The 144,179-nt window shown below is 42.7% G+C and overlaps 6 protein-coding genes across 7 annotated transcripts in view; 5 read left to right on the plus strand and 1 right to left on the minus strand.

Annotated features, from left to right (window-relative positions):
* gpn1 (GPN-loop GTPase 1) overlaps nucleotides 1–5,991 on the minus strand; it is a 6,656-nt gene extending 665 nt beyond the window's left edge. Inside the window, exons 1-12 of the mRNA XM_047362379.1 lie at nucleotides 5,796–5,991; nucleotides 5,189–5,282; nucleotides 4,804–4,910; nucleotides 2,323–2,360; nucleotides 2,132–2,210; nucleotides 1,958–2,052; nucleotides 997–1,042; nucleotides 760–906; nucleotides 569–651; nucleotides 452–491; nucleotides 290–380; nucleotides 100–204 (exon numbers count right to left, since the gene is read on the minus strand). Coding sequence (XP_047218335.1) covers nucleotides 100–204; nucleotides 290–380; nucleotides 452–491; nucleotides 569–651; nucleotides 760–906; nucleotides 997–1,042; nucleotides 1,958–2,052; nucleotides 2,132–2,210; nucleotides 2,323–2,360; nucleotides 4,804–4,910; nucleotides 5,189–5,282; nucleotides 5,796–5,942 — 1,072 coding nt within the window. The 5' untranslated portion in view covers nucleotides 5,943–5,991. The remainder of the gene's footprint in view (nucleotides 1–99; nucleotides 205–289; nucleotides 381–451; nucleotides 492–568; nucleotides 652–759; nucleotides 907–996; nucleotides 1,043–1,957; nucleotides 2,053–2,131; nucleotides 2,211–2,322; nucleotides 2,361–4,803; nucleotides 4,911–5,188; nucleotides 5,283–5,795) is intronic.
* Nucleotides 5,992–22,008: 16,017 nt separating this feature from the next.
* Nucleotides 22,009–49,541, plus strand: emilin1b (elastin microfibril interfacer 1b). 2 transcript variants are annotated; one of them, XM_047363193.1, is made up of 14 exons: nucleotides 22,009–22,437; nucleotides 31,684–31,809; nucleotides 31,890–32,071; nucleotides 32,479–32,690; nucleotides 33,533–33,706; nucleotides 33,974–34,885; nucleotides 36,965–37,316; nucleotides 38,999–39,232; nucleotides 39,317–39,565; nucleotides 40,411–40,587; nucleotides 42,253–42,360; nucleotides 45,089–45,106; nucleotides 45,191–45,325; nucleotides 45,456–49,541. In XM_047363193.1, the coding sequence occupies exons 1-14, from the start codon at nucleotides 22,298–22,300 to the stop codon at nucleotides 45,776–45,778; spliced, it is 3,342 nt and encodes a 1,113-aa protein (XP_047219149.1). In that variant the 5' UTR covers nucleotides 22,009–22,297; the 3' UTR covers nucleotides 45,779–49,541. The 2 variants fall into 2 exon arrangements, with proteins under 2 accessions (XP_047219149.1, XP_047219150.1); XM_047363194.1 differs by having other exon boundaries at nucleotides 39,002–39,232.
* A 3,096-nt stretch (nucleotides 49,542–52,637) lies between these two features.
* LOC124866637 lies at nucleotides 52,638–81,542 on the plus strand. Its single transcript, XM_047362515.1, has 10 exons — nucleotides 52,638–52,879; nucleotides 56,209–56,676; nucleotides 58,704–59,983; nucleotides 62,677–62,801; nucleotides 66,190–66,362; nucleotides 67,955–68,886; nucleotides 70,835–71,082; nucleotides 72,046–72,272; nucleotides 75,626–76,144; nucleotides 76,547–81,542. Exons 1-10 carry the CDS (start codon nucleotides 52,708–52,710, stop codon nucleotides 77,788–77,790), a joined length of 5,388 nt encoding a protein of 1,795 aa, XP_047218471.1. The 5' UTR covers nucleotides 52,638–52,707; the 3' UTR covers nucleotides 77,791–81,542.
* On the plus strand, nucleotides 66,108–70,660 carry LOC124866919 (zinc finger protein 467-like). Its single transcript, XM_047362971.1, has 2 exons — nucleotides 66,108–66,362; nucleotides 67,955–70,660. The coding sequence occupies exons 1-2, from the start codon at nucleotides 66,191–66,193 to the stop codon at nucleotides 68,920–68,922; spliced, it is 1,140 nt and encodes a 379-aa protein (XP_047218927.1). The 5' UTR covers nucleotides 66,108–66,190; the 3' UTR covers nucleotides 68,923–70,660.
* A 1,112-nt stretch (nucleotides 81,543–82,654) lies between the features above and the next one.
* LOC124866920 (zinc finger protein 239-like) lies at nucleotides 82,655–93,175 on the plus strand. Its single transcript, XM_047362973.1, has 2 exons — nucleotides 82,655–82,791; nucleotides 91,650–93,175. The coding sequence occupies exon 2, from the start codon at nucleotides 91,730–91,732 to the stop codon at nucleotides 92,795–92,797; it is 1,068 nt and encodes a 355-aa protein (XP_047218929.1). The 5' UTR covers nucleotides 82,655–82,791; nucleotides 91,650–91,729; the 3' UTR covers nucleotides 92,798–93,175.
* A 204-nt stretch (nucleotides 93,176–93,379) lies between these two features.
* LOC124866922 (zinc finger and SCAN domain-containing protein 32-like) lies at nucleotides 93,380–96,717 on the plus strand. The gene is made up of 2 exons (XM_047362974.1): nucleotides 93,380–93,658; nucleotides 95,337–96,717. Exons 1-2 carry the CDS (start codon nucleotides 93,487–93,489, stop codon nucleotides 96,161–96,163), a joined length of 999 nt encoding a protein of 332 aa, XP_047218930.1. The 5' UTR covers nucleotides 93,380–93,486; the 3' UTR covers nucleotides 96,164–96,717.
* The last annotated feature ends 47,462 nt before the right edge of the window (nucleotides 96,718–144,179 follow it).

The following is a 144,179-nucleotide window of genomic DNA, read 5'->3' on the forward strand; positions in this document are numbered from 1 at the left end:
ATCAGAACTTTTCATATTTCAGGGTCTTTGGTGAATCAGAACCCTGTAGCAGCCAGAGCCTCAGAGTCAGCATCAGGATAACTGTGTTTGTTTTCTCACCAGTGTGGTCGATGTCGTCCGTGTCGCTATCCGCCTCCTCCTCGCTGTCGTCCGGGACACCACGGGTCATGATAAGGTCACTGGGTCCTGCGAGGTCAGCTTCCTCTGTGAGAGGAAGTGAGTGAGATGGTTACAACCATACCACACCAGAACCAGGCTCTTACTGCAGCGGGACGGTTCTGTCTTCTACCTGTGGACGCAGCAGAGGCAATGTCCACAGCTCCCAGGTCTTTCCTGAGGCGCTCCAGGTGCTCCTGCTGCTTCCTGCTCTGTGTCTCCACCTGGTGGATAGTAAGACTGTTCAGACACACAGGAACCGGGGAACAAATTGACAGAGGACAAACGGACTCACCAGCTGCCTGCGGAGTCGCTCATATTCTGGCCGATAGTCCCTGCAGACACAAGGAGTTCAGTTCCTGGTGTCTAACCCGGATTAGAACCACCTGGACCAATGCAGGTTCTGACTCACCTGTCGTATTCTTTGGCTGCATCTTCCACCTGAACAAACAGCTCATCCAGGCCTCTTCCGGTTACTGCGGACACACCCACCACCTGCCGACAAACAGCTCACCTGTCAGCAGTCAGGATATCCGAACAGAACATTTCTCCTGTTCCTACCGAACTCCTCAGTAGGAACAGGATTCTCAGACTGAACCGTACCCTCAGGTTGGTGTAGAATTCGTCCAGAACCAGGCTCATGGAGCGGGTCAGGTTGCTCACATACGATGTCTCTTGGTTTAGAGCATCCTGGAAGGCCTCAAAGTCCTGCATCCATTCCACGGCGAAGCTGTGATCGATGATGTCAGTCTGCAACCACCAGACGTCAACAGAAAGTCACGTCAACACAAACAAACATCAAAAAAAAACAAACACCAAAACAAGCAGGAAGCAGCTGACCTTGTTCATGGCCACGATGAAGGGTAGCTTGGTCTTATAGAGGATGCTGGAACACACAACCATCAGCTGAGGTTAACAAACATAACATCACACATTCCCAGTCACTGATTGGACCCCTGGTGTGATGTCACAGCAGGTATCCTGAATTCTGCTACCGAGACCGTCTGTTTAAGCTGTATCCGGATGTACTTCCTCCAGACACCCTTCTTCTGCTACCAGCTAGTAACTGAAGGCAGATCTGCGGCACCATCTGCTGTTTAAAAACAAGAACTGCGGCGCTTCAATTGCGCCTCAGTTGTTCCCTGGAGACAGCAGCTAGGCAACTGTATCATCGCAGCTTGACCCAAAATCACCAGTTCTAAAACAACCCGATCCAGAACAGTCACTTCAAGAAAGATTTTATCCATAATCATCTGCTGCAGGACCATCTAATCCAGAATGATCTGTTCAAAAGCTGTCTGATTCAGAACCACCTGACCCAGAAAAATCAGTGCTAGAACCATCTGCTCTAAAAGAATTCACTCTACAATGTTTTGATACTGAGTGTCTGATCCAGAGATCAATCTGTTCTACAACTATTTGCTCCAGAACCATAAAGTTCTAACATAATCTCACCGAGGAAACTGCTTTAAAACCACCGCCTTCAGAACCATTTCTTCCAGAACCATCTTATCCACAGCCATCAGTTCTAGACCCACCTGATCAAGAATCCTCTATGATTCAAAATATTTTGAATGTCTGGTTCTGGTCTTCTCTGAAAGCTAACGCTAAAGCTATCAAACCAGACCAAATGGCACCAAACGTTACTGATGTTCAAACTCTAAAAGCTCTGAATGTTTTCTAGAAACAGATGCCTGTAGATCACTGGATTAGGAAAATCCAATCAGAACCACAGCCGTGTGCTGGAAACTGATCTCAGATCTCTTCCCGCTAAGAACCAACACTAAAATCCAGTTGGTACCTGCAGGCGTACAGCATGTTGGACATGAAGGTGACCGGGTTGACGCTGCGAGATGTGTCCATCACGTAGATCACCACGCAGGGAAATGATGACGCCTGAAAAACACAAACAGAACCACCTCAGGACAAACACTGCACACGACAGAGAGCGAGCCGCGCCAAGCCGGAGACCCACCAGAGCCTCCGTGATGATGGTTCCTGACGCCGACCAGGTGAAGACTTCAATCTGACCCGGCGTGTCGATCAGGACGTACCTAGACAAATATTTTGGAACAGAACATCAGGGCCTGAACAGCTCATTTCTCTCTGGGTCCATTCTGGATCTTAACACTTCATAACCAGTACATAGGAGCTGCTGGTACTGACCGGTGATTCTGACGCTTCTTCTCGATGAACTGCATCACCTGAACAACACAAGAATACAGAATCATTTACCTGCAGCCACAGTGTGCTGGTGAAACAACGGAGCAGGAAGGCTCAGCAGAACCACATCCGATCAGAAGTTCTGGCACTGCTCATCATTACAGCGTGGCCTGTGCTGCTGCTCTGCACATGTTGCCAGATGTTGGTGGCGTCAAAATCAGAGTTCGCTGAAAAAAATCTAAAGCCATACAAAACAGCACCAGCAAGATTCCCAGCTGATCTGATCACAACAGTAGGGAGTAAAACCCATCCTGACGGGATCAGATATTGGATCCGCCCGGGTCTCATCGTCCTGGAAGGATTTACAGCAAATCCAACAGTCTGGTTGAGGTGCAAACACACCCTCCATTTCTGCTACCTGTATGACCCCTTCTCTTTTCCAATGGTTATAATCAGTCTGACAGAGAGAGGTATCCCAATCCTTGTGGTTTTTAGTAGAACAATGACCATCAGTGGGACCCTTTGTGAGGTTCCTTGAGACGACATTGTTGCAAATAAGCGCCGTTTAACTAAATAATCTGAACTGAAACTATCTGTGTAGTTATGCTGCTATAGGCTTAGGCTGCTGGAGGACATAATGACCACTTTCACCCTCTTCGCTACATTCTCACACTACTCTCCAATTTTGCATTATTTGCTGTTATTTCAGCTTTTAACTTTGTTCTCTCTTTTCTCTTCCTAGAAGCTACACCTGGCCTGGCTCTGTGTCTACCTGTGATACCTTTCTGGAGAGGGGAATCGTCCGAGCTTCTGCTGGTAACAACTTAATGCTCACCTTCTACAGATGATCCACATAGCCCTGTATTTCAGTGTTTAACCCTTTCTCTCTCCTAGACATAACTACTGACTGAGCTTCTACTGTAACTAACTCTATGTTCTCTCTTTCAGACTCTAACCTTGAAAACTGGATCAGAGTTTATCTGTTCTTTCTTTCTAGATGAAACGACTAAAGGAGCTACATCCATTAACATTTACTTTTCCTTCCCATAGAAAGTACTCCTGGATCAGTGCTTCTTTGTTCTCTTTGTGTCTCTGCTCTGTTCTCTCAAACCCCCAGTCGGTCGTGGCAGATGGCCGCTCACACTGAGCCTGGTTCTGTTTCTGCTGGAGGTTTCTTCCTGTTAAAAGGGAGTTTTTCCTCTCCACTGTTGCTACATGCATGCTCAGTATGAGGGATTACTGCAAAGTCAACACCAGTGACTGTCCACTGTCTCTACATGCTCATCCAGGAGGAGTGAATGCTGCAAGTCACTGACTGGATGCAATCTGCTGGGTTTCCTTAGATAGAAAAACTTTTTATCCAATTTGAATAAATAACTGAATCTGACTGAACTGTTCAATGGTTACGATTAATTGGAATGTATGAACCTGACTGTTGTGAAGAACCTTGAGACAACATGTGTTGTGAATTGGCGCTATATAAATAAAACTGAATTGAATTGAACAGGAAAACTAAAAGAGAAGAGACTGAAGGTTTGAACCCAGAAACCTGCAGCTGGTTACTGCAGAACATCACTGAGAACATCAGAACTCCGAGGAGTTTCTCCTGCAGATCCAAGCTGCTCCAAAAAACCCAGCAATGGACAAAACCCATCCAGAACCCTGCTGGGAATCAACATATTCCAGCGAGGATCATTTATCATTCCAGCTGTTGAATTGACTTTAAACATTTAAACTTTAAATCACTTTCAGGACCTCAGACAGAACCTCAGTACCAGAACCTTCAGATTTCCAAACCCAGGTAGGTTGAAGAGTCCCAGATCCCCTCTGAAGATGTTCTGAGGGATCAGAACATCAATCAACAACAAATCCCTTTCTGGATGAATCACCGTCTCGTGGTGATCGGATCAGCCAAGACACCTGTTAGATCTGGCTTAGAACTGGGTCTGAACTTCTTCATGGTTGTTCCACTGCAGTTATCTTTATCAGCAGCAGGTGGCACTGATTCTGATTCCAGAGGAAGATGGTGGACTCAGCTTTAGTTTAACAATGACTCCGTCTGATAACGCGCTTATAACTTGTTTTAAGAGCTACAGAGGATGGTTCTGACCCAGTGTACCTTAAGCTCTGGGGTTCTGATCCACTGTACTGACAGCTCTGTGGGCAAAGGGGATGAAAAAACAAGATTTTCTAGATTAGTTAGTGGGTTTAACTAACTTCCATCTACAGGAACTTCTGATTCTGGAGCGGGTCCATCGGTCTGAGGATAAACCCGCTCCAGGATCTGGTCCGCAGCAGGAACGTCTGACCCTGGAGCGGGTCCATCAGTCTAGGAATTAACCCGCTCCAGGATCTGGTCCATCAGCCTGAGGAAGAACCCGCTCCAGGATCTGGTCCGCAGCAGGAACTTCTCATTCTGATTCTGGAGCGGGTCCATCGGTCTGAGGATGAACCCGCTCCAGGATCTGGTCCGCAGAAAGTCACCTGATCAAAGCGGGTGGCGAACAGGTTGAGCGAGGTCACGATGCCGCCATTGGGCCCCAGGCTGTACTGCTTCATGACCTCCTTGTAGTTCACCGTGTCCCTGATGTCTGTGGAGGAGAGAAGAGGACTGGCTGAGGACTATTGAGAACAGCATGGACAAAACTGTGGCTGAAACCTGGTTTCTGTTGGCTCTGAGCATCCGGAACCAACCGGAGAACCTGCTGCAGCTTTCTGTCTGCATGGTTCTTCAACTGACCCAACATCAGCAGGAAGCCACAATAAAACCAAATCAGTTCCTCCTGCTTTTATTCTGAAATTCAGCTTAGCCCTCTCTGACCAGTTTGACTCTCAGCAGAGACAGAACCAGATCCAGGCAGAACCTCACCGATGTTGGCAGGAAATGGAACCTCGTGCACGGCAGGGTCCAGGTTGATCACATATGGAGCAGAATTCTGGGAGTGGAGATGAGCCGTCAGCCTCTGCAGAAACAAACACACACCTGAGACCTGCAGACTGGTAACCAGGCAACCAGGTAATCAGTTAACGAAGCAGATAATCAATGCATTGATCAGCAGCTGGTAGGTTGAGAAGTTTGGATCAGAACCAGTTGTGTAAATGAGTAGAATGTAGAACCGGCTGAGGACCAGGTGATATGTTTTTTAGATTCTGATGGTTCAGGAAACAACGTTCAGCAGAACTGAATGATCATTCATGTTCCGGCTGTGGATCATCCCTGACTCCACTCTGGCCAGAAACACCAGAACCGAACTGAATCTCAAAACCGGAAGACCATCACCGGGTCCAATAGGATCTTGAACAGGTTAGACTAGAACCCAAATGCGTTAAGAGATGTTCTCTGGATCAGTTCCCAGGCGGAACCAATCAGAACCAGGGACAGATTAAAACCAGTGTTTGTTTAAGCGATCTGAGTTGCTGATAATTCACGCGTGGATGTGAAGCAGTCACGCTGTCCACAGCACACGCTGCCTCACCTGGACGAAGGTGGTCTTTCCGGAACCCGCCATGCCCAGCACGATGAGACAGACCGGGGAGTCCGGAACCGCAGCCGAACCTCCCTCCGCTCCCGGTGCCGAACTGCCTGGGTTCTCTGGTGAATCCGACTGTGCCGCTGCCTCCATGTTGGTGGGTTCTATGACAACGGGTAGCCGCCAACAAGCAGGATATGCCGTAAAACAGTGCGCGATTAGCTGCTTCTGCCAGCAGAGGGCGCCAAAGCGCGCTGATCTCTGCAGCGACAATACAGCAAGAAACCGGACATCAAGAAACATAATAAATGTACGTTAAAATGTAAACATCATACGAAATAAATAACCAGCAAAATCCAAATAGATATTAAAGAAGCAACAAAATATCTAAAGGAACCTACATGTCGGTGAGGAGTTCTGGTTCATGTTCTGGGAACACTGATGACCGGAGGGTTCTAAATGGTTCATACCTGACAGTTCTACCAAACTGGGAACCAGTGCAGACATCTAAAGGTTGCTGGGATCTGATCCATGTTCCTGGTGTTGGTCAGGACGTTCTGGATTACCCGTCTGACTAATTTAAATATTTCTGTAACATTTTTTAGGCATTTTCTTTCCTTATTTTATCAGCTTCATGCATTGTAGCTCGTTTCTTACTGATTTGTCAAACTGGTAAAATATTAATTTTTTATTTTCATTTTCAGTTTAAAAGCAATTATAAAGAGAGTCTTTGCACAAGGTTCAGGGGTTTATATGGGTGTTAATCGTGAGGTGTGAACCTCAGTGTACTCAATGGATGAACCACGCTCTTCAGACTGGTACCTGTCCAGGTGTAGTCCTGCCTCTCTGATGGGATCAGCTCCACCTCTGAACAGGATGAGGCTGCAATATAACTGGATGTGAGAGACCATCCTGGTTACCATAGTAACTGACCTCCTCTCCACATAAACAGGTTACGTTCAGTGTTTAACCTTGCTCTCTCCTCTGATAGATTTTTCTTTGTGATGTCCCAGAAAGAAGACCTGAACACAAACGGATGACGCTAGAACCAGTTAGAACCAGTCATCATGCTGCCGTCAGTCAGTAGGGCTGCAACAGTACATCAATTGTATCTGATGATTATTGGTACAGCTATTTCAGTTTGGCAACCATGTGATCTGAATGCTGAACTCAACTGTATCCCAAATGACTACAAATGATTAAATGACTACAACGCATTCAGGAAACAGCTAAAGAAAAAGCTAACTGGTAATCAGAGCTGGCAACATTAGCTTATAATTAGACCTGCTCTTGTTCCCAACCACCCCACCAAGCTATCAACTTGTCCTGTGTATGTCTTTATTATCTTTGTCTGATGTTTTTTTATTAGATAGTTGGTTTGGTTTGTGTGTTACTAATGTAGTTTAGCTTTTATAGTACTTTTATTAAATGTAATTTAATGTTAATGTAAGTTAATGTAAATATGCAATTTTACTCTTATTCTTTTAGGGTGACTTTTACCATCTGTCTAGAGACTGAAGGTGAAGAACAGCCTTCTGGCTAACTCTGGCATATTGACAGAAATGTTATTAATATGCACTGTCCCTGTAATAAATAAATAGATAAAATAAATGTACGGGTACATGTCAAAAAAATAAAACACCATAAAAAATTCTATATTTTCTACCTCAATTCATCACACATAGAGTGAAATATTTCAAGTCTTTGTTTGGAGTAACTTGATTCTGTCTTACAGAGAATGAAAACCCCAAATTCTCAGAACACCAGAATATTGCATAATATCAACAACAAGGATATTTTAAGAGAAATGTCAGGCTTCTGAAAAGTATGTTAATTTTCATTCAGTCAATATTTGCTCTGGGCTCCTTTTGCATGAATTATTGCATCAATGCATCGTGGTGTGGAGGAGATCAGCCTGTGATTCTGCTGAGGTGTTCAGGAAGCCCAGGTTGCTTTGATAGTGGCCTTCATGTCATCTGCATTGTTGGTTCTGGTGTTTCTCATCTTCCTCATGACAGAACTCCATAGATACTCTGTGAGGTTCTTCGAGGAGTGATGTTTGACACCTAATTGTCTGACTGTCAGCATTTCAGCCTCTTAAACAGTCTACGTTTAGGAATATCTTTTCAACAGATCCAAGGAGCGATCAGGAGGACAGGATAAAATCTAGAAGCTGAAGCAGCTGCAGTCTCTGATGGATCGCCTGTTGTCCAGCTGCTGATTAGAAACCAGCCTGAAGGGCGATGAGCTGACGTGAGTTCAGGATGTCTCTCAGCAGATCATCTGCAGGCCATCCTACCTCTGCGGAAACACTCGCTGATACCTGGTTTCCATGACAACAGATTGATGACTTTCAGTTCCTGCATAGCTGAAACAGGATGTAAAAAGTCCTTGCCATGTGATGACCCTCCTGTTTTATCAGTTTCCTTTGTTACAAAGACAATGGGCTCAATTTTATTCTCACGGTGCTGATGATGAAGGAAAAGATCAAAAATAGCAGCAGGACAAACCTGGGAGAGGAAACAAACTCAGAGGGAAATAAAGACACAACCATCTAACAAAGATGAATGTGAAGATCTGAAGATGAACAGAAAAACAAACACTAAAAAAAGTGACATTAAGATTACAAGCATTTCTGTTCTCAACCTGAAAGATGACAGAAACACCTGGAAACACTGATCAGAGTTAGAATAGGTCATCAGAGAGGAACCTCGTTCCACACTCACTGTTTTACTGCAAAACAACCAGAAGATTTCTGTCTACATCACCCTGATCAATCACACTCAAAACCAGATCAATCACACTGAAACCTGATAATTCACACTGAAACCAGATCAATCACACTAAAATCCTGATCAATTACACTGAATATCTGATCAATCACACTCAAACCTGATTAATCAGACTAAAAACCTCATCAATTACACTGAAACTTAATCAATCACACTGAAACCGAATCAATCACACTGAAACCTGATTAATTACACTGAAACCTGATCAATCACACTCAAACCTGATTATTCAAACTGAAACCTGATCAATCACACTAAAAACCTGATCAATTACACTGAAAATCTGATCAATCACAGTGAAAATCTGATCAATTACACTGAAACCGGATCAATCACACTCAAACCGGATCAATCACACTCAAACCTGATCAATTACACTGAAAATCTGATCAATCACACTGAAACCTGATTAATCACACTGAAACCAGATCAATCACACTGAAACCTGATTAATCACACTGAAACCAGATCAATCACACTAAAAACCTGATCAATCACACTGAATATCTGATCAAACTGAAACCTGATCAATCACACTGAAACCGGATCAATCACACTAAAAACCTGATCAATCACACTGAATATCTGATCAATCAAACTGAAACCTGATCAATCACACTGAAACCGGATCAATCACACTCAAACCTGATCAATTACACTGAAACCTGAATAATCACACTGAAACCGGATCAATCACACTGAAACCTGATTAATCACACTGAAACCAGATCAATCACACTAAAAACCTGATCAATCACACTGAATATCTGATCAATCCAACTGAAACCTGATCAATCACACTGAAACCGGATCAATCACACTCAAACCTGATCAATTACACTGAAACCTGAATAATCACACTGAAACCGGATCAATCACACTGAAACCTGATTAATCACACTGAAACCAGATCAATCACACTAAAAACCTGATCAATCACACTGAATATCTGATCAATCAAACTGAAACGTGATCAATCACACTGAAACCTGATTAATCACACTGAAACCGGATCAATCACACTGAAACCTGATTAATCACACTGAAACTGGATCAATCACACTAAAAACCTGATCAATCACACTGAATATCTGATCAATCCAACTGAAACCTGATCAATCACACTGAAACCGGATCAATCACACTCAAACCGGATCAATCACACTCAAACCTGATCAATTACACTGAAACCTGAATAATCACACTGAAACCGGATCAATCACACTCAAACCGGATCAATCACACTCAAACCTGATCAATTACACTGAAACCTGAATAATCACACTGAAACTGGATCAATCACACTAAAAACCTAATCAATCACACTGAATATCTGATCAATCACACCGAAACCGAATCAATCACACTCAAACTGGGTCAATCACACTCAAACCTGATCAATTACACTGAATATCTGATCAATCAAACTGAAACCTGATTAATCACACTGAAACCAGATCAATCAAACTGAAACCTGATTAATCACACTGAAACCAGATCAATCACACTGAAACCTGATTAATTACACTGAAACCTGATCAATCACACTGAAACCTGATTAATCACACTGAAACCAGATCAATCACACTGAAACCTGATTAATCACACTGAAACCAGATCAATCACACTGAAACCTGATTAATCACACTGAAACCAGATCAATCACACTAAAAACCTCATCAATCACACTAAAACCTGATTAATCACACTTCTGTGAGCAAGATGGCGCCGACGATGGCAGCCTCGGAGCTTCGCTCTCTCTTTGTTTTTGTATTTTGTGTGTTTTTATGTTTTTCCAGCCACAATACTGTGGTCTCATTCAGTAGAGAGGAACTTCTCAACATCAGAGAGTCCTTTCTTGGGATTTTTTCACCATCTTTCATTGATTCGAGGTTCACTGAGCTCCTGGCAAGCGGAGCTGCGGCACTCTACGGGATACTGCGCCGAAAGCGTAGAAGAGAAAAGCGTGCTGGCGCGCTGGTAAAGCTCCGCCAAAGAGGACTGTGAACACCACTGCCTTCAGTCCATCTGGCAAATGTCCGCTCTCTAAACAACAAGATGGACGAGCTGCTTCTCCTCACCGGTAAAAACACGGACCTCCGCGGATCAGCGGTTCTCAGCTTCACCGAGACATGGCTGAGTGAAAACATCCCGGACCGCGCACTGCTGATGCCGGACTTCCAGCTGTTCAGAGCGGATTGCATCGCGGAGCTATCGGGGAAGAAGCGAGGAGGCGGAATCTGCTTTTATATAAATGAAGGTTGGTGCAGAGACGTAAAAGTGCTGGAGAAACATGTAGTCCTGATCTGGAGTCATTTTCCATAAACTGTAAACCGTTTTATTCACCGAGAGAGTTTTCCTCGTTTATAATAATTGGCTCATATTTTCCACCGCATGGCTGCACTTCTGCTGCTGAAAAACATCTCGCTGAGCTGATTACAGACGTGGAGAAAAAATACACGGACTCTTTCATCATAATACTGGGAGATTTTAACAGAGCAAACCTCTCCAATGAACTCCCCAAATACAGACAGCATATTAAGTGTCCCACCAGAGATAAAAACACACGGGACCATTGTTACACAGCTTTAAAGGACTCATATCATGCTGTTACCAGGGCTGCTCTGGGTTTTTCAGATCATTCTCTTATCCACCTCATCCCAACCTACAGACAGAGACTAAGAGCTTCCAAACCCAAGGTTCACACTGTTAAGAAGTGGACTGAGGAATCAAAGCAGATGCTACAGGCCTGCTTTGAATGCACAGACTGGACTGTTTTTGAAACTTCAGCCACTGACTTAAACCAACTAACTGATGTGGTGACATCATACATCAGTTTCTGTGAGTACATGTGTGAGCAGACCAAGACCTTCTGCACCTTTGGGAACAACAAGCCATGGTTTACTCCACACCTCAAGAATCTGCGCAGGGATAAGGAAGAAGCTCACACCAGTGGAGATTGGGCGCGGTACAGGCAGGCCAGTGTCGAAGCCGTTTCTGCTTCTCCGGGTCCATTGATTTGGGTACAGGTTTCAAAAGAGTGAAATAAACACAAAGTACAATCAGCTTATGTTCGCCTCTGCGCAGAGTGAGAAATAGATCCCAGCCAAACACCTGCGAGCCCAACTCTGATCTCTCTCCGCTTTTCATCTCGTTTTATTCAGTCTCAAGGGTGTGTTCAACATATACATATATCATGTCACTCATGTATATAGCATAACAGTTCCTTAGGTCCAAATAAGGAGTGCTTCTGGTTATTCTCTTCTTGCAAACTTATCTTATCTTACCTTCTTCCCCCCATCCGATAATCCCTTGTCCTTCACCAATTTATGACTTTGCACTTTCTATGCTTCACTCCCCTCTCCTCTATCTGCACCTTCCAGTTACACACATAGATAGTTTATATTCTACACCAGGAACAAACTAACAAAGGAGATCAAAGCAGCTAAGAGAAGCTACAGTGAGAAGCTGAAGAACATCCTTTCTACTGGTGACACTTCAGCTGTATGGACCGGTCTGAGAAACCTGACTGCCTACAAGAGCCCCTCCACCCATCCTGAGCAGAGTCGTCTCCTGGCCAACCGTCTGAATGGCTTCTACTGCAGACATGACAAGAAGCCATTCACACCTCAAATCATCTCCTCCACATCCCATTCAGGAACAAGTTCTTCACACAAAGGTACCAACCCCCTACCTTCAGATCCTCTGCCTGCACTAAAGATCTCAGAGGAAGATGTAAACAGGCTCTTTCAGCGCATGAAAACAAAGAAAGCTGGAGGACCTGATAACGTCTCCCCATTATGTCTGAAAGCCTGTGCACATCAACTCCCTCCGATCTTCACAAGGATCTTCAACAAATCACTGGAGAAATGTGAGGTCCCCTCCTGCCTCAAACGATCCACCATCATCCCGGATCCCAAGAAACCCACCATCCTAGGATTAAATGACTACAGGCCTGTAGCCCTGACGTCTGTGGTCATGAAATCCTTTGAGCGGCTGGTGTTGAAGCACCTGAAAGACATCACAGGCCCCCTGCTGGACCTCCTGCAATTTGCTTACCGAGCAAACAGGTCGGCAGATGATGCTGTTAACTTAGGTCTACACTTTATCCTGCAACACCTCAACCACCCAGGGACGTACGCCAGGATCCTGTTTGTAGACTTCAGCTCGGCCTTCAACACCATCATACCAGACATCCTCCACCAGAAGCTCACCCAGCTCAACGTCCCAGCCTCCACCTGTCAGTGGATCAACAGCTTCCTGATGGACCGACAGCAGCAGGTGAGACTGGGGAGCATCTTCTCCCGATCCAGATCAATAAGTACTGGTGCCCCCCAGGGGTGTGTTCTATCCCCACTTCTCTTCTCTCTGTACACAAATGACTGCATCTCATCGGACTCGTCCGTGAAACTCCTTAAGTTTGCAGACGACACCACTGTCATTGGACTGATCCAGGACGGTGATGAGTCTGCATACAGACAGCAGGTGGATCGGCTGGTACACTGGTGCAGTCAGAACTACCTTGAACTCAACCCACTCAAGACTGTGGAAATGGTGGTGGACTTTCGGAGAACACCACCCCCATACACCCCCCTCACCATCCTCAACAACACTATATCGGCCGTGGACCACTTCAGGTTCTTAGGAACCACCATCTCTGAGGACCTGAGATGGTCTTCACACATAGACACTGTTTGAAAGAAGGCCCAGCAGAGACTGTACTTCCTGAGGCAATTCAAGAAGTTCAACCTTCCACAGGAGCTGCTGGTCATCTTCTCCACTGCCATCATTCAATCTGTCCTGTCTTCATCCATCTCAGTGTGGTTTGGCTCATCCACAAAACAGGACAGGTCCAGACTGCAACGAATAATCAGGACTGCAGAGAGAATAATCAGGGCTGACCTTCCCTCCATCCAGGACTTATACAGGTCAAGGGTCAGGAAAAGAGCTGCTAAAATCTCTGTAGACCCCACACACCCTGCACATAAACTGTTCAGAGCTTTACCTTCAGGTGGCGCTACAGAGCACTGTTCACTAAAACCAGCCGCCACAGAGACAGTTTCTTCCCCCAGGATGTTTCTCTGATGAACATTTAATAGAGTACCAAACAACACCATACAGATGTTGCAAATGCACCTTTTTATTATATATGTGTATATTGTAAATTTGTATATTCTGTAATGCAAAAACAAAACCAAAGAGCAAAGTGTACCGGAGTCAAATTCCTTGTTTGTTTGTAAGAACTTGGCAATAAAGCTGATTCTGATTCTGATTCTGAAACCTGATCAATCACACTGAAACCGGATCGTCCACACTGCAGATTTAAAAGTACATCATCAGCACCAGATTTTATTCCAAGGTTAGAACCAGCTGAACTGGTTCTGTCCAAATAGACTCTTTGCAGCAGTCACCCATCTGAACATCTCTTAGCAGCGCAAGAATTTGTTCAGCTTGTTTCTGAACTTCACTTCATCATGTCAACCTCTAGCATGGTTCTTTGGACTGTGCAGCAGCTGTTTTTTGCATGTTTCCATGGAGACAGTTTACCATAAAGTGAGTGAAACTGGTGGACTTTGTTTCTGGAAACTTGATAAAACTCTGAGGCGTTCGCTGCCCGCCCGCCTCGCCCCTTGGTGTGTTTACAGCACAGTGAGGTTCAGATAATCAAACGATGACGAAGAGCTTCCTGTTTATTTAAACCTTCGACAGTGTCTTTTTTTTTTGGACTCTTCTGGTCCTGAGTCAGGCTTTCCTTTGGTCCTTTCACAGATTGGGTCTGAGCATCTCAACAGCAGCTCATCATGACTCAGAGCTGCACTTTACTTTAAATTGTTCATCAATCTGACGGTGAGTTCAGTGACAATGGGTCAGGACATATCACATGTCTGAGTGGGCTTTACATTAATACATTTGATCCATTTTTCATGTGATAACATTGTTGTTTTCTCAGATTGTTCCTGTGTAGAACCTTCAGGACCAACAGGAAACCTGAAACCCATCCGACAGTCAGGGACACAAAATATCAGGTTTCCTGAAACAGGATCAAATCAGGATAAAACCTCCAGAAATAACCTGGCTCTGATTATAATGTGGTCTGATTCCTGTGTTCAGCCACTTCTTTTATATTTGCAGCTTAAACTGGTCTTAAACGGGTTTGACAGTTATGCACCAGCTGCAGTTTCCTGCTGTTCTTGGTTTTACTGGTGCATAAAGTTGAAAGCAGAAGCTGTGTGTCAGTGTTTGTTCTCTGCTGGAGGTTGGATCAAAAACACAAACTGGATCAGATCAGATATTCTTAGGGTGGGCAGCTCAGGTTCTGCTCACAGTTAAAAGCCTCAACGGAACTCTACCATTCTCCTAGTGTTGGTCCAGGTACCGTTCTAACGGTCTGAGGCCTTCAGTGATGTTCTTGTTCCAACAGGCGCTAATTAAGAGGCAACGCTATGAAATCCAGAAAAACTATCATTAGTCTTTAATAAAACAAACCTTAAAATGTGTTAAAGGTTTCGGACCAAAGGTGTCAGTGGTGTCCAATCCAACTGGACCAGGAGGCATTCTAAATTTTTTACTTTATGTTTCCTTTGCAGAATGTGGTGAACATTACGTTGAATGATGGGTGCTTGTGCTGGAACACAACAAACACTGGAACGGAACGGTTTTTCATCTAGAGATGATCAACTGAGGGCCAGGTTAATAAAAAAACTCTAAAGTTGCCCTTCACCACCATATTGGACGCTTCAAATCAGATTCTGACAACAGCATCATTAGTCATTTAGCTGTACAGCCATATTTTCTACAGTTTCTGCCCTGGAAGGATGCTGCCTGGGGGCAGTGAGCCATGTTGCCCTTATCTGAAACCACCAGCAGCTTCATGTGTGACTCTCCTCCAGATGGATCAGAATTTACCTCTACATGCACAAACGTTTCTCAGGACATCTTCATTTCTGTTTGTTTCAGTGTTTTTTTCCTAGCGGAGCGTCACTGTTCCAGCCAGCTCCAAGTCTGCAGAGTGGGATTTCTGATGTGCCAGGAACACAGCTGGCTGAGTGAGGGTGGGGGAGTAATGACTTCCAGCTGCCTGGAGCCGAACACAGGAGGATGCTTGATTTCTACACATTTACAAACATGCTCCTACCTGAACATGAAGCGTTCTTCCTAACGTTGGAGTCAGATGTTCTCACAGAGGATGAATTTGATCTGTTTCCAGGAGGTTTTCCCTGTGAGGAGCCTCAGCAGCAGAACGTGCAGATGTTCAGGCAGGATTCAGGTTTAGAGTCTCTGCTGTTTTAGGAAAACTTCATGCTGTCATAAACACAGCTCTCAATGCAGCTCCAGTTTAAAGGTCCAGTTTGCAGCTCAGGGCTAAAGGGTCCCGGAAACCAGACTTTGGTTTCCTGGAAGGCCAGTTAAGCCTTTTTCTGCACTAATCGGAGTTTGGAGACAGTTTCATTCTAGAGAGCTGAGTTTCTACTCACAATCCAAATTAAGTTATTAGGTTCAGAAACAAGCAGCAGCTCCAAGTATTCTGGACCTCACTCTGGTTCTGTTTCACTTCATGTTCAGCAGTTTTTGAGGTTCTCCTCATCCTTTTTTGGGTTCTGGTCTGAGTTTGTTCCTAACCACTTTAGTCATGTGTTACTCATCGCCTTTACAGGATTTCTTTGTCCTTTATTGGATCCTGGTTTGTGTGGTTCTGCTTGGCTCTGGTCACATTCATGGTTCTATTTGAGTTCAGCTGTAATTACATATTATTTGACAACCTCCTGAGCTCTGACTCTGTGTTTGAACTCTCCGCTGACACTTTGGGCGTTCTGAACCCAGTTTGGTGTCGTGGTGTTAATGGTTGGTTTCATGGTTTGGTTTTCTGCTGTTGGCTTTGAGGGCGTGGCTGAGGTTTGAACTTCCATAACACAACTTTTCCTGACCTAAAACTCACCTAAGTTTTCTGCCCTGATGATGACGAAACTCAGCTGCATTCAAACTCTGCAGCTCTGACTTTTCTCCACCTGGACCTCTGCGGCTGCTCACAGGAGAATTTAAATAAACACTGAGGAAGAGGAGGCTGGGGGCTGGGAGCTGAGAGGAAACAGCAGAGTGGGCCCCAGGTATGTTTTCAACTCCCACTTCTGTTAGCTTGGTTTAGATTAACCCTTCTCCAGCACACTCAAGACTAAATAAGAAGCTGTTTCTGTTTAAAGACGAGCAGCACATACTTGGTCAACCTCTCTGGAACCAAATCACAACACCTGAAAATTCTGGCAAGTCCCAGCTGTGCCAGACCACAAGATATCCCGAAAGAAACCTTGGAAAAAAGGTGAAAACTGAATGTTTGGGTAATGTTTTGATCACCTGTGCAGGTTTCTAAACACCTGAACATCACCTATACATATTTATAAACACCTGAACATCACCTATACATATCAATAAACACCTGAACATCACCTATACATATTTATAAACACCTGAACATCACCTATACATATCAATAAATACCTGAACATCACCTATACATATCAATAAACACCTGAACATCACCTATACTTATTAATAAACACCTGAACATCACCTATACATATTTATAAACACCTGAACATCACCTATACATATCAATAAACACCTGAACATCACCTATACATATTTATAAACACCTGAACATCACCTATACATATCAATAAATACCTGAACATCACCTATACATATTTATAAACACCTGAACATCACCTATACATATAAATAAATACCTGAACATCACCTATACATATTTATAAACACCTGAACATCACCTATACATATCAATAAACACCTGAACATCACCTATACATATCAATAAACACATGAACATCACCTATACATATCAATAAACACCTGAACATCACCTATACATATTTATAAACACCTGAACATCACCTATACATATCAATAAATACCTGAACATCACCTATACATATTTATAAACACCTGAACATCACCTATACATATTTATAAACACCTGAACATCACCTATACATATCAATAAACACCTGAACATCACCTATACATATCAATAAACACCTGAACATCACCTATACATATCAATAAATACCTGAACATCACCTATACATATTTATAAACACCTGAACATCACCTATACATATTTATAAACACCTGAACATCACCTATACATATCAATAAATACCTGAACATCACCTATACATATTTATAAACACCTGAACATCACCTATACATATCAATAAACACCTGAACATCACCTATACATATCAATAAACACCTGAACATCACCTATACATATCAATAAACACCTGAACATCACCTATACATATTTATAAACACCTGAACATCACCTATACATATCAATAAATACCTGAACATCACCTATACATATTTATAAACACCTGAACATCACCTATACATATCAATAAATACCTGAACATCACCTATACATATTTATAAACACCTGAACATCACCTATACATATCAATAAATACCTGAACATCACCTATACATATTTATAAACACCTGAACATCACCTATACATATCAATAAATACCTGAACATCACCTATACATATTTATAAACACCTGAACATCACCTATACATATCAATAAACACCTGAACATCACCTATACATATCAATAAACACCTGAACATCACCTATACATATCAATAAATACCTGAACATCACCTATACATATCAATAAATACCTGAACATCACCTATACATATCAATAAACACCTGAACATCACCTATACATATCAATAAATACCTGAACATCACCTATACATATTTATAAACACCTGAACATCACCTATACATATCAATAAATACCTGAACATCACCTATACATATCAATAAACACCTGAACATCACCTATACATATCAATAAACACCTGAACATCACCTATACATATCAATAAACACCTGAACATCACCTATACATATCAATAAACACATGAACATCACCTATACATATCAATAAATACCTGAACATCACCTATACATATTTATAAACACCTGAACATCACCTATACATATCAATAAATACCTGAACATCACCTATTCATATTTATAAACACCTGAACATCACCTATACATATTTATAAACACCTGAACATCACCTATACATATCAATAAACACCTGAACATCACCTATACATATTTATAAACACCTGAACATCACCTATACATATTTATAAATACCTGAACATCACCTATACATATTTATAAACACCTGAACATCACCTATACATATCAATAAACACCTGAACATCACCTATACATATCAATAAACACCTGAACATCACCTATACATATCAATAAACACCTGAACATCACCTATACTTATCAATAAACACCTGAACATCATGTGTACAGGTTTATAAGCACCCAAACATCACCTGTGGACAGAAACAGAATTTTATGCTTTAAAACTTTCAGTCTTAACTTTGATCATGACTCTCCTGCTTCCCTCTCCTTCCTCTTCGGTCACTGCTCCTCCCCTTCTGTCAGACAAACAGAAATGTTTCCACCTCTGCTGCTAAAATTTGGTAAATCTGTGCGGCTGTGTTTCTAGTAAAGCAGAGAAGCCTAAGATTCTTGACCCACTTTTGGCAGCCGCACATTCCCAAACATCCCCCAACATTCTCTAGCATTCCTAAAAGCCATGATGAATGATCAGGCAGCCGTCCATGTGAAGCAGAGGAGATGTTTACCATGCAATAGTGCTGTGTAAAACTAAAATCTTCTCAGAATTCACAGACGTAGAAGGAGTCAGATGACTGTTCATCTTTTCTTTAAAACGAAAACAAGCAGAAGATACATTTCCTCTTCCTCTTACAGATCAGCAGCAGGAGGATGAACCAGCTGCAAGAAGGAGGCAGATTCATGCTGTCTGACTCCAAATTTACCTTTTATTTTTGTTTTTGGTGGGAAATTCAGAACAAAATTGAACATGTTGACGCTTCAAACACCAAACTGAGCTCCCAATAGCTCCTTCTGTATCCTCGGATCATTACCCTGTTAATGTTTCTTCTCTTCAAACTCACTGATGCTTTCTGATGTTCATAATTCTTCTTCTGTGGATGGATCAGCTGCAGTTTAATATGGAAGCATTGATCCTCAGAATATTCCAGGGAAGAGTTGCCGTATTCAGGGAAGAGTCTGGACACATTTTAGTGTTTTATTCTAAACACACATTCTTCTCTCTGCAACCTTTGGCCTGAGAAACCTGAGGACCTCTCTGGTTTTATGGCTACACTTTAAGCAGACCAGGTGAGACTTCAGGTGATTGTTCCCTCCAGATGAAGCAAAGACAAAAAGAGATGCTTTTATTGCCTTCAACCTGAAACTTTGTTTAATTCGTACTCGTACTCGTACTCGTCGTCTTCCGCTTTTTTCGGGACCAGGTCGCGGGGGCAACAGACTCAGCACAGCACAGACACCCAGACGTCCCTCTCCCCAGACACCTCCTCCAGCTCCTCCAGGGGGAGCCCAAGGCGTTCCCAGGCCAGTCGAGAGACATAGTCCCTCCAGCGTGTCCTGGGCCGTCCCCTGGGCCACCTCCCGGTGGGACATGCCTGGAACACCTCCCGAGGAAGGCGTCCAGGAGGCATCCGGTTAAAATGCCCGAGCCACCTCAACTGGCTCCTGTCGATGTGGAGGAGCAACGGCCCGGCACAGTGCCCCCATTACTGCGACAGCCGCACCGATCCGTCTGTCAATCTCCCGCTCCATTCTTCCCTCACTCGTGAACAAGACCCCGAGATACTTGAACTCCTCCACTTCAGGCAGGAACTCCCCTCCAACCTGAAGAGGACAAACCACCCTTTTCCGGTCGAGTACCATGGCCTCGGACTTTATTCAATTTTAATAAACTTATTAGGTCTGTATTGTCTGCAGGACTTTCTCGGTTCTGGTTGTTGCTGCAGCAAAGTCGATGCAAGAGAAAATTGGCTGGTTTATTATTTTGACCTGAGCTGACTGCCAGGTGAGTACCTGCAGGCTGAACAGGTGAGAGGGCGGGGCATGTGTCTGGTCATGTGATGGGCAGAAGGTCAGATAACCTACAGCTCCAGTTTAAGAAACGGTCGGTTTCTAACCTGCTCCTGATGATGCATTTTATCTTCAGACAGATTTAACTAACCTCCCATCGCGTTTAAAGACAGAGATGATCTAACTGGATCTGTTTAATCTAATCTCTCTCTAAACCTCTGAGATGGTTCTGATCAGTGAACCCGACAGGAGAGACATAACTGAGCTCCTTATGAACCTCTGTGTTGGTTCTAAACATTGATGGACTCTGTGCTGGAGGGAAGTTTCCATTAGGACCAAGGGACATCACTTTCTGCAGCTTTCATTACCAGAACACGCCTGAAGTGGCCTCAGGTCCAAATCTCCTGATGATCGATAGTAATTGTGAAGGACGATGAGTTCAGCAGTACCACAGTCTGAGGACCGAACCTGACTCGGGAACCTGTCTGGCTGAGTCCTGCTTCAGGTTCTGATGGTTTAAGTCGGGGTGTCCCTGTAGAGTTTCTAAAGTTTATTGGAGGTGTTGAATGGGCGGACAGAACTTCAGATGGGTCATATTGAAGAATTCTGTGTTCTGATTATGACCCAATGAGTCTCAGTTCTGTTCCTCCTACCATTGTAACACATGAAAGAGGACTCGTTAAAGGTACAATGTAATGTAGCTAATGGAGGCAGTGAGAATGTCAGTCCTTCAGGGTTCTGGTTTATCAGTCAGACGGTAATTAGTCAATCGGGCTGGACAGAACTGGACCTTCTCAGCAAAATCACTTAACCTGATCACTGTTCCATCTGTCTAATTAGTCTGACTGGTATTGTTTCAGTAAGACTTTGATTCTCTGATTCTGGCCCTGTCGGTTCTGGTCCTGGTTCATATGAAAATGATTCTTTAGTTCTTCATGTTAGACCCAAACTGGGTGATTTCTGCTCAGGTGTTTCCCTTCACAGTGGGCGTGGTCTCACCTTACTTGCAACCTGGGCAGAGATAAGAACCAGGGTGAGGGTTCAGAACCGGGTTGGGGTTGCATTCCTGACAATTGGTGTTAAGATTTTGTTTCTTAATAATAAAAAGAATTTGGACTAAATGATGACTTACTGTGAAAACAAGAACCAGGAGCTCAGTTATCAGTTATGGTTAGTTAGTTAGTTAGTTAGTTAGTTAGTTAGTTAGTTAGTTATTTTGTTAAACAAAGAAACTGCCAGATCAAACCTGACTTTAAATGAAAATGCTGTTAGATAATACGTTGCCCCTGCAGCTAATTGGAATATTAAACGGGCCGAACCTCCTCTCTGAACTCGGTCCCGGTCCAGGTGTGGCTGCAACCACCCGGCTCCGATTTCTCCTCCGGCAGGGGCGGGGTCAGTGATGAAGAGGAGGAGCAGTGGTCTCGGTTCAGTCTGTCGCAACTTTTTCTTCTCTTTGTTTCTAAGATTCTAATGGACCTACGGCAGCTTTCAGAACCGGGCCAAAGCGGGTTAAAGGCAGGTTAGAGGCGGGTTGGACCGGGATCAGGACAGCCCAGGCCCCGATGGACCCTGTTTGGACCAGAACCCGGATCATGAGTCATTAGGATTAAATTCTCGGAACTTTCTGCCGTCTCCATGGAGATGACATATTTTCCCGCCATCTAAGCAGTTGATCACGATCTGATCAGGGATCAATCATCTATATCGGTAACGTATTGATCGTGATGGGCGCGCTCCCGTTGTTTTTGCTCGTGCTCTGGATTTGTGAGCACGCCAGGAGCACGTTCCCGATGCGGGCCTCCTACAGCCTGTATACCGGCGGGCACACGCACACGCACGGAGCCCGCGCAGCCAGCAGACACAGGTGAGATGACACGTGCACGGAAAGAATGATGGTGATGAAGATGCAGGGGCGATGACATCACCGAGCGTGTGCGCCCACGCGTGTGTATGTGTAGATATCTGTTTATTTGTATGAAGATTAATTTAAAACACGAGCTGCTGATTAACCAGAACCAGAACCTTTCTTTTAGGTTTGGCTGTGGATGAAACAGGGTTGCTGGTTTGAATCCTGCTCTGGTTCAGTCTGGGAGTGGATCTGCTGATGTGGTTCTGACATCAGGGTTCTGATAGAAACTATGAAACACTAACTACTGCTGCTGATGGGCCTCAGGTCTGGGTTCTGACTGCGGTTGGGGTCAGCCACTGAGTAAGGTGTTGGACCTGGCTGTTCCCAGGCTTAGGGCAGAACCTTCAGCTCTATGAAGCCAGAACCTGGTGCTGTGATGGAGAGCAGGGACGTTCTTCTCTCCATGTAGTGGAGCTGATCAGCAGGAATTATGTCGTTTGGGTTAGGTTTGTGTTTCTGATGTCACTCATTCCTGAAACATTATTCCATGGTTCTGCTGGGACTGGGACGGAACCGCTTTCACAGTTTTTCTCTGCACAAACACTGAAAAGCAATCATGAAAATGTTTTTTCCTTCTTGTCTTTTCCAAATCTGGATCTCTGTGAGTACCGAGAAGCTTAGAACCAGCCTAGAATAAAACATAGTGTTCTGCTGTCTTTAAACATCACACTAATGCCGGGGCACAGAAAGCCATACTGGGCCTTTGGTTCTGAATACAAATAAAGTCTAGACCATCAACTGGATAAAACACAGAAGTTTTGAATCAGATAAAACTTTCTCTGGTTCAGGGTTTGTTAAAACTGGGTTGGGTCGGATTCATATTTCTGCATCTAAACAAGATCTTTTTTTGGAAAGTTCCTTGAGACCATATGAACCTGAACTGAATCTGGACTGGTTCTGAACTGAATCTGAATTAAACAGAACTGAACCTGTACTGAACTGAACCTAAACTGAATTTAAATGAATTTGAACTGAACCTGAACTAAACTGAACCTGAACTAAACTGAACCTGAACCTGAACCTGAACCCGAACCCGAATTGAACTGAACTGAACTGAACTGAACTGAACTGGACTGAATTTGAACTGAACCTGAACTAAACAGAACTGAATCTGAATCTGTACCTGAACTGATCTGAACTAAACTAAACTAAACTAAACTAAACTAAACTAAACTAAACTAAACTAAACTAAACTAAACTAAACTAAACTGAACTGAACTGAACTGAATCTGATCTGTCTGAGCTAAACTAAACTAAACTAAACTAAGCTAAACTGAACTGAACTGAACTGAATCTGATCTGTCTGGGCTAAACTAAACTAAACTAAACTGAACTGAACTGATCTGATCTGATCTGAACTAAACTAAACTAAACTAAACTAAACTAAACTAAACTGAACTAAACTGAACTGAACTGAACTGAATCTGATCTGTCTGAGCTAAACTAAACTAAACTAAACTGAACTGAACTGATCTGATCTGATCTGATCTGAACTAAACTAAACTAAACTAAACTAAACTAAACTAAGCTAAACTGAACTGAACTGAATCTGATCTGTCTGAGCTAAACTAAACTAAACTAAACTGAACTGAACTGATCTGATCTGATCTGATCTGAACTAAACTAAACTAAACTAAACTAAACTAAACTAAACTAAACTAAACTGAACTAAACTGAACTGAACTGAACTGAATCTGATCTGTCTGAGCTAAACTAAACTAAACTAAACTGAACTGATCTGATCTGATCTGATCTGAACTAAACTAAACTAAACTAAACTAAACTAAACTAAACTAAACTAAACTAAACTAAACTAAACTAAGCTAAACTGAACTGAACTGAACTGAATCTGATCTGTCTGAGCTAAACTAAACTAAACTAAACTAAACTAAACTGAACTGAACTGATCTGATCTGATCTGATCTGAACTAAACTAAACTAAACTAAACTGAACTGAACTGAACTGAATCTGATCTGTCTGAGCTAAACTAAACTAAACTAAACTAAACTAAACTGAACTGAACTGATCTGATCTGATCTGATCTGATCTGAGCTAAACTAAACTAAACTAAACTAAACTAAACTGAACTGAACTGAACTGATCTGATCTGAACTAAACTAAACTAAACTAAACTAAACTAAACTAAACCAAACCAAACTAAACTAAACTGAACTGAACTGATCTGATCTGATCTGATCTGATCTGATCTGAACTAAACTAAACTAAACTAAACTAAACTGAACTAAACTGAACTGAACTGAACTGAACTGAACTGAATCTGATCTGATCTGAACTAAACTAAACTAAACTAAACTAAACTAAACTAAACCAAACCAAACTAAACTGAACTGATCTGATCTGATCTGATCTGATCTGATCTGAACTAAACTAAACTAAACTGAACTGAACTGAACTGAACTGATCTGATCTGATCTGATCTGAGCTAAACTAAACTAAACTAAACTAAACTAAACTAAACTGAACTGATCTGATCTGATCTGATCTGAACTAAACTAAACTAAACTAAACTAAACTAAACTAAACTAAACTAAACTAAACTAAACTAAACTAAACTAAACTAAACTGAACTGAACTGAACTGAACTGAACTGAACTGAACTGAAACTGAACTGAAATCTTTCAAATTACTGAAATTACTTTTATTTGCTATATTTCTGAATAAGGAAAAATCTTTGATGATTTTCTTCCAGTTCTGAAGTTTTCATCACGTTATCAGTCTTTGGTAGAACCTGCCCAATACCAGTTAAAGCTGTATTCAACTGTCCTCTGTCTTACCTGTCCCAGTCTGTCCTCGCGTCTCCTCACCTGTTTACCTGTCCTCTCTGTTGATACCTGCAGCTACTCTCTACCTGAACCCCATCCAACCTGGAAACTCTGGGTCTCTGCTGGTTCATATTATGTTCTTCATCTGAACTGGATCACGGGGCCTGCAGGCTAAGGAGTCACGCCCAGACCTTCTACTCCTCACTAACCTCCTCAAGCTGCCCTTGAAACAATGCAAGGTCATCCCAAGTCATAGAGTCCAGGGTCCACCCAAAGGTCCTGGTGATATCTGAAGCACCTTCTCAAAGAGCCTTCCAGATGGCATAAATAAGGCTTGATGATCAGAGGAGCATCAATCTGCTATTTGCTCCTGCAAATTGCTGAACTTTTCAGATTAACTCAAAAGGTATAGATTCCCACAGGAATTCCCGTCTCAGAACCCCCAGCCATTCCAGAACCAGCTGGAAGTCCCTACTCTATGAACCTATCTCCAGAAAGAAGCAGTGAAACCTTAAGCTGCTGAACTGAGTTCTGAACAGAATCGGTGACAGAGAGCAGCTGTGGTGAAGTCCACTAGATTCTGATCCACTGCTGATTATGTGAATGAAGCTCTCACTGCAGTCCAGGACCACAGGACCAGAACCCAGTCAGCAGACTGAGTCTGGCCCTACTGGTTTGTCTGGTACCCCTGTTGGATGTTTGATAGAACTCTCAACAGGTGTTTGGATCAATAACAGATATCAGCTATCTCCATAAATCCCAAGCTACTCTATGCTAGTCATGTGACTGCTGTTGTTGCTGAATGCAGCAGAACATAAAGATGTTCTGGTCATTAAGAACCAACAACTAATTAGTTTAAGAGGCAAAACAAACTGAGACTTTTCCTATAAAATCCATCAACATAGTTCTGTTGGTACTGAACCCAAAGCAGGAAGACGGTAAGACTATTTAGTTAAATATATTTTGTTCTTCATTTGGACATTTACCAACTTTATTACATCATGTCGCCCCAGATAGAACCAGAATTTGGAAGTCCAGGGAAGTCCAGGAATATATTTGAATGCCACAATAGACCCGATCCAAAATTGTTGTCCAATTCTGATCCAGAGACAGTGAAAAATGTTACCAAATGACACTTTAACTTTCACTCCAAACCGAGTCTGATCCAATTGATATCTTTGTTTTCTCATGTCTGGTTCCTGTCTCAGTATTTCTGGGTCTTGCCTTTGGATATTAGGAATCTACTGAGAGATTTTAGTCCCCTGTTCATCCATCTGACCTAGTAGACGTTTGGGTCAGTTTCCTGACCCCACGTCGTAGAACCTGCACCAGAACCAGTGCACTGTGTGTGCCAATATGATTTAAGGCCGGGTCAAAGGATCCAAAAAGGAAGCAGAGGAGATGATCCAGAGGAGATGTTGATGAGAACGAACAGCTGCTGGGTTTTCATTTAGTCAAATATGTCAGGAATTTTTTTTTTGGTGACCACGATTATCAAACATGTATCCCTCCGCTGGGAAATATAGTCCACATGTTCACCCAGAGTGAGTCCAAACCGCTGCTCAGTTCCAGCATTATTCTAACCTTTTCAGTCACACTCAGAAGAAATTCTTCTGACCACAACTCTGCAAAATGACGGAACCATCCTTTAGTCTTCTGTGACAAGCAGGAAAATCATGATCAGTGTTTCATAGTAGAAACTAATCTGTCCCACCCTGTTGTTTTGGTGTCAGGAAGCAACATGACGTCTTCTCCTCTACAGCAGAATTGTTCGTACAGAATCTGATTTGGGTTTAAATCTGCCCGTTGTCCCGTGGGTCCACCGACTCTCAGTGATTTCCTGGAGGTTCTGTCTGGTTTTGTTTTAAACATCAGTCGTGTCATCATCTGGAGATTCAGGATCCTGGGTTCCCCAGTTTTCTGCCTCTTTCTCTCCATATTAGTTATTCATATTTCCAGTTACAATAGAAAAAAGTACATAGGCTGCCATAGGGTGTCCTGACTTTTCACAACTATATGTTTTCACACCCCCTGGTAGGAGGTTTAAAATAGCACGCAGGTGCATCTGAGCTTTCAGATGTTTCTGCAGCTCGACCTGGACCCTCCAGAGGTAAATTCTGCTGGCTGGACATGATCTGGAATGGAAAACAGCCGTCTATAAGGTCTCACAGCAACAGAGCAGAAACCAAGAACTAAGCTCCGAGAACCCGTCTGAGACCAGATTGTGTTGAAACAAAATCTGGAGCAGGATAGAACAAATATCAGCAGCAGCAAATGTCTCAGAAAGCTCTATGGTCTCCATTATGGAAACAGAAGAAGTGTGGACCCACCAGGACCTTCTGTAGAGAAGGGACTTGGACTGAAAGGTCACCAAGAACCCAATGGTTCCAAAGGCAGAGCTTCTCTTGTGGAGATAAGATAAGTATCCAGAAGGACAGCATTACTAATACACTTCATCCAAGTGGCCAAATCAACATGTCAGCCTGCTATAATTTGGCATAAATGAACCTCAGAGATCTTCAGACCAGGAAAAACTAAATTCTCTAGTCTCATTAAACTAACATAAATATTTTTGGTATGAACTCCAAGCATCATGTCTGGAGTCATCACCTGGCCAACAACATCTCTATTACGAAGCATAGTGGAGTCAGCACCATGCTGTGGGAATGCTTTTCTGTAACAGCAGGAACTGAACGACAAGTGCATAGAGGGTGAGATGACAGCAGCCAAATACGGAGATTCTTCAAGAAAACCTTCTCCAGGGTGCTTTGGATCTCAGACTGAGGCAGCTATTCATCTTCCAGCACAACAATGAGCTGAAGCACCCTGCCAGGAGTGGCTTCAGGAGCAGACTGAGTGGCCCAGCCAGAGTCTGGACCTAAATCCTGCTGAAGATGAGAGACCTAAAAACGTGTTGCTGCTGACATGGCCCATCTACCCCGACTGAGTCTGACAGCATCTGCAGAGCAGAATGAGAGAACTTACCTAAAACAGGTGTGAAAATCGACAAGAAATCAGACTGTGTGCGCGGCCAAAGCTGGATTCAGCCATGGTTCTGAATACTTGTGAACACGGTAGGACATGTTTTTAAGGGAAACTGAACTCAGATCTGTTTTAAAATCAGCCTGTAATGTTGCAGAATGAGGAAAAAGGGAAGGGTGTGAATAATTTCTGCTTGCACTGCCGCTAGGTTTTATGTCAGTGTGTTCAGGTTGTACCATACAGTCCTTTAGCTTTAGATGACTGTTAGCTTCTGTTTTCTGACCCTGAATAGAAAGCTAAGCTTCTCCACCAGCTGCCCAGTCATGTTCTCCTCATCCAGAAGTTTCTACTCCGTCCTCATAGAAACAGAGATAGTTGTGACCAGCAGCTGCGTCGAGAAGGTTACTCATCACGCTCACACACAGACACATTCATCACTGCCCTGATGACATCAGCTGAGTTTCATGTGACCTTTAACACAATAACTCACAGGAACAATGAGCGTGTATCTCCTACAGACCTGCAGGATGCTGCCTTAGAACACCAACTAGAGCCTAAACAGGCAGAGACCAGCCGTCAAGCTTCTAAAAACAGCTTGCTGGAACTTTGGCCCATTCCCCCTGACAGAACCGGTATAATTGGGTGAGGTTTGTGGGCCACCTATCTCAAACGCACCTTCTTGGCTTTATCTACATGTTTTCTCGGGGAGTGAGATCAGGACTGTGATGGAGACTCCAAAACATGGACACTGTTGACCTTAAGCCATCGTGTGACTAATTTGGCGGCATGCTGAGGAACATTGTCCATTTGGGAGAGTCATTTATGTCTCATGATGCCATTTATTTTGTGTAGTGCACCAGTCCCTCATGCAGCAAACACAACTCCACCGCATGATGCTGCCATCCTTGTACCTTGGTCTACTTTGAATAGGTCTTTGTCTCTGAATGCAAACTGTAATCTGGCTCTTGATGTTGCCTTTTGAATAATGACATTTTCCTCTCTGAGTGGCCTTTCAGCCCTCCTTGGTACAGAACCTGTCTCCTGTCCAGCAGTATGATGGCTGGACATTCCCATGCTCTTCATACTTGCCTGTAGCTGCTCACTCATCCTGTTATCTTGGCTGGTTTGTTATAATTTTTCTATGATCTCATGCTGTTATGATGTCAAGCTGTGTTTGAGGTCACTGTTGGATACGTTTCCGGTTCCCTTCAATCAAAAGATACAAATAAAAAGGGGTTCTATAGAACTGAGGGATGGATGGAGCGGACCGACAGGACGGACTGATAGATGAATGTAACTGGATGCACCAAAAAAGCAACTGTTGGTAAATCCCTTCCGGGTCAGAATGACTCATTAGGTTTGTGCCAGTGTACTATGCAGCGTTTTGGACCAGTTGAATGCTGCAGGCAGCTGGATTTGGAGTTTAGCTGATTTTTCCCCAGAACCAGTGATGTTTCCATTCAGCTTGATGTTCAGATGAAAAATTAAATTCAGTGAACCTAAGTTCTGGTTCGGTCCACCTTTCTTTCTCCACTGTAGCTGCATGAGAACCCTTAATGTTCCCAAATAACAGATTTTAGTGGCAGGTGGGAGTCTTCTGTTTTGTTCTGGTGTCACTTTTTAAAGTTGCCCTACAGTATGTTGCCCTGAGCTCTTAGATCCATGTAAACATTCTGCAGGAGTTCTGGTCTAAAACAGGGCTGTATTCATTTGGTACACGTGCGTACTGAATGCGTAACGGCCTACCTGGGCCGGGTCCTTCCAAGAATGCAGCCCCTGAATTTGGACACAGCCGTAGTGTATGTAAACTTCTGACTTTATAGAAATTAATCCAAAAATCTCTCATTATTCTGGCATTTGTTATTCTGTTGTTAATTCTAACCGAGCTGAACCAGGAGAAGTTTGGTCCGATTGAATGTCACACTGACAATAAAGGTTCTGTGGGTTTTTTGCTGTTTCAAAACCCCGTGGTTCAGCATGTGCTGTCTCAGATCCTGCTGTCTCAGAACCAGGTGTTTCAGAACCTGCTGTCTCAGAACCTGATGCCTGAGAACCCCCCTGCCTCAGAACCTGCTGTCTTACAGCCTGCTGTTTCAGAACCAGTTGTTTCAGAACCTCCTGTCTCAGAATCTCGTCTCAGAACCCTGTCTCAGAACCCCTTGTCTCAGAACCCCATCTCAGAACCCCCATCTCAGAACCCTGTCTCAGAATCTTGTCTCAGAACCCCCTCTCAGAACCTTGTCTGAAAACCCCATCTCAGAACCCCCATCTCAGAACCCCGTCTCAGAATCTTGTCTCAGAACCCTGTCTCAGAACCCCCTCTCAGAACCCTGTCTCCAAACCCCGTCTCAGAACCTTGTCTCAGAACCCCCATCTCAGAATCTTGTCTCACAACCCCATCTCAGAACCCCATCTCAGAATCTTGTTCCAGAACCCTGTCTCCAAACCCCGTCTCAGAACCTTGTCTCAGAACCCCATCTCAGAACCCCCATCTCAGAACCCCATCTCAGAATCTTGTCTCAGAACCCCGTCTCAGAACCCCGTCTCAGAACCCCATCTCAGAAACCCCATCTCAGAACCCCGTCTCAGAACCCCATCTCAGAACCCCCTCTCAGAACCTTGTCTCAAAACCCCATCTCAGGACCCCCATCTCAGAACCCCATCTCAGAATCTTGTCTCAGAACCCTGTCTCAGAACCCCCTCTCAGAACCTTGTCTCAGAACCCCATCTCAGAACCCCATCTCAGAACCCCGTCTCAGAACCCCGTCTCAGAACGCCCTGTCTCAGAACCCCGTCTCTGAACCCCCCATCTCAGAACCCCGTCTCAGAATCTTGTTCCATAACCCTGTCTCAGAACCCCCTCTCAGAACCTTGTCTCAGAACCCCATCTCAGGACCCCCATCTCAGAACCCCGTCTCAGAATCTTGTCTCAGAACCCTGTCTCAGAACCCCCTCTCAGAACCTTGTCTCAGAACCCCACCTCAGAACCCCACGTCTCAGAACCCCGTCTCAGAATCTCGTCTTCGAGCCCCATCTCAGAACCCCCCGTCTCAGAATCTTGTTCCAGAACCCTGTCTCCAAACCCCGTCTCAGAACCTTGTCTCAGAACCCCATCTCAGAACCCCACGTCTCAGAACCTTGTCTCAGAACCCCATCTCAGAACCCCGTCTCAGAACACCCTGTCTCAGAATTGCGTCTCAGAACCCTGTCTCAGAACCCCGTCTCAGAACCCCATCTCAGAACCCCCTGGCCTCAGAAGGATTTCTTCTCTTGTCTTTCTGTTATTTTTTTCTTGCTCCTGTTTTACTGAATTGATATCAACCGTGACCTTTAAGTACCAGAATACTTTACTGTGCAGGTGTCCTAAAGTAGGAACAGAACCACATCTGAAACCCAGATAAAGTTTAACCTTTTTCATGTTTGTCTATCTTGAAGGAACTGGTGTGCATTTGTGCTCACAAAGACAGTGAGCTGTGTGGTCGAAGATGGGGTCGAAACCTACGTGAAGCCTGACTACCATCCATGTAGCTGGGGCAGTGCACAGTGCAGCCGTGTCGTGGTGTGAGTAAACAGTGACCCATTTCAGCCAACGACCCTCCCAAAACCAGCAGGCTGAGCCTTCATGTTTGGTGTTTCCGCAGGTATCGGACCTACATGAGGCCACGCTACAAAGTGGACTACAAAACAGTGACGGAGATGGAGTGGAAGTGTTGCCACGGTTACAGTGGAACGGACTGTACCATTGGCCCAACTGGTGGAGCAGGAACTCATGTGTCCAATGGAGTAGGGACTGGAAGTGCTCTGGGAACTGGACAGAATGGAGGTAAAATGACTAAAGATGACTTAATAAATTACAGACCTATATCCAATCTTCTGTTTTTATCTAAAATTCTTGAGAAAATAGTTGCTAATCAAATGTGTGAACATTTATACAGCAATGACCTGTTTAAAGAGTTTCAGTCAGGCTTCAGAGCTCATCATAGCACTGAAACAGCTCTGCTGAAAGTCACTAATGATATTCTTATGGCCTCAGATAATGGACTTGTGTCTGTTCTGGTTCTGTTAGATCTCAGTGCTGCATTTGATCCAGTCGACCATAATATTCTCTTAGAAAGGCTGGAACTTGCTCATCATTTTGATTTCTTTAAAGTTGATTTTTTTCCTATTTGTCTTTCAAGCTGTCTCAGCTCAACATAAAACCTAAAAACTTGGAATTATCTTTCCTTTCAGGGCGACAGGACCGTGAGGAAATAAGGAAGTTGGAGGAAAAGATCCAAAGGCTGACGGAGAAACTGCAGGATTTCCAGTCCACTATGAACGAACATTTCCGTCATGAACCCGTCAAACCAGGAAAAAACCCAGCAGATGCAGCTCCGCCGGAGATAAAAGAGACGATCCACAGCATTCAGACCAAACTGGACCAGCTAGACAACCGCACCAAGGTGAGTCAGAGTTCTGCAGGAATAATTGTCTGAATTATATCACTTTGAATCTGTTGTTACAGATGAATATTAGCAAACTACATCTCAAGAGATAATAAAATAATGTAAAAGGAGTATTCATTTTATTGAAAAGTTAGTTTTCAAAATTCATGAATATCCTTCTCAGAAATAATTGGAAATGTGTTTATTGGCATCCTTTACCACATAGTGGTAAAGACTTGGTTGTTATCTTGACTGATTTAAAGCCTCCTTACCAAAGCCGGCACAAATCATCTTTCTCCAAAATCTACACTCCCAAAACATTTTTGGCTTAATTCTAATAATAATGTTAGATTTATGATCAACCTATAAATTTAATCTCTCCCCCAAAATTCTTACCCTAAAACCTGACCACCTAGATTAGAAGCTGAAGGATTTCTTAAAACTAGCTTGCCCCCAACTGTGACCCCTCCTCTAAAAATGAATTCACAAACCAGCACTGTCCAAAGATAAATTTGAAACTAAGTTTGCCAGCAGTATGATTAATTTAGGCTTAACTGTAGAACTATTTAACTGTATAAACTCTGTTTCACACAAATGACAGACCAGCCAATCAGTCCCGAACATTATAATTCATTATGATCAGTGTTTATAAACAGAATCACAGAGTTTATAGATGTAGCTGAAAACAGTAACCGTGAACAGGGTTGTGCAGTGCAAAAAAACGTATGTATGGATGGATGGATGGATGGATGGATGGATGGATGGATGGATGGATGGATGGATGATAAAGGAACTCAGATTGCTGAAAAATCTCAGAGATTTTATACCTGTAGCTTATTTCCTCATCATGTCTCCAACAGGCTCATGATAAAACTCTGGTCAGCATCAACAACCACCTGGTTAACGGGAAAGGAAATGAGCTGGATGGAGATGTTTCAGGTGGAGGACTGAGTGGAGAGAAGCTGAACTCACTGAAGGACAACATCCTGAAGGAGCTAGAGAGCAGAGTGTTGCTGTCCTGCTCGTCCTGTCAGGTAAATCCTCCAATGGTCCTCTGAAGTGTTTCACATCACCACACGAACATAATGAGAGGTGTTCAGATGTTTGAACCAACCTCGTTTCAGTTGTGTGCAGAGAATCTGTCTTTGAGGTAAATTAGTTTCATCCCAACCTGGACATTTCCAGGCTCCTTTTCTGTTAATCATTCCACGTCTTCTCCTCAACAAATCTCATGTTCAGCACTGTGAGTTTATCTCAATCCACAGTTTGAGAAACAATATCGTTTGTCCTGATGTTCTCAGGCTGGTGTGGAGGATCTGCGGCGACAGCAGCGGGAAGACCAGGAGAGGATACGAGCTCTGGAGAAGCAGCTGAATGCCGCTGATGTTCGGTACCAACAGGACATAGAGAGGCTTCAACAGGAAGTTCAGCGCTCCCAGAGATGTTGTGACTCCATCGGTGACCTCCAAAGTCGCATTGGTGATGCCGAAAACAAGATCAGCTCGGCCTCTGAGAACATCAACATTCTGCTCAAACGTCTGGAGCCCAGCAGAACAGGTGGAACCAATAACGGTGGAGAATCCAAAGGAGGAGGTCTGGCTGGTGGAGAGGGAAGCAAAGATGGTGGGGTGACAGGTGACGGACTGAGGAATCTGCTGGAGGACCTAGAGCTTCACATCAACAGCAGTGTTCATCGAACTGAGCAGATCTGCTCTTACCTGGAAAAAGACCTGAAAGACTACGTCCACAAAGAGCTGGACGACCTGAGGACTGTGTTGTCTGACCGGTTCGACGACCGGACCTTCAGGATCGAAGATGTGGAGTTGGAGGTGGAGCAAGTGAAGAGAGAGTTGGTTGACCATGACAAGAGGCTCTCAGAGATGGAGAACAGCACCTTTGAAATGAGTCGCAGGATGGAGGAGTGTGGTTGCAGAGGTCATGAAGGTGGTGGAGGCGGAGTGGGTGGAGCAGGAGAAGCTGAGGGAGGTGTTGTTGGAACAAGTGGAGGTAAAGGAGGAGCAGGAGAAGATGGGCGAGGTATCTTCGGAACAGGTGGGGGAGAAGGAAGTAGAGAAGGAGAATTATCTGGAGGGAGAGAAAATACGACCAAGAAATCTCTGGAGTGGAGAGTGATCGCCAACGAGGGTCAGATTCGACATTTCAACACTCGACTGAAAGACCTCTCGGTGTCAGGAGACTCTCTGCATGACCGGGTGAGTCCAGACCACCTTCACCTAGTTTTACCAGCATCAGGACATTTTCAGCTGAGACCAGAACCTTAGAGACACTAAACATAAACACACAGAACCTGGTTTTACTCGTTTACTGCGTTAAAAAAGACTAAAGTTTAGGTCAAACTTTTTCTGTTTTGGGTCCCTAAGAATCACCAAAATCCTTCTCTTTGTCAAAGGCCAGAATAGTTAGATGTTTAAACACAGTAAGAATAGTTTGCTGTTTTGGGAAAGCCCAGATTATGATGATGTCATGGCTTTGTAAGCTTTTGACAGGATAATTTAGGATGGTGGAGTTAAATGGTGGCTCTGTGCTGGGCGGTCTTGCAGCCAGCCGTTGTGTTGGCCCTGGGCAATCACGCAAAGATCTCCTTCATGTATGGTGAACCACCACCAATCTGGTTGATCCTTGGGTTCAGTTTCCAGTTGTCTGAAGGTTTCAGGTTCATCTGTTCAAACAGTAGGAATGTCCAGCCATCAACCCGTATAAAGACCTCCATAACTGGAGACATGCACCATGGTCTGATGAAACTTAAAGTCTTGGGTCATAATGACCGTTGTTACACTTTAAGGAAATCTTGTAAGCCTGAACGCACCATCCCATCTGTGACGTACGGTGGTGGCAGCATCATGCTGCTGGGGCGTTTTGCTTCAAAAGTAAATGATGCACTTTATAAAATTGGTGGCATGATGAAGAAAGAACATTATGTGAAAATGCTGAAGCAACATCTCAAGGAAGATTGGGCATACATGGGTCTCCCAGATGGACAGTGTCCTTCAGCAGCTACTCAGTGGTGTAAAGACAACTAAGTCCATGATTTAGAGAAAATGTAATGGTCTAAAAACTGAGAGTACGAATTCATCACTAGAATTAATATTAGTACGTTTTTGTTAAAATGTCTTAAAAATAAGCAAAAAAAATTTATTACAAGCAGTAGGTAATTTACTAAGGGCTAAAAGCAAAAATTTATTATTATTATTATTATTATTATTATTATTATCATTTATAGTAGCAGTAAGTCTAGCCTAAAACCATCCATGGCCCTGTCAGATTTAATTTATTGTAAAAATTCATGTTATTAAAATTGGCATGTCAGTAATTATTTATATTCTTCCCAACGATCATTGGAAATAATCTCTGTTGTCATTCCAGCAGTCGGAACCTTCCAGCAGCCAAGCAACTTTCATCATGTTTTCTCTGGTATTTGGATGATTTATGTTGAGCTCCGAGTCTTTGAGGTTGGAAGGCCTCCCTCCCATCAACCTAATCTAACTCTGTACTCTGGTTGGGTCACTCCACAAAGTTATTACTTCCAATTAGAATAAACATGTTGGTAAAGGTACCTAAATGTGCCAGGGGTATGAATACATTTGGGCTTGTAAGGGTGCAAAGGAGGTTCTCTGCTCCAGAACTCATGTTGCTGTGGCCCAGCAGAACCTGGGCTACAATTTTGGTTTCCATGAAGTCTGAAAAGTTTGGAACAAGTAAAAGAGAAAGAAATCCTTGCTAACTTGCAGCTAAACATTAGCTTCCTTTCCAACATTCATGCTTTCTTCTGCTTGCAGAGAAGACAAAAACATCTTCTAAAAGACGTCCTTCTAAAGTGTTGCCGATTTAACACTTGGTGCTCCTCAGTGGAGCATCTGAGGCAGTTTAACAGACATGTTTCACTTTAAAATGCTTTTACTAACAGCAGCAAATTTACCATGAATGCCGATCATTCTTCCTCCCCAGCGGCTGTCACAAAGTCCCGATCTCAGTCCAATGCGGAGCTGAGAGAGTCCACAAACCAGACCCACTAACACCGGTTCTGTCAGGAGAAGTAACATTTAGCAATAATGTTGTTAAAGGTAAATGTGGAAAAACAGGAGGAAATAAAAGTTGTATGTTTTTATGCGGTGGATGTAAATATGTGGTTTCAGCTGGATGTTCACTGCTGATGGCCTGATTTGATCTGATTCTGTTTATATTTCATATAAAGTACTGAACTGTGATTGGCTGATGTGAAGAACCGGTAACTGCCTGGCTTCATGGATGATAACATCCAAATGACTATCCAGGTTTTGGACCTGAGCCACGACGTCCGGGCGATCAAGTCTCTGACCTCGGACCACGGGGAGCACTTCGAACGGATCGTGAAGGAGGTGGATATGCTGGGGCAGGACTGCGAGCTCTGTGGGAAGGTTGAGGAAGAGTTCCGAAGGTTGAAGAATCAGTCCCAGGATCTGAGCAGGATCCAGGAGGTTCTGCAGAACATGCAGAACCAGATCAGCCTAATCCAGACCAGACTGGACTCAGAAGGAGGTGGCTGCAATCGTATCTGCTTGCTCCTGCAAGACGAAGTTCATTCACTGCGAGACAACGTTACAAGGTGCACGGAGCGATGTAGGACGAGTTCTGACACGTTTACAGGTCAGATACACCTTCATCTTTTCAACTTGTTCATTTGTCATCTCCAGGTTACACTGATTAGTTCTGTTTCAGGTTTCACCGACAGAAACAGAAGCATGGAGCTTTTATTAAACATCATTTGGACCTTCTGAACTGAACATTGTAACGAATAATATTCAGCTTAACATGAAACTCTCCTTGTTTCTGTCAGAGGAGAAATTCAGTTTTAAAGTCAGGACTTTACTATGAAGCATTTCGTATAAATATTAGAAGAGCTAAAAGTCTGCCAAGAGATTATCTACCAGAACCTTCTGTAGACCAAGGCCCACATCCTGGTTTCACATCCACTCCTGTTGTTTCAGAGAGACGTTGGAAACAGTTTCCTGTTGCTGAAATGATTTAATTCAGACACATTGGAGGGTTTTCTAGAATTAATGGCCTGTTTAGGGTCATGCCATCTCAATCAGATTCACCTGAGTTTGATTTAAGTCCAGACTTTGATTAGGCCACTCCAAAAGCTTTATTTAGTTTTTTGGAGCCATCCAGAGGTGGACTTGCTGCTGTGCTTTGGATCATCATCCTGCTCCAGAACTCAAGTGGATTTTCTGCTAGAGAGCAGAAGTCATGGTTCCATCAGTTACAGCAAGTTCTCCAGGTTCTGAAGCAGCAAAGCAGACGCAGACCATCATACCACCACCACCATGTTTGAGTGTAGGCATGATGTTCTGTTTCTGAAATGCTGTTAGTTCAGACCAGATGTAAGCACAGCTTCCAGAAGTGTTAACTTTTGTCAAGCCACAGAATATTTTCCCCGTTTTAGGGATCAGATGTTTTTTTGGTAAATGTGAGGCGGGCCTGTCTGTTCTTTTCAGGTCAGCAGTGGTTTTGGCCTTGGAACGTTCCAGTGGGGGCTTTTCTTCTCCTGTGACCTCCTATGAGTCATTGATGAGCTCTCGGAGTAATTTTGGTAGCTCAGCCACTCCTGGGAAGGTTCTCCACTGTTCCATGTTTTCTCCATGTGTGGATGATGGTTCTCACTGTGGTTCTCAGGAGCCCAAAAACCTTAGAAATGGCCCGGTAACCCTTTACAGACTGATAGATGTCAGTGACTTTGTTCTCTCTCTGTTCTTGAATTGCTTTAGATCAGGGCATCTTTTGGCCTACTTCATGTTGTCAGACAGGTTCCGTTTAAGTGATTTCTTCATTCTAAAGGTCTTATGGTAATCAGGCCTGGGCATAGTGAGTGATGGTAATTACTGTTTCACACAGGGTGAGGTTAGTTTGGAAAGATTATTTCTTATTCTTACTCAGATTGACTTTGATGTTTGTTTGACGATCTAAAATATGTAAGTAGGACTAAAACAGCTCAACAGAAGATGAATGCAGAACATAGCGCCCTCCAGGAGAAATATGTCTTCTGCATAAAGTCTTTGGCGTCCGTTCTAAATGTCTCAGAGGAGAAGGTTTATTATTTAATCATTCGTCCTCAGTTCCAGTTTCCTCGTAAACCTCAAAGTTCACAAATAAAATGAAGAGCACGGATACAGAGAAACAGGTCAAATGTTTTAAGTTATTCACTTTTTAGCCAATCAGCTTCTTTTGAGTTTATTCTACTTAAAGGTCTCTGACTCTGATGGCATGTAAAGAAATGCTGGTGTCTGATGGGAACTTGTTTAAACCTGAGGGGAAGTATCTGTGCCCAGCAGGTGATGGCTCCAGCAGTACTGGTGTCCCTGGTACCGGATATGGTTCCAGCTTGGAAGCAGAGAAGCCTTTAGATGGTCACAGCGTAATTGGAGGATCCTTCAACAACATGCAGCTGAAGACACTGCAAGGCGAGCTCACCGAGATCATCTTCACCTTCAGCTCCATCAATGACACCCTGAAGGGCCTGGAACACACGGTGCAAAAACACGGCAGCGTCATAACCGACCTGGGTGAGCTCAGGAACGCCGTTCACCTGCTTTCATCCTGCAGCTTCCGTGCCTACTTCATCTTTCTCCCTCTCTGAACTCTGGTAGGAAACACCAAGGATAAGATCATCTCTGAGCTGGACAAAATGCAGCAAGAAGTGACGGAGCACATCCAGGAGAGCCAGGAGCGTCTGGAGAGGATGGATCAGGATATCCGCCGCTTTGAGAGCATGGTGGTGGTGGAGGTGGGGGACTGTAGGAGGTCTGGAGATGGTCTGGAGAAGAGACTTTCCAAGCTGGAAGGAGTCTGGGGCAGGCTGGACAGCGTATTTGACTCCATCTATAAGGTTAAAGAAGGTGTGTTTGACTCTGATGAGGCTCTTTGATTATAATCTATTCATTATTAATTTATGTAAAGCAAATATCTCCCAGCTGGTGAAGTAATCTGTATGAAGCTGGTTCCGACACACTGAAATCCTGGATTTCCCTGATCCCAGGAATCTTTCTAAGCCTGAACAGCAGAATGAATTCATACAGTTGCATTAAAACCCGACCAATGTCTTATGTTTCACCATCTGCTCAGACCAAACATCAGCCATGTCCTACCAGCAGGAAGGAAAGCTTAAAGCTAACAGAACAAGTCCATCTGATGACCTGGTTCTGAATGAATAGTTCTGGTGTCCAGCCAGTTTCAATTTTATTTTTTCTGATGGAACTCCAGCTGTTTCAGAGCTCTTTGGATCAAATAAGGCACAATAATAAAAACCCAGTTGAGTCCGTGGGTTTACTGGTTTACTGGATGTCTACATTTCTGTCATCCAGCCTTTTAAAACAATCAGATTTTCTCCAGGGATCTGATGGGCAGCTGTGCATTTAATACAACTTTTAGTTCAATTTAAATTCCATCCCCAAACGATAAGAAAAGCAATATTATTGAAATGATTCTACCATATAACTCTTCCCATGCAGTGTGAAAGCAACCTTTGCAGCTGTGTTGCAGGGAGACTGTTTTGGTCTCTGCAGCTCCTGGTCTGTCTGAGTCATGTGACCGTCTCAGCTGAAGCTCAGCGGGAGAGACGTGAGCAGAGCGGAACCCGTCGATGTTTGGAGCAAAGCAGGAGAAATCCATGTTCACCATGAGGCTGAGAAATTATGTTATGCAATGTCTGACTTCAGTGTGTTTTCTGGGTTGTTTAATACAGGGCTGAATCATCACGTGTCGGGTTTGCAGACACACATCTCTGGTCTGAACCAGTCTGTCATCCAGCATGGAGGAATCCTGGATCTTATTCAGAAGAGCCAGAACAACATCCACAGCAGGATGAAGAACTTGAACTCCAGCCTAAACCAGGTCCTGCAGAGTTTCTCTGATCAGACTGGTGAGCCCCTTCTCTGCTCCTATTCTTTGCTGGTTTTTGGTTCAGATCGTCCAGCCGTCCTCCAGATGTCTGCCACAGCAATGCTCTGATTCTCATCCAGAACAAAATCTCACTTTAAAAGACATTTTTATTCCATTTGCTGAGGTTTGATTCTTTAACAGTTAATGGAAATGCCAAGATGTGTAAACTCTCCTTGAACTAATGAAAGGTGAGGACTGTGGTTTGAGCTGTTTATCCTGTATTCAGTAAGGTGCTGCCCTCTGCTGGATGTCCTGTGTAAGGTGCTGGTGTGGCTAAACTTCAGTACCTAGTAATAGACAGTGGCAGCTGCAGCTAAGGTTACCATGATGACCTTAAGCAGCTACAAACTGTGTAAAATAATCCAATGGAACATTTAACTCGTACAGACCTCATGACAAGTGACAGATCATAAACTAGCTTCAGGTTCCTTTAACCTTTAAGGGCCGTTTTTAGTTGAAAGGCTGAGCTTTCATTCATATGGCGCTGGCTGATGCAGGAAAGGAGGGCTGTCCTCCCTCAGGGCTGCTTTCCAGGTCATTTCCATAAAAAGCTGCATTGTTTATTTCATTTTGCAGAAAGATTTAAAATGTGTTTTTAGGTTTCATTGTTATATTATATAACTTTACATTTTCAGTATTATCTGTATGTCCAAATATGTTACAATAACCTGCAGACTATGATAGGGTGTCCTAGTTTTGTTTTATTTTTTTTTTTGCAGAACTGATAGGACATCAAAATGTCAGTTTTACAGACCAGAATTAAAAACATTTAAAATAATCTTCCTTCTATGCAAAATTAGATTTTAGAACTTTGGTGTATAGATATGTAAAACTCTGTAAAAGGTTTGTCTGCTTTAACATTTAAACTTGATTTTGTGACTTACACATGAGGTTCGGACCTTTAGCACCAGATAGCCAAAGAATATTAGACATATTTAATATATCTACGTCAGGCTTAAGGTTATTAATGCTCCTATTTAAGTTGTTTTTGTAGCTAAATGGAAGCCTATCAATTTATGCAGAGATCTGTAAAATATTTAAGGAGACATTTGCTTGTTCATTATTTTAGTTACAAGAAGTCTGTAGCTTTAAGAAAATTGTGACAACATAAATACTACGGATATTTTAAAATTTTATTTTTTTCAAGTTATTCTTTATCTGAAACACATTTTTAGTGATCTCTTAGGACATGTATTAAAGGTAGAGCCACATACGTCTACTGTGGAAAGGTGAGAGCTCAGCTCACAGGAATAAAAAATAGCGACATATGAGATGTTTGAGATGTTCATTACAGATATAAGAAATCATTTACTTTTAAAAAGAAATAGTAAAAAACTTTGGATATCTGCTGTAAACATCCTTTCCTATTGTATGATAAATTGGCTTTCTCTAGCCTCCCAGCTATTTGACTCCTCTTTTACCCAGAGTTTGCCATACTGCCTGGTTAGCAACAGTAGAAAAAGCAAGCTTTGGTTTTATTTATGATCTTAACTTATAAATAACGTACCTTTTTGTCAAACAACCAGATTTATTTCTGATTCTTTGGCTGGATATGTTGCTTTATCTGGAATGGTTTTAATTATCTTTAAACTGAAGCTGTTTCCATCTTCCTGTTCATTTGTGAATCATCATTATCATCCCACAGGCCTCCAAGGAGCTCAAGGAGAGAAGGGCCTCCCTGGGGTCCCGGGCCCCCGGGGACTCCCTGGACCTTCTGGACAAAAAGGAGACACTGGCTCCCGAGGTCTTCCAGGTAGGCAATAGTTGTTTCTGCTGAATCTGCTCAGACATTTTTATCGCTCTAAAATAATTTGTTATTATTCTTAATTATTTTCTCTGACTCTTTAGAAAAGGCTTTTTAATCTCAGTGAGGTTTTTTACCCAGGATCCTCAGGGATCAGTCTTTAGCCCCTTCTTGTTAAATACTCGTACTCGTACTCGTCATCTTCCACTTTAGGTGACAGTTCAGACAAAGAGCAGTTCAAGACACCCTCATGAGGACCATTATATCGACGCACGTGACGTCGCCCGGTACGGCGGAGCCGAGGTCCCACCCTGGAGCCAGGCCTGGGGTCGGGACTCGTTGGAGAGCGCCTGGTGGCTGGGTTGCTCCTTGTGGAACCCGCCCAAGCCAAGCCCAAATGAGAGACACGAGGCCATCCCCAGTGTGCCCACCACCTGCAGGGGGAACCATGAGGGACCATTGCAAAGAGGATTGGCCGGTGGACAAAGGTGGATACCTTGGCAGCCCGATCCCCAGATGCTTAGGCTGGCTATAGTGACGTGGAATGTCACCTCACTGGGGGGGAAGGAGCCTGAGCTTGTGCGGGAGGTCAAGAGATATCAACTAGAAAGTTGGGCTTACCTCCTCGCACAGTGTGGGCTCTGGAACCCATCTCCTCGAGAGGGGCTGGACTCTCTTCTACTCTGGAGTGGCAGCACGGGCCGAGTGGTAGTGCGGAGTACCTGGCCTTCTTGGCGTCCCAGTCGGGGGCGCTGGATAGTGCCCCTCCCGGGGACTCCATTATTCTGCTGGGGGACTTCAACGCCCACGTGGGAAACGACAGTGACACCTGGAGAGGCGTGATCAGGAGGAATGGCCTCCCCGATCTGAATCCAAGCGATGTTTTGTTATTGGACTTCTGTGCTAGTCACAGGTTGTCCATAATGAACACCATGTTCAAGTGTAAGGGTGTCCATCAGTGGACTTGGCACCAGGACACCCTAGGCAGGAGGTCAATGATCGACTTTGTTGTCGTATCATCAGACCTTCGGCTGCATGTTTTGGACACTCGGGTGAAGAGAGGGGCTGAGCTGTCCACTGATCATCACCTGGTGGTGAGTTGGATCCGCTGGAGGAGGAGAAAGCCGGACAGACTTTGCAGGCCCAAGCACATAGTGAGGGTCTGCTGGGAACGCCTGGCGGAGCCCTCGGCCAGGGATGTATTCAACTCCCACCTCCGGGAGAGCTTCGACCAGATCCCGGGGGATGTTTTTAGACATAGAGTCCGAGTGGACCATGTTCTCCGCATCTATTGTCGATGCTGCTGCCCGTAGCTGCGGCCGTAAGGTCTGCTGTGCCTGTCGCGGCGGCAATCCCAGAACCCGGTGGTGGACACCGGCAGTAAGGGATGCTGTTAAGCTGAAGGAGTCCTATCGGCTGTGGTTGGCTTGTGGGACTCCTGAGGCAGCTGACGGGTACCGTGGGGCCAAGTGTGCCGCGGCCCGGGCTGTGGCAGAGGCAAAAACCCGGGCCTGGGAGGAGTTCGGTGAAGCCATGAAGAAGGACTACCGGTTGGCCTCAAAGCGATTCTGACAATTCAGGAGGGGGAAGCAGTGCTTCATCAACACTGTTTACAGTGGGGGTGGGAAGCCGCTGACCTCAAAAGGGGACATTATCGGGCGGTGGAAGGAGTATTTTGAGGATGTCGCATTCCCTGGTGGAAGCAGAGGCTGGGGACTCAGGGTTGGACTCTTTCATCACCCAGGCTGAAGTCACCGAGGTGGTTAAAAAGCTCTGCAATGGCAGGGCTTTAGGGGTGGATGAGATCCGTCCTGAGTACCTCAAGTCTCTGGATGTTGTGGGGCTGTCATGGTTGACACGCCTCTTCAACATTGCGTGGCGGTTGGGGACAGTGCCTCTGGACTGGCAGACGTCTTGTTATACAGTTTTTTTTATTCAGTGCTATCAGCACTGATCTATTAATGAATATAAAACAAAGGAGATGATTGTAGATTTTAAGAGGAACAGGAATAAGTCAAACACTATTTCCATCATGGGAGAAAAGGTGGAGGTGGTGGAGGAGTGTAAATACCTCGGTGTTCACCTGGAAAACAGAATGGTGTGGAGATGCAACTGTGAAGCCATCTACAAGAAGGGACAGAGCAGACTGTACTTCTTGAGAAAGCTTAGGTCCTTCAGTGTTTCCAGCAAGATGCTGCAGATCTTCTATAAGTCTGTTGTGGAGAGTGTGATCTCTTCTGCCATCATCTGCTGGTGTAGCTGCATCAGAGCCAGGGACCTAAACAAGCTCAACAAGCTGATAAAGAAGGCTGGCTCTGTTCTGGGGACTCCTCTGGAACCTCTGGAGATCATTGTGGAAAGATGGATTCTTCATAAAATGAAGAACATTATGGAGAACCCTGAGCATCCTCTTCATCAGACTGTCCTACAACAACAGAGTGTCTTCAGTCAGAGGCTTCTTCAGATCTGCTGTAAGGCAGACCGCTACAGGAGATCCTTCCTGCCCACAGACATCAGCATCTACAACGACTCTTTGAAGAAACCTTCATAATATGAGCTATAACAACATTTAATTTACCTTTGGGTCTAATTAAAAAAAAGTATTTTTGAAATGAATTTGATTTAATGAACAAAAACATTTTTGCGCAAAAGAAAAAAAAAAAACTGGCATGATGAATCTGCTTCTGATTTTTTGAATAAAAAACTCTAACAGCTTTTTCTGTTGTTTTTTTTTCAGGTCCAAAAGGTGAACCAGGTATGTTTTCCTGGACTGTGAACTGTTCCAGTATGTTCAGACAGCCTTCATCATATTTCTCTGCTTGTTTCTCTGTGTCTTCAGGTCTTCCTGGAGTTGATGCTCATAGACCCAGGCTGTCGTTCTCTGCTGGCCTTACTGCTCCCAAGGAAACAACAGGAACCATTGTCTTCAACAAAGTCTTTGTTAACAAGGGCAACTTCTACAACCCAGCAACAGGTGAGCTGGTTTCAGGATGAAGGGTTTTGGTTACCTGTGGCTCCTGTTCACACACTGATGTGTCCTTTGCTGAGTCCAGCTTGTGGGAAGATCTGGTTTGAGCTTTAACAGAGAAATCGTTTCTCTTCAGGTATTTTCACCGCCCCTGTAGATGGACACTACCACTTCAGCGCCGTCTTGACGGGACATAAGAATGAAAAGATCGAAGCCGTCCTGGCCAAGTCCAACTACAGCATGACCCGCATGGACTCAGGAGGCTATCAGCCTGAAGATCTGGAGGCCAAGCCTGTGGCTGAATCTAAAATCAGTACAGGCTCTCTGGCTGTCTTCAGCATCATCCTGTCTCTGCAGCGTGGGGACACGGTGTGCATTGACCTGGTGAGGGGGAAATTACCCCACTCTGTAGAGCCCCTCACCATCTTCAACGGCATGCTGCTGTATGAAGACCTGTGAACATTCATGTGTCTAAGAACACCTGGAGCTGCAAGGGGAGCAGCTGCCTGGATTTAGGACAATCCCACAGGAGCAGCGAACATGATTTGACCTTCTCAGTCAGGTGTGATTCAAAGCCGAGGAAGCCTAAGAATTCCCATGACCCTCCCGGCTTGATATTTGTCTCCATTCTCCACAAACAACATGCAGCAGGAGGGGATTTTATTTGTGTTTGTGTTCTGTCCAATCAGCAGATCTCAAATCGTCACATGATCTGACCCAAACACCTCTGAAGCCAAGCTGTAGGATACCAACTTCTGTGGTGAAGAGTAAGATGAATCCAGAGTTTTCCCTGCTGAGTGCAGATCTTGACAGCCAAAAGCCAAGCAAACATTATAATAATGTTATATTGCCCTGTCAAACACCGTTAATATCCAGAATCTGAATTGAAAATGGGAAGGTTGTCCAGAAGGTGGAGCTACAGAGCTGTGGACTCATTCAGATCTTAGGATTTTTACGTTAGTGGAGCAGAAACCACAGGAGAACTTGGACTGATGATCTGATTTATGTTTGAAATTATATTTGCTAAAATGTTTGGATGCAGAAGTGTTTATGAAATATTGTTGTCTTCACATGTTAATGCACTGCCACGTACTGCAGAAGAGTAGTAGATCAGTACAACTCCTCCAAACACAAACCCAGGTTGCCACGTGACAACCATTATGACCATGCCTGATCTACAGCCTGAACATCACCTTATTATCTTTATACAGAATACAACCAAATAAAAACAATCATAAACAGGAACAAATTCAGGTTCATGTTTCCTGCTAACTGACCCTCTTTCAGTCCAACCAGGATCTCTTGGGCTCCATTTAGACTCCCAGTCCAACAAAGTCCATGAACTTTGTCAGAAACGGTTTCAATAAGACAATAAAAACAAGAAAACTCATTATTTTTTTCCCTTCGGCCTTTCAAAGGCTTTATTTAAGATTAACAATATTTCTATTCATTTTCCAAAATGCTCCCTCATGATGCCAGTTATATTCACATTAAAACACAGCACGAACCCCTCCTATCCCTGTATGATGACATATAAAAAACAATGGTTCTGTGGGTCCAAACACGATGACATGAATGGGATATGGTGAAATATCAAATATTGCCATGTCTTTTAATGCACTCGTGTTATGAATAGTGCACATGTTCTGGGATCAGTGATGTGATATTCACCAGGTTGTGCTGTTTCAGGACAGAGATCCAGTCGTCCTTCCTGCTGGTGTTTTCAGCTGCCGGGTGCAGCACAACTTACAGAACATCTCGATTCAGTTAATTCAGAGGTTTACGGCATGAAGAAAACTGTCACTGGTTATAACTGCTGAACAACTAGATGTCTGATAGTTCTCCTGACCCACACTCATTTCTTCAGATGTTCCTCCCTGACGTCCAGACTTTCATGTAATCTGTGTACATGTTCTTGCAGAACAGTTCTCCAGGTGTTCTGAGAGGATTTCTCAGGAGTTGGTGTCCTTTATACTTTGGTCCCATCCCCTTCTAGTCATGGATCTTCACCATTTTCAGTTAGAAAACTCTGCAAGCAGCAGGTGCTCAGCTGAGGGATGAAGAATCTCTCAGGTTCTGTGTCAGATCTTGGCTGGATTTGTTCCTGTTTCTTAAAGACATGAAGATCAGACATGTTCTGGAGATCTTATGACCACATTATGGCTTGCACTGGACTGACACCAGACAAAGCAGCCAGAACCGAAAGACACACTCTGACAGATCTTCAGAAAGTCTGAAGAACTTCTGAAGACCCCTTTTAAAAGACCAGAGGAAGTCTTTATCACAGGAAAACATGAAGAAAGACTCTTCTCAAAGTTCTGTATTGTGATGTATACAGTGCTGGGAACATTATTCACCCCCTCACAGAGTTCTTGTGCTTTTTGCCTTTTTGTGTCATTTTAAACGTTTCACAGAATGAAACATTTTATTATCAAAGATTATTAAATACAGAAATCTGTTTTAAAAGCAGCTCCCTAAAACCGCCTGTCCCTATGTGAAAAAGTAATGACACCTCGGGTAAATAATGAATTAATTGTGATTAGCCACATTTCCTTGATTCAGTTTCCCTGAGCACACTTGGTTCTGATTACTGCCAGATCTGTAGAATCAAATAATCCTGTAAACAGAACCTGTCTGACAGCATGAAGTAGGCTATAAGATCTCAAAGAGCAGCTGATCATGTCCTGATCTAAAGAAATTCAATAACAGATAAGGAACAAAGTCGCTGACGTCTGTAAGTCTGGAAAGAGTTGCCTAGCCATTTCCAAGGCTTTGGGACTCCAGAGAACCACAATGAGAACCATTATCTACAAACATGGAATAGTGGAGAATCTTCTCAGGAGAAGCAGAACTACCAAAATTGATCCAAGAGCTCATCAGCGACTCTTCCAGGAGGTCACAGAAGAACCCAGAACATCTAAAGCTCTACAGGCCTCCCAGCCTCAGTTAAGGTCAGAGGTCATGATGCAACAATAAGAAAAAGAGACTGGACAAAAATGGAATCATACCTACAGTCATTTAATGAGAGGCAGGGTGCACACAGACCCACACTCATACACTACCTAACTGACAGAGACCAATTAACCAAACAGTCATATTCATGACCTATGGGAGGAAGCCAGAAAAGCTGGAGAGAACACATGCATGCACTGCAAAAACATTCAGACAGATTCAAAGTCAGTTGTATCCATTCAAATATGATCTCAGTTATTAATAAAATGCAGTCAAGTTCAGTTATTTCACTGCAAGTAGTAGAAGCTTTCCTACCTGGGGAAACCCAGCAGGCTGCATGGTGTAGTTACCTTTTGGCAGCAATGAACGTGTTGTGCAATCAGGATGCTTATATTATTTAATATTTCATTAAATAATCACTTGGTCTGTCAAGTATTGTCCTGTGAATGGCAGTGCAATTAAGACAATAGATGAAAGAGTGAATTGAGCACTGGCATTACTGAACAGCTAAACTCTGCACACACATGGAACAACTTAAAATATAAGAATTTATGAACAAAAATTATTCAACTCTCTTAACTCTCTTAACAAACTCTCTAACAGGCTAGAACAATTCAACTAACACTACCAAGCCATGTACATGCAATGGCTACATTAGCAGCTTTCTGCTGGGCATATGCTATTGGGACATAAGTGTAACATGTAGGAGAATTCAGGCGGATGGATGAGAAACTTTTAAAGGAGCTGGTTTGACATTTGTGCCGTTTGGTTTAAGCTGTGACCTGATGATGCATCAGAAATATTCACTATATTCACCCTTTTTATTAACACATGATACTTCCTGCATATTTGAAAACGATGGACAGTTTGAACGTCTCAGCTGGAAATGATGTTTGCTTTCTAGAGAAGTATTTAAAGTGTTTTACCTTCAGATTTATATCTGATAACACATTAAACATCTTATTGCTGTTATCTGTTAGTGACAATGTGACAAGTTTCCATCAGTAAGCCGCTGATGAACTCATATGTAATATTTTTTCTTTTACTCGGACCTGAAGCAACGTGAGGTTCATGCTTTCTTCACTCAGGATTGTACAGAACATGTTCTCTGTCCATTTTTTGCTTTACATTTCTGTAACAGCGATCTGTAAAGCTAACATAAGTTTTAGGTTTCACAAATGCTTTGTTAAAAAGCTCATTAAATTTATGATTAGCTGTTGGTTTTTGGTTCATGTTATTAAAATTCATCGTTTGCCACACATTTCATGAACTCAAACAGTGTCGGACCCTGATTGTAAATTACATCTTCAGTTTCATCAACTTTCTGATCACTAAGTTATTATGAGGAGACTGTTACCTTTTTATAAAAGTAAATTATTATTTCACATATTTAGCTATAAATGTCTGGATATCCTCCTGCAAGGAATACGTGGAATAAAACAGCTAATTCATAGGATTAGTCATCTGAAGGCACTTTACAAGACATTTGATTTACATTCAAGGGCTCTCCAACTCCAGTCCTCCAGATCTACCATCCTCCAACTTTTAGATGTGTCTCTTCTCCAACACACCTGAATGAAATAGTTGAATTTCCTCCTCAGCATTCAGTTCTGCAGAGAAATGGTAACCAGTCACTCATTTGGTTTAGGTGTGTTGGAGAAGGGATGCATCTAAACAATGCAGGATAGTAGCTCTCCAGGACTGAAGCTAAGCACCCCTGAATCTATTCAATAATTCAGAGACACTCATTTTTACCTTGTTGTTCGACAATGTAGTCAAATTCAGTTCATTATATCAATTAGTGAAAGATAAAAAAGAACAATTTTACCCTCCTGATGAAAAGAAAGTGTACAGGGTCATTCCTGATCAGACAGGAAACATAATGTACCTCAATAATTCTGACTAAATGAGCTGACATAATTAAATTATTTCAACCTCACACGGTGGAGAACTCTCCCTTTGTCTCTCCTGAGAAACATCTCTGCAAATAAATGATGATCCCCCCTAAAATAAACTTCATATTCTCTACATTATCAATTAAACCATCCCAGACTTGGTTCAAAAACTTAGATTCTATCATATGAAAAATGTTTAAACTTTACATAAGTTATGTAAGGAGTGCTTGTTCAAACTTTGAAATCTACCCTTTCCTCAGAACTTCACAATGGCTGGAGCAGTTCAAACCAAAATACAATTTTACTATTTACAAATCATAAACCATGCCTGATGGCTGAAAGAAAGACTTTATAAAGTGCCTTGAGACAAAATGTTGTGATTGGGCGCTATACGAATAAACTGAATTGAAATTTCCAGAAGACTAAAAGTGCTGAAGCTCTGAGTTCTAAATCAAGGTTAAAAACCATTTTGTTTAAAGTTGCCTCTGACTGTTCTATACTTAGAAAGAATAGAAGAGATCAGTTAAAGTATAGTTTAAGTGAGCTTTAGGTGAACAGAGAGATAATAGCTTATTTTGTACTTACACATCCTGACAAAAGGCTGCATGGACCTTGGTGCTCTGAACGAGACAGAGGTGAGGTCAGACGGATTTATCTGATACGGTGCAAAATGAAACATTTTCACTGGTCTTAAGATTTTCATAAGGAGTGTATATAGTACCAATTGCCTGAATTTGTTATTTTGAAATCCTGTTATTCATTTGTATTATTTTTTTTAATTTGCAAATAACTTTATATTTTTGTCCATCTGATTACATAATTATAAATATTAAATCAGATGTTATGATCAAACAGTTACTCAGTACCAAATACTTTTTTATGTTAAGGTAGTGGTACTCTTTCATTAGTACAAATTTTGGGTATTCTACCCACCTCTGCATCACAATGATAAAAACAACAAGTTTAGGGCAAACTAACTTCTTCTACTTCTCCTCCTCCTCTTCTTCTTCCTCTGAATCCGCAGTCTTTAACTTTTCTATTATTTAAATATTAATAAATGTTTTTACAAACAGCAGGGCTGCTGTCCCACCGGGCCCGAAAGCCAGTCCAGCTCTGCTGACACATCATGTGACCCTTGGATTACACACAGGTGAACTGGGAATCTGTTGCACCAGAACTTTTTTAGGGGCTTCATGGCAAAGAGGGTGCATAAATATGTACATTCCAATTTTCAGTTCTTTCCTTTTTTAATTAATAATACCTATATATCTCATTTCTCTTCACCAACCTAGACTATGTTGTGCAGATCCTTGAGGTTGGAATGTAACAAAATAGGTAAAAATCCAAGGCAGTCTATAAAAACTTTTAAAAATGTTGGCAGTTCCATTCCTCCTGAACACCATGGAAGAAAAGAAAAACGACACCATGTCAGCTTTCTGAATAAAATAAAAATAAGCATTCCTGTGAGATTTGTGCTTTAAAGTCAGCTGACAAGCGTCCAAAATAATGCATGAAAAAAAATGATGGAGCCAAAATATCTCAGTCTTGTTATATCAGAATCAGAATCAGCTTTATTGCCAAGTTCGTGCATACAAACAAGGAATTTGACTCCGGTACACTTTGCTCTTTTGTTCTGTTTTTGCATTACAGAATATACAAATTTACAATTTACAATTTACAATACACACACACACACACACACACACACTCATTCACACATCTAACTGCAATTTAGAGAGACCAGTTAACCAAACAGGTGTGTCTTTGGACTGTGAGATGAAGCCGGAGTACCCAGAGAGAACCCATGCATGCACAGAGTAACATGCAAACTCCATGCAGACCTTACAGGTCTCTCCCTCTTGCTCTGTCCTGTGCTGCGGCCCTCCCTCCCTCCACAGAGGCACTGGTCTGTGGCTCTGCAGCCCCGTCACCAACATACCCAGATAAACAGCATATTCTAACTTTCTTCTGTTATCAAGTTTGGTTTTTTTTGATAATATATATTTTTTTAATTTATCCTGTATTTTTTTTGGCAACTTTTTATGAAAAGCAGCCTGAGCCTATGTCCCGTAAACTGTGATTAACTGCATTCTGACTATTTAGTTTTTCATTCTTTTATATATATATATATATATATATTTTTTTTTTTTGTGACGTTTCTATTAGAAGCAGCAACTACCCCCATCCCATACATAATAAACTGGCATGAACTGCATTTTGACCCATTTCCTTATTGTATTGTATTGTATTATATTTCTTTATTTATCTTTTTTTATTATTTAATTGTACTTTTCTTTTAACTTTGGACTCTAACAGAACCATTTATACTTTGAGACACCACATATCCTCGGTTTTGGAGTTGCTACATACCGGAAGTTATTTCAAGATCATGTGGAGCCTGCAGTATGTATTTGGCACCACTAGGGGGCGGTAACGATACAAACCCGTGAAACCGGAAGTCTGCAGTCCTTTTGTCGTGTTGCTGCTCAGTTAACAGGCTGTGTTTGATAAGAGCTAAATATTTGAGCAGCTGCAACAGCCATGTCTTCAGTTCAGCATCTGAGAGACTTCATCAGCGAGCGGCTAACTGCTGCTGCTGAGGAGATCTTCGGAGTGTTTGAGAGAACCATCGTCCAGTACGAAGAAGAGATGGACCGTCAGCGCAGACTGCTGGATGTCACCTGGAGACCGGACAGCGGCTTCCAGAGAACAGGTCAGGAGGTCTGCAGAGCTGGTTCTGGGTTCTGGAGGTTCTGATCTGAGCTCAGATGAACAAAACAATGCAGAAAAACGGAGAATCTGGCAGAAACACCAACTCAGCCTCAACAGGCCTGCTGTTAAACCTGAGCTTTATTCGGTTTTATGCCACAGACCAACACGAACTAGTGCCTGACGGTGAAATCTGAAAGGTGTGGCGTGCCTATTCATTCAGACCCCATTGAGTCAGTACTTTGTAGAAACACCTTTGTTAATATGTTTTGCTAAACAGCTAAAGCTCAGTCAGTATAGAGAACATTGGTTTTAAGTCTTGCCAGAGAATCTTAGTTGGATTGAGGTCTGGCCTTTGACTAGGCCGTTCTAAGACAAATATAGTTTGAGCCATGCCATTGTATTTCTGGCTTTATGTTTAGGGTGGTTGTCCTGTTGGTTTTTATGATTATGTTCATGGTCAACTATTTCTAGACCTTTTCCATCTTTAATGTGACATAGATCCTGAATAGTTAAACTATAAAACAACCTAAACCATTAGGAGGTAAAAACTAGTAGAGACCAAATGAGTAAGGCAAAGAAAGTTTGTTGAAGCTCTTTTTCATTTAATCTCAACATTCAGCCTTCTTGGTAGGACTCCATAAGCGTCTCACATCTTGACTCACAGATTGTCCAAAGCCGTCTTCAGGTCACCCAAAGTTTGAAGTTCTGGACTCTGGCTCGGTTGCTCCAAAGATATAATTTTCCTGTCATGAAGGTGGACTGATCTGCTCGGACTCACTGTGATGCTGAAGAAAAAATCAGTCCTTATGTTCAGTTGTGTAGCAGACACCCACAGGTTCTGGGTCAGACTTTGCATAACTTTGAGAATAACATAGGTCCATCTCAAGAAATCTAAGCCTACAGCATAATGCTACCAACACTGTGTTTCACTGTGAGTATGGTATTTTACGAGGCCATGACACGTCCTACTTTAGGGTTTTGGAGGATTGTAGTGAGGACTAAAGTCTTTCCTTGAAAGAAAATGCTTCTGTCTTTGGACCCTACTTCCCAGTCCAAGCATATAGAGAATACAGCAGATTGTTGTCACCTGTAGAACCCAACCAGTACACATAGGGAACAGCAGCTCCTGCAGTGTTGCTCTCTGACTTTGGACAGCCTCCCTTACCAGGTTCATTCTCATCTTGAAATTAGTTTTAGAGAAATGTTCAATTTTTGTCCCCTATTGTTTCCAGACTATCTTAACTTGTACTCGTCTTCCTCTTTATTTGGGACCGGGTCCCAGGAACAGCAGACTTAGCAGAGACGCCCGGACCTCCCTCTCCCCAGACACCTCCTCCAGTTCCTCCGGGGGGAGCCCAAGGTGTTCCCAGGCCAGCTGAGAGACATAGTCCCTCCAGCGTGTCCTGGGCCGTCCCCTGGGCCTCCTCCCGGTGGGACGTGCCTGGAACACCTCCCGAGGAAGGCGTCCAGGAGGCATCCGGTATAGATGCCCGAGCCACCTCAACTGGCTCCTCTCGATGTGGAGGAGCAGCGGTTCTACTCCGAGCTCCTCCCGGATGGCCGAGCTCCTCACCCTATCTCTAAGGGAGTGCCCGGCCACCCTATGGAGGAAGCTAATTTCAGCCGCTTGTATCTCGTTCTTTCGGTCATGACCCAAAGTTCATGGCCATAGGTGAGGGTAGGAACGTAGACCGACCGGTAAATTGAGAGCTTTGCTTTTCGGTTCAGCTCTCTCTTCACCACAACGGACCGGCACAGTGCCCCCATTACTGTGGCAGCTGCACCGATCCGTCTGTCGATCTCCCGCTCCATTCTTCCCTCACTCGTGAACAAGACCCCGAGATACTTAAACTCCTCCACTTGAAGCAGGAACTCCCCTCCAACCTGAAGAGGACAAGCCACCCTTTTCCGGTCGAGTACCATGGCCTCGGACTTGGAGGAGCTGATCTTCCTCCCAGCCACTTCACACTTGGCTGCAAACCGCCACAGCGCATGCTGTAGGTCTTGGCTAGAGGGGGCCAGCAGGACCATGTCATCCGCAAAAAGAAGAGACAAAATCCACTGGTCCCCAAACCCGACCCACTCCGGCCCTTGGCTGCGTCTAGAAATCCTGTCCATAAAAGTTATGAACAGGACCGGTGACAAAGGGCAGCCCTGCCGAAGTCCAACATGCACCGGGAACAGGTCCGACTTAGTGCCGGCAATGCGGACCAAACTCCTGCTCCGCTCGTACAGGGACCGGATGGCCCCTAGTAAAGGGCCCCCGATTCCATACTCCTGGAGCACCCCCCACAGGGCATCACGAGGGACACAGTCGAATGCTTTCTCCAGGTCCACAAAACACATGTGAACCGGTTGGGCAAACTCCCATGAACCCTCGAGCACCCTGTAGAGGGTATAGTGCTGGTCCAGTGTTCCACGGCCGGGACGAAAACCACACTGTTCCTCCTGAAGCCGAGGTTCGACTATCGGTCGGACTCTCCTCTCCAATACCCTGGCGTAGGCCTTACCAGGGAGGCTGAGGAGTGTGATCCCCCTGTAGTTGGAACACACCCTCCAGTCACCCTTCTTATGAAGGGGGACCACCACCCCAGTCTGCCAATCCAGAGGCACTGTCCCCGTCCGCCACGCAATGTTGAAGAGGCGTGTCAACCATGACAGCCCTACAACATCCAAAGACTTGAGGTACTCAGGGCAGATCTCATCCACCGTGGAGCTTTTTAACCACCTCGGTGACTTCAGCCTGGGTGATGAAAGAGTCCAACCCCGAGTCCCCAGCCTCTGTTTCCACCACGGAATGCGTGATGGCAGGATTGAGGAGATCCTCGAAGTACTCCTTCCACCGGCCGATAATGTCCCCAGTCGAGGTCAGCAGCTCTCCACCCCCACTGTAAACAGTGTTGGTGAAGCACTGCTTCCCCCTCCTGAGGCGCCGGAGAGAGTATCAAAATTGCTTCGAGGCCAACCTATAGTCCTTCTCCATGGCCTCACCAAACTCCTCCCAGGTCCAAGTTTTTGCCTCTGCCACAGCCCGGGCCGCGCCACGCTTGGCCTCACGGTACCCGCAGGCGTCCCGCTGTCTTAACTGTGTTAGAGAACTTAAACAGTGCTTCTCCTCACTGATATCTTTGAATCATGAGATTATGTTGGTCCTTTTGAGCCTCTCTGTAAGTTGTGGCTCTACCTAAATGATGCAAATATGAGGAATTCAAATAAAAAAAATCTTCAACAGAACATTAATTTAAAGGTTTGCACACTAATGCAGCCAGGTTGCTGCAGCTCCAGTGGGGTTTTCTCTCAGTACACTGAAGGTTTTTTTTGTGTTTCCAGATGCCCCACAGTGTTTTCTCAAGAAGGAGATTTCTGCCGACAAGCAGCTCAGCAACCAGCAGGAGAACTCCAGTGTGGACCAGCTGGAAGCAGAACCTCCAGAGATTAAAGAGGAACAAGAGGAACTGTGGACCAGTCAGGCAGAAGAGCAGATAGTATTGAAGCAGGAGGCTGATGTCCAAATGGTGACACCATTGTTTGAGGAAGGAGACCACAGTGAACCAGGATCACACAGGGACCCGGTCCACTCTGAGAGACTAGATCAGGAGGGAAACTGGCCTGAAGACTCTGGACCAGCGAGGAACGCGGAGCTGAAGCAGAAAGAGAGACTGGACAGAAAATTGATGGACAACTGTCCTGTGTCAGAGTATAATAAAGACAGAAGAGACGGTTCTCTGCAATGTGAAGTTGGTGGAAAAGTCTTGAAGAATATCTCAGGAAGACCGACACTCTACAGAATCCACACAGGTCAGAACCTTTCTAAACGAAAACACAAAACTCTTATTTTTATGTGAAACATGGGAAATGTTTCTGGCAACATGATTTACGTGCAATCAATAATCTCTGACTAATCTAATACTGAAATATATTTTATGAAAACTACGATTTTCTACAATTTATGGTCCATAAATGCATCAACCAGCTGCATGAACTTTTTTTTATTTAAATAGATAGAAGAGAACGGTTGGAAACAGGTGTTTTAATGCCTAAATGGGAATCATTTTCTAATTCCTTCATTTCTTGTTGGATTCAAAACTAAAAACTTTATTAAGGAACCTGCAGCACTTTTCAGGACTCACTCCTTTATGTTTCATAGTCCACAGAATGAAAATCTGTACATCAGACCTTATAGGAAAACAGAAATGTGCATCAACTGGAGGCTGCATGGTGGTGCAGTGGTTGTTCTCCCCATGTTTGTGCGGGTTTTCTCAGGGTGTCCCTGCCTACTTCAACAGTGTAAAAAGATGCTTGTTAGGTTAATTGATAGCGCTGAATTTCTCTGAGCAGTGTGTGTTTGCATGGCGGTGACCTGTCCAGGTTGTGTAGTCTACTGGGTCCTGCGGTGGCATGGAAATTGTACTCTGTCATCAGCATACATATGATAGGAGATGCTGTAGTACTCTACAATCTGAGGAAGGGGAATCATATAGGTGTTAAATAAAAGGGGCCCAAGAATGAACCCTTCGGGAACCTCCCAATTATGTTTGTTAATCCAAATTTATACTTTAAGGACCCAAAGTCTGTCTGCTAAATAAGATCCAAGCCAGTTTAGCACAGAACTGGATTACTCCACCCGCTTTTCCAGCCTACAAATCAGAAAGTTCTGATCAACTGTGTCAAATGCAGCACTGAGGGACAGGTGGTGGTGGTGGTGGTTGTGGTGGCCTTCCAACAACAGGAAATAAAGTTATTATTGTTTTTATTGATGATATCAGAAAAATATAATGGCCTGCCTCTTTTAGCTATTGACTATATTTATGAAGACTTTCTTTCTAAATGTCAGAGTGAACCAGTTTGATTTTCTCCACAGGAGTTCAGCTTTACCTCTCTTAGTCTTCTGAGCTCCAGCTGTGGGAACAGAACTTTGACAGGACTTTGGTCTTTATCAGGTCGATTTCATCGATATGTGTCACAATATTCACACTAAAGTTACCTACAAGGTCATCAGCAGAAGCTGAGGGCAGGCTGGGTGATGATGAGAAGACCTGGGAGAACATTGCAGAGGTGTTATCATTAATAAAATATAATTGGTTTGATTTTTCTGAACTTTGTTTGAAAGTACCTTGTGCTTTCAAAAGACGTTGCAACGGTACCAAAATAGGATTAGGTTTGGGGTATTTTTCTTAGTACCGGTATGGATATTAGACTTTGATTTCTGCTCCAGTTCTGACCAGCATTATTGCTCCAATCTGCACAAGCAGACATTAGCAGGTTACTTCCAGAATCTCTGTCATCATGATACTTTCTGTCATTGTGCCATGAGGTGACACCTCATGGCACCTACACCATGGCAGAGCAACCTTAGGCTCACAAACAACAGCTGTGGTCTCCTCGTGGCCCGCTTTACTGCTCGCTGGGTCTGGATCCATCATGAGCTGTGGAGTGTTCTTCATACTCTGAATATTCATAGGTTTTCTGCCTCTGCTCTTTAAGTTTGCGCATGGGCCAAGGTGGGGGTGGGGTGGTTGTATGGATTACATGGAGTATTCATTATTTCATGCATCATGATGTACCTTCTTCTGTAACTACGTTATATCTATCAAATAATTCCTTTTGATAAAATTATCTGGTTTTACATTTTTATTTTTTGAAATAGCTGTTTAAACAGAAAGATTATTAAACTGTTATGGAGCAGAAAGATATAATTATGATGAAATATGTGTAAACCACCATAATTGTCCTCTACATTAATGTTGATCTGTTGGTTAAAACAGGAATAAAGATGTTCTTTGCCATATCTGAAACAGTTTGCTGGCTCTTGTTTGTCTCTCCAGACTTCCCCAAGCATTTCCTCTGGAAGGATGCTAAGATTCCTGCAGACCAGGAGCAGCCAGAACCTCCTGAGGTTAAAGAGGAGCAGGAGGACCTCTGCTTCAGTTGTGATGAAGATCAGCTGGTGGTGAAGCAGGAAATCGATAGTTTCATGGTGACTTCTGATTATGAGGAAACTGACCACAGTGAGTCAGAACCAAACAGGAACCAACTCCTTCCTAATGTATCTCCTGCAACTGACAGTCAGCATCAGGATCTGAAAGGAAGCTGGGATGAAGACTCTGGATTAACTAGGAATCAGATAAGTCAAAGTAACATCGTAGACAACGTCCCTTCGTTAGATACTCTCTGTAATTCGGACTCGAGTAGTAAATCGTTGAAATGTGCCGTCTGTGGGAAAACTTTTAGCAGCAATTTCAAAATGCGGAAACATTACAGAATCCACACGGGTGAGAAACCTTATTCCTGTAAAATCTGCAGAAAAGCTTTCCGAGAGAGCAAATATCTGTCTGTTCACATGAGAACTCACACGGGGGAAAAGCCGTATTCATGCGAAACCTGCGGGAAAAGTTTCAGTCAAAACAGCCATCTCAGTTCCCACAAGAGAACTCATACAGGTGAGAAGCCACACCCCTGCAGCACCTGTGGGAGGAGATTTGCAGAAGCATCGGCTCTCAGAAACCACATGCTCACCCACACAGGAGAAAAGCCTTTTTCCTGCCATATTTGTGGAAAAATATTGCGGTACAGCAGCAGCCTGTCTGCTCACCTGAAAATCCACACTGGGGAGAAACCTTTTGTGTGTAAAACCTGTGGGAAATGCTTCAGCCACAACAGCAGCCTAATTTCCCACATGAGGATCCACACAGGAGAGAAGTCGTATCAGTGCACGACGTGCGGTCGCTGCTTCAGCCACAGCACGACCCTGCTGCGCCACACCAGGAGCCACACAGGGGAACGGCCGTATTCCTGCGCCACCTGTGGGAAATGTTTCAACAGCAGCAGCCATCTAACCGTCCACATGACGACCCACACCCGGGAGAAGTTATATTCCTGCACCATGTGCAGCAAGCGCTTCAGTCACGGCAGTAACCTGGTGCGGCACATGAGAACGCACACCGGCGAGCGGCCATATTCCTGCCAGACGTGTGCGAAAAGGTTCAAAAGCAGCACTCATCTGTCGCGACACATGAAGACTCACAGGAAAGGCTGTAGTCCTGAAGTGGAAATCATCCTGGAAGATGGCAGCACTCCAGTCAGTCAGAGTCAACGCTGCTCCGACTGACCGGCGATCTTCATTCTGCTACCTCTAATCCTTCTAAGGACAAATAATCAAAATGCTCCCCTTACAGAAATGTTTGCTTGCTCTTACAAACCATATGTGGTTGTAACATTTGAACCTGCTAGCTACACTGGGCAGGATTTTGATTAGGAGTCTGTTGGCATGAAAAACTATCTATCTATCTATCTATCTATCTATCTATCTATCTATCTATCTATCTATCTATCTATCTATCTATCTATCTATCTATCTATCTATCTATCTATCTATCTATCTATCTATCTATCTATCTATCTATCTATCTAGTACAGACCAAAAGATTCAAAGAGTTTTCTTTATTTTCATGACTATAAATATTGTAGCTTTACACTGAAGGCATCAATACTATGAATTAACACATGTGGAATTATATCCTGAACAAAAAAGTGTGAAACAACTGAAAATATGTCTTATATTCTAGGTTCTTCAAAGTAGCCACCTTTTGCTTTGATTACTGCTCCGCACTCTTGGTATTCTGTTGATGAGCTTCAATAGGTAGTCACCTGAAATGGTTTTCACTTCACAGGTGTGCCCTGTCAGGTTTAATAAGTGGGATTTCAAGCCTTATTAATGGGGTTGGGACCATCAGCTGTGTTGTGCAGTAGGTGGATACAGTACACAGCTGATAGTCCTACTGAATAGACTGCTAGACTTTGTATTATGGCAAGAAAAAAGCAGCTAAGTAAAGAAAAACGAGTGACCATCATTACTTTAAGAAATGAAGGTCAGTCAGTCTGAACAATTGGGAAAACTTTGAAAGTGTCCCCAAGTGCAGTCGCAAAAACCATCAAGCGCTACAAAGAAACTGGCTCACATGAGGACCACCCCAGGAAAGGAAGACCAAGAGTCACCTCTACTGCGGACGATAAGTTAATCCGAGTCACCAGCCTCAGAAATCGCAGGTTTACAGCAGCTCAGATTAGAGAACAGGTCAATGCCATACAGAGTTCTAGCAGCAGACACATCTCTAGAACAACTGTTAAGAGGAGACTGTGTGAATCAGGCCTTTATGGTAAAATAGCTGCTAGGAAACCACTGCTGAGGACAGGCAACAAGCAGAAGAGACTTGTTTGGGCTAAAGAACACAAGGAATGGACATTAGACCAGTGGAAATCTGTGCTTTGGTCTGATGAGTCCAAGTTTGAGATCTTTGGTTCCAACCACCGTGTCTTTGTGCAGCACAGAAGAGGTGAACGGATGGACTCTACATGCCTGGTTCCCACCGTGAAGCATGGAGGAGGAGGTGTGATGGTGTGGGGGATCTTTGCTGGTGACACTGTTGGGGATTTATTCAAAATTGAAGGCATACTGAACCAGCATGGCTACCACAGCATCTTGCAGCGGCATGCTATTCCATCCGGTTTGCGTTTAGTTGGACCATCATTTATTTTTCAACAGGACAATGACCCCAAACACACCTCCAGGTTGTGTAAGGGCTATTTGACCAAGAAGGAGAGTGATGGTTGCTGCTCCAGATGACCTGGTCTCCACAGTCACCAGACCTGAACCCAATCGAGATGGTTTGGGGTGAGCTGGACCGCAGAGTGAAGGCAAAAGGGCCAACAAGTGGTAAGCATCTCTGGGAACTCCTTCAAGACTGTTGGAAAACCATTTCAGGTGACTACCTCTTGAAGCTCATCAACAGAATACCAAGAGTGTGAGGAGCAGTAATCAAAGCAAAAGGTGACTACTTTGAAGAACCTAGAATATAAGACATATTTTCAGTTGTTTCACACTTTTTTGTTCATTATATAATGATATAACAGTCATCTGTTCATGGGATTATAATGAATTAGAAAGGATAGGGAACAACAGCAACTCAGCCACAAAGTGGTAGGTCACATAAAATCCCAGAGTGGGTCAGAGGATTCCGAGGTGCACAGAGGTCACCAACTTTCTGACCTCCAAACATCATGTGACCAGGAACATTATGTAGAAAGCTTAATGCAATGAATTTCCTTGGCTTAGCAGCTGCATCCAAGTGCAAAGCATCAGATGGTGTAAAGTCTGCTGTCAGTGGACTCTAGAGCTGTGGTCCAATGGAGGGGTCTGGATTTAGAGGTTCCACCTTTTAATATTTTTCTTTTCTAACTTGGTTAAAGGGTCTTCCCCATCATTTTGCCTTCAGGAATCGTTGGAACTTTCCGCGATTGTTTTTACTTGTTAAGTGAAATTGCAGACAGATCTTCACTATTTAAGATTAAAATCTGTAGTCGACACAAATCTTACTGTACAAGGAAGAAAACATCAACCAGAAAATGTTCCCTTTTCATTTTTAATCTGACAGGGTACAAAGGTCCCAAAGGGAAAATTAAAAATTAGAAATAAAAACACAGAATGTGAAAATGTAAAATTCAAAATGAAAGAAGAAAAAAATAAATAAAGACATACAAGTGAAAACTTCATATCTACAAAAATAAAAAATAAATCTTTGGTTAAATTAAAAAACTGTATTCAAAATGAAAACTGGACATTTATTTTTTCCCTGATTCATCTCCAGGTTAACTTCTGATCCAACTTGAAACCAGGTTCTCTTGCAGTGTTTCACCACACTCCACGGATTTTTACTGGTTCCTGGAGCCTCACCAGGAACCAGGACGTTGGTCCTGGATGGGATCAGCTTCATATCTGGACTCTGTGTTGTTTCCCTTCAGTGGATCAACCACAGCTGGATTTTACTGCATGATGTCTGCAGGATCTGCTGTGCCAATGGGCTGTTGGTAGAACCTACGACGCTCCTACTGGTTTTGGTGCTGGTGGTGGTTCTGTTTGAGCCAATGTGGGAACAGTTCAGAGGTGTTGTGATAAACTGTCATGTTCTACATCCATAAATAACATATTTGAAGATGTGATCTAATACAGTTAATGTGTGCTGTTCAGCAGCACAGGCACTCCTCAGTGATGTAATGTTAAAAAAACTGGGAGTTCTGGGTCTTCCCCAGGTCTCCTCCCAGTGGGACGTGCTGGGAAACCTCCAGATGGAGGAGCTATCCCGATCAGATGCCCAAAACACCTCAGATGACTCATTTAGATGTGTAGAAGCAGCAGGTCCACTGAAAACTGTCTTTACTGATAATTCATTAGGATGATGATGTGTTTGTCTTCATATTGAAGGGTACGGTGGCCTAGACGGTTTAGCAAAATACAAAAGCCAGGAAGAAATAATGCAACAGTGGTGTTGTGAGTCTAATGATCAGGACCCAAAATATGTTGTCTCTCATTTAATTATGTTTTAGTTATAATTAAGGTATCATCCTGCTTACCACAACTTCCATTTTATGTACTTTTTTTTTTCTTCTATTTTATAATTTACTTCCACTGTGGTGTTAGTATTTCATTGAACTGTCTGGGCCACCGTACAAGGGGTTTTTGTTTCATCCTCTTCATAGCAACCCGTGCTCCCCTGGTCCAATGTTCCTGACCTGGGACATAAACCTCATAGATCTCTTCCTGTGTTTGTCTCTCTGTCCTGTGGACATCCTGGTCTCTGTTAGTAGACCCTTTAACTCTCTGCCACCCATGCTTTGAAGTTTGGGTAGACCTGCTGGTCTTTGTTGGGTGCAGTGTGGACCCACGGAGGTCTACGTGATCCTAAAAGAGCCTCTGTCGGCTGAGGAACCTTTAAGGACTCTGGTAGAATGCATCACCGGCCTGAGAGGTGATTCTATGACCCTCTGCAGCAGAAAGCATCTTCTGCTCCTTTGCTTCCAGGTCAACCTCAACTGGATCAGTGAGCTGTACCTCCAGCTGATTGGTTATTATAGATGAGGACTGTTGGATTGTGATTATGCCATACTGATGTGACAATAAACACAAGATTGTAAATATCTGAATGAAATGGCAGCAATTAAATCGTGACCAAAGTGTGGTTCTGTTCGTTTCTTCTTTAATTCTGATTTTTACAACAGAACCCAGATAATCAGACCAACCTGTGCTCTGAAACCGTCCTGAATGACGAGTCTTCAGTTGTTTTATATCCTCAGATCTGCTTTGAATGTGACATTAAATTCATTTATCTATTTAAATGACCTGTAATTACCTTCAGCTGCAGACCTGATCTTCACCTGTTCCTCAAGCCAATGTGATCCAATTCAAAAATACTTTAATAATCCCAAAGGGATGTTATTGCCATTCCAGATGGAGCTTGCTGCAGGAAACATCTCTTGCAGAGGTCAGGGCTACGGCTGATATGAAGAAGCCACTGATTGAAGTCAGTCTGACGAAGAAGATTCTCAGAGTTGTCCGTATTTTCTTTGTTTTATGAAGCACAATCTTCTCCATAGGGTCCAGAGCAGTCTCCAGAACAGAACCAACCACAACGGACTTCTAGAAGATCTGCAGCATCTTCCTGAAAATACTAAAGAACCTAAGCTTCCTAGCGGAGTAAAGTCTGCTTTGTGCCTTAAACAACCACTGCATTTAATGTCCAGTCTGTTGTCCATGTTGACAGTAAGGTATTTATGTTCCTCCACTTCTTCTCCCATGATGGAACCGCTGTTTGACATATTCCTACTTGTCCTAAAATCCACAATCTCCATCATCTTGCTCACATTCAGTTAAATGGGGATTGTGTTATCCACACAGGAGGTTAGTCATGTCACTGATGTCATCTTCATGGGACATCATCCCTGAAGAGTATCTTCAGCTTCTGTGACCACCTCCTCAAACTTTGGACAAAGGTTGCTTCTAAGTAAGAGGCTTATTGAAGAATGTCACATTATAAAATGAACACTTCATTGTTCTAACAATATAATTTCATGTTACAAAATCTACATATTAATCATATAACGAAACGTTTCACGTTCTGAAGATGTATGAACGTGATCATTGGGAAAATGTCAACAAGAACCAGATGTTTTCTTGTCGGAAAACGGCATCAATTGCTCCATCTACATTTGAAAGGCTTCAGTTTGTCATCAACATGTCAGTAATTTGGGGTCATTTGTGGCTGGTTTGGTCTTTGCTCAACCCTGTATGGGTCCAGATATTTTCATAAAGGTCTGCGTGACAACGCGACCCACCATGGAGCTTCTCCTGCCCCTCCAGTTGATAACTGAGAACTTCTGGCACCTCCTTTAAAGAACCACGTGTTTTCTGAACATCCATAATTATCATAATACTGTCCAAGCTGCTGAATAACAACAAAATCTCCACGGCTCCTGCAGACGAGACATTTTCTCAGTCGCTGATCTGCTCCTTCATCAACTTCATTATGTTACAAGGTAAACATATTATTCTAACAATGAAAGGTATGTTTTAACAAAAACTTTGTTGTTCAAACTATATTTTTTCATATTTGTACAATACCTTATCACATTCATGCAACATAATATTTATATTGCATGAATGTAAAACGTCATTTATTATAATAAATAATATAACATTAACATGAACAATATTAACATTAAAAGTACTTTGTTAGAACAATAACATTTTCACGTTACTTGGTGATAACGCTCACCTTTTCTTTTGCTTGGGTGGCAGCTCTACGCTTCATTCTCCTGGACCTTTTACCTCTGCAACCTGACCTCCATGAATGAACCAGTTGACTTATTGATTTACAGAAATGGGCTGGGTTGGATTGGTTATTTATTCTGTTAGTCTCTGGTACAGACTTGTCTTGACTCATCTGGTAAACTCAGTCTGAATAAGTGTCAGTTCCTTTTTGACTCATTAAAAAAGTCACTTATATCTTCTAGTAGGTATAGTTTTTATTGACAAATTGACTTTTGACTCTTGTTCTGGTTCAAAACGGAGCAAGAAAAATAATTTCCTGCATGACAGTCCACCTCTCCCTCCCTCCCTCCATCCACCCATCCATTCACCCATCCATCCACCCATCCGCATGGCCACGAAAGATTTACTCTGTGGGGAAGTTCACTGTTGGAGGCACTGGTTGATCTTTTAAATGATGTTAGAGGTGTCAAGATGTTTCAAGCTGGAGAACATTTCCACATTTGTGTTCATGAACTTGTGTGACAGACATTTGATTGTTGGATCAAGATTATTTTAAAACAGTTTACTCTGTTAAGACCGTTTTAACGCCATATCTGGAGGCTTCCGCTAGAGGGCGCTGCCGCACATCCAGACTAAAGACCGGAAGTTGTCCCGGAGCGGATGTAAACAGTTAACGATTAACAGACATTGTTAGCTCCATATATTTCCAGCATGTCTTCAGTTCAGCATCTGAGAGACTTCATCAGCGAGCGGCTAACTGCTGCTGCTGAGGAGATCTTCGGAGTGTTTGAGAGAACCATCGTCCAGTACGAAGAAGAGATGGACCGTCAGCGCAGACTGCTGGATGTCACCTGGAAACCGCAGGTCCACCTGGACAGGACAGGTGAGGAGCTGCAGGTGGGAACAAACTGTGACGGAGCTCAGGGTGCAAGAACCAGGACAGAGTCTAGGTTTCGGGTTCTTCTCTGTGAGCAGCAAACAAAGCGGGTCCGTCGGAACAATGGGGGCTTCCACGTTTAGAGCAAGCTAACAACATCTGACCTCCTCCTCCTTGGTTGTAGTTGGTGAGATACTCTGGATTGGTTCAACTAAGAACATCTAACAATAATTAGTGAGAACCAGATGGGTTTCAGACTTTTCCTCCTTGTTTATTTCCATAATCAGAGTAGATTATAGTAAACAGTAAAGACATGATAAATAAAGATCTGCTGAAGATCTGAAATTTCCTTACCATTTAGGAGAACTTTGAGGCAAACTTGTCAACCTTTTCTTCTCAAGTGACACTTTTAAACCGCCCCTGAGTAATTACACATAGATAATAAAAGCCAGATAACTTCCTAAATAAAAACTGGATGAAAATCTGTTTGCGTTCCAGATGATCTGAAACCAAAACTTAACTTTGGTTTTTTCTGTTTTACTCCATTAAAATCAAATCTTCTGCTCTGCTTCAGGAGAACTAAGCCTCACTTCGAGGCCTATCGACCTATCATCCACCCTGCTAGATTCTCTCAGAGTAAACAATCTACAGTAGGTCCATCCATGGAGACACCAGCATTTGTTGGTCAGGTTTCACTTCACTGTCCAGGAGGTGTCATGGTGCATCTTTTCATCAGTAGGCTGAGAAACATAATGTCGGCCAACTTTTACAATGATATTGTTAAAGCATGAAGCACTGGTAGTAATTCTGCAACGTGATCATCCAACATGGACCAGGCTAGCTACAGAGGTGGGCAGTTAATGTTAATGAGAGCCGGACCAAGAGGGTGCTAAATTATCCCAAAAATACATTTGATAATAAAGAATGAATAACTGCTGGTGAAGTAAGCATTGCAGCCAACATGTGCAACCCACAAAGCTGACAGTGAAATTTTATATTCACACTTAATTGGAACGGTTAACTTTCTGCCACAGAGATAAACTCTTAGTCCCCCAACAGGAAAACCACAGCCAAGATGAATCTGCTTCCAAAGTCAAAGCTGCAAATGAGGATTTTTCTTCCAAATCTAATTAGAGGAGGATGTGACTCCTAGTTTTACTGCTTCCTTTAGGCTTGTTCTCATTTGTTCCATCTATTTCTGACAACTGCAGAAAACCATGGTGATCATTTATTTTGTTGGGGTTCATAAAAAGCCTAAAATCACCACTGGTCTGGAAACAGACTTCTAAATCCCGTAAACAGTCTACAGGCTGCTGCGCTGTTGGGTACATGGGTCAGAACTGGTTGGTTTACTGGTATGAAATGGGGGTACTAACTGGTTATGGTTTCTGTAAAATAAAGTCTGTGAAACATTTATTCAGTTTGTGAACACTGAAAACATTTTCATTTTAAGCCATTTTTGTATCTTTATCAACTTACATTCGGCCCGGTTTAGAACCAACACCACCTGGACGGGTCAAACTTGGACAGAATTATTCTGCCCCAGAGACATATAACAGAATCTTCTCAGCTGTGTTTGTGTCCTTTTCTTCATTCAGAACTTCTGCACCATTTCCTCAGAAAGGAAGAAGAGGATATTCCTGCAGACCAGCAGCTTTGGAACCAGGAGCGGAAGTCTGATTTGGACCAGGAGGAACCAGATCCTCCACGGATTAAAGAGGAACACGAGGATCTCTGCTTCATCCAAGCTGAAGAGCAGCAGGACGCTAATACCTCAATGGCAACTTCTGCTTATCAACTCATTTCCAAACATGAAGCAGAACCAAACGGGAACCACCTCCACCTTGGGAACCTCTCTGAGTCAGAGAGGCAAGACCCGGTGGGAAACTGCAATGAAAACTCAGAATCAACAAGAAATCCAGAGCTAAAGCCGAAGAAGAGACTGAGCAGAAACAGGAGGCAGGCTGGGTTCTGGAGCAGTCAGGACGAAGATCAGTCCGCCCTGACGAATGAAACGAGTTATTTTATGGCTTCAGGTCATGAGGACAGAGACCCAAAGAACAACCCGCTCATCCCACTCAGCTTTCCTGCAGCTGAAATTCGAGATCAGGATGAAAGCTGGAAAAAAGGCTTTGGAACTAAGGAGCTGAAGCCCAAGGAGAGACGGATCAGAAGGAGAACCAGCAGTAACCGTGTGGTTGAAAGTGAATGTCTCAGACCAGTTTCATGTGACATCTGTGGAAAAGCCTTCAGGTGTAATTCAGACATGAGGGTCCACTACCGCGTCCACACAGGAGAGAAGCCCTTTTCCTGTGAAATCTGTCAGAGAGCGTTCAGCTTCAAGGTGAACATGTCCGTCCACATGAGGACTCACACGGGTGAGAAGCCCTACTCCTGTAAGATCTGTGAAAAAAGGTTCTCCGATCATTCCTCGCTCAGAAAGCACATCTACGTTCACACGGGCGAGAGGCCGTACTCCTGCGCCGTGTGCGGCAAACGCTTCAGTCGCAGCAGCCACAGGTGGCGGCACGTCAGGCTGCACGCCACAGAGACGCAGTCGTCCTGAAAGGCCTGGAGGTGGCCTGGACCCATCAGAAAGTTCTTCTCGGTTGATGCTCGTTGCTCTGAGGAAAGCAGCTCAATCACGGTCCAATCATTTTATCCCCACCATTCTACCAGAACATTTATTTTTAACAAATGTTTTCTAGGTTTTTGAGAAATTGATTTAACAAGGGTTGGCTGGACTGGACTTTATTTCCTAAAAAGCAACAGAAACATTTGAACTAATTAAGGAAACCAGCCAACTTCCTGAAAGTTTTGAGGAAAAATGACAGATTTTAGAACAGATGTCAGTTAAAAGTTTCCTCCACTCCGGATCTGCATGGAGGTCGCAGTCATTCCAGTCTTTGGATGATTTATTAGCACCAGGAAGGAATGAGGAAGCTGCAAACAGCTGCATTGATTTTTCACAACAACTTGGTGCACAAGTTTGGATTTCTGCAGATTATACATCCAGGCTCAGATATTTACATACAACCCGTCGTCTTCAGTTAAAGGAAAGTTGCCACAGACTTTCTGCCTCCATTAGGTAGATTCTGGCTGACATCGGACCACTCTGCTGGGATGAACTGGTGCACTTCATCTAAACTGGTTGGTTTCCTGGACCCAGATGTAATCATAGTGCATCAGATTGTCCTGAGGTTGAAGGTTTGTGAAGACAACTCCAGAAATATAATGTTGGCCTGCTCCATCCATTCCAGAACCAGTTTAAATGTGTTTTGCGATCAATGTCCTTTCAGAACACCCAACTTGGTCCAACTTTCAAGCATCTTGACACAAACCATCTCCTTTAAATGAAAAGAAATTGGTCGGGAGGTTCAGAAACAACCGAGGCTAAAATGTTGGATAACCAGTGTGACTGTCCATCGTGAAGCAAGTTAACCATCGACATGGACAGAAAGATGCTCCTGGTCCAGAATCAACATCTTCAAGTTGATTTAAAATCTGCAGCTGTCCACAGGGACGACACAAAGGTTGAGCTGTTTGGACGCAGTGGCAAGAAGGATGTTTAATGGAGTCATGGTGAGGCTTTCAGACCAGAGGACACTGTGGCAACTGTCAAGTACGGTGGTGGCGCCATCATACTGTGGGGCTGGTTCACTGCCAGTGGTAGCAGAGAGTTGCACAAAGAGGAAGGAGGTCTATGTCCAAATTCTCCAACAGGATAATGATCCCAAACACAGATCCAACTGGTTCTGGAGTGGATAAAGCAGGCTAACATTAAGGTTCTAGAATGGTCTTCCCAAAGGTTCCACCTCAGTCTCAATGGATATTTATGGACCAGCATTAAGCCCGGTCGGTGCAGGAAACCAACAAATTTTAATTAACACTACCGGAAGCGGCGGCTCAACGAACACCAAATATCAGTGGAGGTGTATGAATATATTTGAACTTGTATTGATCAACAAGTTTCTGAATCCAGTTGCTGGTAAAAATCTCTGCACCTGTATGTTTTATCATCAGAACCGTTGAAATAATGCAGTAAAAGTCTGAATCTGAGGAGAGGAGCTGGGATCTGTTTCTGTACTTAATGTTCTGCATTTTATCTTCTTTAAAATGTGCAGTGTAATAATTAAACACTGAGTTAGGATGAGGAAGTGCATGTTACAAGTTGTAGTTTTATATTTTCTACATTTTGTATTTAACTCAAGGACTCCAGATGGAAATTAAAGGCAAACTGCTGCTTCTCCTGCAGATTCATGTACCTGTTTCATGGTTCTGGAATAAACCTGAACTTTCTGCTGTGTCTTTGTTTGCTTCTGGATCAGTGTGGGAAGCCTTTCTGAAGGTATTTCAATGGCCCTTTAATGCAATCAGGAAGAGAGCTGTTCTGAAGTCAGTGTCTCTGTTGTAGAACGACATCTAACATGGTGGAGGACCGTCAGAGTCCACACAGGTGAGAAGTTGTTTTCCTGCAGATTACTTCTGGGAACCTACAGATGGACTCACGGCTTGGTGCCGCACATGATGACCCTTCGAGCTTCATGGATAGGACGGGAACTACCCACACAGGAGAGAGGTATTCACGCAAGGTTTGTGAGAAACGGATCACTCGCAGTCACGCCATGAGGCAGGACATGAAAGCTCAGGCCGGCCCAAAGCAGGAGTTCTGGATGATCTGTAACGGGGTCGGGTGTGATGTTCAAGGAGGAGCTTTCATCAGGAGGTACATCTTGTACCATAAACCACTTGATAAAATCACCTGTTGGCAGTTTAGCTACTAGTCAAGAGACAGTAAATGAGAAAGAAGGTGCTCTGATCTGAGGAGCCCAGAGCAGAGCTTTCAGGCCTTCAAGCAAAACACTGTGTGGAAATAAATGAACACTGCAAGTCACCCTGAAGACACCATCCCCACTGTGAAACATGGTGGTGGCAGCATCATGCTGTGGGAATGCTTTTCATCGGCGGGGACATGGAAGCTGGTCAGATTTATGTTTATGTTTGATTTTTTTAATATTAACATATCTTTAAATATATATTTTTAAAAGCCCCAGACTGTATTTTTGTCCTGCAAACACATAGTATTATTATCTATTAGTACTTTCAGAAGATGGGGGGCCACTGATCATCCTGTGGTTACACCAAAATCATTAAGCACAATTCAATTTTAGGAGAGTCATGATAGTGTCATAAATAAAAGCATGGTGGGGTGGAGTGACTTGACTAATATTTATAAGTGCTAATCTGATCCATCTCCTCAACAATAAGCAGCAAATATTTTATTTCTATTTAGATATAATTTCCTAGAAGGGATTCTATGCTATCTCATTAAATGGCATAGGTCCTAACACAATTTATTTTAACACACCTAGTCCTTCCATAGTTTTTCCTTCGACCTAACTTTCTATTAATATGTTTGGATCCAGCACTCTGAACAACCAGTTTCTTTAGCAATGACCTCCCTGCCAAGTCATCAGTCTTAGAGGCCATAACATGGACATAATTTGATCATTGTTCCGTTGTAATTTTGTTCGCATTTGGAATTTCGTTGATATCATTTATTGATTAGATAAATCTAATTTATCTCTTAAGCTTTCATGGTGACGTTTTAAATCTGCGGGTGCACTTCCCGCAGTTCCCGGAAGGGGGCGGTGTTGGCGGCCCCGCCCTCATGTGACAGGCGGATGTAAACAGCGGCTCGCTCCGCGCTGCAGCTCCGCTATCAGACCGTGTTTGTTTCCAGCATGTCTTCAGTTCAGCATCTGAGAGACTTCATCAGCGAGCGGCTAACTGCTGCTGCTGAGGAGATCTTCGGAGTGTTTGAGAGAACCATCGTCCAGTACGAAGAAGAGATGGACCGTCAGCGCAGACTGCTGGATGTCACCTGGAGACCGGACAGCAGCTTCCAGAGAACAGGTCAGGAGGTCTGCAGAGCTGGTTCTGGGTTCTGGAGGTTCTGATCTGAGCTTCACGTTACAGCTGCGGTCACATCTGTCCGGCTAACAGGAAGACAGTTCCTCTGAATGTGTGACCACAGCAGGCCTGAATCCAGCCTCCATCTTTACTCAGACTGACCGCAGAATCAGGGGGTCACCAGTTAACCTACAACACCAGCTCCCCTCAGATGCTCACCAGAGGCTCAGTGTCTCACAATGATCTGCTAGAAACTATTAGTTCCAATTACAGCTGCTCTCCGGTCTGTGTCGGAACCACAAACACACAGAACCTTTCAATCCTCCCTGGCATTAAACCAGAACCTTCCCGTTTTGGGCTAGTTAATATTTTTGTGTTCTATATCTCAGAACATTGAGGGTTTTTCTCAGTAGTTTGCATGAATTTTCTCAGTAGTTAGTAGAATTGTAGTCTAACCTGCATAATATGGGTCAAACATTTTGGTTTCCTTCCACAATCATCTCAAAACAGTTTGCTGGAATTTTGGTCCATTCATCCTGACAGAACCAGTGTAACTGGATCAGGTTTGTAGGCCACCTTGCTCACAGATACTGTTTCAGATTGTTCTTGGGACTGAGATCAGAACTCTTTGTCCTTCAGCCACATTTGAACTAATCTGGTGGTATGCTGAAGGACATTGTTCATCTGGGAGACCCATTTGGGTCCAACCATCTCAAGACATTCTGACTGATGTCGTGAGATGTTGCTTCAGGATTTCCATATAAAGTTCTTTTCTTGTGATGCTAGGTATTTTGTGAAGTGCACCAGTCTCTCCTGCAATCAAACCCAACCTACCAGCATGATGCAGCCACTCCCATGCTTCACAGTTGGGATGGTTCTCTCAAGATTGGCAACTTCCCTCTTTTCTAATGTTGGCATCATCAGACTGCAGGACACGTCTCCAAAATTAAAGACTTATCCCTGAGTTCATTTACAAACTGTAATCTGTCTCTTCACGTCACTTTTAGAGTGATGGCTTCTTCTCTGAGTAGCCTTAAGCCCTTGTTGGAGACTCTGACCACAGCTTCAGCAGCATCTTCACAAGGTCTTTAACTTTTGTTCTGGGGTTGATTCACACAATTCTCCCCAGAACCCGTCCATCTGTGTGACACAGAACCTGTTTCTCCTTCCTGAAGAGTATGGTCATTTGAACAAAGGAACGTGGCATCTTCAGGGATGTGGAATCTGGACCCAAGGATCAACCAGACTGGTGGAGGTCCATGGTTCTGGTGTTCCTCCATTCAACTCAGATGTTGTGAATCAGAAGTTTACTTTACTCCATGACATCATCGTCTCGTTTAAAGAGATAGGAACCTTTGTTTATGTAAGATTCTGGATTTACAGAAAGTAAATACAAAAATGATCTCTAATTATTCTGACATTTAACAAATTGAACATATTTTCTTAAATTTAACTGACCTGAAACAGGGAAAGTTTAGTCTAATTGAATTATTCATAAAATGTTTTTATCTCTCTAAACAGCGGATGGAAATATCTGGTTTCAGCTGTATCAGAATGTCTAAAACTCTGCAGGCAGTCCTGCTTCCTTCCAAGGATCCAGAATGTCCTCTAATCTTGCAACGTGGTCCTGATCAATAGTTCTCCTAAAGGTCTCTGAGTGACCAGGTCTCAGCTTCTCTATCACGATCAGCAAACCTCAGCAGGCCTGTTGCTGTTTCAGTAAAATCAATCATAAATTCAGCTGCTCTCTACCATCGACACAGCTCAGGTTAACCTGAATCCCATGTTTCCTTAACGATGGCGGTGCATCATTATTAACCTGATGTTAGCTGCTGCTGCTGCATGGTGCCAGAACATGCATGAAGGACTCCGAGTTAAAACCAGCAGATTCAGGAGAAGAGAGGAACTTCACTGTCCTTGTTTAGCACAGCCTCATTGTGTATTAGTCATAAAAAACATGTTTATAATAATAATAATAAAACAATTTATAGCAAAATAATAAAACATTAAAAACACAGTTAAACAAAATGTTAAAAACTGCAACAAAAAGTTTAAATTTACCAAAGGAACTGCTATTAACTGTAACGTATTTTATTGCCCATGGTGTCATGAGCAAAGGTTTACACACACATATATTAAGGTTTAAAATAATTAAACCTAATATGAAATGAGACAGTCATCTCTAACAACAATAAAGCAAACACATTTTTAATAATACAATAATCTGTTTACATTTTAATTAAATTATTCTCATTTCCAAGTGGAGAAATCTCTATTGGCATCAAAGCCTTCTTCGGATCACCAAGCAGCTTTCTCCAGGTTTCTTCGGATTTTTGGATGATTTATTGTTGCCAAGAAGGAGGTTTAAACCTTGGTGCTCCTGACTGTTGAACTGAAGGTAAACACCAAGGTGAGATCCAAAGATCTATCTGAGGTCTTCAGAGAGGAGATTCTGGTGGGAATTTAAGGAGGTCTCAGAAGAATCAGAAGTAGTTCCACTGTAAGAAAAATGGTCAAGTGGAGGAGATTCAAAACAACGGTCAACATGCCTGAAAGTGAAATATTTGGACACCAGAAAAGAGAAACGTGTTAACATAATCCAAATAGAGCAACCCAGGAGAAGAACCCCATACCAACTGTGAAGCATGAAGGTGGAAGTGTCATGATCTGTGAACATGTCCAGCTCACCATCATAGAGTCCAACATGAACTGGGCTGAGTATCAGAGGGAGTTGGAGGAAAATCTGAGGCCGTCTGTAAAACGATTAAAGCTGAAGCAGAACTGGACCCTGAAACATGACAATGACCCAAAACATACCAGTAACTCCAACAAGAACTGGATGAGAACTAAGTCATGAGCCTAGTCAAAGCCCAGGTATTGATATACTTAAGATGAGAAGTTGAAATGAGGTGAAAATACAAGGAACCCCTCAAACATCTCACAGCTGGAGGTGAGGACTGATGTCAAAGATGGAGACACGAGGAATCTCCCCGAAGTTAAGACTGGATATTAGGGGTAGGGTGTCCTAACTTTTTCCCTCAGAAAACATTTTTTATTGATATCTTCTTTGTTTTTATCTGGAATTAAACCAATTTCTTTTCTACATATAAATAAAGAGATTAAAACTTTGATATCTGAACATTTTTAACAAGGAGCTGAATATTTGATGGGCGTCCTTCAGTTTTTTAAAACTGAATGAAGCTGAATCTCCCCGGTTCTGATAACTTGTCACTCTATGCAGCCATCTCTAAAGTGTCAGAACCAGAGCTGTGTGTGTGTGTGTGGAACACTAGTAACCATTAATCTGGGTCATATTTCATGTTTCCATTGCATTAAAACTCTGTTTCTTTCATCAGACCTCCTGCGGCAGTACCTGAGTAAGAAGCCAGAGATCCCTGCTGCACCACAGCTCTTTAACCAGCAGGGGGCCTCCACAATGAGCCTGCAGCAGCCAGAAGCATCAGAGCTTAAAGAACACGTCAAGGCAGAAACTTTGCATATTAAAGCGGAACAGGTGAAAGTCTGCAGCAGCCAGGAGGACCAGCAGCTGGTGCTGAAGCATGAGGTTGACAGCTTCATGGTGAATTATACAGAAAGAGGCCACAGTGCACCAGAACCAAAGCGGGAGCAGGTCTTCCCTCGCAACTTTCCTTTAATTGGGAGCCGGGATCGGGAAGGAAGCTGGTACGAGGAGTCGGACTTAGTTGGAAGAGAGCTGAAGGTGACCAGAAACAGGAACCCTGTTAGCAGCTCTGAGAGCTGCTCCAAGTTGGCGAGCCGAGACCAACCAGAGATCAGCAAAGCACCTGTGAAATGTGGTGCTGCAGAACAAACCGTCCACCAGCACGCTGAAATCAGTCTCTGCATCCAAACAGGTGAGAAGCTTAAATCTGTAGCTCCACTTCAGTGACAAGGTGTGCCTGTGGAACACCTGCAGGTGTTCAGATGGAGCGGATCCAATAGGAGAGGCTGTTGATCTCCTGCATTGGCTTCACAAAGCTCAGAGTGAGAGGTTCGGCAGAACAGATCATTATGTTGCTGAATAAGAGGTCCTGAAACAGATAAACTGTAGTTTCCATGGCAACAGGGATGCAGGAACTCAGTGACACAGGAAATCATTATTTTATGTTTTTGTGATGCGATGATGAAACTGCTTCCCAGATTTCCATCACTTGTACTATCATCAAGATGTTCTGATGGTCTGAAGAACTGGTTTAAGTTAGATTTATGCATCCTTCATCAGTCATGTCTTTGGTTGTGCGCTTTTCTCCCTTCAGATGTTCCACAGCATTGTGTCTCCCCGGAGAAAGAGCCTCCTGCAGACCAGACGTTCTGTGAACTGGAGGGGAACTCCATTGTGGATCAGCAGGAACCAGAGCCTCTGCAAATTAAAGAGGAGCAGGACGGTCATCTTGTGCTGAAGGAGGAAATCGATTCCGTCACGGTGACTTCTGCTTATGAGGAAAGTGACGAAAGCGAAGCAGAAGGCAACTCCAAGCGGAACATCTTCCACAGCTACCTGAAGGCTGCCAACCGAGACCAGGAAGGAAGCTGGCAGAGAGACTCGGGACCAACAAGCAAAGCCGACCCGATGCCACGTTATAAACACATGAGTTACAGTAATGACACGAGCAGAGAGAGTCCGATTAACGCCAGGACCAGTGATGGATCCATTGGATGTCAGCTCTGTGGGAAAACCTTTGGGATCAATGCAGACTTAAAGGAACATTTTAAAATCCACATCGTGGAGAAGCCATTTTCCTGCAATGTGTGTGGAAAAGCTTTCAAATATAACATCAAGTTACTGATCCACATGAGAACGCACACGGGGGAGAAGCCTTTTTCTTGTGAAATCTGCGGTAAAGGCTTCAGTCAGAAGGTCAATCTGAACGTCCACATGAGGACACACACAGGTGAGAAGCCATATCTCTGCAAAACCTGTGGAAAGAGGTTTTCCGACCAGTCAGGCTTTAAAAGGCACATGACCATCCACACGGGCGAGAGGCCTTACGTCTGCAAAACCTGCAACAAAGCCTTTAGATACAGCGTCCATCTCATGGTCCACATGAGAACACATACAGATGAGCGGCCATACTTCTGTAAAACCTGCGGAAGAACCTTTTCTGACCCGTCCACACTCAGGAAGCACACAATGACCCACACGGGCGAGAGGTCCTATTCCTGCCAGACCTGCGGAAAATGCTTCAGCGACAACAGCAACCTGCTACGGCACATGAGGACGCACACGGGCGAGAAGCCGTATTCCTGCGAGATCTGCGGCAAGAGCTTCAGCCAGAGCAGCAACCTGATGCAGCACATCCGCACCCACACGGGCGAGAGGCCGTATCCCTGCGGGATCTGCGACAAGAGCTACAGCCACAGCTGCACTCTGCTCAAACACATGAGGAGCCACTCAGGCGAGAAGCCGTACTCCTGCGAACTCTGCGGCAGGTGTTTCAGTCACAAATGCACGCTGCTGAAGCACATGAAGATCCACGCAGACGGCACCGTGCAATCCTGAAATCCACACCCAAGAAGGTTAGCTGGTGGGTTGCTCCCTCACATCATCCTCGTTGGGTTCGTGTCGGTACGTGTTGTTCTGTCTGGACAAATAAACAGAACCACACAGACAATAAAGTTTTTTTTAAATGTACAAAAGCTTTTTTCCTAGATGCATTCAAACCACAACAAATAGATTTTTTTTATCCTAGCATGTTCTAGTTTTCTTTTTCATTTTCTGAAATCTGTTTTCTAGATTTCTCTTTTAAAAACTGAAAACTTGACCATCAGACAAGTACAAACATGGAATGAAAACTAATTTTCATGTCTGTAGATGTGAAAGTTTTTCCTTGTGTGTGAGAGCTGCACAGCTAATGCAGAACCAGTATTACACCTACTCAGAATCATCATAATAATAATATAGATAATTAATAATAAATTGTAAAGAGACAAACTAATAAGCCAAAGAAAACCAAAAAAAAAAGTACACGTTGATCTAATAATCCAGGGTGGTACAGGTCCTCCCTGGGTGAGAGTTAAAAACCTTTTGGTTTGTTTCCGGTTCACTGTGAGCAGATATGAATGGTGATTAGCTTTGACTTTTACATGAATGACGTAAGTTTCTGGTATAATCTGAACGATTTTAAAAATTATTAGTCTAGAGGAAGCACTGATGGATTTTAATGTCTTCTGGCAGGAATATTTGGGATTCTATAGGAATAGTAAGATATCATCAGCGTAATGGCGTTTTCTGTTCCATGTTGAGTCCTCAGGAAGCTGGATGGGTTTGGTTTTCCTCTGCAGGTTTTTCTGTGTGAAGCAGTGGTGTGACCACCTTGTGGTTGGAGGATGAAGATAGTACATTCCTGTTTCCTCTGACAGTCCAGGAAACCACTTTCTGCTCAGTGGGAATTGGACTCAGTCCTGCTGGCTGTAAAACAATCAAAATCAGTTTTTCAGCTTCAGATCTTTTCTGTTACGATATCAAGTTTTTCACATTCCTTTTAAAAGTGTTGTTTAAACGGCCAGAAACTGTATTGAAAGATAGAACATATATGATTCAGTGACGTCCAGGTCAGGCAGCGTGTCTTTCTTATGTCGTTAGTCTCAGACTCATCACTGGCAGAGATCTGAAGGATTAAAGAAGTGTTTCCATTCAGATGTATCATAAATAACCATAAGGTCTGCAGTTTGAGCTGTGACTGTTCAGTACCCGAGTCTCACCAAGGAGTTGAGCTCACAGTTGGAGCTTCAGGAGCTCCTGGATGTTCAGCTTAGGCTCCACCACTAGAACAAACACGAACATCAGGTGCTGATGATCATGTACGTACATTTGTCCAATGGGCGGGTATGTAAAGTCTGTCTATTAAACCAGCTGGTTGACTCGCACTTTAGTGAAAGCAGTTAGAACTAAATTATCAGAGATATCAGAACCTGCAGAGCTACTGCCTGCTCTGCTTACTGGGTCTACCACAGCCTGGCTCTGACTGGGTTTCTGCATTTAATTTAATCATTTATAGCTTTCAGAGCTCTGTGTGTGTGTGTTGCTTTAACACTTAAATAAAAGTAAAAGTAGTGAAGGAAAATCCTTTTTTTCTTAGCCAGTGTCTTTTCATCCTGTATCTTTACTCCAGGAGACACTTGGACTTGGGACACCCTCTCCTGCCTAACTCAGATTTAGTTACAGTTGTCCTGGGGGACCCGCTGTGAACCCAGCTATGATGTGGGCACCCAGAACCTCCTGAGACCAGTAACTATTGCCCCTTTTCCACTGGCTCCATCAGGTTTCACGGCTCCACTCAACTCGGTCTAACACTACTCCTACAGAAACCGACAGAACCTGATGCTTCTCCATGGACCCACCAATGGCTGGATACGGTTTGAAGCCCCGCCTCCAGCTATTAACGTTACTGTGTGACATTGTCACCTTAAAGTAATCTCCATGGAACCATAAAAATAATAAATAGAAAATAAAAACATAAATAAAATACAAATAACGTTTCATTATTGTATATGCAAGAATTTCTTATTAATTTATATAATGAACCGCTGGGATAATTTTCTGGACCACAGCCCAGTCAGAACTTATAAAATAAGGGTCTGGGTTTCTGATGTGGTCCGCGTAAGTCTGCGTTCATTCATTATTCTTTTTTTGGAAGTGAAATCAAATTCTGGAAAGGGTGTCGGTTTGGTTTTCGGATCTGAAATGAGGGGGGTGGGGGTGGCAGGAGAAGCACAGAGGAGAAGCTCCGGTCTGGATGGTGAAGCTCCAAAGTTGGCCTGAAGACGTTAACATTTTAGGCTTTATATAGACGTTTCTGCTTCAGCCATGGCAATGATGAGGACCGGGACTTTAAAGCGCAAAACTGCAGACTTTTGTTTGATGTTACTGTAGTCGCTCTTGAGTTTTATTAAGTTCTCCCTGCACCGCCTCTTGGAAATCTTTCTCATTTTTCCTGCTCCCGCAGCCAATCGGTGAACAGAAGTCTGTTCATGTCACATGTAGTCCCTACTCAGCCCCAATCGGACCTGCTCAGGAGCAGGGACCAGAACAGTAGGTATCGGTTTGGAAAAAACAGTAATGGAAACGCTCGCAAAGTGTGGCCGAGTGGAGTGGAGCTGGGCCAAATGGAGCCAGTGGAAACCAGTGTTGGGGTTTCTCTGAGTTACTCTCAGGACAAATGACCAATCAGATCTGTGAGTTTCACTGTCTGGGCCTCCTGTGTTTTATGCACCTTCTGATGGTGTCCCTCAGGGAGTTTGTGGTGGGGGGTTTTCCCAGGGTCACTGTTGCAGGCTATCTGCTTCTTTAGTAACCAAAGCAAGAGCTGCGTCCTGGTTCCCAGAGCTGGTTGAACTCCTCTTGGGCTGTCCAGCCTCTTTGTTCATGGACAAGATCTGAAGTTGTCGTCTTGTGGATGGTGTTGGGTGTCTTGTTTGAGATTCTCTGCTTTGTTGCAGATGTTGTGGGCATCTTCAGAGATTTTCCCGACCAGTCAGCACTTTAGAAACTAGTTCCAATCCAAGTTATGTGGGTCTCTGCTTCAGATAGAGCACTTTAAATGTCTTGGTGTCTTATTCCTATGTGATGTTAGGATGGAGATAATGCTGGATTATGTGTTTCACTAATGTCAGAGAGTGAATAAAAGTCCATCCAGACCCTGTTTCTGTGCCAGAAGCATAGAAAGTAGCACTGTTGCCGTGCAGCCAGAAGGTCCTGGGTTCAAATTCAGGCCTGGGATCTTTCTGTATGGAGTTCTCTCTGTGCATCTATGGGTTCTCTCTGGGTACTCCAGCTTCCTCAGACAGCCCAAAAACATGACTGTTAGGTTAATTGCTCTCTCTAAATTGTCTTTAGGTCTGTGTGTGTGCATGGTTGTTTGTCCAGATAGTCCCCCGCCCCCGGGACGGACCAGTGGGGATGGATTGATGGATGGATGGATGGCATCATTAGGACGTTTTCTGATTGTTGTTAGTCTCATCTCCGCCTGCTATTAATCCAACATTCCTGTGGTTCTGAATATCAACGCTTCATATATGATGAAACGTTGGAATGTGTGAAACTAACGGACTCGGCAGCTCTGAGCGCTGCAGCAGATGAATGTCGAGCTCCTCTGAACTCAGACTAAAACTTCTTGCTGTGACTGAGACTCATTCATGAGGTACATGTGATTTATTTGAACTCCGACCTGTGGATCTCTGGAGTTCAGCTTGCATGCCTGTAAACTCCTGTGAAAGTAGCAACAGGTGCATTAATAAATGCTGCCGCCTAAAGTTTGTGATGTTTTTCTGTACTCAACAAGAACTGGAAGCATACTTAGACAAACACTGTTCTCCACAGAATTTCCACCGAGTTGAGGTCTGGACTTTGAGTAGGCCATTGCAGAACTTTGATTTTTTTCAGCCACCCTGTTGTAGATCTCCTGCTGTGTTTGGGATTGTTGTCCTGTTGGTGACCCAGGTTAGACCAAGCAGCAGCTGTTGGACAGATGGACTCACATTTGACCATAGAATACTTTGTAATAAGAGGAAGTCATGGTCCACTCAATGACTACAAGGTGTCTAGGTTATGTGGCTGCAAAACAAGCCCAAATCATCAACCCTTCTCCACCGCGCTTGATGTAACTGGTTGTCCCACCCTTGGAAGGGTTGGGGTTCGTCTATGTAGGTCCTTCAGTGTTTTCAGTAAAATGCCACAGATCTTCTATAATCTGCTGTGGAGAGTGTGATCTTTCCTGCCATCATCTGCTGGGGTAGCAGCATCAGAAGTTCAACAAGCTGATAAAGAAGGCTAGTCTGTTCTGAAGACTGCTCTGGAACCTCCGGAGATGAGGATTATTTGTAAAATGAAGAACATTATGGAGAACCCTGAGCATCCTTTTTCATCTGTCATACAACAGTGTTTTCAGTCAGAGGTTTCTTCAGATCTGCTGTAATACTGACCTCTACAGGAGATCCCTCCTGCCCACAGCCATCAGCATCTACGACAACTCTCTGAAGAAACTTTGAAGAAATGAGTAACAGCTACATTTAATTTCCCTTTGGGATTAATAAAGTATTTTTGAGTTCAAATATATTGAAACTTTGCATGAAACCTAAAAAAGAAGGAGATTGTTTGTCTCATGAGCTTCATTGCGTTAAGCTCATGTGAACACGATGAACCATCTTTCAGGTTCTTCAAGGCAGCTGAATCATCTCAGCCTGTGAGGACTTCAGCAGAGTAGGAGCAGCAGATCGCTGGTCTACCAGGAGGGGGCGGTAGTGTAAATATCTCTAACTGTAGTTTAAGAAGAAGTCTGAACCTCCATTGTTGCGCTGCAGCTCCGCTATCAGACCGTGTTTGTTTCCAGCATGTCTTCAGTTCAGCATCTGAGAGACTTCATCAGCGAGCGGCTAACTGCTGCTGCTGAGGAGATCTTCGGAGTGTTTGAGAGAACCATCGTCCAGTACGAAGAAGAGATGGACCGTCAGCGCAGACTGCTGGATGTCACCTGGAAACCGTAGGTCCACCTGGACAGGACAGGTGAGGAGCTGCAGGTGGGAGAGTTCTGGGTCAGTTCACTTGGTCCGGTTCAGGTAAAATGAGGGCAGGTGAATCCTCCAGTGGGTTGCCGGCGGTGTGTTGGGATGTTTCCCACCATTTGCGCCTCTGCACCGCGTTTTACGACCGCGTATAAACTCACGGTGCGTTCGAGTCAGCTCGTAAAACAGAAAAACCCTAAAAATGATTCCAACGATTTATTAATCATCAAAGCTTTCTTAAGCGATATATTTGGCCTTCTTCAGACCGGCCTGTTGCTGTATATTAGTTAAATGATAGTTATTTACATGCTTAAACATTTAAATCAAATAGTTTTTGTAAAAGTTCAACTATTGATGGCTTTATGGCGCATTGTTATTTACTACATTTATGGTTAATATTTTTTTTATTTTCAAGATTCCTAAACCGTTATTTCAAGGAATGTCCAGGTCTGGATAAGAATAGAAAAGGAAATAAAGCAAGGAAAAAAAATTATAAATCCAGACTTTATTCTCTATGCCATCCATCTCTGTCCACTCATCCATCCATCCATCCATCTCTGTCCACTCATTCATTCATCTCTGTCCACTCATCCATCCATCCATCCATCCATCCATCTCTGTCCACTCATCCATCCATCTCTGTCCACTCATCCATCCATCTCTGTCCACTCATCCATCCATCTCTGTCCACTCATCCATCCATCCATCCATCCATCCATCTCTGTCCACTCATCCATCCATCTCTGTCCACTCATCCATCCATCCATCCATCCATCCATCCATCTCTGTCCACTCATCCATCCATCCATCTCTGTCCACTCATCCATCCATCTCTGTCCACTCATCCATCCATCCATCCATCTCTGTCCACTCATCCATCCATCTCTGTCCACTCATCCATCCTTCCATCCATCCATCCATCTCTGTCCACTCATCCATCCATCTCTGTCCACTCATCCATCCATCTCTGTCCACTCATCCATCCATCTCTGTCCACTCATCCATCCTTCCATCCATCCATCCATCTCGGTCCACTCATCCATCCATCCATCCATCTCTGTCCACTCATCCATCCATCTCTGTCCACTCATCCATCCATCCATCCATCTCTGTCCACTCATCCATCCATCTCTGTCCACTCATCCATCCATCCATCCATCTCTGTCCACTCATCCATCCATCTCTGTCCACTCATCCATCCATCTCTGTCCACTCATCCATCCTTCCATCCATCCATCCATCTCGGTCCACTCATCCATCCATCCATCCATCTCTGTCCACTCATCCATCCATCTCTGTCCACTCATCCATCCATCCATCCATCTCTGTCCACTCATCCATCCATCTCTGTCCACTCATCCATCCATCCATCCATCTCTGTCCACTCATCCATCCATCCATCTCTGTCCACTCATCCATCCATCTCTGTCCACTCATCCATCCATCTCTGTCCACTCATCCATCCATCTCTGTCCACTCATCCATCCATCTCTGTCCACTCATCCATCCATCTCTGTTCACTCATCCATTCATCTGTTGTGATTATGAATCTGAGAATATTATTTAATATTAATATTTTACCAAATAATATTCCGGTCTGTTAAGGATTGTCCTGTGAATACCAGCCCAGTAAGGTGATGGTTTTAGGACAAAATAGAAAGGTGTGAGACGAGCTCTGACATTATTGAACAGCATAAACTCTGCACATATATGGAATGAATTCACACAATTTCTTAAAATACAAGAATTTATTAACAAAAATAAGTCAACTCAAAGTCAAACATATTTTAATCAATAAACTCTTTACTTTGCTAAAACAATCCAACTAAACTACCAAGCAGAATTAAAGAATAATGAAGACTAATGGACTATGTACAATATAAACAAGTTGATTGAAAGAGTGATGCAAGATCAGATAAAATATTATTTTGATAAAATAATGTTTTAAATAATGATCTGCTGAATAAAACCAACCTTCTGGATGACTAATTCTCAACAGTGTCTAATTAGCTGCCTTTATTTATTAAAATAATATTTAAAGAAATATTATTAAAGGAAATGGTAAAATATTTAAGGAAATATTTTTGGAAAAGAGCCAAATCTTTCTAAAGAAATGGGGCTTAATTGTGTTACTTAGTTATCAAGTTTAGTAAAATAATTTTAGGGAAATATTATTTACTGGATTGAAAACTAAACCTTTCTGGGTAAATATTATTTAGCAACAAGCACGTGTTCTTAGCTGTTAGCAGTTAAAGCTAACAAAGAAGCTAATAGCTTAGCACCAGAATCCAACCCACACCTTTAAAATACCGTCAATAAAAGGGTTAAAATGCACAAGCACGGACGGCGCGTTATGATCAATCTTCTGTGTTCAAAATCACCCTTTAAATAAAGTTTGTCTTAACTTTTAAAACATACAGACAAAGAACACAAAACTGAACACGTGTGCTGCAGATATTATTCTGCTAGCACCAAGATAGCTGAGTTCAACACAAACAAAACCAAACTTCATAAAATGAAAAACGTTCAGATCATAAATCTTTCTCTATTACTCTGCCCAAACCCTAACCTCGTATGAACCGTGCTGAGGAGTTGTCCAGGTGACAACGAAGTTTGAAGAAACGTCCACTTTGAAGGAAGGTTAGCTTCAGCTAACCTCCGAAGCTGTTGGGGGGCTCGCTGTCGGGCCGACCACCCTGCACGTTACCACGGGGATGCGGCTCCTGTTGTCCTACTTTCAGACTGGGAAAACCGCTCCACTTGGCTTCGTAGAGACAGCGTCTCTGCAGGGACTTCTCTGTGACACAGTTTGCTTCTGCAGGCCTCAGAGAGAAAGTCAGGCAATGCTTATACTTTAGGAGAAGAAAGTTCACTAATTTAAAAATGATGAAGAGACAACTGACTGGTTTCCTCTCAAGAGCCGACGCGGGGGACCTTTTATTTGAAACACATACATCTTCATTCAAAATCCCAAAGAATCCCAACCTTTCAGTCCTTGAAAGTCAGTTTTATACAGATACAAAGCATTGGTGTGTATTGGGGTCCTCTTGACCAATTGAAATCATCAGTCATTTACGTAAAACTTCTTGGCAGCTACAACATTGCTTCTCTATCGCTTTTCTGGGAATCCAACTTCAGCCCAACATCTGGAAGAAATCGGATTGGCCTACGTGAATGTTTACAACAGCATTCTCATTACGTATCTGGATGCAAAACTTCTAATGTCACTTTGACCTGACAGAGTCAGGGTATCACAAGATTTCCTGGCTGAACTGCAATAACAAGCCCATTACTTTTTCCTCTCACCAAGAACTTTTCCCTAATGTAATCTGTTTCCAAACAGCTTGCATGTTTACTCAGAGTGAACAATTCTTCATAGTATTCATCTTATAATGGTAAAAACAATAATAACACTTTTAATCTAACAAACAAAGCTTTAAGCATCCACAATACCTTAATTTCCCCTTTTTATGAATAAATATTGGGTACACAAACCATGATTCATCCGTACTTAACTTGTGGATATGATCGCGGGATCTTATGACACTCTTGGATCCAGTTGAAGCGTTTATGTCTGTTTGCCTGCAAAGAGACATTAGCGCGCTGTTCCTCTCCGGCCAGCCTCAAACAGAGTCCGGATGGTGGAGAAAGGACCATTGGAAAGGTGAGGTTTTATACGGGCAGTGGCATCATGGGAAGTCCGCTGTTACCCTCCTTCCCCCTTCTGAAGTTGTGCTGGAAGTCGGTTAAATGCAATTTATTTTGAAAGTTCCAGAAAAGTTTGTACCGGAGTTTTAATGTTGTAACCATGGCTGTGGTCCCAACACATCTCTGTCCACTCATCCATCCATTCATCCATCCATCCGTTCATCCATCCATCCATCCATCTCTGTCCACTCATCCATCCATCCGTTCATCCATCCATCCATCCATCTCTGTCCACTCATCCATCCATCCATCCATCCATCTCTGTCCACTCATCCATCCATTCATCCATCCATCCGTTCATCCATCCATCCGTTCATCCATCCATCCATCCATCTCTGTCCACTCATCCATCCATCCATTCATCCATCCATCCGTTCATCCATCCATCCATCCATCTCTGTCCACTCATCCATCCATCCATTCATCCATCCATCCGTTCATCCATCCATCCATCCATCTCTGTCCACTCATCCATTCATCCATCCGTTCATCCATCCATCCATCCATCTCTGTCCACTCATCCATCCATCCATTCATCCATCCATCCATTCATCCATCCATCCATCCATCTCTGTCCACTCATCCATCCATTCATCCATCCATCCATCCATCTCTGTCCACTCATCCATCCATTCATCCATCCATCCGTTCATCCATCCATCCATCCATCTCTGTCCACTCATCCATCCATTCATCCATCCATCCGTTCATCCATCCATCCATCCATCTCTGTCCACTCATCCATCCATTCATCCATCCATCCGTTCATCCATCCATCCATCCATCTCTGTCCACTCATCCATCCATCCATTCATCCATCCATCCGTTCATCCATCCAGCTCTGTCCACTCATCCATCCATTCATCCATCCATCCATCCATCTCTGTCCACTCATCCATCCATTCATCCATCCATCCATCCATCTCTGTCCACTCATCCGTTCATCCATCCATCCGTTCATCCATCCATCCATCCATCTCTGTCCACTCATCCATCCATCCATTCATCCATCCATCCATTCATCCATCCATCCATCCATCTCTGTCCACTCATCCATCCATTCATCCATCCATCCATCCATCTCTGTCCACTCATCCATCCATCCATTCATCCATCCATCCGTTCATCCATCCATCCAGCTCTGTCCACTCATCCATCCATCCATTCATCCATCCATCCATTCATCCATCCATCCATCCATCTCTGTCCACTCATCCATCCATCCATTCATCCATCCATCCGTTCATCCATCCATCCATCTCTGTCCACTCATCCATCCATTCATCCATCCATCCGTTCATCCATCCATCCATCCATCTCTGTCCACTCATCCATCCATCCATTCATCCATCCATCCGTTCATCCATCCAGCTCTGTCCACTCATCCATCCATTCATCCATCCATCCATCCATCCTAATTTGTTTCTCTTGATTGATGTGAGCAGAAATCCTACGGAATCGTGATTTTTGGACTGTTTCATCCTTAATAATGATGATTTTCTTGAAAAGTCAAAGTCTCTTTGTTTCTTCCAGATCTCGTGCTATGTGTTCATTAATGACGTTAACTGATAAAGGAATAAATGCTTTGAATGCTTGCTCTGGTTCTGGTTCTGCTTACAGAGAAGAACTCCAGTCTGCCTGTTCAGACGGATCTTGAGGAGTTAGCGGAGCTCTCATACCCATAATCTGTCCTGCTGTCTTAAAGTTAAAATCTGAGCTTTTCATTTTACAGTTAAGCTACCAAACCAGCATGCAGTGCCATACCTTAAAATGGACCCATGCCATTTCTGGCACCAAGCAACGGTGCCGGATTCATTTTAAAGGTGGTGGGCCGTGGGGGTGTTGCGTCACTCAGTTTTGTCACACTATAATGTTGGTGCGTACTTTAGGGGCGTTTTTAGGGTCTTGCTATAGTGGGGGGTTTAGTCCAGAAACCTCCTTCCTGCTGTTCCCTCTTTAAAAGTCTCTGTTGATGTATTTTGACCACTTTGTTTATTCCTCCTGCTACCTGCTGAGTGGGGCTCACCTGGTCTCAGTATAAATGATGAGGCCGGACAAATGGTTCCTGAAGAAGACGTTTTTTCTTCAGCCTTTAGAAACCAGTAAACCCAAGACCTTAAAGGGATGTACCTATTCTCATAGTTATGGGGTTATGTAACCCCAGATTCGTAAGAGAGAAGCGTAAAGAGAAGCAGAAAGGCTTCGAGTGCGTAAATACGCAGTCAGCGGCACTCTGCGCAAATGAACAGGGAGGATAAATAATCCCATCAGGGTGGAGGCTGACATGACAAACCTGCTGCTGTGGACAGTGACGTCACAGCTTAACAAACTGTAACAGTCCAGAAAAGTAGGAGCAGAATATAATAGATGGAAAAACATCAGCAGCTGGATCAAAATGACGCAACAACCTCCTGCATGCTTCAGGCTGCTAGAGCAGAGGGCATCTGTTCATTACACGGGAAAACACGCAGCGCCAGGCTAGCTGTGGTTCTCATCGAGTCCACAGGAGGATCCACCGTCAGGAGTGGACGACTTCCTTCACCATCCGTGGCCGAAGACGCTCCTTTGTGGTTTTGCTCCAGTTCTGCTGAACCCGCAGCCTCTGGATCGGGTCACAGTTCCTCCTGCAACCCATGGAGGAGCCGCAGGATCAGCAAAAAATAAAAAATAATTTTAGATAATCAAATTTGACCTTATATGAAAAGTTTAGTTTTTCTTGCTGTCATATTGTTGAACAGTATAGAATTAATTAAAGCATAATTAAAGGCTTTAAAACCAACTAAGTTTTAACTGAGTTAAAAACAATTAAATATCAGTTTCTATATTGGGTTCATATATTTGTACATCCGACTCTAAGACCTCACCTCATGTCACTGAACCGAGATCAAATATAGCCCGGAAATACCAAATATGTTCATGTTATAGACTATTACTACATCACAAATAATCCCAACAACAATTTTATACATTGATACACAAACCGTTAGAATAATGATAAACAGCCGTGTTTTCATTGTAAATCTGATTTATCAGATGTAATGTTTTTTATTAAAATAAAGAAAATTATAAAATAAAATAAATTGTCTTCTGTTTTGTTGTTATGTTGTTGAACAGTTTTTGCAGAACGTCTGCTTTTTCATATTAACCATATTGTCTTTAATAAAAGAAAAAGTAAAACAAAAGTTCTTCATTCATTAAAAACGGTTTCGTGCGTCCTGCTGTCTGGAGAGATGATGTGACGACCGTTTCTGACTGGCGTTGCGTTCAGAAAACGAAACAATGACCTTGACAGGCTGCAAGAGGTCCTGATTATTTTATTCATTTGTTATTTCAAAGATGTTCACACGAACAGAGAAGGTCGTTGCTGTCAAAAAAAGGATATTTATAAATGTTGGCCAACTGAAAATTATGAACATGAAAAGTATGAGCATGTACAGCACTCAGTACTTAGTTGGGGCTTCTTTTGCCTAGATTACTGCAGCAATGCGGCGTGGCATGGAGCCAATCAGTCTGTGGCACTGCTCAGGTGTTATGAGAGTCCAGGTTGCTCTGATAGTGGCCTTCAGCTCTTCTTCTGGTTGGTTGGGTCTGGCGTATTGCATCTTCCTCTTCACAATACCCCATAGATTTTCTACAGGGTTAAGGTCAGGCGAGTTTGTCGGCCAATGAAGAACAGGGATACCATGGTCCTTAAACCAGGTACTGGTAGCTTTGGCTGCAGGTGCCAGGTCCTGTTGGAAAATGAAATCTGCATCTCCATAAAGTTGGTCAACAGCATTAAGCATGAAGAGCTCTGAAACTTCCTGGTAGATGGCTGTGTTGACCTCGGACCTCAGAAAACGCAGCGGACCAACACCAGCAGATGACATGGCACCACAACCCATCACTGGCTGTGGAAACTTTACAGTGGACCTCAAGCAACATGGATTCTCTCTCTCTCCTCTCTTCCTCCAGACTCTGGGACCTTGATTTCCAAAGGAAATTTAACATTTACTTTCATCATAGAACATAACTTTGGACCACTCAGCAGCAGCCCAGTCCTTTCAGTCTTTAGTCCAGGCAAGATGCTTCTGATGCCGTCTCTTCTTCAGGACTGGCTTGACACAAGAAATGCGACGGCTGAAACCCATGTCTTGCATACGTCTGTGGGTGGTGGTTCTGGAAGAACCGACTCCAGCTGCAGTCCACTCTTTGTGAATCTCCCCCACATTTTTGTCTAGGTTTTGTTTCACAATCCTCTCCAGGGTGCGGTTATCCCTATTGCTTGTACACTTTTTTCTACCATATCTTTTCCTTCCCTTCACCTCTATTAATGTGCTTGGACTCAAAGCTCTGTGAACAGCCAGCCTCTTTAGCAATGACCTTTTGTGTCTTGCCCTCCTTGGTCAACGTGTCAATAGTCGTCTTTTGGACAACTGTCAAGTCAGCCATCTTCCCCCTGATTGTGTAGCTTCCAGAACTAGACTGAGAGACCATTTAAAGGCCTTTGCGGGTGGTTTGAGTTAATTAACTGATTAGAGTGCGGCACCAAGGGTCTTCAATTAGAACCTTTTCACAATATTCAAATTTTCTGAGATACTGAATTTGGTGTTTTCATTAGTTGCCAATTATAAGATGAACACAAGCTTCCTGTCTGCCAGTGTAAGTGTGCTTCCCCCTAGAGAGGGAGATGCGTTGCAGCACCCTCGCACCACCTCACTGAACATGGGCTCACATTCAGCTGGATCAGTCTTTTCTGATCTTTTAAAGAAGTGTTTCTGAATGGCATTACAAGCAGAGCTAAAATCAGTGAAATATGCTGAGGGACTCTTCAGGTGTTTTACAACCAGGTGCAGAACAGGTACAATGGCATCACTGTGTTGGTTTGTGCTGAATTAGACAAATGATAAATTAAAGGCTGATTCTGCCTTTTTCTTCACTAGATGCAGTACAATGCTCTACATTAATTGATTCAATAAATTACTTTGAGTTCAGTTTTTTTTTTATAAGATCTGTGATTTATTGTTTTGTACCAAAGTAAAAAATACCTGAAGGTCTTCCTGAAGGACAGATTCTACATGTTTTTGCATTAGGTTTAAAAAAACCTTGCAGCTGGTCAGTTAATCGACTCTTTCCTGTTGGTGCATCATAATTTCTGTTTTCTCCCTCCAGAACTTCCACAGCATTTTCTCTGTAAGAAAGAGGTGATTCATGCTGACCTGCAGATCAGGAACCAGGGGATTAATTCCAACATGGACCAAAAGGATACGCAAGGTACAGAGATTGAAGATGAGCATGATGAACCAGATGTTCCACAGGTTAAAGAGGAACATGAAGAGCTCTGTGTCACTCAGAAGGAAGAGAACCTGGTTCTAAAGCAGGAAGCTAAGACCCTGACGATGACTTCCTCTCGTGAAGGAAGTTTGAACTCGGAACCAGACCAGGACCAGCTCCTGTCTGAGAGCAAACCTGAAGCCAAAATCCAAGATCAGGATGGAAGCAGGTCTAAAGACTATGGATCATCTGGAAGTACAGAGCTGCAGGGGACAAAGAACCAGAGCAAAGCTGAAGGGAGAAACTGGTCTCTGAAATGTGACGTTTGTGGAAAAATGTTCACCAAAGCCTCTAAATTAATGTCTCATTACAGAAGCCACACGAATGAAAAACCATATTCCTGTAAAACCTGTAAGAAAGCCTTCCGAGAGAAGCATAACATGTTGGTCCACACGAGGATGCACACGGACGAGAAGCCGTTTTCCTGTAAAATATGCGGCCGAAATTTCCGCTTTAGGAGCAGTTTCCTGAGTCACAGTACAACCCACTCAGACGAGAGGCCGTACTTCTGCCAAACCTGTGGAAAAACATTTTCCCATGTGTCATCGCTCAAAAAGTACATGATGATCCACACCGGCGAAAAGCCACATTCCTGCGGAACTTGTGAGAAAGGCTTTAGCAACCGCAGCCACTTGTTGCGCCACATGATGGTTCACACTGGGGACAGGCCATACCTGTGCCCGACCTGCGGGAAAGGCTTCACCAGCGGCAACCACTTCCGAAGGCACGTCATGACCCACACGGGTGAGAAGCCGTTTGGCTGCGACACATGCGGCGTGCGCTTCAAGCGCAGAAGCAGCATGTCCCGTCACGTCAGGAATCACACAGACGACAAGCCGCACTTCTGCAAAACCTGCGGGAAGACCTTCTCTCTGCAGTCGGCGCTGTCCAAGCACACGCGTGTCCATACGGGCTCGAGGCCTCATGCATGCAGCACGTGTGGGAAAGGCTTCATGAGGAGGGATCACCTGAGGTGCCACATTTAGATTCACATGGGACAGGCTGCAGCTGAGCTGCAGGAAGAAACCAACCAGTGATTACAAAACATTCTGCTTCTCGCGCCTTAAAGCTGCGCTTCAACAATATGAATAGGAGATATTCTGTTCTTAAACATGGTGTTCCTCATCTCTCTGATGATTTTTCTTATTTGAGTTCTGAAGTTTGTGTTTCCTCTTGTTTGAAAGGAGGAAAAAGGAGCAAAGCAGAAGGTTTTCAGTTTGGAATCTCTGTTTTTTTTATCCAAATTGTTGTAAATGTTCCAGCTGAAGCAGTAATATTGTCTGGAGTGAATACATTTCGGGTATCTTTTTTTTGGAGGTGGTTCATTTTGTTGACAGTTTTTTAAATAAATGTATTTAAAATCATGATGACAGTTCAGCGTCTCTGTACGACCTGGATGGAGAATTAGCTCTGAGAAAATTTTTTATAGATAAATATAAAAACATATTTTTTTACATATGGATATATAGAAATGCTCAAATAAATGACAAAGTAATTTAGACGAAATTTAACGAGGATGGCGGAAAACTGCAAGAGGCTGAAATCAGCAGCTCGTTTACACTCCAGACCAGTAGGGGGCGATAATTAGTAAGGCTGGTCACGTGATGTCAACAGCTAGCAGTGAACCTCCATTGTTGCGCTGCAGCTCCGCTATCAGACCGTGTTTGTTTCCAGCATGTCTTCAGTTCAGCATCTGAGAGACTTCATCAGCGAGCGGCTAACTGCTGCTGCTGAGGAGATCTTCGGAGTGTTTGAGAGAACCATCGTCCAGTACGAAGAAGAGATGGACCGTCAGCGCAGACTGCTGGATGTCACCTGGAGACCGGACAGCAGCTTCCAGAGAACAGGTCAGGAGGTCTGCAGAGGGCCTGCGCGTTTGAGGGTGACGGTGGGGCTGGAGGTTTTATCCAGGGTGTTTCAGGAAGACCTACACATTCAGGTCTTCAGTAAGCTGGAGTTTTAATCTGTACCTTCTGGGAAGGTTACAGTGAAACCCGTCCAGCATCTGGACTTCATTGGGCCTGCAGAACATATTTGGGCTGAAAGACGAAGATAGAGTTGAGCAGCGGTCCAATCCTTAACAGTCAGCCGGTGGATAACCCGTCCAGAAGAGAAAACAAAGCGGTGAGGGAGGAGTTTCCTTCATGAATTTATGCCTGGGGCGCCCAGGGACAATTTGTCAGATCTCTTTGAGTTTATTACGTCACTAACCACGTTAATAAGCATCGATTAAACATAAATCACGTGGTGGCTGATACACCGTCTGGAAATCTCAGCATCCTGACAAGCCTGTTCTCATACCAGTGAGGAGGCTCCGGTGGGGTTCTGCATAGAGACGGGTCCACAACCTGATCCAACCACCTTACCAACATTTATATATGAAACCAATATGGGTAGAACCGGGCCCAGTGTTAACAACCCAAATAGGTTAGATGCAGGCCAACTCTGGGTAAAAAGGGGACCCAAATGGTGATAAGATACTCTAACAGATTTCCTTAATATCCAGTTCAGACGCATAAATTAAAATTAAATTAAATACACAGGATACCCAGCTAGTGGTGGTGTTGGGGTCAACCCACGAAGGCCATTATAAGCCCAGGCCTACTTTGGACACACTCCACCTGAGCAAAATCCTTCTCAGGCCCTCATACACATGTTGGCTGGAACACCTTTGATATAAATGTTTATTATTGTTAAAAAATAGCTGTCTCTAAAATATTGTGACCATCCTTCTTTTAAAGTTTGTGTCACCAGACTGGTTTCCAAGTCAAAATCTAAAGGTTGGAGCTCGGAAATGAAATTTGATCTTAAACTGATAAATAAAACATTTCAGTATCTTTCTCAATGAGATGATGTGGTATGAAGAGGTTCTGAACGGATGTGAAACTATGAAAGCCCAACATGGAGATAATGGAACTCATCAGGACCAGAATAAGTCCGTTAAAACTCGTAATCTTCATGATTTCACTAGTGAATGCTATAATGATAATAATAATCTAATTGTCAGATTAGAATGGGGCTGAAATGTCTGTAGGATGACCGAGCTCCACCTTAGAGATGGAAGTGAAGATCATCTTCATCCAGGGGGATCTCAGAGTGAAGCTGCGGCTCCTCTGTTCAGATGGGGCAGACCCAGAACTCACTTTATTTCCCTTCCTGCCTGGGAACACCTTGGGATCCCCCTGATTGAACCGGAGACACCGGAGCGGGGTGTCTGGGGTCAGACAAGATGGAGGTTCTTTGGCCGTCATGAGGCGTAAGGTTTCCACCTGGGTCCGGCTTTTATTGATTTATGTCTTTATTTCTGTTTTATGGTGTCAGCCGTCAGATACCAACCTGGGTTACAACCTTAGAAAACCAAACCATAGTTCTGCTTGTAGGAAAATAAGATTAATAAATAAACATTAGGAAGGTTCTCCCCTCCTCTGGATCCTAATACCGACCCAATCAAGTGGTTAAAACGCGATTTTCTCCCGTTTGTGCATCAGAATATGAACTCTGATTCTGCTCACCTTCTCTCTCCAGACCTGCCGCAGCCTTTCCCCTATGTGGAGGAGGGGTTTCCTGCAAACCAGCACCTCAGGACCCAGGAGGAGAACTCCAGCCTGGACCAGGAGGATCCAGAACGTCCACAGGTGAAACAGGAAGATGAAGAGCTCTGCATCAGTCAGGAGGAAGAGCAGGTGGGGCTGAAGCAGGAGGCTGACACTCTGATATTGGCTTTGACTTGTGAAGGAAGTTCCCACAGTGAACCGGAACCAAGCAGACACCGGTTTCTGTTTGACGCCGTTTCTGGAGCTGAGAGCCGAGATCAGGGAGGAAGCTGGTCCAAACACTCAGAATCTGCCGGCAATCCGGAGCTGAACAGGAACAGGAACAGTGAGAACCAGAACAAAGCTGACAGATCGGACTGGACTCTTAAATGTGACGTTTGTGGCAAAGCGTTTAACAAAGCGTCTGAGCTGAGGGCTCATTACAGAATCCACACAGGTGAGAAGCCCTTCTCCTGTCCCACGTGTCAGAAAGCGTTCACCTTCAAGTCTAACTTACGGGTCCACATGAGGACGCACACGAACGAGGCGCCGTTTTCCTGCCAGACGTGCGGGAAGGTTTTCAAACACAGAAGCAGTTTGATGGTCCACTGCAGGAGCCACACGGGGGAGCGGCCGTACGTCTGCGCGACGTGTGGGAAACGCTTCACCGACAAGTCCTCTCTCAAACAGCACTCGGTCACACACACGGGGGACAGGATGTATTCATGTGCGCTGTGTGGGCGGGGCTTCAACAGGAGCAGTTACCTGCTGCAGCACATGAAAGTTCACACGCCAGAAAGTTTCTCAAACATCAGTTAGTCGGGGAGTGACACTGAGCATCAGAGCTGCTTTAAATCCAGCGCCGTCGGAACCGGTTCTGGAACCATATTTATTCATTAAAGGATCTGTTCTGGGAGGAAATAAAACATCCAATAATATAGAGACCCATCCTGAACTTGAATTGAAATATCCCAACCCAGATCTTCCGTTATGGATAATGTAACATAAATGAAGCACAGACACGAGGTGGTCGTGTCTGAATTCACCTTGAATCCCACGTTGATCTGCTGCAGCTGCGCTCAGCGCCTCTGATCAGCCTCACGCTCCTCTGCAGCCGCGTCACATTTCTGCTGCACACCCGGAGAGTTCAGGCAGAACAAATCAGTGTGAGGAAAGATGCTGCTGTAAAACAAACCAGTTAAACACACCAGTGGGAGGGTAAGCTCTGCTGGGAACTGTCTGGATTATTCGGAGGAGAGGCAAAACAACCTCTACCTTTAATTTACAGTTTTAGTCTCTAAAGTTGTACTTTTTGGATTCTAGATTTGTTCTACTTTACACCAAAGTCTTCTAATAAACTACAAACAGTTTCATTTTTCATCCAGTAAATTTATAACGAGCCAATTCACAAGACTTCGTCTCGGGTCGCTTTAATCCACTCATGCAGGCACAGTCCAGGTCCGGTATATCCACTCCACTTAATCCTAGTCATCAAACAACGCATCCAAGTTCAGTTTATTATTCAAACTGGTTCAAATGTTTTCTATGTAAGGAAACCCAGTAGATTGCATCCAGTCACTGACTCTTAGCATTCACTTTTGGGTCTCTGGTACTGATGTGATGCATTTAAGATCGGGCTCCATCTGAAACCTACTGCCAGTCCGATTCATCAGTACAATTAAAGTCACATACAGGTCCTTCTCAAAATATTAGCATATTGTGATAAAGTTAATTATTTTCCATAATGTCAGGATGAAAATTTAACATTCATATATTTTAGATTCATTGCACACTAACTGAACTATTTCAGGTCTTTTATTGTCTTAATACGGATGATTTTGGCATACAGCTCATGAAAACCCAAAATTCCTATCTCACAAAATTAGCATATTTCATCCGACCAATAAAAGAAAAGTGTTTTTAATACAAAAAACGTCAACCTTCAAATAATCATGTACAGTTATGCACTCAATACTTGGTCGGGAATCCTTTTGCAGAAATGACTGCTTCAATGCGGCGTGGCATGGAGGCAATCAGCCTGTGGCACTGCTGAGGTCTTATGGAGGCCCAGGATGCTTCGATAGCGGCCTTTAGCTCATCCAGAGTGTTGGGTCTTGAGTCTCTCAACGTTCTCTTCACAATATCCCACAGATTCTCTATGGGGTTCAGGTCAGGAGAGTTGGCAGGCCAATTGAGCACAGTGATACCATGGTCAGTAAACCATTTACCAGTGGTTTTGGCACTGTGAGCAGGTGCCAGGTTGTGCTGAAAAATGAAATCTTCATCTCCTTAAAGCTTTTCAGCAGATGGAAACATGAAGTGCTCCAAAATCTCCTGATAGATAGCTGCATTGACCCTGCCCTTGATAAAACACAGTGGACCAACACCAGCAGCTGACACGGCACCCCAGACCATCACTGACTGTGGGTACTTGATACTGGACTTCTGGCATTTTGGCATTTCCTTCTCCCCAGTCTTCCTCCAGACTCTGGCACCTTGATTTCCGAATGACATGCAGAATTTGCTTTCATCCGAAAAAAGTACTTTGGACCACTGAGCAACAGTCCAGTGCTGCTTCTCTGTAGCCCAGGTCAGGCGCTTCTGCCGCTGTTTCTGGTTCAAAAGTGGCTTGACCTGGGGAATGCGGCACCTGTAGCCCATTTCCTGCACACGCCTGTGCACAGTGGTTCTGGATGTTTCTACTCCAGACTCAGTCCACTGCTTCCGCAGGTCCCCCAAGGTCTGGAATCGGCCCTTCTCCACAATCTTCCTCAGGGTCCGGTCACCTCTTCTCGTTGTGCAGCGTTTTCTGCCACACTTTTTCCTTCCCACAGACTTCCCACTGAGGTGCCTTGATACAGCACTCTGGGAACAGCCTATTCGTTCAGAAAGTTCTTTCTGTGTCTTACCCTCTTGCTTGAGGGTGTCAATAGTGGCCTTCTGGACAGCAGTCAGGTCCGCAGTCTTACCCATGATTGGGGTTTTGAGTGATGAACCAGGCTGGGAGTTTTAAAGGCCTCAGGAATCTTTTGCAGGTGTTTAGAGTTAACTCGTTGATTCAGATGATTAGGTTCATAGCTCGTTTAGAGACCCTTTTAATGATATGCTAATTTTGTGAGAAGGATCTGTATATACTCTGAAATGACACTAGTGTTGTGAATGGGTCCGGCTTATCTCCAATAACATTCAGAACGCTGCAGTTCTGGTTCTGTTCTACCCGACAGCAACAGATCCTTTGTCCCGACTGGAGGTTCTGCAGGTCGGCCTTCGTATGCTGTTCCAACACAGGGTCAACAAAGTTCGGAAAGATGCTGTGATATTCTGACCAGGGGCCCAGGATAGTTTTATCATTAGTTTCTAAATTAACTGCCTTGCAAAAGTATTCACCCCCCCCTCGGTATTTTTCATGTTTTGTTGCTTCCCAACCAGGAGTTAAAATGTGTGAGAGTTTTTACCATTTCATTTACAGAACATTCCTACAGCGTTGAACATGTAAAGACTTGGATGAAATACCAGAAACCTTCATCCTGCATAACTGTTCACGCCCCTAAAGTCAGTACGTTGTAGAGCAATTCCAGCTCCAAGGACCTTTGGATCAGTCTCCATGAGGTCACCACATCTTCTCACTGGGAATTTTGTCCATTCCTAAGGCTAATCTGCTCCAGCTCCTTCATGTTCGATGTTTTTTACATGTGAACAGCGTTCTTCAAGTCTAACCACATCTTCCCACTGAGACTTTTACCCATGGACTTTGACTAGGCCGGTATGCTCTAGGTCATTGTCCTGCTCGAAGGTGAACCTCTGTCTCAGATCACAGACAGACAGGTTTCACTCCAGAATATTAGTGTATTTAACACCATCCATCTCTCCCTCGACTCGGACCAGTTTCCCAGTTCCTGCTGCTGAAAAACATCCCCACAGCATGATGCTGCCACCACTATGTTTAACTGTGGGGATGGTGTTCTTAGGGTGATGGGAGGTGTTGGGTTTGTGCCTGACAGCAGAAAAGCTACATTTTAGCCTCATCTGACCAGAGCTCCTTCCTCTGTACATCTGGGGAGTCGCCTACGTGCCTTTTGGCAAACTTAGAACCTACCATGTTATTTTCCAGTGTTACCTTTGGTCTCTGTGCTGCCTCCCCGATTACTGGCCTCCTTGCCCAGTCTGAGTTCTGGTGGGCAGCCCTCTCTTGGCAGGTTTGTTGTGGTACCATGGGCTTTCCATCTGACGATGATGGGTCCGATGGAGCTCCAGGGGAACTTCAAAGATCTGGATATTTTTTTATAACCTCACCCTGACTTGTCTGAAGAGCTCCTTGGTCTTCATGGTGTGATGCCTCCTGCTTAGTGGTGCTGCAACCTCTGAAGCATTTCATAGAAGGTGTGTTTTTACTGACATGGGACACTTCACTCATTTCACTAATTATGTGACATTTTAAGATAATTGGTGTGACCAGAACCTTTTAGTTGCTTCATACCAAAGAGTGTGGAAACATTTGCATATGCCAATTTTCAGGTTTTTCTTTGTTTTATTCTTGTTTTTATATATTTGTTTCTAACTTCACTTCTCCAACTTAGACTGTTTGAGCAGATCCATCACATAAGATTAAAAACATTTAAATTACAGGTTGGAATGTAACAAAAAAGGTCCAAAGCCAAGGGGATGAATACTTTTGCAAGGCACTGTATTTCTGACTTAAAACAGCTTCAGTCTTCTTGTTTCTCCTGCCCCTGATAACATGTAAAGTGCTTAATAGATAAATGTATTTCTATTATCATTAATAGTAGGAGCATGCTAACATTACTACGTCTCCTTACTGTAGGACTTGTTGATAATTTGGCTCATAAAATGTTTCTGGTGGTCCTAACATTTACTGACTGGTGTTTCAGCTGCTCTCTGAGCACAGAGCAGGTCACATGACACAGACAGACCTTCTTGCTGCTAGGCAACAGGTGTTGTGCAGTAACAGATGTTAACATCTGTACCAGCGGGGTGATAAATATGAGCAGCGATGTAAACAATGCTGAAACTTGAATAATATCTTACATTCAATCTCTATATTCCACCTTAAAAACACCAAATGTTTCATATTATATACACTGCATCTTTTAATAGGATTAGAACTGGACTCTTGGGTCTGCAGAACCAAATTCTATACATGTCTTCTGCCCTCTGGTGGCGGAATCAAGTACAGCTAGTGGAGACTGTCAGCTTGATTTAAAAACAATCGAAGATGGCTGCATGCACCATTACATCCAAATACTGTCTGTAATTTATTCTGGAGTTTATATTGGACTTTTAATGTGATGTTTATGGATGTTGTAAAGAATCAGTGTGTAATGTTACAGTTTTTATATGTAGATTGTGGAAAGTGCCCTGTAGAAACATGTTATTGTTCAAGTCATACAATAAATTAAAGGAACATGTCGTCTGCAGTCTATAGGCTCAGCTTTAGGTCCTGCAGGTGGCGTCCCACTACTGTCATACATGTATTAAATCTGTCCAAAACAGAGCAAAACCAGCCACAGCCTAAGATGAAATTCAGTCCACTGCAAAGATCTCAAGCTTCTGTTGGTGCTTTTCTCACAAGTGCAGGAAAAAGGTTGGATCGGGTGCGGCGCACCGCTGTCCTCTGTAGGACGGGAGACGGGTGTCCCCCGGAAAAGACGAGCCATCGCTGTCCCTCCGGATGTCAGAACGGATGGAGTGGATCATTTACCGACATGGGGAACACGACAGAGATGCAAGCACTGCACAGTCAGTCACTTCTCACATGTGTTCTGCTCCAAATGCAGAGTGAACCTGTGTCTGAACAAGCACAGGAACTGCTTCTGGGCCTTCCATGAAAAGGGAGCATACAGCTGAGCCTCTAATGGACCTCCAGGGCTGGGAAATTATTTTAGGCCTGATGCAAAAGTTGCAGAATGTACTGGTTCTGATCATTCACAACCACCGAATGTTTTAAATATAATACTTTAAATAATGAGGAAATCCAGGTGATGTTTTAAAAACCCTGGTTTTGTATGTTTTTATTAAAAGCGTCAAATAAACAGTTTGATTTGATGGAACTCGACAGTTTTTTACTTTTCTTTCATGTCTGAGTTTTTAATAAAATGTTTGAGGATCTGAAAGAGGCGCACCTCAGTCCTGGATTGGTTCTGAGTCCGATTTAACCAATAAGCTCTTCAGGTTAACCTGAAAGGCCTGGCCACCTAATCAAGCTTACCTAAGAGCCTGACTTCAGCATTTTCAGTTCAACCCGACCAGAACCAGTACTTTTGTGACAGGGAAAAGATCTCTTACCAAATAAGAAGCTCACAGAGATCCAGGATTTCTGAACAAAAAAGATTCAAAGGATTTATTAAAATAAGAGAAGGTGAAGATGGAGCTACAGCTTTAAAGGATCCTCCACCATGTTCCTGTGACCCGTGTTCTGTTCACTATAACCGGACCAGCATTCACTCATGTAAACAAATGGTTGCTAACAGAACAGACCAAAACACTTTAAACTGGATAATAAAATTATATCTGCTTCATATCTGGAGGACCGCCTGTAGAAGTGGACTCTGATACACTGAGTTCTACAGGTCCTTCTCAAAATATTAGCATATTGTGATAAAGTTCATTATTTTCTATAATGTAATGATGAAAATTTAACATTCATATATTTTAGATTCATTGCACACTAACTGAAATATTTCAGGTCTTTTATTGTCTTAATACGGATGATTTTGGCATACAGCTCATGAAAACCCAAAATTCCTATCTCACAAAATTAGCATATCATTAAAAGGGTCTCTAAACGAGCTATGAACCTAATCATCTGAATCAACGAGTTAACTCTAAACACCTGCAAAAGATTCCTGAGGCCTTTAAAACTCCCAGCCTGGTTCATCACTCAAAACCCCAATCATGGGTAAGACTGCCGACCTGACTGCTGTCCAGAAGGCCACTATTGACACCCTCAAGCAAGAGGGTAAGACACAGAAAGACATTTCTGAACGAATAGGCTGTTCCCAGAGTGCTGTATCAAGGCACCTCAGTGGGAAGTCTGTGGGAAGGAAAAAGTGTGGCAGAAAACGCTGCACAACGAGAAGAGGTGACCGGACCCTGAGGAAGATTGTGGAGAAGGGCCGATTCCAGACCTTGGGGGACCTGCGGAAGCAGTGGACTGAGTCTGGAGTAGAAACAGCGGCAGAAGCGCCTGACCTGGGCTACAGAGAAGCAGCACTGGACTGTTGCTCAGTGGTCCAAAGTACTTTTTTCGGATGAAAGCAAATTCTGCATGTCATTCGGAAATCAAGGTGCCAGAGTCTGGAGGAAGACTGGGGAGAAGGAAATGCCAAAATGCCAGAAGTCCAGTGTCAAGTACCCACAGTCAGTGATGGTCTGGGGTGCCGTGTCAGCTGCTGGTGTTGGTCCACTGTGTTTTATCAAGGGCAGGGTCAATGCAGCTAGCTATCAGGAGATTTTGGAGCACTTCATGCTTCCATCTGCTGAAAAGCTTTATGGAGATGAAGATTTCGTTTTTCAGCACGACCTGGCACCTGCTCACAGTGCCAAAACCACTGGTAAATGGTTTACTGACCATGGTATCACTGTGCTCAATTGGCCTGCCAACTCTCCTGACCTGAACCCCATAGAGAATCTGTGGGATATTGTGAAGAGAACGTTGAGAGACTCAAGACCCAACACTCTGGATGAGCTAAAGGCTGCTATCGAAGCATCCTGGGCCTCCATAAGACCTCAGCAGTGCCACAGGCTGATTGCCTCCATGCCACGCCGCATTGAAGCAGTCATTTCTGCAAAAGGATTCCTGACCAAGTATTGAGTGCATAACTGTACATGATTATTTGAAGGTTGACGTTTTTTGTATTAAAAACACTTTTCTTTTATTGGTCGGATGAAATATGCTAATTTTGTGAGATAGGAATTTTGGGTTTTCATGAGCTGTATGCCAAAATCATCCGTATTAAGACAATAAAAGACCTGAAATATTTCAGTTAGTGTGCAATGAATCTAAAATATATGAATGTTAAATTTTCATCATGACATTATGGAAAATAATTAACTTTATCACAATATGCTAATATTTTGAGAAGGACCTGTATATTAATCTGAGCCGGGCTTGAGTTGTACAGTCAGGCCCAGAATTATTCATACCCCTGGCAGATTTACAGCTTGAATTATTTTCATCCAACCAAGAAGTTTGTACTGATTAGAAATGGGACCAGTATCTCTTAAAAGGTGGTAAAATAATGTAACATTTTACCAATTTCACCAAATATTTTTTTGTTTTTATTCACAATTTTTAAAAAATAGCATTTTGATCTTTAAAGCATTTTAAACTCTTCGAAAAAAGTGGAAAAATTCTTTATGGGTATTACAGTAATCAGCCGTTTTATCCATGATTTATCTCTGCTGAGGAGTTCCAAGTCTTTGAGCTTGGAAGGCCTCCTTACCATCACCCTAATCTTTACCCCAGTACTCAGGACTCCAAAACATGAATATTTCTTCCAGTCAGAAGAAACTTTAAGTATAAAGATTATAGCAGTAAATCTGCCAGGTGTGTGAATAATTTAGATCTTAGCTGTGTTTTGGTAAAGGTTTATGATAAATTCATATCCCGGAGCTTTAAAAGCATAAAAACATGTTTATCGTGATGAGAAACCCGTTCCTCACTCTCGACTCACTACAAACAAACTTATAGCTCCAGACGTAGAAAATAGAAAAAGGAACCAAATAAAATGCTCAGGAGACCAAATACAAAAATAGAGCTTTTATTGTGAAAGGAGTAACTTAATTGTGTAAACTGCATGAAACCAGAACTGAACATGAGCTCCACTTCTGATCTCAGAGAGAACCTTCATAGCAACATGTTTTCTAGCTGACAAACTGAAACAAGGAGAAAAACAACCCAAAGTTTCTGTAAAATCATAAATTATGAGTTCAAGTTGTGAATCAGTCACTAAGTGACACGTCCAGTGTGTCACTAGAAACAGCTCACATCAAAACGGTTCTTTCTGCGCAACCAAACTTGGTTCTGACCCAGATTCACAGGTCAGTGGAGACGTCTTTCTTTCCCAAACACTCTCTGTAGTTCCTGGGTCCAGCTCCCGTTGGGATCAAGGCAGAACTTCTTCCTCTCTGTGATGACTCTGCAGGAGAACAACATGCAGAAGGTTCAGAACACTGGACCAGCTGGGAAAACACTCATCTTCTGGGTCAGAACACATCAAGACAGAACAAGAAAGACGTTTTGATGGCGTGTTCTCTCAACACCATAATAAAGCTTTCGTTTGGTATTTCTTGGTACTTAAAGCCCAGCAGGAGTTCGGTACTCCCCTTTTTAATGCTTGAAACATGAAAAATCAAGACTTTTCACTGGAAAATGTTCTGTGAGCTTTATTTTTTAAGGCCAACAGAATCATCATTTCCATCCCGGGTTTCGGCTCATTAACAATGTGGAATCCAAATTTGTTTTTTATCAATGATGTGAAAAGTCAGTCAGTCATTTTCTACTGCTTCATCCACAGTGGGTCGCGGGGAACCTGGTGCCTATCTCCAGCAGTCTATGAGCGGGTTCACCCTGGACGGGTCACCGGTCCATCACAGCGTATTAAAAGTTGAGACTTTTATTTGGAAGAAAAGTAGGAGCTTTATTTTGGAAGACTTCCCTTTATATCACTAGTTGAGACCAGTTTTTACAACAGTTTGCGCCATAAACGAGGGAGGCTTTTATTTTGAAGAGGCTCTTCAAAATTTTACTTTGAAAGTCCCTGTACTTTGCTGATCACTTGTGTAAACCCATTAAGATTTTAAAACCACTTGAAATGAATATCTTTTTCTTTGCTGGTTTAATAATTTACACATATTTAGAAGAGGAGGACTCTTATTTTGAAGAGTGTCTGTGAGTTTTACTGTGAAAATCTATTGGTAACCTCGTGTATATTTACACGCATGTTCTGCAGTCTGGGTGAACTCACATGACAGATCTGAGTTTGCAGTGCCATAAAGACATCTCCAGGTTCTTCACCTTCACTTTAGGAATCGTCATATTGGTGTTGTGTGAGCAGCAGAAACCCATGGACACCAGCCCTGGACCAAGTGGAGCTGAGAAAACAAACAGAACTTCAGTTACCAACCCGGGCCAGAACACACAGCCAACAGTTAACACTGGAAGAGCTCCTCACCTGCAGAGCTGGAACACAGGAAGCAGAGGAAGATCAGGAGGCAGAGAGTCAGCAGGATCTTCATGGTTCTGGATGGATGTTCTGCTGTCTGGATGGAGGTCTGGAAGTCTGTGCAGGACCGATCTGATCTGCTCTGTTTATATCCAGCTGACATCTCCTCTCCGTCACATTCATGAATAGTTGTGTTCTCAGAAAGCAGCAGGTTTCCTTCCTCTGCTTCTTCTTCTTCTTCTTCTGCTTTCTCTTTCACTCTGGATATTTTCTGCTCTACGGAGAAAAGTCAAAGTTCCTGCTAAAAGCCTTCCACAAAATCAACAGGGATTTCCATCCTGATTAAAGCTGCAGGAATGTGTCTCTGACTGAATATTTCTCTTCATTTTACATGAAACTCAAATATCTGCAGAGCTGCAGGAACATCTTTACTAAACCTGAGACTGATGTCAGAATGAGAAAGTCCTCACCTGTTCATCTTGTCATCAGTTCAACATTCAGCCTGTTTTCCTTTGTTGATCCATAGATCCTGCTGTCTTCTAACATTCCTGCTGCTGTTCCTGTCCGTCCTTCAGGATTCATGTCTTTATCTTTGGTGGAGGATCTCCATCAGCAGCTCTCTGTGTTCCAGACTCTCCCAGTAAAGTTGTCTTGATCTTCACCTGCTGCTTCCTGCCTCTTTCTGCAGCTTTTAGGTCCACCTGTCTCCACATATTAGGACAATCAATCCACAAGAGTTCCTGACTGAAGTTCAGCTTCCATCAGAGCTTCATAATGAGAGCTGGTGGGATAATCAGGGAGGCTCTGCTGCTATGCAGATGATACTCCACTATACTCATGATCAAACGTATTCTAAATGCATGAAGGTCATGGAGTTACTCTGGACGGAATAACTTTGGCCTCCTGAGCAGCTCTGTAGATCTTCAGCTATTTTATACAGGAATATGTTCTTTAATACATGTTTATTATGTTTAAAGCGCTTAAATCAGGTGCTTCAACTGATTTGGATCACTGATGCTCCTGAGAGAAAAGCTGGATCATCTGTTTGGCTTTCTCTGTGCATGCTGGTAGATCTGCAGGAAGTTCTGGGAAATAAGAGGTGCAGGTCCAGTGGCGTCGGACCTGAGCTGATTCCACTGCTGAGAGAAAGAGATGAGACTGATGGACAGAGACAGCACGGTCCGCTTTGGTTGGGCTGGGAATCAATTTGTTAGTCGGTAATAGCGCCACCTTCAGCTTAGAGACTCTGTTCTGGGTTAGAATCAGATCTAATAGAAACAAAGCCTCCATGTTAATGATAGCTGCAGCAGGAGGTCCTGACAGAAACAGCATCAGGTTCCACTTTAACACCAGAACCAGACACTGGTGCAGAGAGCTGCAGGAAGACCAACAGGAACCACTTTAAGTTCCAGAGCAGATACATCGTGGAGTTGTTCTCCTTACAGAGGAACTGAGGACAGCGTCACTCCTCCAACTAAACATGAACAGAGTCAAACTTTCAGTTCCTGCTGAGTCATTTAGAGACATCAGGGAAAGTCTGGGTCTTCCTGCTTAAATGTGGATTAGATTAAAAGGTTTTACCATCAAATCTGTTTGTTGCTGAATTTTACATTTAATCTAAGATAAAATCTCAAGAAAAGAATCAAGTTTTCATCTTTACTAGAAGCGTATCTTCTTAAAATAAAATGTTTTATGAGAACATAAAGCAGCTCAGATTAAATTAATCAAGTTTAAAACTTTCAATTAAATCAACAACTAGAATCAAAATCAAAATGTTTAATTATATCATAGTTTTCATTTATCCATTAGGAATAAATGCTAATCTTCTGAGTTTCTGAATATAAAAATCAGTTAAAACGAGCACATTATTAATGTCATAACAGGAAACTGCTGCTGCTTCTTCACTGAAGCTGCTACGAATGACTTTTACTTGTTCTTCTGGTTCCACAGAAGAAACCTGAGATCTTTTACTTCCTAAAGAGTTGTTGGAAAAGCATTTTTCCCCTGATTCTACTGAAAACTCTTCACAGAAACTACAGCTTCCCATACCTGGAAGATTTTAATAGAAGTCATTTTCTATTTCTCTTTTTCTATTTGATGAGCTGACTTCCTGTAGTACTGTCATGCGATCATCTCAGCTGAAGGTGTGAAAGTCTCCATCAGTCTGATGCTACAACAGAGGAGGAGATGTTCTGAAATCATTTGGGTTTTTGTGTTAGGTTCTGCCCAAAGAAAAGCTGCAGCAGCATCACTTTGCATCCAAACAGGAAACTGCTGCTGACAATATTGCAGCTGAAAGAACAGTTTTCTGGATCATCAAGAACTTCAAGCGAATAGGTTCAGCTGTATAGAAGCAGGTTTCAGGACATCTGGATCCAGCTGTTCTGTTTCTGACCTCAGATGTTCTTTAGAGAAAATTAGAGAACAACCAGCATCATGAAGACCAAGGAACACATCAGACGGGTCAAGGAGGAAGTTCTGCAGAAATTTAAAGCACAGTTAGGTTCTACAACAATATCCCCTGAACATCTCACAGAGCTCTGATCAATCCATCTGAACATGAAAGAAAGAATTGACCAACAGCAGATCTACCAAGACGTGGTCCACCTAAACTGACAGTCTGGGCAAGGAGAACATTTTAGGGGAAGAAGAAAGCATGTAGGAGACAAAGCAAGCATGTGGTAGGAGGTGCTCTGATCAGAGGAGATCAAAGCTGAAGATATCTACATGCAGAACATTATGGGTGGTAGAAACTAACACCCTGAGCATATCATTACCATGGTGAGACATGGTGGTGGCAGCATCAGGCTGTGAGGATTCTTCAGCAGGAACAGGGAAGATGATCAGAGTTGATTGGAAAATGGATGGAGCTAAATCCAGGACAATCCAGGAAAAAAACCTGCTGGAGACTTTAGAAGACCTGAGGCTGAGGTGGAGGTTCACCTTCCAGCAGGACAACCACCCTGATCATGCAGCCAAAGGTACCATGGATGGCTTAGATCAAAGCATGCTCATATGTTAGAAAGGCCTAGTCAAAGTCCAGACCTAATCACAACTGGGATGGCTTGAAATGAAACCTTTTGAATCCCTGTTAGCCGTTAAACGTCTTCCAGAGAAACATTTAAAAAATCTAAGCTGTTAAAGTCACAAAATGTTGCATCTGGGCCACAGCAGAAACCTTTTGGGCCGTGAATTTACTGTGACTAAGGTGAAGGTTCGGAGCAGTTCCTCCATCACAGACACACATTTCATTACACGTGTAGAGATGCACTGAACATCTTAAACCATCAGCAGGTGGAGCAGGGTCTGAAGGTGAAAGCAAGCTTCTTCATCCCAGAAGAAAAAATTATCCCTTATGATTTAATATTCATGGACCGATTGCTTTTATATTAAATAAATCCTGGTCTCACCCGCTCACTGATTCCACTGCAAAGCAGATCGGGTATTGATCTCCCAGATCATCTTCAACTGGTGTCCATCGGATGACAAAGTGGTTGTTAATGTCCCTGTGCTTGGTGACGTTTGATGGTCCGCTGAAGATGATGTCTTGGATACTGGATGAAAAACAAAGCAGAGGTTATCATGTCCTATCATGTTGTTTCTTGTTGAAAGCAGTCATTATTGGGCTCTTCCAAACTTACGTGGAATGCATTGCCTGCGCTTTGACTCTGATCGCCACCTCTTTGTTGACCTCTGCCATGATCCGGCTACCATCTGCAGGTGTTGGAGCCACAAGCTGAGGCAGGAAGAGTCCCTCCTGACAGGAGGAAACAGGTGGATCCACTGGAGAATTAAAAAGAAACAAGTTAAAAAAATCATTAATATAACTCAGCATTGTTGTCACTTGTCTTGTAATTTATGCAGGTTTGCTTTATGATTTTTACTGGATAAAAAATTTCAGGGTATATGCATCTAAAGGAGTGCTAATAAAAATAACAACCAAATCAACACCCACACTCCCTGATTCTTGTTATCTGAAAGTTACTGAAGTATTATTTAGGTTCATTACTACCACTACCAAATAACCAATGACTTCTCCTGATGAGTTCTCCTGGAGTGAGCATATGTCATACTGAGGCATTTGTCCTAACCACTCTTGAAAAGGAGAATGGCAAAAAACTTGCCATTTAAGCAAAGCAAATTTGACAATTTACCTTTAGTGATAAGCCTCTAGTCTTTGAGATCAGAAGGCCTCTTTGCCATCACCCTTATCTTTGGCTCTCTCCACAGATTCTCTATCAGAGAGGTCCCATACCAGCGGTTGGGTAGTTACTTTAATATTAGCCTCCACTGAGAAGAAATAAGCTGATTAAAAAACCTACTCTAATATAAATCTGCTAGGGGTATACAAATTCAGGACTCAATCATTTTCTCCTGAAAATGCCTGTTCTCCCATGACATGACCAAACGCTTCTGTGACTCTAACTGAAGCTTTCTGCCAGGAAGCTGGGGATGAATCCTGCTATTCCCATTTTTCAGCTTCAGGCTTGGCTGGAAATCTGTTCCCCTATCTCTTAGAAATGGGATTCCACTTTTGTTTCAGTTTTCCAACAACACTCTTAGTGGGTCTGGTGTGATTTAAAAAAAAGAATGAGTACACAGAAAAGCACTTCATGCCCATTGTTAAGTACGGTGGTGGATCTGTGATACTTTGGGCCCTTTTCCCTTCCAGAGACCCTGGGGACCTTGGTAGAGTGTATAGAAATCAGCCCAAAAATGATCCAAGACATACAGCCACATCAACACAGATCAACCTGTGGGCATTTCAGTCCCAGACCTAGATCCTGTAGAGGCCTTTATGGAGAGCTAAAGAGAGAAGATCATGAGGGGAGCCAGGAGTCTGGGCTATCTAGAGAGATTTTGCAAGGTGGAAAGGTAAAAGATCTCTCACACTGTGTGCTCCAACCTTCTAAAATGTCAGTGACTAAGTGCTGGAAACAGGAGATGATGTACCAAATAATTTCTTAACAAGGGATGGATGAAAACAAAAGGATGGATTTGTTTCAGTGTGAGGTTATTTCCTGCAATCTAAAAGCTGTTTGTTTTGAGGGTTTTTACCCACCGTTACCAGGTGTCTGGTGCACTTTAAACTAAGGAATCCAAATAAGGTATTGATTTAGTCACTGTAATGGAAATTATTTTATTAAGTGTTCCAAAGTGTATGACCTTTAGGTCCTCAGAACATCTGTGTTAGAGGAGGAAGCTGTAAAAGCCAGTATCAGACGTTTAATGGTTAAAACCCATGCTTTAGGATGATGTCTCAGGAAGAGAAGATGGTCTGCTCGTAGATAACTTTGTTACCTCTGACCCGAGGAGGGTCTGGGCCATAAACCACAAACTCTTTTAAGTTGAGGTAACTCCCACATACTCTTTAAATACTGTGTGTAAATGTTGATCGGGACTCTGCTTCACTGACCAAGCTCAGTGACAGGGTCTTCAAACGCTGAATGCCTTTGAATAAAACTTATAAAGACAAAGTCCGGTCTTCGTCTTTTAATGAGTTAATTTCTACCCCACTTTGATAAGAAAATTCCACTACAATCTCTATTAGAGATATTGAAATTGGCTTTAATTTGTTCAAAGGATTTAACAGAGTCAGAGTCCAGTATGTCCATCATATTTGACAGTCCCTTTGATGACCACTCAGACAAACCAATGCTTCTAATCTCTGCCGGTAAATCTGGATTCAAAGTTACCGATGACCAAGAAGAGAGGGTGGGGGAGATACTAAGATATTTCCTCACATCTCGCCAGGCCAGCAAAGTATTATAAACAATGAAGTTGTTTCTGAGATGGGCTATTTGATCTATGCCACTTATAAAGAAAAGAGAATTAAGTTTGCTGGGGAGCCAAGATTGGGATTCCAGATCCAACCATACAGAGCTCTTTCCATTCATAAACCATTTTGAAATGATTTTAAGTTGTGCCGACCAATAATAAAGCTGCAGGGAAGGTAACGACAGACCTCCAAGATGTTTTGGCTTAGTTAATATAGAAAACTTGACTCTTGGGTGTTTGTTGTTCCAGGCAAAGCGAGATAAATGAGAATTTAGTGATTTGAAGTGTGCAGAGGATAAATAGCAGGGAAGATTTTGATATAGGTAATTTAGTCGCGGGAGAATGTTAATTTTTATAGTATTGATTCTCCCTAAGCATGGTGACAGTTTTAACAAATATGGAAAAAACACTTGTAAAAGTTACATTCTGCAGCTTTAACTGCATTATTCTTCTTTATCCTTAGCAGTAACAAATAGCACAACTGATGCAGATTCCTTAGCGGGCCGAATTGAAGTTCTGGTTGCAAGCATCAAAAGACGATCCCAGCGTCTTTATAAAGACACTGATGGAAACAAAGCTCGTGGCAAGATTCGCCGCAAGATCAGAGAGGAAAAAGGCATCTTGACACTGGCTGTGGAAACGTACAACAGATGGGTTCCAGACACAGAAATTCTGTGCTTGGAAGAAATTCTGTCTGGTGACCCAGTTTGGCCATGGCAGCAACCACACAGTGGTATGTCCACATACACCAACACGTTTTCTACTGTTATTGTGTTTGACAGATGATGTGACTTAATTCTACAACTGCTAACCTACAATCATACACTCACCAGCCACTTTATTAGGTACACCTTGCTAGTACCGGATTGGACCCCCTTTTGCCTTCAGAACTGCCTTAATCCTTGGTGGCATAGATTCAACAAGGTACTGGAAATATTCCTCGGAGAGTTTGGTCCATATTGACATGATAGCATCACACAGATGCTGCAGATTTGTCAGCTGCATCCATGATGAGAATCTCCTGTTCCACCACATCACAAAGTTGCTCTATTGGATTGAGATCTTGGTGACTGTGGAGGCCATTTGAGTCCAGTACACGTTCAAAGTCACTTAAATCCCCTTTCTTCCCCATTCTGATGTTCTGTTTGAACTGCAGCAGATCGTCTTGACCATGTCTACAAGCCTAAATGCATTGAGTTGCTGCCAGGTGATTGACTCATTAGAAATTTGCGTTAATGAGCAGTTGGACAGGTATACTTAATAAAGTGGCCGGAGAGTCAAAACCATACAAATAACTGATCTTACCACTGTCTTGTACAACTTTGTGTACACTATGCAATTATGGATATTTCTGACTATGGTTCTTCTGGAGTTCCAAAGCCTTAGAATGGTCTTGTGGTCCTTTTCAGAGTTAGACTGATAGATAACTACTTCTATTGATTTTATTTTTATTTTGTTTTAGAGATGTATTGCTTTTTGAGATCTCTCTGTAACAACTGTTGGAAAATATTTAAAATACTTAATAGGGTCTGCATTGCTAAGCTCAAGTTAGGTTTAATAATGTGTGAAATGAAATGTACTGTGTAACTTAGTGGATTGCTCAAAACAAGTGTGTGTGTGGTGTGTGTGTGTGTGTGTTCCTGTCTTGGCATCACAGTGAGACCATTTTCCCAATTTCACCATCATATTGAGGACCGTTTGTACCAAAGTGAGGACATTTTGCTGGTCCTCACGACCTATTTTGCCAACGGTTAAGTTTAGGACTAAGTTGTGAATTGAGTTTAGGTTCAGGTTAGGGTTAGGTAAGCACTGGTAATAGTTAGGTTTAGGGTTATTGTCAGGGTTAGGGTGTAGAAAGGGTTGAAAATGACTGAAAATCAATGGAAGTCAAAGGGAGTCAACACATGGTCCTCACTACATATAGCAAAACAAGAGTGTGTGTGTGTGTGTGTGTGTGTGTGTGTGTGTGTGTGTGTGTGTGTGTGTGTGTGTGTGTGTGTGTGTGTGTGTCTGACTTGGCTGTGGTCTGCCCGGCACTAGTGAAGATATTTCTGTACATGTCTTAGATAACAGCCAAAAGTAGAATAACAGGAATGTTGTGAAGGTCTGAACAGACAGCTGAATGCCAGGTGTAAGAGTTCAACCAGGAACTCAGCTAAAAATATGTGTTTTTTCTTTTTAATTGTACACGCTTTGCTTTTGAATAAAAACCCTGTCTTTGGGGAGGAAAAGTCAGAAGTGTTTCTGGTGACTCAGCAGGAACACCTCTCCTCCGGCCGGGGCAAAAGAAACTGTGCAGACTGTGTGTTATTTAGCTTTACTAAAACAAACGAGCACGCAGGAGTTTCTGGGGAACAACTCCAACAACTTGGTGACTCCCGACGTGATTTGGAAAAAGCCAGGACTTTCGGCTAAATCAGAACTTCACCAAAAGACTCTGACACCGGGTACCCCCGCACTTCTTACAAGGTAAGCAGAAACCTGTTTAAAACGAACTCTGCACTTTTGGCATTGTCGATAGGCCTAAATTCTTGGTGTCAGATGTCTGAGTAAGTGAAATGTTCTGCTAAATTTAACACGTGTAAAGTAATGCATTAAGGTACTGTAAAAGAGGTCACGAAAAGCAAAATGAGAAGTGTTTTTTGAACTAAAGGGTTAGAGTCCCTCTGAATAAGGGTTCGAGGCCCAAGTGTGTTTCCTGAGTTTGGCAACTCCACATGTTTTCTGACGAGAATTCATGATTTTGCTGAGTTGAAGTCCCAGAGGGTGGGGACCTCCAAAGTGTAAACAGTTTTCTTAAGGTTTGAGTCCTTTAAAATAGGGTTAGAGTCCCTAGGAAGGTTGTTCATTGTATAAAGGAGTCAGAAGCTGAGACCAGGCAAAAACACAAGGGTGTGAATGCTGTGTTTTATGCGAGTTCTGCCTCGATAAAACCAGATTACAGATGTAATAATACATAAAGCACATACTATAAGTCCTGTGAAGCAAATAAGTTACTGTGAACAGTTTGTATGAATCTATAAGACCAGTAACAGTGAGAGCATGACTGTGCGTTATAAATGACATTTGTAACAAGACCAGCATGAGAAAACTATGAGCTGGAATAGGATAATTCAGAAAGAATAGTTAGACTTGGAGGACATCTAGTGGACTCCAGAGAAAAGTACATAATACACAAACACATAAACAATACATGAGCTGTTCACAGAAGAAATAATCTGTGAAAACAGACGTTTTCAGGCGGAGTTGGTGAGAGTGTGTAAGGGGAGACGCCCTGCAGACAGTTGGTGCCGTGACCCGGATTTGGAACTAACTAAAGGATAATTAATTGACTACGAGGCGGACGTCGTTCTACAACACCACTGGGTCGACCCAAAACAAAAGATAAGGAGATCTATATTTATTCTCCTTTTGCCTGCTAATAGTGTAGGTGGTGTTGTGGAATAGATATCTGTTTTCTCTTAAATTTACAGTCTTGATCAGATTTGGATAAAATATTTGTTGGTTGAAATAATGGATTATGGTAAAGAAATGATATATTGCGTAAAAATATTTGTTGATTGAGACAAGATAAATTTTAGCCGAGATACTTGAATGTTGAAGCTGTAACATACTTTTCACCGAAGATACTTAAATGGTGACGGTGTTGAAGTAAATAAGTTCCGGATTTGGCAATCCAAACTCAGTTCTGACGAGGACTGGGGTATTTAGGCTGGGGTTAGTAAGAGCCTCCCAGAGGGACTGAGGACGCCTCAAAGTGGCCAGGGATAGGACCCCGAGACCCTGAACTGGCAGGTGAGGGAAGACAGTTGAGATACTTAAATGGTGAAACTGTAATAATAAGATTAAGTAAAAGGAATTCCAGGGAGTCAACGGAGGGTTGATTCCTAGGTGTCAAACCGGGTTTGGCATCACAGCGGTCGGACCAGGAGAGATTGAAAAAGTCCTGCTGAGTGGAAGGGTTAAAGGCCCTCCACGCACGCAAGCTATATATCCTGTTGTGTTTTCGTTTGTCTAACTGGATTTACTATGCATATGAGTGAGAAGAGAATACAAATGAGTGGCTGCGAATGGCTGCACTTGAGTGTGAGTGACTGTAGAAGCGGTGATTATATTACAAACTGTATTGCCATAGGGTAAAAAAAAAAAAAAAAAAAAGAGACAAGTTGTTCAACAGGGAACTGTGAGGTAGATGGTTGAACCGAGAATATAAGAGAGACAGAAGCACAAGAAACGCTTAGACTTTTAAGAGGAGTTACACTATTGGAATCAAAAGTGCATGATTTATATGAGAAAGCTTCTCAACAGATGACAGAAAAACAGTTTAAAGATTCTGAAGAACACCATGACTACTTGTAGCCAGAGCGGTCCATCCAGATTTTAATGTCCATTGTTGACCTCATCAGTTGGAATGACAAAATATGTCCCTTTTTCATTGGGAGATGTACAGGCATTAGTGGATAAGTTGCCACCTATTGCAGGATGCGGACGTGTCTGGTTACAGGAATTAGATATATTGATTAAAGACATGACACTGGCCTTGGGTGACTTTAGATCAATTTTGGGACGATCTGTGCATCCCTCGGTGGCTAGGGAGATAGAACAAAATGCTGATTGCAGTAAGAACCCTGATGACACATCGCTGACACCTGCAATGACAGCCCTAGGGAAGGCCATAAGAAATCAGACTCAGTTGCAGTCCCTCAATTCGATTGGGACCCTAATCAGCATCCTGAAGAGCACATTAGTGCTGCAGTGGACATGAGGATGAGACACACAGGAGTTAATCCTAAGGGTGACGGGACAGGAATGGGACAGCTGTTTAAAAAGCGGTCCCTCCTAATGCAGGTATGGCACCTCTACCACCCCAGCAGGGCCAGTATCCACAGATGGGTGGACACCCGTCTAACGGCCCATACGGACGCCCCTGAGGAGGACCAAGGCAGCGTGGGCACAGCAGACCCCATGTTGCCTGCAAAGGTGGGAGAGAACTGTCTGAATTTTTTAGTGGACACTGGAGCTACTTATTCCACCATAACACAGCAACCTCCTAAACCACTGCTCTCTACCAAGACTGTTTCTGTGATGGGCTTCTCAGGGGCTGAACAACTTCTGCCTGTGACTGTATCACTTCCTGTTCAGATTGGGACTCAGAGAGTAACTCACTCTTTTGTGTGTTCACCCAGCACACCTGTTCATTTGCTGGGCAGAGACTTATTAGTGAAGCTGGGAGCATCAGTGCTGTGTGGTACTGATGGGTTAACGGTAACTTTTCCAGATGGTTCCTCTTTGGCATGTGGACAAGTGCTTCAGCATGGACAATATTTTTTATAGCCAGTTGAAGAGGAATATGCTGACATCTACTGGGGACTGCTGACCGCACCTTCTTCTCCAAGCAGCATCTTCTCAGCGTATCAGCTGTGGAAGCCCTGGATTCAAAGTCTCTGCCCCTACACCTCTCCGCCTGACCCGCCCCATGTCACTCTGTTCTACGACCGTTGTCACACTGAATGGTACCAGGATTTGTTTAATGAAACAGTAGAAGGTAGGACATGGTTTATTTCATCCAAAAATATTTATGTGGCTCCTGAGGGTGTGGCTGCAACAGTTGATTTAACACCTGACCAAGCAGAATGGTATTTAATGTCAGATTAAGCTGTTCCTCATGTTTCTCTTTCTTTGCATCCTGAGCATCAAGCTAAGGAATTGGGAGGAGTGGTAAAGCGCTCTCTGGCAGCTGGGGACTGGCAGGACACCTCAGTCACCAACTTAAGGTATTCTAAGAGCACAGACACATACTGTATAAAATGTACAGCTACTGATGAAGTTCTGTTGTAGCATGAGATGCTCATACATCATCCTGGAAGAGAAAAAACAGATCATCCTAAAGCAGAGCCTATCTTATCAGTTATGGGCTGAAGGGCCCACAGATGTAGGATTAACCCCCTGCGCCCCAGTTTCTATTCAGGTTGCATCTCCCTCGCTTATTTGGGTTCCACAGTATCTGCCCCAAAACTAAGCTCAGGAAGGCATCAGAGACACCATTGAAGGCCTGAAGGCAGCTGCTGTGTTAGAAACCTCAGCCTCATCATGGAACACACTCATCCTTCCTGTAGAGAAAAAAGGTACTGGAGAATACTGCATGGCACATGATTTAAGAGCAATAAATTCAGTTCTGGTGACTCCTACTCTTCCTGTCCCAAATCCCTATGTTGTTCTCTCCAACCTTGAACCTTCACAGCAGTGGTACACATGTATTGATCTAGCTAATGCTTTTTCTGTTTGCCATTAGTAGAAGAGTGCAGAGAAATATTTTCTTTCACCTATTGTGGGGAGCAGCTGCGCTTCACCAGTCTGCCACAAGGGTTCGCCCTTTCCCCAGGTATATTTAACCAGGTTTTGAAAGATGTGTTACAGACTTGCCCCCTACCACAGAACGTGACTCTTAATTCAGTACGTGGATGACGTACTACTGGCAGCATCCACAGCGGAGCTCTGTTTGCAGTCTACAGAACTGGTGCTGAGACATCTGCATAAACATGGATTCAAGGTCAGTAAAAATAAACTACAAATAGCAAGGAAGCAAGTTTCCTTCCTGGGCGGGGTTATTACCGCAGGAAACACGAGCATGTCAGGTTCACATAAGCAACGTATTTTAACGCACCCTAAACCTCTTAGGTTGAAAGACATGCTGTCATTTTTGGGCCTTACAGGCTACAGCAGGAACTACATCCCAGGTAACACCGATCTCACACAGCCCCTCAGAGACCTAATCAGAGAACAGGGCATGCGAAATCTCAACAATGTTCTTAATTGGACACAGGAAGCAGTGAAAGCCTTTATTGTGTTAAAGCAGCTTCTCTCCAATGCGGCAGAACTTAGGCTCCCAGACTACACCACACCATTTTATTTGGATGTTTCTGTAACAAAACTGGCAGTAAATGGAGTTTTGTTTCAGAAAAAAGGGGGAGAGAGGAGAGTGCTGATGTACATTTCAGTAATGATTGATAACCTGGAAAAACGCCACCCACAATACACACAATATGCAGTGGGGTTGGCAAAATTAATTCAAAAAACAGTTCACTTAGTGATGGGACACCCTCTGAATGTTTTAACAACTCACAGTGTGGTGGCATATGTGAACTCACAAAGTTTCACCATGACAGCTCTGAGACAACACAGGCTCAGCAAAATCTTGGAGGCACCAACATAACCTTCACTCATGAGGGAATCAACATGGCGGATGGAATAACAGGAGGAACCACATCAATGTGAACAGCTGGTTAGCAGGACAGAAAAGGTAAGACCAGATTTAGAAGCCAGCCCCCTTGAGGGACCTCAGGTGAGACAGCTGTTCACAGATGGTTGTTGTTTTAGGCAGGATGCTGAAGAACTTAAGACAGCAAATCTGTGGTAAAGTGTTTGATAAATCATTATATCCCTAGACACGGGTTTCCAGCCAAAATAAGATCAGACAATGGCACCCACTTCAAAAACGAGCAGCTCAGAGAAGTGGAGAAATTTTTGGGACTTAAACATTCCTTTGGGACAGTGTACCATCCACAGTCCCAGGGAAAGGTGGAAAGAATGAATCAGACCCTCAAAATGAATTGGATCACAGCCTTACCGTTAGCCTTGATGTCTGTAAGAGGCTCCGTGAATCAGAGGCTTGATCTGACTCCACATGAACTGCAGACAGGGAGCTTTTTCTAAATGAATGTGAACAGTCTATGTCTCATCGTGATTATTACAGATCTCTCCACAGTCTTGTTGCAGCGTTCTCTAAACAGGTCCCAGCAGAACCAGAGACCAGAAACGGCAACACCACCTCAGAAGCTCAGTGGGTCCTGCTGAAGGTGATCAAAAGGAAGTGGTCAGAACCCAGGTGGACCGGTCCATTCCAGGTCACAGAAAGAACCTCACATGCGGTGAGACTCAAGGGTAAAGGCGACACCTGGTACCACTGGAGTCAGTGTACAGCGACAGATGCTCCGCAGAGATCCCTTGCTGAGGTCCAGGAAAACCTAAGAGAAAACACCGGGAAGGAAGATCAAATTTCTCACCCCACTGAAGGGGCAGAATAATCCCCAGGTGTGAGAACGCAAGGCTCCAGGTCAGTCTACACCTGGGAGCTGAAGAGGAGAAAACACAATAAGGAGAAGAGGCGGCAGTGATTGAGTTTCCCTCTCACTGAAAGTGGTAGAGTTTTCCCTCCCACTTGTAAAATACTGAAAAAACTGAACTAAAACTTTTGTATCTCTATTAATTTCTTTTTTTACAGGTATCAAAGATTATATTACACACAAGTATTACCAGGAATAATCATGGGGAGGACCAAAACCCTCTAAGGGTTGGGTCATGGGATGTTTGTGTGTCATATCTTTTTGCATTATTACAGTGATTTTGGGTTTGTTTTGTGAACTTCCATTCCAGACATGCTCTGACAGCCGCCAAACTGAGCAAATGTTCAAACGCGCAACCAATAAGGGAAGGCTTCTCAGCATCCCATCATGATGCCACTGTTAGAGGTAGACGGTGATGATGAGGAGCAGGAAGGCATGCTGAAGATTTAAAGTTGCTTCCAATATAATCTGTGGGCATTTTAGGGTGAAGTCTTAATTGAGACTTCAAAAGGGGGAGATGTTGGAAAATATTTAAAATATTTAATAGGGTCTGCATTGCTAAGCTCAAGTTAGGTTTAATAATGTGTGAAATGAAATGTATTGTGTAACTTAGTGGATTGCTCAAAACAGGTGTGTGTGTGTGTGTGTGTGTGTGTGTGTGTGTTCCTGTCTTGGCATCACAGTGAGAACCATTTTCCCAATTTCACCATCTAATTGAGGACCGTTTGTACCAAAGTGAGGACATTTTGCTGGTCCTCACGACCTATTTTGCTAACGGTTAGGTTTAGGACTAAGATGTGAATTGAGTTTAGGTTAAGGTTAGGGTTAAACATGCACTGGTAATGGTTAGGTTTAGGGTTATTGTCAGGGTTAGGGCATAGAAAGGGATGAAAATGACTGAAAATCAATGGAAGTCAATGGGAGTCAACACATGGTCCTCACTACATATAGCAAAACAAGAGTGTGTGTGTGTGTGTGTGTGTGTGTGTGTTCCTGTCTTGGCATCACAGTGAGAACCATTTTCCCAATTTCACCATCTAATTGAGGACCGTTTGTACCAAAGTGAGGACATTTTGCTGGTCCTCACGACCTATTTTGCTAACGGTTAGGTTTAGGACTAAGATGTGAATTGAGTTTAGGTTAAGGTTAGGGTTAAACATGCACTGGTAATGGTTAGGTTTAGGGTTATTGTCAGGGTTAGGGCATAGAAAGGGATGAAAATGACTGAAAATCAATGGAAGTCAATGGGAGTCAACACATGGTCCTCACTACATATAGCAAAACAAGAGTGTGTGTGTGTGTGTGTGTGTGTGTGTGTTCCTGTCTTGGCATCACAGTGAGAACCATTTTCCCAATTTCACCATCTAATTGAGGACCGTTTGTACCAAAGTGAGGACATTTTGCTGGTCCTCACAACCTATTTTGCTAACGGTTAGGTTTAGGACTAAGATGTGAATTGAGTTTAGGTTAAGGTTAGGGTTAAACATGCACTGGTAATGGTTAGGTTTAGGGTTATTGTCAGGGTTAGGAGCATAGAAAGGGTTGAAAATGACTGAAAATCAATGGAAGTCAATGGGAGTCAACACATGGTCCTCACTACATATAGCAAAACAAGAGTGTGTGTGTGTGTGTGTGTGTGTGTGTGTGTGTGTGTGTGTGTGTGTGTGTGCTTTCCAGGCTGAGAAGAGGAAAACAGATTTAATTTAGACACTCAGTTATCATTCTGAGCAGAACAATGGAACCCCGAGAAAGCAATACACATTCAGTGTGGCCAACACATGCACATTTTCATACGCTTTACATGCATCACACACAAAATACCAGTCGACACGCTGCCTTTCACTCAATCAGCGCTGATCAAAGCCATTCATACGTTCTTCACGCTCTCAGACGCACACCTGATGTTCTTCCCCGGGGAGTTTGAACCTGATTTATAGTATTATTGATGTCCCAATTGATCAATTCTCTTACTTTGTGTAAGCTCACAAGTTAATTGTTTGCTTAATTCACTTTGGTCTTTTTAACAAGATCAAATTACTACTTCTGCAGAACACAGATCACCACTGCTCACCATAGAGATCTCAAACTAAAAAAAAGAAAAACTGCAATCAACATTGCAACCTTCGAATCATGTACATGTAAAATTTCAACAGCTGTGGCCTTTTCCAGCACGTTTTGCTCTCCGGACATCACATGGAGGCACAATTCTCTTACTTCACTTAAATCCACCGGCTAATTTTCCTCAAGGTCTCCTACGTACCTTTTCTAACAAGTTTTATATATATATGAATTAGCTGTCTCTTAAACAAGAAGGATTAATTCTCGGAGAGAATCAGTATTAACGCCAGGCACTAAATAATAGACTTATGTCCGTCCTGGCACCACGACCCAGCCGGGGGTGCACACTACTCTTTTTAAGACTGCCTTAGCCAATTCCAACTTTATGTTTTTTAGACAGTCTCCCTGCATGCAGGACACCGTGAAGACTGTTAGAAGAGAGAAAAAAGAGAGAAACCAAAGTCTCTATCTATTCACTCCTCAGTTGAGGGACCCGGGAGGCCGAGATCCTTTCAACAAGAAAAGAGACAAGAACTCACCTTCTCTTGCTGTGGGCCCCGGGCCACAGATACCCAGGCCCCTCTCCGGAGGAGCGACCGCAAACCACTCCCTGTAGAGAGTTCCCCGTACGGGCCACCAATATTTGGGAGCAGGCAGTCTAATTACTGAGCTAAATAGTTATCACAGTACTCAGAAATATTCTCCCTTGTAACAATCCTCATGAGAGGGAACTTTATTCAAAGCGCACAAACAACATCTTCACAACAATTCCAGAAGTCTCTCCCGTTCGGTCTTTACGGGGTGGTTTTTATACAGATACAAAGCATTAGTGTGTATTTGGATTGTCTTCACCAATTGAAATACATCATATTAATTCACGTAATACATCTGGCATCCACAACATTGCTTTCTCTATTTTTCTGAGAATACACTCCGGCCCAACATCTGGAAGACATCAGATTGGCCTATGTGACAGTTTATAATAACACTCTCATGACTTTATCTGGATGCAAACTCTCAGGTCAAATTGACCTGGCAGGACTTTTAGGGATATCAAAACGTTCCCAGCTGAAACACAATGCAGGCTCTTATCATTCCTTATTCCTGTGGTCACACTGACCTGGCAGAGTTACAAGATTTCCTGGCTGCCTGCAATAACAAGCTCATTTGTCTTTCCCTCTCGCCAAGAACTTTTCCCTAATGTAATCTGTTTCCAGACAGGCCTGTTTCCTTATGCACAGAAGAAAGAATTCACAGAATTCATCTTATAATGGTAAACACAGTAATAATACTTTTAATCTATTCAAACACAGCTTTATGCCTCTACAGTAGCATCCTAAGGAACAAAGGCTACTGGAAATTCAATTCTAGTTTAATTAAGTCACCACTTTTCTGTTGTCAAATCAGAACTTTAATTTCTAACATGAGGAATGATGAATCCATACCATCCTACATTTCTAAATGGGAGTTTTTAAAATACAAAATCCGTCAACACTCCATTAAATTCGGAAAAGCTCAGAATAAGGCTTCCAAACTCATTGAACAGAATACAATAAAATTAATTAACTTCCTCCACAATAAAAATAATCCTTCTGAGAATAATAAGCAGAAATTACTAGCTTTGTCAACTAAACTAAATGATATTTATCTAAAGAAAGCCAAAGGGGCATTTTTTAGATCCAGGGCTAAATGGATAGAGGAGGGAGAAAGAAGTTCTGCTTACTTTTGTGGCTTAGAATAAAGGAGGCAGAAAAGAAACTCAATTAAGACTTTAGTTATAAATGGGCAGTTTACAACTAATTCTTCTGAAATTGCATTTGAAATTGTTTCCTTTTATTCCAAACTATGTTCCTCAACCTTCTCTTCTAATGACTCTGAAACCTTCTTTGATTTAATACACAATCAAATCCCCCGTATTGACGATGATTTCTCTCAGCTATGTGATGCAGATATTAATCTTTGCGAACTGGACAAGGCAGTAGAAAGTTTATCGTTAAATAAATCCCCTGGCTGTGATGGCCTAACAACTGATTTTTACAAACATTTTTGGGATGATCTAAGAGAACCTTTTTATCTAATGATGACAGAAGCAATAAGCAATTTTTCTCTTCCAGTCACACTGAAGCAGGGCATTATAATACTTATCCCCAAACCTGGTAAGGACCAAACTCTCTTCTAAAATTTTCACTTTGGTTTTTGCAAGTAGACTAAAAACAAACTTGCATCAAATCATAAGTGATACACAGTCTGGTTTTATGAAGGGTAGATCTATCCATAATAACAGTCTCCTTATACAGGACATTCTGGACTACAATCATCTTATAGAGGATGATGCTTTTATTCTTTTCTTGGATTTTTATAAGGCTTTCGACTCCATTGAGCATTCTTTTATTTTTCACAGTTTGAAACTTTTCGGTTTTGGGTCTCGCTTCCTGAATATCATCGAATGTTTTTCTAAAAACAGAACTTCATCAGTCTCACTGCCAGGAGGAACCTCCCCTCGGTTTCTTATTGAACGTGGAATTAAACAAGGTTGTCCTATTTCTCCTTTCCTCTTTATAATAGCTGCTGAAATGTTATCTATTTTTGTTCAAAACTCTAATATTGCCCCTCTTAATATTTTTGGAAAGCAATTTATCATAAGCCAATTAGCTGATGATACCACTATTTTCATGAAGAATATAAATGAGAGCCCCAAAATATTTCAAATAATTAACCGTTTTTCAAAAGCTTTTGGTCTTATGGTGAATTTAAACAAATGTGATCTGATGTCTATTCATCCCACTCATCTGGCTGAATTTTACAACATCCCAATAAAAACTTCAATCAAACATTTGGGTATATTTATTTCTAAAAATCTGGATGAAAATGAAAAGCAAAATATATGGAAAGTGATTGAGAAATGCCAATCTAGACTCAATGTATGGTTATTAAGGGACATTAGTTTATTTGGTAGAATGTATTTGACAAAAATGGAATCCTTATCTAGATGTATTTATCCAGCGTACTTCCTCTCAATCCCTAATAAAGCCATTAAAAAAATAAACCAGATTAATTATGACTATATTTGGAAGAAAAAGATACACTACATTAAGAAAACAGATATGACCAACTACTATGAGGATGGAGGACTTCAGTCTATCGATTTTGATTTCATGAATGGTACTCTTAAAATAAATTGGTTAAAATCGTGTCTTAATTCAAATAGTCTATGGTTTCATATTCCCAGGTCTGTATTTGATAAAATGGGTGGTATCGAAATTATCCTGAAGTGTGATTTTACGATTCAACTTCTCCCCCAGCAAGTGTTGTTGTATTGGAAAATTTTGCATAATCATAATTTTACACCACACAATCCAGCCATATGGAATAACCGCTATATCACTGTAAAATACAAGTTGTTTAATAAGGACTGGATGGAAGAAGGTGTTTGGTCGATACTACATTTAGTCGACAGATATGGCCATCTTTTGTCTTATGATTTTTGTTGTAAATACAATTTACAAACGACCCAAAAGAATTTTAAACGTATTATTAATGCCCTTCCTAAAGCTATGTTATGTTTGGTTGCAGGTACTTTGGCTCAGTCTAATACTGTTCCTTGTTTACCACAATGTCTGATTGGAAATTGTTCCTTTAAGGACTCTAGCTTATCTAATAAAATCAACAGACACACACTGGATAATATTTTGTATCCAGCTATTCCATTTAGAAATTCCATACGTCAATTCTACCAACTACAAACGATTCATAAATTGCGCAACAAATACCTCAAATATCCAATTGCTCCAAAAGCCAAAGAGCTTCACGTTAAAACATTAAATGGAATTTATCCATCCAGTGACTTTATTAAAAAACGACTTGGTCTAGAAACCAGACATTGTGCTTTCTGTGATGCTGTTGAAACAACTGAGCATCTATTTTTCAGTGTATTTATGTTGAGGCTTTGTGGGCTGATGTTTTTGACTGGTTATTCCATAAAATTCCCTCTCTCAATATCTTCTCTGACAGAGACATAATATATAGCCTTATTTTGGACAATCCAAACAATGACTTTCTTATCAACACTATTGTCATCCTTGGGAAATGTTTCATTCATAAGGCCAAATACCTTAAAATCCAGCCAAAGTTTTATGCATTTCATAATGACTTTGTTATATCTCAAAGCTCTTAGTAGAATGCATAATAAAAATGCCCTCAGATTACTTTCTTTAATTGAAGAATATGATTTAAAAGCTAAACCCTAGCCATTTTATTTCATATTTATTGTTATTGTCCTATGTTAGACTATATATATGTTTTTTTAATGCATCCTGTTTGTACTTGAACTCTGTTATTCTTGTATTTTGCCTTTTTGTTTGTAAATGAACAAAGTGTTTCTGTTAATAAAAATTGTTCCTAGTAAAAACTGCAGATGTCTGGAATGTTCATTTTGACTAGGATGTATTTTATTTAAGATATCTAAAATACATATTCAGTCAAGCTAATAAATGTCAAAACGGCCACTTAGAAACTCTAAAGATTTATAGATATCTGAAACTTAATTTTTACTAGTATGATTTCATTTTTTGATATCCTGAAATTAAGGTTCTGCCAGCAAAAATGTAATTGTAATATAATTACAGTTCTGACTATTAGGAATGTAATTTTGACTAGCAAGAATCCTATTTTAGTGATCTACAAATGGAACAACAGAGGTGTGCGCTTTGAATAAATGTTAAAACCGCCTGCCATAGACAATGAGCTCACCCTGCACGTCATATAATGACGAGGAGGGGCTTCCTCTGCGTCAACATGTGACGAGATGGGAATGAGAACTGTTGGAGAGGGAGAGTTAGCAGCTTCTGACATGACGAGAGGTTTCTGGAAATTTGCTCTATGAGCCCAGTTTGAAAAAACTGTGGGAGTTTCTGATGTCACAGGAGGTTTTGGGGAACTGGATCTGAAATGATTTTTCTTTTCTCTGTTTCTCTCTCAGCCAGTTGTCAATGCGAGTAGCTAGGTGAATAAATTCTTCAAGACTTGCGGTTTTGTCTCTACATGCAAGTTCATCTTTTAATTTATCTGAGAGAGCATTCTGCCATAACTTTCTTGAAAAGTTAATTTAAACAAGTCTAGAAACTCTGCATATGGCGAATAGAGCTCTCTCTACATTTTGATTTTGTGCTTTTTGCCTTTGTGAAGTGCTTTTCTGATCTTAACGTCTCTGAAAGGTGAAATATAAATACATTTTACTTACTTACTTAGCTGTCTGCGATGTTTTCAACATGAGAAAATAATGTTTCTCTCTGCAAAGTGATTTATTTCAGATAGTTTGGGGATGACCTTATAAACCTTCCCAGGTTGATGGGTAAAACAGTTGCTTCTCACAGGTCATTGCTGATGTTTTTCCACCCTGGCATTGAGTTAAAAGTGTTCACTAGAACCTGACTGATTCCCTTCGAAATGTTTTTTTGTAAACTGATTGTTTCTGTAAGTTGTTTTAGTTTTTGTTAAATAACTAATATAACAGGACAAAAAGTCGAGTTCTTGTTCTGTAAGGTTTTAGAAGTCAAGGAACTTTTGTACTGTAATAAAACAGAAGAAGGCAGCTGAATTCAAAACCCGTTTTTATTCTGAGAATGAACAGACAGTCTGAATGCATCACAGGAGTCACTGAGGTTTTTATGATCTGCACACAAACACAAATGAAGCAGGCATTTAAAAAAGAAAAACACTATCACATCAGCAAATATGTCTGCAGTGAGACATGAATAAAATGCACATCATTAAACATACTTTCGCTCAAATTGTTCACAAAGGAGAAGGAGAGACAGATTTTTACTGATTCGTCTGAAACTTCATTCTAACAGTCTAATAATGCTCATGTTAAAAGCAATAAGTCACAGAATCTGTTTAGCTTCACAAAAACACAGAATCTCCACCTTTTCACAGTGTTAGGATTTAAATTCAGTTTCAATGAAAAACGTGTTACAGAGGTATTTGTGCTATGACTATTTTTCCTGAGCCAACTACAATTGTTTTAAATTCTGTCCGCACTTTCACATCACATTTAAGAACACTGTAACAACTATCATGCATGGTGGTGGCAGCATCATGCTGTGAGATTATTCAGCTGCCCGTGGTACTTGTGCTGTGCATAAAAAGCCGGGTCTGAGCCCGGAAACCAACCCGTTTAAATAAACTTCACCAGTTCTGCCCAGCCGGGTTAAGTATCGTATCGCTAAGAGACGTTTAATCAAATACAGGTCCTTCTCAAAATATTAGCATATTGTGATAAAGTTCATTATTTTCCATAATGTAATGATGAAAATTTAACATTCATATATTTTAGATTCATTGCACACTAACTGAAATATTTCAGGTCTTTTATTGTCTTAATACGGATGATTTTGGCATACAGCTCATGAAAACCCAAAATTCCTATCTCACAAAATTAGCATATTTCATCCGACCAATAAAAGAAAAGTGTTTTTAATACAAAAAACGTCAACCTTCAAATAATCATGTACAGTTATGCACTCAATACGTGGTCGGGAATCCTTTTGCAGAAATGACTGCTTCAATGCGGCGTGGCATGGAGGCAATCAGCCTGTGGCACTGCTGAGGTCTTATGGAGGCCCAGGATGCTTCGATAGCGGCCTTTAGCTCATCCAGAGTGTTGGGTCTTGAGTCTCTCAACGTTCTCTTCACAATATCCCACAGATTCTCTATGGGGTTCAGGTCAGGAGAGTTGGCAGGCCAATTGAGCACAGTGATACCATGGTCAGTAAACCATTTACCAGTGGTTTTGGCACTGTGAGCAGGTGCCAGGTCGTGCTGAAAAATGAAATCTTCATCTCCATAAAGCTTTTCAGCAGATGGAAGCATGAAGTGCTCCAAAATCTCCTGATAGCTAGCTGCATTGACCCTGCCCTTGATAAAACACAGTGGACCAACACCAGCAGCTGACACGGTACCCCAGACCATCACTGACTGTGGGTACTTGACACTGGACTTCTGGCATTTTGGCATTTCCTTCTCCCCAGTCTTCCTCCAGACTCTGGCACCTTGATTTCCGAATGACATGCAGAATTTGCTTTCATCTGAAAAAAGTACTTTGGACCACTGAGCAACAGTCCAGTGCTGCTTCTCTGTAGCCCAGGTCAGGCGCTTCTGCCGCTGTTTCTGGTTCAAAAGTGGCTTGACCTGGGGAATGTGGCACCTGTAGCCCATTTCCTGTGCACGGTGGCTCTGGATGTTTCTACTCCAGACTCAGTCCACTGCTTCCGCAGGTCCCCCAAGGTCTGGAATCGGCCCTTCTCCACAATCTTCCTCAGGGTCCGGTCACCTCTTCTCGTTGTGCAGCGTTTTCTGCCACACTTTTTCCTTCCCACAGACTTCCCACTGAGGTGCCTTGATACAGCACTCTGGGAACAGCCTATTCGTTCAGAAATGTCTTTCTGTGTCTTACCCTCTTGCTTGAGGGTGTCAATAGTGGCCTTCTGGACAGCAGTCAGGTCGGCAGTCTTACCCATGATTGGGGTTTTGAGTGATGAACCAGGCTGGGAGTTTTAAAGGCCTCAGGAATCTTTTGCAGGTGTTTAGAGTTAACTCGTTGATTCAGATGATTAGGTTCATAGCTCATTTAGAGACCCTTTTAATGATATGCTAATTTTGTGAGATAGGAATTTTGGGTTTTCATGAGCTGTATGCCAAAATCATCCGTATTAAGACAATAAAAGACCTGAAATATTTCAGTTAGTGTGCAATGAATCTAAAATATATGAATGTTAAATTTTCATCATTACATTATAGAAAATAATGAACTTTATCACAATATGCTAATATTTTGAGAAGGACCTGTAAATGCCTGTATGTATAATTTTGACCCTGTCTAGATCAGAGAAACCCCACAATTGATCCAAATTGAGCTCTGACATGTAATTTTAGCAACTGGATGTGCTGGAAGCAGAATGGTTCAGATAAACCTTTAAATGACCTGAATTAAAACCACCTCCTGGCCCATATGTGATTTCTCTGGCTTTGTGAACTGTGCCAGCAAACATACCAGAAAAAAAGTTCCTGTCATCAGAATCATTAAATAATTCACATCCTGGGTCAATGATGTCGATTTTTATTTTAAATGTGCCGATTCTTATTAGATTTTTTAAATGGACCATGAGCCGGGCCGTGTTTGGACCCATTAGTCATGCTGATAAAACCTTTACCCTTCTAACTGTGGATTTAGCCAAGCTAGTGTTCCCTTTAAACAAGGCTCAGAGAACTGGTTCCAGTATCTGAACTGGTTCCAGTGCTTGGTTTGAACTGGGACCAGTCTCCTGGTATAAACTGAACTGGGACCAGTTCAGACACTGGAAGATGCAGTGAACCATTTCTTCCCATTGTTCGGGACGCAGAGACTGCCCCTCTGAAACCGATTCAAAGCATTTCTGCGTGTTTTGGGTTCAATCAAGGTCAAAGCTGCAGCTCTCCAAGCTTCATATGAAAACATCTAAATGTGGCTTATGTGGAACTGGTGCCTTCTCTTGGTGTTGCAATGAATGACAAGGAGCTCAAGTTGGCATCAGATATTTTTCTTTAATTCTCCATCTGCATTTCACACAATGGGCATCGAGATAAGGTCAGTCTCTGGCATAAACAAGCTCCTGCAAGGAGGAGCCATAGTGTTACCGTGTGGGAAATTCCCATCACACTTTCTCACAAACTAAACGATTCTTAAACACGACAAAACAATATAATAGCAGAACTGGTGTGACCTGGATTAAACATATTTCAATAATATGCAAGAAAACGGAAACCATAAACATATTTTATAAAATGCATGAATAATATTTCTTTATCACAGCAGAGTCACGTTACCTCGTCAATCATCCTCATGACTCTGAGGATTACCCATAATACCCCGCTCTTTCTAAGGTGAATACAATACGACTTTTTACCAGCAGATGGTGCATTTTAGCAGGATTTAACCTGAACTATTTTAACTATGTTACATAAATATGAATCATTTCTTCTGTTCCTGCAGCGAGAAGATAAGAAACAGCTTATATGAGTTTGTTTTTGTAGCATATACAGAAGAATCATTTAAATAAGAGATAAATATTTCAATTCAATTCAATTCAATTCAAACATACTTTATTAATCCCAAAGGGAAATTAAATGTTGTTGTAGCTCATTATGAAGGTGTCTTCAAAGAGGCGCTGTAGATGCTGATGTTTGTGGGCAGGAAGGATCTCCTGTAGCGTCCGTCTTACAGCAGATCTGAAGAAGCCTCTGACTGAAGACTGTTGTTGTAGGACAGTCTCATTTAAGTTTTTCATTTAAGTTGGTTCAGTTGCTGCTAACCAGCTGGATTATGTCTGATATTTTTGCAGCTCTGGTTGGATGTTTCTGGACCTGCAGCTCTGGTCGGATGTTTCTGGACCTGCAGGTTCTGTCTGATGTTTCTGGACCTGCAGCTCTGGTCGGATGTTTCTGGACCTACAGCTCTGGTCGGATGTTTCTGGACCTGCAGGTTCTGTTTGATGTTTCTGGATCTGCAGGTTCTATCTGATATTTCTGGACCTGCAGCTCTGGTCGGATGTTTCTGGACCTGCAGGTTCTGTCTGATGTTTCTGGATCTACAGGTTCTATCTGATATTTCTGGGCATGCAGCTCTGGTCGGATGTTTCTGGACCTGCAGGTTCTGTCGGATGTTTCTGGACCTGCAGCTCTGGTCAGATGTTTCTGGACCTGCAGGTTCTGTCTGATGTTTCTGGATCTGCAGGTTCTATCTGATATTTCTGGGCCTGCAGCTCTGGTCGGATGTTTTGGATCTCCAGGTTTTGGCCAAATTATTTGCAGCAGTGATACTTTGATTGGTCTCTGCAGCGAGTCTTTGCTCCTGCAGCAGAATATGCTGGTCCTATTCTGCTTTTCGGACCAGAATCTGCACCTTTGATGCCCACCACTGTATCTATCTGCGCTCAGTCGGTACCAGTAGGTGGGTTAAAGGTGAGCTGATTAGCAGTAACTGAACTTTTACTGGCATTTTCTTCTAGTAATGACCAGGATGCCATTAGCCTGAGGCTACAGGGAGTAACTGGGTTTTACACATGTGCAGGCCACTGGAACCGTGATCAGCTCCTTCTTGACCACATATTTCTTTGCGTCATTGGGGCACGGCTTCCTCCTCAGGACCATCATCTGAGTGCACACCTTCACCGAGTTGTAGCTTGGATCTTCACGCAGGTTGATGATGCAGCCTTCACAGAGACACCGGGCGACGCTGATCTGAGATGGAATCCTCTCATCATCCTGATCAACGCTGGAAAGAAACGACCCGAAAGGAAACACATCAGGCAACAAACTTATAAAGGATACAAACATGTGCAGGAATGTTTGGAACTTCCAATAATGCTCCTAATCTGCAGTAAAATAGAATACTTTCTTTATTTTTCATGCCCCAATTCTGATTAAAACTTAAAGATCTGGTCAGAAAACCAAGAACCAGGAGGAAACCCTTTTGACTACAGTAAATAATAATCATCGTCTCTTCTGAAAATGAGACCTTGTGGCTCAGTGGGATCCATCTGTATAAATAAAGAATGTCACAACAGTTATTTCAGTATTAAATCACTGACATTAGTATTTGACAAATACCAGAGAAGGAAATGTTAACATTGTGGTTTCATCATATTGAAGCTGTTGCAAGGTTTAGATTTTAATCTCAAATTGTATAAAATGTTTTATGTCCTCCTTCAGGACTTTCACAGGTTTTATGCTTTGACTATTCATAACAGAAGAAATAAGGTTAGTTACGATCATACTGTTTTGTCTAATGGTTAAAACAAACTCACCCTCTGGTGTTTAATAGGAGCAGCTACAATTTGTTTCAAATGTGTCCAATAAACTGATCTAAAACTCCAGATCCAGCCCTCGTGTATTCCCGTTCTCCCGGCAATCCACGCTTCCCAGTTTTTCACAATATGGGAATTTTTTGCCATAAAGATCCAATTTATGTTTGCCTCTGAGATGACACAGCACTGGCTCATCCCTTGAGTTTAGAAGTATTTTTGTCTGTAAATTCATTCACTCCCCCTGGATGAGCATGTGAGAGAGTCGCTTGCATCGTGTCCATAACTTTGCAGCAAACCCTCATTCTGAGCATGCATATAGCGACAGTGGAGAGGAAAACTACTCTTTAACAGAAAGACACCTCCAGACGGACCCGGCTCAGTGCGAACGGCCATCTGCCAGGACCAACTGGGGTTTAAGAGTGAGGTGCAGGAACAAACTGACTGGGATATGTGGCTGAGAGGGAGGTTGTAAATAATGAACACAAGGAGCCTAAATACTGAGCCCTGAGGTACACCAGTAGAAACACAAAATGAATTTGAAGAGCAGAATTTGAGTTTAAAGAACGGTGTGCATCTAAAGAAATATGAGGTGAACATGCTAACATGCTAATGCATGTTAGCATGTTCAGGAGGGTTTGTGAGAAACCGATGCCAAAACTTTTATTTCAACTCTAAATATCAAAATACTTTTACAAAAGATGATGTTGGACAGAAAAAGACTTAAAACCTGGGAATTTTTGTATGAAAATTTGGAACTGAAAAATATTTCTGTCTGGATCTTGTCAGTCGCCGTTTTTGTTCTCTTCAGTAATAATAAAAGATTTTTATTTAATCCTACGGGGTTCCTCGACATCTGAGTTTTTTGAATTCCATATTGCATGACTCTGGATAAGTTTGTACAATTTGTTTTAATTTTTGGATAAATATTTTTTTTTATTCCTGGAGGCTTGAACTAAATGGACAAATTTGATTCCTTCCTGCGTTATTTTTGCCACTGACTCCCGTTTAAATACTTCTATTGAATTCGCTAGCATATTTATTTGATTTCTATTTAGATTTTTTTTCTTCTCCAGTGTTAAAATCTCTTCAAAACCTAGAGAGCAAAGAACAGATTTTAACTGCTAAAAGTGGATTGTATAGAGTAATTTTCATACATTCACATATTTATGTTTATTTGCTAAAATGAGACTTAAAGGTAACAATGGCATTCATAGAAGGGAAATAAAAATATGTTTATAAATGATATTTGTGTGGGAACATTTATAACATCTTTTTTTAAGTGAATAAATTTATTTTATAAAGGATTTTGCAGAAAAATAAACCAAACTAATCTAAATCAGCGTGGCAGGAAATGTTTGACACTCCATACTCAGACAGTCCATACTCCGTACCCACCTGTACTCCCATGGTGACAGCGACCTGCGGCTCTTCTCCTGATATCTGTGCGGATCTTTGCGCATTTCTTCCAGCACCTGCGCACACGTTCTGCTACTGTTCTGCGCACTCATGTCGGTCACTTGGTACTTCTTTAGTATCCTGTTCTCGCGGCTGTGCAGTTGCTCCTCAGTGATGCACTTCGGCCGGTGGGGTTCCGGTGGGTACCTGTCCGCCAGGCTCCTCAGGTTTTGAGCGCAGAGGGAGCGGCGCGCCGCGGTGCGCCCAGTGAAGAGCAGCAGGAGCAAGCAGAGGGAGACCTGTAACAGAACCACACATTTCAGCATCTGCAGAGCCGAACCGGACCAGCCTGACCGCCTAGTTCTCCTGACAGTTACCCACCAAGTGCAGACTGACCCGTGTCATCCTGAGCTGGGAGTGTGTCTGATTGCGCCATCTCACCTCTTTATATACAGTTGGTACAAGCGCCGCTTCGTTTGTTGTTTCTCTCGTTTCTAAGGGAAAATCCCCCAAAGCATAATTTTTTTTTTATTGTGAATCATAACCAGCGCTCTCAGTGTCCGCACTTCATGCTTCTGCTGCGGATTCCTGAAGGTGTGCGTTGTTTTAGAGAGTTGTCATTTAGTCAGAAATAGGGTTGCTAACTCCTTGATAAATAAATAAAGGACATCTCCTGGTACTGTCTGCACCTCTACCGGCCTGGTGATTTTTTTTCACCCTTTTTCTTTGTGTGAAATGACTTTGGAAACATTGGACTTGAACCCAAGTTTAATTCGATGCATGTTTTTGACTGATACAAATATCCATGGAAAAATAATTATTCAGCAATTTATAAAATAATTTATTCTTTTTGCAAAATAAAATTACTAGACAAAAACAAATATCCTTCTAAAATAAATAAACCACTATTGAAAAGACCTCCGTCCTGCTTAACTTAAAACAATATAAAAAAACATAACAGTATAATGCAAAACATTTTCGTAATAGTGCATTTAGTGCAAACAAAAAGTCTGTAGAAAAGTTGTAAACATAAACACTTGTGCCTTAAAGGCCATGACTGTACAGTTGTAGTGAAAAAAATATTGAACAAGTGAACTAAAAACTGCTGTGCTGAATTATGTGGAAACAACTTATTTTTTCCATTTATATTTCATTTGAGCTCTTGCTGCTGCAAGGAGTTGTTTGCTTTTCAGGACTACAGAGTAAAACTCTGAGCAGGACATTTCATTAATTAGACTGACAATTAGCTCACTTCTCATTAATTCTGTACAACATTTGTTCCTCACATCAGTCCACTTATTTTTCATGATGGAGAAAATATTTTCCACAAACCCACTAGAAGAAGGGATGCTGAGGACAAAGGGTACAATAGCCTGGATGTTGGGGATATCAGCTGCTGAAGAACTTGCATCCACCTGTCTGTCTGTCTGTCTGTCTGTCTGTCTGTCTGTCTGTCTGTCTGTCTGTCTGTCTGTCTGTCTGTCTGTCTGTCTGTCTGTCTGTCTGTCTGTCTGTCTGTCTGTCTGTCTGTCTGTCTGTCTGTCTGTCTGTCTGTCTGTCTGTCTGTCTGTCTGTCTGTCTGTCTATCTTTCACGGTGTCCGTAGATCTCCTGCGACAGAAGCACGGCGCGCAAGTTATGAGCGCTGAACAAACACGCGCCTTTTTTGTCGCGTAAGCGGCGAGGAGACGCTGGGGAAACCGTATCTGATGGGAAAACGCGAATCGACGTAACACCTGTATCTACCCTTAGCAACGGTACCTGCTGGCCAATGAGATGAGCCGAAATATTCTGTCAGCTCATTGGTCACAGAGCAGGATATGGCTGGTAATGAATTTACCGTAATGTTAAATATTAAGCACCCCATCATTTATTGATTCTATTGACATTTTAGTGAAGATTTTTGATCCACCTAATAATACGGGACTACGTGCGTCCCGTTTCAGCTCAATACGGGACGCGTACTTTTTATTCTAAATACGGGACGATTCCGTTTTTCAAGGGACGGTTGGCAACTCTAGTCAGAAAGTTCACTCTTTGACAACATCTCAAAACCTGAAGCTGGCGACATGTTCCTACATTATGAATCAAACTCCAACTGGACCGGACCTACACACAGTCACAGTTTCATGTTTCTATCACTCATATTTATTTTGATCTGTTAATGATCCATTTGAGTCTTTTTTCAAGGCTGGAATGAGCACAAGTAAAAGTTTTGGTGTGGATAGGGTTAAAAATTATACAAACTAGTTCAAATATATACATACACCCACCCTAATGTTTGGTCACCACCTCAACCACACCCTTTCTGTATCCATCATCAAGCTTCTGGCATCATTCTTCCTGATCGCTCTGTTGGGCAGAACTGGTAGAGTTCTTTTACACCGGTCGGTTTCCTGGAGCAGAACCGGCTTTTAATAATAGTGCATTCATTTTCAACAGGGTTGAGGTCAGAGCTTTGGGCAGATTTCAGACGGTGTAGCCAGGCCACTTTATCCATCTCAGAACCAGTCTGAATCTGTGTTTAGGATCATTGTACTGTTGAAACTGCCAACTAGGTCCAGGTTTTAACCCTCTAGCTGCTGATCTGAAGTGAAGTTAATGAATTTAGAGGTTGTCTTTCTTCTTCTATTTATCACCAGCAGTCACACAGTTCCACAGCATGATGCTGCCACCATCTGGGATGGCCATAATGAAAACCAGAACCATGAGAAGAAGCAAGTAAAATAACCCACTGTGCATTTTACACAAATAGCTTCCTGTTAGCATCAGTATTAATGGTTCACCAGAAGAACTGAAGGAAAATGTTTCCTATTTACTGATGAAACAGCTGGTTTATTTGTTATCCCGCAGAGATGGAAACATGGAGCTGGAGATAGATCAGTGTGTGTCAGGAAAATTCTTCAGCTTTAGAAAGCTCCTCTTCATCAGACCAGATGGACATAATTCATTCAAAATACAATAATGCTATTTTCTCTGAGGCAACAATCACTAAAATTAACCTCCTTGTGTTGTGGTTCTGACTCTTTTTGCTAGAAACAGAAACTTGGCTCATAGTGGGAAGGTCAGCCCTGATGATTCTCTCTGCAGACCTGATTGTTGTTTACAGTGAACCTGCTGCACATCGAAGCTGCTGTTCAAACACCTTCCTCCTCCTGGAGTCTTTCTGCATGTAGTTTGCCTGTTCTTCCCAGGCATGTGTGGGTTCTCTCCGGGTACTCTGGCTTCCTCCCACAGTCCAAAAACATGACTGGGTTATTGATCTTCCTCAATTGCCCTTTAGTGTGAATGGGTGTGTGCATTGTCCTGTGTGTCTCTGTGTGACCCTGTGATGGACTGGTGACCTCTCCAGGGTATTCACCGCTTCTCCACCATAGACCGCTGGAGATCTACCAGGCGACCCTGTATGGAAGAAGCAGGTATAGAAAATAGATGCATGGATGTTCATGTTGATCTCCTGAGAAGAGGTGATCTCCCTCATTGTAAGCAAACTGTTAAATCTGTTGGTTTCTGTTGAAGCCATCAAACAAATTTGATGACTGTAATGCTGGTAATTAGCTGGCAGATGGAAATTTCTCTGCCTTTGACATGTTTTTGACATCCTTCTTTCTCTTGGTGAGGTTCTTCTTTTCAAACTCAAACATTTTAAAGCTCTTGCATCACTTCATCAGCTTATCTATTGTCCTAATAACTCCAGCACCGTAGGAGAGGTCCCCGATACTCCAGGAATTCACCTACACAGTTTTTTCAGGACACAAACCTACTGGAATCTACTAAGAAAGTCTGAAAACTTTCCTGTGCTTCTGTTTTTCCTGTTAGTGAGTGAGAAAGTGGAAAGTGATTGGCTTGTGGTGTGTCTTGCAGGAGGAAGGTGACTTCTCTGTTTGCAGAATGCAGACAAGTTCTCTGTTTCTGCTGAAACTATGGGTCCACCCACAGTTAATTAGTAACTTTAATTACTTCTGCTGAACTGACAAGTCTGCAGATAAAAGACACGCCCACTGTTTGCATCTTCCTTTTGGAGTTGAAAGCATACAAATAAGTATTTTCAGAAGATAAAAAAATAAAGGGCCCTGCCTGATGGAGTCGGATCGTTTTCTTGATTTTGCCAAAGTTACCAAACCCTGCAAAAGAAATCAAACCCTTAAACTTTTTCATTCTGTCCACAGGAGAAATACTTGTCCTGAACTCCACAACATTTATGGAAGGGCACAAAAAGAAATCTATGTTTTGATAAAAAACCAGAAGTCCTGTTAGATCTGTGTTTCGGATCATTGTCCTACTGGAACATGCTGCCACCACCATGCTTGACAGCTGGCACATGGTTGTTGGGTTTGAAAACTTCCCTCAAACAGACCTCTTGTCACCGCTGCCAGACAGCTTAATCATTGCATCATGTAACCATCACACATGTTTCCAAACCCCCCAGATGTTTGAAAGGCAGTGAACTGGACATTGCTAATAATGTCATCCTCAGTGCCCCTCCCACACACAGAAGCACAGGTAAGAATCAAATTGGCAGTACAAAAAGAGCATCTGGAGGGTGGATATATTTAGTTCACATGTTCAGAAAGCTTTTGTTATGAGTCTGCCTCAGTCCTGTAGTCTATGTTCACATCTCAAACTGCAAGAGAAAGTCACTCAGTTAATTTACTTTGGCTCCTGGTTTATTCTAAGATGTCTCTAACTTTCACAGTCTCACGTAAAAGTTTGACCGTTTGATGCTTTTTGGCACCAACTTTACATCAACCTGGTTTTTATTTTTAGCATTTTCCTACTGATATAATCCTTCTTTTTCTTTGCTGCAGTCCAGCATCATTTCTTTTTACTGATAGCTCAGTCTGCACTGATACAACCATAAAGTATTACAGTATCTGTAGAGATACGTATTCTTCGTTTTGGATGAACTCAGGAATCTGACTGTTTGAATTTCTGATCAGAAAAGCAAGAAGTGGCTGAATTCAGAATCCAACATGGCTGCCACACATAAACCACAGTTGCAGCTATACGTTAACGAATTATTAGCACTGCGGATCTCATGAAACCAGCTGGACATGCAGGTCTGTACAACCTCTTTTGTTGCTATTGGGATGCCCACTGGTGTGTGCCCACAAAAGGAAAGAAGTAGAACATATATTCCTTTAAATGTCTATGGGCTGTGATGAGAAGCTATTTTATTTGCTGTTAACAGGGGTTTACGATGATTGGTGTAGTAACAGTGTTTCAGCAGTAGGTAGCGCATGAGGACTCTGAGTTGCTGGTTGCTCCGCGGTTTCTCGTAATGTGTGCTCATTTACACACTGTTTTTCAGGTGAGAATAATACTCAAGTTTATTTAAAAAATATTGTTTATCAGTTAGAAATGTTTAAGGAAATTTCAACCTGGAAAGACCGCTGAGGGAGACGTAAACGCTGAGGATGAAGTAGGTTTAAGTAAACATCTTAGGATTATGATTAGGTACGACTTCCCCCAAAAGGGCCGAGGCCAGGCTGAGGCTAAACTGAAGGAGATTAGTTATTGATTATCTGAGATGAGCGGGGAGTAAAACGCAGACCAAAATTTTATAATGATTAGTCTCGAATGGGCTTACCCTGAGTTATGACTGAAGATGCGTGGATGTCCAATGCCAGGTCGGGTGAAGACGGGCTGCACCTGGCAGTGTCAAGGTGGTTAGATGAATGCCTGACAAGGCTTAGGATTGAGATGCTTGCCAAGGCATGTTTGTAAATGTCTGCCAATGGCGTGTGAGAGCCCGACAGCTGCATGAAACGCCTGCCAATGGCGGTTGAGCCTGACGGCTGCATGAAACGCCTGCCAATGGCGATTGAGCCTGACGGCTGCATGAAACGCCTGCCAATGGCGTACATAGTGATGAGCCTGAAGAGGCTGAATGAGGAGCATGACGAGGCTGGTTGGAATTGCCTGCCAGTGGCAGAGATCCAGGTGCATCTGAAAGAGAGAAAACTAGAATAAAACTATCTAAAAACATGGTACATGAATAAATAGGCTAAAAGCCAGGCGCTGGAGAGAATAAATTTTAAGTGAGATGAAGAAGGGCCTGAACGGAGCACTAGGAGAAGAACTTTTAAGATGGGTGGAGTGATAAGTCTCCTCGGATCTGGCTCAGGAATGCTATGATTTCAGAGACCTTAGAGTAAAAGTTTAATGGAATGATTTGAGAAAAGTCTTGGAATGGGTTTGAAAAGTGGCCCTTAGAAGAGAAGTTAATGCGTAATGAGAGAAAAGGCTCAGAGTGGCTCAGATAGATGATCTTTCAATGAAAATTGATGCTTGCAAAAGAGCTGCGGATGTAGGGGGACTTAAAATGATGAAGTTCAAGCAATGAGTGATGAAGCTAGGACTGAATGTAAACCAATGCTCAAAATTTCTCAAAGTTTGCCAGGTGAAGAAATAAGGTTTGAAAGAAAGAGATAGACCTGAGAGACAGCAGTGTTTGGCAAATTGCGAAAGAGGAAGGAGAGAGGAATAATCGGAGTAGGGTAAAAGTAGGCTGATGGACAGAAAAGACCTGAAAATTTAAAATGAGACAGGGCATGAGGACTGGATTAGAAACTTGGAACATGACTGCAGAAATGATGGAGTTATGAGTTACAGCCAGCCAGGATTTGCTGGAGGTAAGAACTACGTCCATTAAATGAACTTACTAATATTGACAGTGCATGGATTGTTTAGTAAGAGTTTGTTATTTTGCTGCGGCAGTAATGCAGTTAATGCTCAAATTTGAAAACACTTAAACCAGGAAGATGCTGTAAATCAGTTGACTCAAACTGAACAACGCAGCGCATTTGTCACAAATAGTACGAGGAACCACCAAGTCGCCAGAAACTAGTCAGACATTTCGCAGCTGATCATCGAAGCTCAGCAGAAGAGCGGTGTCTTTCATGCAGAAGGTCTTTAAAAGTGATGCCCTGGGAGATGATTGGCCGAGGAGGAGGGCGGACCTGCCATTGATTGGAGCAGCCACTGAGGAGTGATTGGATGCGGCGGTGTGGTGAGTCTTCCATGTTGAATTTTCGTTTAAACTCCATGTGTCAACTTGTTAAAGATGTTGGAAGAGTTATATTGTTGAGTTTCGGAGCCAGCAGATGCTAGTTGGTTAGCACGCTGTAGCTACAGGCAAGAGCATGCTATGTAGGTGCAACCATTAAATTACTAGCAGTAACTGGTTGTAAAGGAAGGTGGGTCAACTATTCCGTTCTATGAGAGTAATGTAACCAGTAATTAGGCTCCATGGTTTATTTGTGTTTTTAACATGGCTGTGTAAGGTTAAACCAGAAACCCCCTGTAAATTAAATTGCAATTAGGCAATGTATTCACCTAAGACAACCAGCAGAGGGCGCTGTAGGCTATTAAATTGGACTTCGGAGGCGGTAAAGAAGACACTTTGATACTTAGTATGCCAAAATGGGCTTTGGCTGTGTCCAAATTCAGGGGCTGTATCCTTCGAAGGCTGCATTTCAGGACGATTACGTCAAAGGCTGTCCAAATTCGAAGGCTTCTCCAAAAGCGGCCGACAAATGCACCCTTTTTTCTCCAGATTTTAAGGAAGAGTTTGGTGCATCCTTCGTGGTCCATCCTATCCCATGGATTGCTTCGCCAGCTGTCAGCTGTACGGGCGTTCGAGGCGCGCTGTACTGGGGTAGGATGCCTGTCTCTCGGCCCATTGTTTTCATACTCACGCCGGTTCTCACCAATGAGTGGAAGTTAAACACAGATATAATTCGGTCAGAATATATCTGATGTTAATGTTTGGTTTATTTGTTATTATGCTCTACAAATAAATTGATTTAAACTTGGTTCAGAAAGTTATGTTAGTGTTTAAGTTGTTATATGTTTTACCAGTAAATTAAGAGGTACTTGTCATTAATATACTTTGTTTAGTATTATTTTTTTATATATATCTATAACCATAAAAGGTATTTTAAACATTTCAAATGGCTGGTTATTGAGCGAGAATAAAATTAAAAGCAAAAATATTTTGAAGAAAACAAGGTTACAAGCCATCAGGAATATATAAAGGGGAAAATGAATACCGTGTGCAGTTATATACAGTGGAGACAGCGGGGTTAACCTTCGGACTTCATTTTTACGGCTGAGGAAAGTGCGGGATTAGCTGGTGAATCACAGAAATTGTGAGAGCAGTCCTCAGAGTTATCAAACCTGGAAATTCTAAGGAGATATTGATGAATAAGGACGATTTAATAGTTGAGAAACTTAAAGCCTTTCTACACTCCCACCAAGGTGATCAAAGCAACACAGTTTTTCCAGGAGCTCATGTGTACCAAACAATGGGACAATGAAACACCCCAACAATTCGTGTGCAGGGCCATCGGGCTTAAGCAAAAGATCTTATTGGCTTCAAAACATGCTGACACGGACGTTAAGTATAGCCCAAGCACAGTTCAGGACATTTTCATTCATACTTTGTACCAAGGCCTTGGGCACAAGCATGACTATATCCGCAGAAAACTTAAACCGCTTCTTGTAGACTATTGTGTAATTGATGAAGCAATACTATGACAGATGAGGAAAATATTGAGTGATGAGAATGAAAGACAGAGACGCTTGGGGTCAGCTCCTCGGCAGAGGTCCACAAATTTACACAGTGCTCAGGTACAGGTAAATGCCACCCAGTATCCGAATGTGAAAGAGGGTGTGGCCAAAACACCACAGGCTGATAGAATTCAACAGCTTAAAGAAAAAGTTAAAAACTCACCAGTCTCGTTGAGTTGTTGCAAAAATTAACTCAAAAACAGTGTCAGAACAAAATAATCAGCCACCGCGACACAGCAGGGACAGTAAAGAAGGGGAAGAACAGGGGAATGACTTCATTCCTTGGTTTGGATATCCATCAAAGCTGCATCATGACAAGGGTCACGAATTTGAGAATAAGCTGTTCCAAACTCTGCAGCTGCAGATGTGTGGAGGGATAGAAACCCAGGAGTATCCACATATTCTTGTTATTCAAGCACAACTCATAGGCCCAAATTGATTACTGTTGGGATTATGAATCTGAGAATATTATTTAATATTAATATTTTAATATTTTATCAAATAATATTTGGGTCTGTTAAGGGTTATCCTGTGAATACCAGCCCAGTAAGACGATGGTATTAGGACAAAATAGAAAGGTGTGAGACGAACTCTGACATTATTGAACAGCATAAACTCTGCACATATATGGAATGAATTCACACAATTTCTTAATTACAAGAATTTATTAACAAAAATAAGTCAACTCAAAGTCAAATTTATTTCAATCAACAAACTCTTTACTTTGCTAAAACAATCCAACTAAACTACCAAGCAGAATTAAAGAATAATAAAGACTAATGGACTATGTACAATATAAACAAGTTGATTAAAGATTATTGGAAATCATGACCAAAAGAGTGATGCAACATTACCATGCAATGTTTATGTCTGAGAACCAAGGATTATCTTGAAGAATCTGGAAGTGAAGTTAAGTTAGTCTTGGAACCAATTTAGACAATAATCAGCAAACGTTTAGACAACCATTCACAATGTAAGTTCAGATTAAATATTATTTTAATAAAATAATGTTTTAAATAATGATCTGCTGAATAAAACCAACCTACTGGATGACCATTTCTCAACGGTGTCTAATTAGCTGCCTTTAGTTATTGAAATAATATTTAAAGAAATATTATTAAGGGAATATTTAGGAAAAAAACCAAATCTTTCTGGAGAAATGGGGCTTAATGGAGTTTACTTAGTTATCAAGTTTAGTAAAATAATGTTACGGACACATTATTTACTGGATTGAAAACTAAACCTTTCTGGGTAAATATTATCTAGCAGCAGGAACATGTCCTTACCTGTTAGCAGTTAAAGCTAACAAAGAAGCTGATAGCTTAGCACCAGAATCAAACCCACACCTTTTTTTTGAAAGTTCCAAAAAGTTTGTACCGGAGTTTTAATGTTGTTTCCATGGCTGGGTCCCAACATTACTTTTTAATCTCAGCATGCTTATTATATAAAATAAAAGATTGTATTTATGACAGTATTGTTTTTTCCGACCCAAATAGTTTAGGGTGTATTCACACTTGCCACTTTTGATCAGCTTTAAACGGACCAGAGTTTGTTTCCCCCCTTGTTCCGGACCTTCTGTGCAGCTGTGAATACACTCAAGCGAACCCTGGTCCGGACCAAACAACCGGACCGAGACCCACTTTTTGAGGTGGTGTCGGTCCGCTTCCAAACGGACTCTGGTGCGGTTCGCTTATGGTCTGAATACACACCGGCCCCGATCCGAACCAACTACAAAAAGCGTACGTCTCTTTTGACCTAAAAAGCCACCGTAGCCGGTAGCAAAGGTGTGTGTTGTAAGGTAATAATACTTGATAAACTGTGTGTTGCTTAGCAACGCTACTTGCTTGTTGTGGGACAAGGCACGTAGAGAACGTCGTAGTTCA

This window comes from Girardinichthys multiradiatus, chromosome 4 (assembly GCF_021462225.1).
Source record: "Girardinichthys multiradiatus isolate DD_20200921_A chromosome 4, DD_fGirMul_XY1, whole genome shotgun sequence".
Classification (NCBI taxonomy): domain Eukaryota; kingdom Metazoa; phylum Chordata; class Actinopteri; order Cyprinodontiformes; family Goodeidae; genus Girardinichthys; species Girardinichthys multiradiatus.

What these genes read in the sequence shown, in the direction of transcription:
- LOC124866922 (XM_047362974.1), top strand. Translation starts at nt 93,487, where the DNA reads ATGTCTTCAGTTCAGCATCTGAGAGACTTCATCAGCGAGCGGCTAACT. An exon ending in CAGCAGCTTCCAGAGAACAG is followed by an intron (nt 93,659 to 95,336) that starts GTCAGGAGGTCT and finishes TTCTCTCTCCAG; the next exon opens with ACCTGCCGCAGCCTTTCCCC.
- emilin1b (XM_047363193.1), top strand. Translation starts at nt 22,298, where the DNA reads ATGGGCGCGCTCCCGTTGTTTTTGCTCGTGCTCTGGATTTGTGAGCAC. An exon ending in TGTCCTGCTCGTCCTGTCAG is followed by an intron (nt 33,707 to 33,973) that starts GTAAATCCTCCA and finishes TGATGTTCTCAG; the next exon opens with GCTGGTGTGGAGGATCTGCG. An exon ending in CATCTATAAGGTTAAAGAAG is followed by an intron (nt 39,566 to 40,410) that starts GTGTGTTTGACT and finishes TGTTTAATACAG; the next exon opens with GGCTGAATCATCACGTGTCG.
- LOC124866637 (XM_047362515.1), top strand. Translation starts at nt 52,708, where the DNA reads ATGTCTTCAGTTCAGCATCTGAGAGACTTCATCAGCGAGCGGCTAACT. An exon ending in AGAGTCAACGCTGCTCCGAC is followed by an intron (nt 59,984 to 62,676) that starts TGACCGGCGATC and finishes GTTTCCCTTCAG; the next exon opens with TGGATCAACCACAGCTGGAT. An exon ending in CAGTCTCTGCATCCAAACAG is followed by an intron (nt 76,145 to 76,546) that starts GTGAGAAGCTTA and finishes TTCTCCCTTCAG; the next exon opens with ATGTTCCACAGCATTGTGTC.
- LOC124866920 (XM_047362973.1), top strand. Translation starts at nt 91,730, where the DNA reads ATGGACCAAAAGGATACGCAAGGTACAGAGATTGAAGATGAGCATGAT.
- LOC124866919 (XM_047362971.1), top strand. Translation starts at nt 66,191, where the DNA reads ATGTCTTCAGTTCAGCATCTGAGAGACTTCATCAGCGAGCGGCTAACT. An exon ending in GGTCCACCTGGACAGGACAG is followed by an intron (nt 66,363 to 67,954) that starts GTGAGGAGCTGC and finishes TTCTTCATTCAG; the next exon opens with AACTTCTGCACCATTTCCTC.